This window comes from Amblyomma maculatum, chromosome 11 (genome assembly GCF_055883805.1).
Source record: "Amblyomma maculatum isolate TAMU_Amacu chromosome 11, ASM5588380v1, whole genome shotgun sequence".
In the NCBI taxonomy this organism is placed as follows: domain Eukaryota; kingdom Metazoa; phylum Arthropoda; class Arachnida; order Ixodida; family Ixodidae; genus Amblyomma; species Amblyomma maculatum.
In genome coordinates, this window is record NC_139354.1 from 109,309,400 (window position 1) to 109,453,578 (window position 144,179).

A 144,179-nucleotide genomic window follows, 5' to 3' on the forward strand; every position below is an offset into this window, starting at 1 on the left:
TAGAAAACTGGAACTCAATAACGATTGATATAGTTACTGAAGCTACTTTATCACAATTTCAAATAAAACTTTCAGGGCACCTTGGTTGTCTGTAATCCCTGTTGTATTGTTTCCACTATTGTCTTATTAAGCGCTACGTGCTGCTCCCTGAACACCTATGTATCCATTAGTAAATGTAATGCTGTGTACGTCGATCTGTATGTTATGTATAATTCTTAAGTGCATTTTTGTTAATTACAGAACACCTATGTATCCAATAGTGAATGTAGTGCTGTGTACTTCGATCTGTATGTTATGTATAATTATTGAGTGCATTTTTGCATTTTTGTTAATTAATACGTGTAACGATATTGCCACGTGCCTAGCGCCGCGCGACAGCCGTGTTTGGTGCCGACGACGACGAAGCGGTGGTTGGCACGAGCGGCGCGCTGGTGCTGGACTCTGTGACTCCGTGTTCGGAACGACAAGCCGACCTTATTATCGGGTCCTCGGCTACGTGTACTTTCACGGCTTCCTCTGACTTCTGTGGTGACACTGGTGGAGGTGCCATCAATGATCCCTTCTCCTGCGGACGACCCTACGCGGCCGCCTCTCGTGACCACTCCTGTTCATCGTGCCAGCCGACGGCTCCGAGGCTTGTCCCCCGAGGCCTTCCCTCTTGACGAAGAGACTCTGGCTGTGGCAACGACACCGCCCGCCCGTACCGTGACTTTCCCTCCCACCCCTTCGTCCTGTCTGATCCTTCAGACCCCACGTACCCCTAAACCATTTCACGGTGAGCAGTTTGAAGACGCCGAGGACTGGCTAGCTCACTATGAAAGGGTCGCGACGTTTAACGGCTGGGACGACGCTGCGAAAATGCGGAACGTCTACTTCAGCCTTGAAGACGCTGCTCGGACATGGCTCGAGAACCGCGAGGCCACATTCTCTACGTGGCCGGCCTTCCGAAGTCAGCTCCTCGGTACGTACGCCAATAGTGACCGCCGAGAGAATGCCGAGCGTGCCCTGACCTCTCGAGTTCAGCATCAGAACGAGGGGGTCGCAATGTACGTTGAAGACGTCATGCGCCTTTGCCATCGCGCCGACCCGTCCATGAGTGAGGAGAAGAAGGTTCGGCACCTGATGCACGGCATCAAAGAACAGCTTTTTTCCGGCCTCGTGCGGAACCCGCCCACCACCGTCGCGGCATTTCTGGCTGAAGCTGTGACCATGGAGAAACTGCTACAGCAGCGATGCAGCCAGTACGGTCGGCCGCTGAATTTCATCTCCACACTACCGCCGTCTGACCGAACCGACTACAATCCCGGGGCAGATATGAGCTCCCTTCGCGACCTCATTCACACCGTGATTCGCGATGAGCTCCAGCAACTTCTTGGATCATTTACTCCTGGCGCAGCTTCCCTGGCCAACATCATCCGTGAGGAGGTCCAGAACGCACTCACGCCACCAACAAGTACAGTCGTTCCACCACCACCCCCGGGCCCCACCGAGCGGATGACTTATGCTGCGTCACACGCCGCCCAGCCCTGCTACCTACCCCTTCGCCTTACACGCAACCTCAGGTCGCTGTGCACGCTGCGGCACCGCTGCCCCTTTGGGTAGGTCGGCGCCAGGCGCCCCGGAAGACTGATCTCTGGCGCGCTCCAGATAACTGCCCTCTCTGCTACCACTGTGGCAAGGCAGGTCACCTCTACCGGCAGTGCCCTTATCCGCAGATGGGCCTTAGGGGATTTTCTCCCGACAGCCCTCGTCCACGGCCTGGTCAGCGGCCTCAGGACATCGCCGAGTACGTCACCCGCCAGTCTGCCACATTCTCCTCGTCGCTAGTCGCGCTCGCCTTCGCCTCGTCGCTCTTCACCCTCTGGGTCACGGTATACCGCTGGACGCCATGGTTCCTCGAGCCCTCATCGGGAAAACTAGCTCCGGCGACCTTTGGGGGCGAGGCCGCCGCACACCGATTCGCCGTAAAGCTTCCACCGCCGCACCGCTCGATTCGCCCCGACGTCGAACGCCGAATTCCTGTCCAGTTTTCGCCGCACAGACCAGATCGCCCCGACGTCGTCCGCATCGCCGACCAGTTATCACCGCCGTGTCGCTTAAATCGCCCCGACGCAGACCACACAACTGCCGCCCAGCTTCCGTCGCCGCACCGCTTGCTTCACTCCGACCTGCCATCGACATTGAATTGTCCCGACGCCGACCACCCAACCGCCGTCCAGCTTCCGCCACCACAGCGCTCACTTCACTCTGAACCTACGTCAACAGGCCCTGGTCTTAGCCGGGTCCCCTGGACATCCCTATTATCGTCGACACGAAGGAGGTCAGCGATTTAGTTGATACGGGAGCCAATTATTCTATCCTTAGCGAGCGGCTTACAAGGACACTGAAAAAGGTGATGACGCCATGGAACGGACCAGACATACGTACGGCAGGCGGACATGTGATTGCACCACTGGGTATGTGTACAGCCCGTGTTACGGTGCGAGGCTGCACATTTGTTGCGACTTTTCTTGTTCAAAGCGAATGCTCTCGTGATGTTATTCTTGGCATCGACTTCCTTCGTGAGCACGGTGCCACTATAGATCTACCGAACCGCTTGGTGACGTTTTCCGCCAAACTGGCCACTGAAAAGCATGTGTACCGCGGGTCCCACTCCACGCTGCGAGTCGCCGATGATAGCCTCACAGTGCCACCACGCGCCAGCATGCTCGCCAGAGTTACTTGTGACGAGCCACATCACGGCCTCCGGGTTGTTGAGCCTAATGTCTCCCTCTCCTCGCCTTGGGAGTTTCTGTAGCAAGAGGTCTTTGTTTCCTTCGTGGAAGAGAGACGGAGGTACTTGTCACCAATTTCTCCAATGAACATCGACATCTGTTCCGTGGCACTGTCATTGCTTGCGTCGACCATCTGCACGAAGTCGCCAAATGTTTTGCTTCAGAGGAAGCTACGCCTAGCACTGAACTGGATGATGCCGTACACGCTGTCGACATCAATTCTAGCCTTTCCTCCGTTGAAAAGAGGCAACTCCAAGATCTATTGCTGGAGTTTCGTGTGTGCTTCACGTCTTCATCTAAAGTGCAGCAAACGTCGGTCATTAAACACCAGATTATCACGCATGAAGGCACACAACCCATCCATCAGCAGCCCTATCGTGTGTCTCCTCGGGAGAGAGACGCTATCCAACAGCAAGTCAAGGAGATGCTCGCCGATGGCGTCAATCAACCTTCAAGCAGCCCATGGTCCTCGCCTGTAGTCCTCGTTAAAAAGAAAGACGGAACACTTCGTTTCTGCGTTGACTATCGGAAACTTAACAGTATGACAAAGAAGGACGTCTATCCGCTGTCACGGATTGATGACTCTCTCGACCGACTTCGCCGAGCCAAGTACTTCTCCTCCATTGACCTCAGGAGTGGTTATTGGCAAATTGAAGTTGATGAGAGGGACCGTGAAAAAACTGCCTTCGTAACACCAGATGGGCTCTATGAATTCCGCGTCCTCCCATTCGGGCTCTGCTGTGCTCCTGCCACCTTCCAGCGGTTGATGGACACAGTGCTCACAGGTCTTAAGTGGCAGACATGCCTTGTTTATCTCGACGACGTAATAATTTTTTCACCGACGTTCACGGAACACCTGCGCCGCCTGAGAACTGTTCTCGAAGCTGTCCGGTCTGCCAACCTTTCTCTCAAGCCTCAAAAGTGCCACTTCGGGTTCACCGAATTGAAGTTTCTTGGGCACATCGTGAGTGCTGATGGCATCCGAGCTGACCCTGAGAAACTTTCTACCGTTGCTGCTTTTGCCGTCCGCGCCCACAAAATAGCACTCCGACGGTTTTGGGGGCTGTGCTCCTGTTATCGTCGCTTTATCAAAAACTTTGCACAGATGGCCAGCCCTCTGACTCTCCTGACTCGAGATGACGCATCATTTTCCTGGGGCGCCGAGCAGCAGATGGCTTTCGACGAGTTACGACGCCGGCTCCAATCACCCCCGATCCTGGCACATTTCGACGATGATGCCGACACAGAAATAGACACGGATGCGAGCAACGTCGGCCTTGGTGCCGTTCTAGTTCAGCACCAAGACGGGGTCGAGAAAGTAATTGCCTACGCCAGCCGTGCACTTTCCCGTGCTGAGTGTAACTATTCCACCACTGAAAAAGAATGTTTGGCGGTAGCATGGGCCGCTGACAGGTTCCGCCCGTACCTTTATGGCCGACCGTTTCGCGTCATCACTGACCATCACTCGTTGTGTTGGCTGAAAATCTTAAAGGATCCTTGTGGCCGCTTAGCACGTTGGGCATTGCGCCTACAGGAGTTCGATTTCGATGTTATTTATAAGTCTGGCCGGAAGCACACCGACGCTGATAGCCTGTCCCGCGCGCCCGTCGGCCCTCCTTCGTCAGATGCCACCGACGACGATAGCTTCCTCGGAGCAGTCACTACGTCCGATCTCGCCTCCAAACAGCGTGCCGACGGCGAGCTACGACTGATTATTGACCATCTTGAAGGTGGGCATCCTACAATACTCCGGTACCTTGCTCGGGGGTTGTCGTCGTATTTGCTCCGCAATGGGGTGCTTTATAAGAATTCTACGTCGAGTGCGAAAACATACCTGCTAGTCATACCGGCTGATCTAAGGCACGAAATCCTCCTGGCCTGCCACGACGAACCAACTTCAGGGCATCTTGGCTTTACACGCACCCTAAACCGAGTCTGGCAGAACTACTACTGGCCACATCTTTCTCCGAGCGTTAGACGTTACGTACAGACTTGTCGACAATGCCAGCGGCGAAAAAAACCCACGCTCAAGCCATCCGGTAGGTTACAATCTATTGAACCACCCCTCACACCCTTCGAGCAAGTGGGCATGGACCTTTTAGGCCCATTTCCTTTATCCTCGAACAGACACAAGTGGATCGTAGTCGCCACAGACTACTTAACACGCTACGCTGGAACGAGGGCCCTTACCAGAGGTACTGCCGGCGAAGTTGTTCGATTCTTTATGAACGACATTGTGCTCAGACACGGTGCACCGTCGACCATTATTACTGACCGAGGAAAGGCGTTTACAGCTCGGCTACTGCGGGACACATTAACTCCCAGCCATACCGAGCATCGCACAACAACAGCGTATCACCCTCAGACAAATGGATTAACGGAACGACTAAACAAAACTTTGGAGGACATGATCTCAATGTACATCGACGTTGAGCATAAAATGTGGGACGAGATCCTGCCGTATTTCACCTTCGCCTACAATACGGCGCCGCAGGAAACCACGAAGTTAACGCCGTTCCGTCTCGTATATGGCAGAGAGGCCCGCACGATGTTGGACGCGATGCTCCCGTGCGGGGAAGAAGCGGTCGAACCCGACTCCGCCCATTTCGCAGAACAGGCCGAGCAAGCCCGTCAGCTGGCCCGCTTGCACATCAAGGAGCAGCATGCCACCGACGCTCGACCCTATAACATTCGGCACAGGGAGGCCCACTACGAACCAGGGGACCAAGTGTGGGTGTGGACCCCCGTACGTCACAAAGGCTTGAGCGAGAAACTACTCCACCGCTATTTCGGACCCTATAAAGTCCTGCGCCGCTTAAACAATGTTAATTACGAAGTCATTCCAGATGGAACTGTGACCGTCAGTGTTCGACGCCAGCGGCCTGAAATTGTGCATGTGGTGCGCTTAAAGCCGTACCTTTCGCGTGACTGAGCGTTCCCTGCAAGTGAAACAGTTCACCTCACGCCTAATTTTTTTTCTCCTCTCACCTTGTCATCGGGACGATGTTTTCTTTCACGGGGGGGGGGGGGGGGGGAATAATGCCACATGCCTAGCGCCGCGCGACAGCCGTGTTTGGTGCCGACGACGACGAAGCGGTGGTTGGCACGAGCGGCGCGCTGGTGCTGGACTCTGTGACTCTTGTTTTCGGAACGACAAGCCGACCTTATTATCGTGTCCTCGGCTACGTGTACTTTCACGGCTTCCTCTGACTTCAGTCGTGACAATATGTATTGTGCTGTTTTTATGCCGCTCCCCCCCCCCCCTATGTAATGCCCAGTTTTGTTTTTAGGGTATGTAAATAAATAAAATAAAAATAATGTATTCTTCGCGAAGGCGCGGCACGCAGCTTGTGATTACGTGATTATTGTGTATGTCGGAATGGTGTGATGTTCGTCACGTGTGTCCATGTGATGTAAGAAAGCGAGTGCTACCGCTATGGCGGTCTCCTCAGCCGTCAGGCTCCAGTTCCTGCCCCGAACGGAGCCCGTAATCCTAACTGAGCCGTTGGCGTCCGTAGCAGCTAGTCCCATAGCGTCTGTGCCCGAAGGATATTTCGCCGCGTCGACATATACAACAGTTTGGAAACCGCTGTACTGGCGCAGGAGTGCCTTGGCTCTAGCGGTCCTACGACCAGCGTGGTGCTCCGGGTGCATATTCTTCGGGGATGGCGCGATTCTTGTCTAAGCTGCCAGCTTGGGCGGGATGGCGTTGTACCTCTGTTCCAGCGGCGTTGTTGGCTCCAGGCAGCCTAGTCGACGCAAAACCGTCCGGCCCACTCTCTTGTTTCGAAGGCGAGTGATTTCGCCTGTCCTTTGGGCTTCTATCAGGTCTTTTGCGATTTTGTGCAGGACAAGCTGAAGCAGGCGATGCGCCCAGGTGTACGGGGGCAGCCCAAGGCTGTCTTGACCACCGATCGCAAAACGATGTTCAGATTATTCTGCAGTAAGATTTAATTTGTGATAAGGAGCGTGAAACATCAAACGGCTGATTAGAAACGCCTGCACGATTAGCATGGTATTACTCTCCTTGAGCCCCCCTCGTCTGTTGGAAATACGGCGGGTAACGTGTGCCATCTGCGCGAATTGCTTCCTGAGCAACTGTATAGTGTAGGCCGCTCTGCCGTTGCACCGCAGGTACAGGCTCAACACCCTTAGGCGATCCACTCTAGGAATGGGAGCGCCTTCGAGGTGCAGGTCGACACTTGGGTTCTCTTGCGTGCACGAATCACAAGCAGTTCTGATTTTTCAGGCGCGCAAGTAAGCCTGCTCTCAGTTGCATAGTGTTGTGTTATCTCAATGGCTTCTTGAAGACTGTCTTGGATGTGGCCGTTCGACCCTTTCGTGATTCATAACATGATGTCGTCTGCATAGAGCGCATAATGCATATCAGGAATTTTTGACAGCAGCGGAGGAAGTCCCACCATTGCCACATTGAACAACGTGGGCGACAACACCGTACTCTGTGGGGTGCCTCGACCAAAGAGACGTATCGGGTCAGAACTTACGTCTCCGACACCCAGGGTAGCAGTTCGATTAATGAGGAAAGCCCTCACGTAATCATAAATTCGTTGGCCACAACGTGACGTCGCTAGGCCCACCAAGATGACATCGTGCGACACGTTGTCGTTAAGGTGCGTGATTTCACGAAACCACATTTCACGGCAGAATTGGCAGAATATTCTTACTTAGGCAGCATATTTAAAGAGGAACCGACCTGTACCCTTGCTACTCTGACTCGCTACTCCTAGCCTGTGAATGCAGGCACTTTCATGGTTTCGATAAAGTGAGGATTTATATCTATGTCGACTACATATCTGTGTATCTATGTATGTTAATTCTATATAGATTATGACTATGCGCTCTGAGCTTGTACGACCAGGCAGCATTCCCATTTTCTCACAATGTCATGGGTTACAAAAAGGGCTTTTAAAAAATTGAAAAAGCTGATATGTCATTATTTTTAACAGCTTTGAACTCCGCAGCACCACCAATCATTCCTTTGTGTTAATTGCAATGCTATTTGGCGAGCGTCATTGACTTACATAATTAAGAAATAAAGTTACCTCTGCGAAAACTGTTATCCCGAAATATTTTTTAGACTATTTTTAGGAATTTTAACGCCTTTGTAAAAACACCCTGTATTAGTGAACTATATTTAAGGCTGCCGTAGCGCTATGGTGTTCAGTATTATAATGCATTATTATAAGTGGTGTCACAGTTTTACACCTTTTGTTTTTTCAAAATATGGAGTAAACCAAAATGTGTGCACATTTAACTTGATGCGAATCTTACACGTAAACTAGTGTAAAATGTGATCACATAAATATATTCCCATGGGATTATTTTGTATCGAAATAAAAAAACGTCAGTCATTTGTCAAGTCATTATTTCGGAGGAGCAGGAGATTTGATCTTCCCTTACTCCAGAAATACTAATCACTAGACCTGCACCCAGACAAATCGTTAGACAACACCTACAAGATGAACACACCACACAGAACACATACAAGATTAAGACTCAGTTTTATATATTTTTTTGAAAACCAAACAAAACTTTCTCGGTGTTTATTTCTTCATGGGGTTATTGGTATATTTCAGCGAAGAAGGTTCTTGCAATATCTGTTTTTCTTTCGGCTATTCTTATATGGCGCTCCTGTGCGATCAAATAGAAGCAATATTTTGCCTTGGTTTCTTTCTTAACAAAGTCAGTTGATAAATAATATTAAAGGACAACTGTTTGTTCTTAGAGTATGGTTTCCAGAAAAAATATTGTGAAAGAACATCAGCGATCCGAAATTAAACCAACAAGCAACGAAACAAAAAAATTCAAAGCTTTTTTCTAAAGCGGAATTGTGCTAAAACAAACTTAAAAACAGTCAAGGTAACAATTTGAACGCGAATACACACTTGCCTCATTGTGGCAGATGAAGTCAAGCCCTTCTTTTTACCGTCTTCTGTGGATTAATATAAATAACATGGCATTTGGAACATTAGGTACGCTGGTCTCTCCTAGAGTCACGTAACGAGCCGTGAAAGCAGAAAACACTTCGCTAGAACAGGCAATCTTATTGGAAACAATAAATCCGGAAAGGACGACAAGACCTCTGATCAGCAGGCACAACCGAGGGCTTCTTCCGTCGCTGACACCTGTCACAGGAAGCCACGTAAACGACGAACAGAGTGGTAGAGGTATGGCCAAAAGACGCGCCGGCGGACGCTGTCGTACGTACGAGATACGCCAAGGTGACCTGCAGTGGACGCGTCTTGCAGCTGCTGAAGAACGGAGGCACGCAGGAGGTCAGGGACTACTAGTAGAAGCTCAGCGCCATCTGGTTGCATATTCCGGCGATATAAAGTGCCGTTGTGAAGCACGAGCAAAGCAAGGGTAGCGTCAGGGTGATCAGTGCTGAGGCGGTTGATAATGCCACAAAGCTTGGGATCTAAGCGCTGCTGCTGACGAATGTTTAAAAGGTCAGAGATGGACAACACACAGGTCACCATCACACTCGCTTTCAGGCGGCGGATCTACCGGTCTACCGGGTTGCGGGACCGGCAATCGGCATCAGTGTGCAGCCGGCCAGACGCCCGAGACGACCAGTAGGGTCCTTCAGCGTCGAAAGCCAACATAAGGCGTGGTGGTCGGTGATAAGGGAGAACGGGCTGCCAAAAATTATGGGCGGAACTTTGTAATGGCCCGCACGAAGGCTAAACACTCACGTTTTGTGATCGAATAATTCCTCAGCCGCTGAAACGAGGCGACTGGCACAAGCAGTGATGTGAGTGTGGACTGTCTGCTGTTGGGCGAGAACGGCACCAATTCCAGACATGGCAGTAATTGAATTGCAGTAATGAAATTACTGTAATTTAATTACATTTTTCAGTAATTTGTAATGTAATGAATTACATTTTCAGTTTGGTAATTTAGTAATGTAGTGAATTACTTTTTGGTTGTAATTTCGCAGCAAAGTAATCAATTCCTCTCGAAATTACTTTTACTAAAGTGCGCCATCACTCTTTCAATCGAAAACGAAGTAGAGTGCGCGAAAGCAGGAACGACGCGCTGCAATCCGAAACCAGCGTAACGGATTGGCAAAAGGAGACAGAACTGAGCAGAACTTTAGTCAACTATAATAGTTTTGTTTAATAGCTTTACTTAGTTTTTGCATTTATGGAAACTAGAAAGTAATTTTAAAGTAATTGAATTACTGAGTAGAAGTAATTGTGATGTAATTTCATTACTTTTGGGGAGCAGTAATGAGTAATGTAATTTAATTACTTTTCTGTGATTTTCTGCAAATTAATTAGTAATGTAATTTAATTCCTTTTCAAAAGTAATTTTGCCATGTATGACCAATTCCATGACCACTGGCGTCGGTGCATACCTCCGTTGGTACTGAGGGATTGAAGTGTGTCAGGATGGGCGGGTTGGTGAGGGCTGAGATGAGCGCTGACAATGCTTGAGATTGTTCTTGGCCCCAGCAAAATGGAATGACATTATTCAGAAGAAGGGTCAGTAGACGAGCCGTCTTCTCAAGGTTGGGGACAAACCGCCAAAAATATAAGCAAACGCCAAGAAAACTACGAACGTCACTGGTACTGCGGGGTATAGGAAATGCACTTACAGCACGAGTTTTGTCAGGGTAGTGTTCAACGCCGCGGGCACCGACCAAGTGTTCGAGTACCTTGAGTTCACGTCGGCCGAAGCTACACTTCTTCGAGTTCAGCTGAAGGCCAGCTCTTCGAAACACTCCAAGAACGGCATCAAGGCGGCGAAGATGGCTTTCGAAGGTCGAAGAAAAACCAATGACGTCATCTAGATAGCATAAGCACGACGTCCATTTGAAACCGCGTAGAAGAAAGTCCATCATACGCTCTAATGTAGCGGGCGCATTACACTGGCCACAAGGCATCACCTTGAATTGGTACAGGCCATCGAGAGTGACGAAGGCGGTATTCTCTCGGTCCCGTTTGTCGACCGCGATCTGCCAATAACCGGAACGAAGATCAATCGAAGAGAAATAACTCGCACCGTGCAAGCAGTTGAGGGAATAATCTTACTGGGGAGTGGGTAAACGTCCTTATTTGTAACTCTGTTGAGGTGTTGCTAGTCAACGCAGAACCTCCACGTATTGTCCTTCTTTTGAACAAGCACGACAGGTGACGCCCAGGTGCTGCTGGGAGGCTCGATAATGTTTCTTGCCAACATCTCGTCCACTTCATCTTGTACGACATGAAGTTCAGAAATGGCGACTCGGTGATGTCTTCTGCTGGGCTGGCGTCTCCGGTATCGATGCGATGAGTAACGATGGACGTTTGTCGCAAGGGTCGGTTACCAAAACCGAGAATGCCACTGTACGAAGTCAGGAGGCTCGTAAGTTCTTGAGCACGATCAGTACACAAGTCATCAGGGCAGAGTCACGTTGTTTAAGGGGGAAACAACGTATTCGCCATCAGGAATGGGAGAAAAGGCGACATGAGCACATGCACAGCGGCTTCAGGTGGCAGGTAAGTAAATGCAGCGGAGCGAAGACGTTTTATGAGCTTGTTCGTCAAAACAGAGTGCAGGCCTAGATGAAGCAGTCCAGAAGAACAATCAATGAGAGCGGAGTGTGCAGGTAAAAACATCGACGCCTAATATAACGTCTTGAGGGCAAACGGAGAAGATTGTAAATAACACAGGGATGTGGCGGCCGGCAATGCTAATTCGTGCAGTGCACATACCAATCACAGTAGCGATGTTGCGATCCGCAACGCGAATGAGGTGGCGGGTGTTAAGACTTTCTTGAGGCGTCGGCGGAGCCAGGAACTGAGGACAGAAATGTGGGCGCCGGTATCAATAAGTGCAGAAATTTGGACTCCATCCACAAGAATATTGTTAAGGACGAAGGCTGAAGAAGAGGGCAGTGGCGCGGGCAGAAGCGCACGTGCGCTATGCCCGCTCACATATTCATTAAACCTCATCTCAGTACCATCGAGCATCTCTCTGTCCTCTGTTCTCCTGTTGTCATCGCTTGCCGCCACGTAACATTTGGTTGGAGGTGCGGGGTACGCCATTCCCATCCTCGTCTTGGAGCATCGACGGCATCTGTAAGCCGTGACCATCGACTGAGTGCCCAGGGACATCGCCGAGCAGCTTCGCCCCAGCCCTTCAAGCCCAGACCTGACCAACTACCACCGCCCAGCCTCAGCCCGGACCTGAAGACAAGGAGAACAGACAGACCAATCAGAACCGAGACGAAGGACCCGAATGACCCGAAGGAACCAATGGACACGGACACGCAACCCCCGCCCAAGCTGCCAGACGCGACCTCGAGCCATCGGTCCCATGGACTCTGGTGACGGATTGTTGACAGCTCCATTGGAGGCGGATCACCCACGCAGACATCGTACCGGCAAACCGTTCTATTCTTACTTCTTCCTCTTCTTCAAGCATCCAGACACACCCATCATCATGCTATGCAATCATTATCGATAAACTTCCTCGTCTACGATCGGGACGATCGCTCGGTGGCCCCGGGTCATGTTACGGTCGAAGGAGGAAGAATAGGGCAGTGGCGTGGGCAGGAGCGCGCGGGCTAGGCCCGCTCACAGATTCATTAAACGTCCTCTCGCAACCATCGAGCATCTTGTTCTGTTCTGTTGTCTTCGCTTGCTGCCACGTAACATTATCAATGAGGTTGGGTCTAGGTGCGGGGGTCAGTACCGAGTTGGCAATCCGGATAGGCAATGCAGCGTCACTACCGGGCGCTGCATTCGCTATTTTCCCGAGTAGGTGCCGGCGTATGAGGGGGAGGAGCTGCGACCAGCTACCGGTGAACGGGATCGACGCGCACGAGGAGATGGAATTTGGCTGGAGCGACGTGGAGTAGGGACGGGTTCGGTGCGATGCTCAGGTCCATCATAGGCGGGGCGGGGCTCCTTTGGTTGGGCAGCAAAGCATTGAGGTCCATAGTATTACCAACGGTCAGCGTTGTAATAGGAGCGAGGGGCATGGAAGGTACGGTTTCGGCTATAAGTGTGGCCGGCTCGATAGCGAATGAAACAGATTGGCTTGGCGTCTCAGGTGCGCCACTCTGCAGGATTGTGACCAAGGTAGCGACGTTAGGAGGCTGGGCTGATGGCTGCTGCAGCCACTAAAGGAACATGGTGCGATGGTGGTTAGGGCGGCACGGGGCAGGAGAGGACAACGTTTGCAAGTTCCTGGCGGTCAAAGGCCTGTATCATGGCCACGGTGTCGGGCAGCGGAGACGGGAGTGGTGCAAGAGTTAGGGCCTAGAGTTCTCTCCGGACGATCCGAGCCACGGTCGTGGGATGGGAGGGCTGGTGCAAAGGGTTCAGGTCATCGCACAATTATGTAGCCGCCGTGTTCGGAAGACGCTCAAAGCGGTATACGAGATGTCTTTGTTTAGCCTGCTCGAATTTTGGGCGGACTTGAAGCACGGAGTCGACGGTCGAGCAATCCGTGCAGAATGGGATTTTGAAGTCATCATCCGCGATAACCTAGAGGATATGCCCTACCTTGTCACTGTGTGGCATGGAGCTGTTGACCTTGTGACTCAACGCAAACAGTACTGGGATCGACACCCAGCACCTCTACCAAGATGATACGTGGCAGAAGGTTAGTTCGGGATAATCGCAACAGCTGATGACTGACGTAAGTGTTCTGGCAAACAACAACCGTTGCTTCAGCTTCGTCTTCTCTCTCTTTGTTATCCATCATCGTCCTCTTCAATGGCATATTGACGACAGTCCGTTCCTGAAACCTGCGCCACCAGAACACTCTAGACGGCATGTTGTGCGTGCGCTGTTTCTGAGCAAAGCAGGCCTGCACGAGACGTGCACTCCAACATAGAGGCGCAGTGCTAGACGTCAAGAAACGAAACATGTCCGAGTGTCAGGGTAGGATGCTTCGGCCACACCCAGTTATTTTGTTTTGCAGCACTTTATTTGCGCCTTCCCGCTCATTCGTACGGTGTATCACGCCAAATGCCGCCTTCTAGTGGAGTATCCACGGCCCCTGTAACGGCATATACGTAACTATAAATAAACAGAGTAATGGGCCAAGAATGCTTCCCTGCAGTATTCCTAATGTGACATCGCAGAGGGAGAGGAGGAGCACTTATTAGTAACGGGGAACTGCTGCCAATTGGAAAGTCATCAGTTAACAGTTTTTGACTCATAAATAAAAAGACTAGCGCAAACAACACAGACACAGACATAGGAGAAGACAGGACGAGCTCTCGTCCTGTCTTCTCCTATGTCTGTGTCTGAGTTATTTGCGCTAGTCTTTATTTATGGAGACGCACCAACTAGCCCAGCTTTCTGCTTTGACTGCCATATAAGCTCAGTGCTACATAAGAATGCCGCCACGCATCGGTGCATTAGGTTATTGTTCTCAGCAATTTATAACACAAATAAGTTGATACATAGAGTGTGCTAGTAATCTTCCAAAGAATCAGCCTTTTCTCGGCTCATTATAATGCGTCATCTTATTTCCTTTCCTGATTCATTATTACGACCTGCGCCTTTCTAGTAAAAACATCTGTCTCAGGGAAAAAAACAGGTTTCGATTGAGATTATGTAACAATGAGAAGTTAAATGAGAAATTATTTTATGTACTAAGAAGTATTCGAGTTCATCCAAGCTATTTAGTGCACCCTTAGGTTCAACTGTAAAAAGTGTCCGCGCAACCTAATACTGCATAAAATGAAAACTATCAATAGCTGTGATACCTTCCGTTGATCATAAGCAAAGCTATGAATTCAAATTCAATGAAACTGCTTAGGCACAGCAAAAGTGGCCACGCAGGCTAATACTGCGTATCGATCCCCGAAGAACGAACTTGTTTGCTCGTATGGAAGCGATGAAAAGACGCGAAGACGTTAGGTCGTTTAAATACCGCACTGTTGGGGCTCGTTTATTAACAGTTGCATTTAAGAGCAACTATAATTATGTGTTCATGTTTGAAGCGCAATTTCTATATGTTGAATACGTTACCTCGGCCTTTAGTCTTCGTTTCACATGAAAATGAACTTGAAGCGACAGACGCCACATGCATAAAGTGCCTACTCGTTTGAAATCATCTGCAAGTCAAGTATACGTGTAAATATGCGACAATCCTGGCGGGCCTCCTCTAATTTTCAAGGACTAGACCAGGCGGCACTGCTCTTGCTTTGTTGTAATTTTCAGTGTAACACGTGTGAGTTAGCCTTTGCTACAACATGGTCTCAAAGCTTGTTCGGTTTTGTGTAGTATGCGCTTACGCTTCTGCAATGCATTGAAATTACTCTGATGACTATTTGGATTGTCACTAGTTAGTTTTTTTTTTATAGACCAATATGCCATACTACCACCTATAGGTACAGCTAGAAGCAAAATGAAAGGGAACACGGGAGCGCGTGGCCTCCGTGCTTTCAAATGCGCTGTCAACGACAGGCGATAAGGATCAGTGGTGAAGACGCATCCAAAGTAAGCTTGGACGGCTGCTCTTTCTGAGCATACCCTTGGTGCCACCCATTCTCGTCTTGTGTTAGTGGCAGCGCTTTGCAAAGCGCTAAGGCCTCGCACTCCCGTGCTCCCTTTCATATTGATTCTAGCTGTACATTGCTTATTGGTCTCATCCACCTATAAGATACTTTTTGTGTGTAATGGGTAACCCAATTGCATGCTTGTTGCTTCAACTCAGCACTGATTTTACTTGCTTCATTACGTAAACTGTACCGCTGTGTCGTAATCGTAGTTATACTGTCCTGTCGACAGGTGTTTCTTTCAAGCCAATGCAACGTACAAAAAAACACAAATATTCGTTATACAATGGGGAACTCTTACGCAAGTTTACCCCATCGGGCTGGCGCAGTGGTTATGGCGCTTCACTACTGTGCCCAAGGATGCGGGATTGAATCCCGGTCTCGGCGGCCGTTTTTCGGTGGAGGCGAAAATTTAGACTCCCGTGCGCTGTGCAATGTCGTGCGCGCTAAAGAACCCCAGGAGGTCAAAATTTACGGAGCCCCACACTACGGCGTCGCTCACAGCCTGAGTCGCTTTGGTACGTTAAAGCCCCATATACAAACTCATACGCAAGTTCGCCAAGCCTATTTTAGAGAAGCAACGAAGCGACGTGCGGCGGAAAGAAACAGGTGTCCTGCTACGTCTCCACCTCTTGGTCATTTACCGTTGCCAGAACCAGAGCCAGTTGGTCGTTTGATATATGCTCCTCACATGAGTGCTTTCCAGTCACAAAATTGTGAGTGATGGTTGGTTTGTAGGTTTTGAAATCCCAAAGCGACTCAGACTATGAGAGGCAGCTTAGTGGAGGACTCCGGAAATATCTACCATATGGGGTCCTTTAATGTACACTGGAATCGCACAGCGCACGGACGTCACTCCGGCAGATGCACTTAAGACCGCACACGTGTATGAATGCGAATAAATTAAGACACGGTTTTGACATGTATCACAGTACATTTTTTTCTAGAGCTACCCGTAGGTCATCTCTTTCTTTTCTCTCTTCGCCTTCTGCAGTGTGACGTCCTTCCGCTGCAGCGGCCCACTTTTCTGTCTAGGTACATATATTATATATATAGGTACATATATATGTAGGCATATATATTTGTAGGTACATGTGTTCGTTGTTTGAGTCACTGTTACAAGTTGGCCTCTAGTGACTAGCACGTGTGTGTCACAAATTTCTATAAATTTATGGGCATCGCCCGCAACGCTTTACAACAAATGGCTGCTCACAATAGTAAAACACTGAGGCTAAAAAAGTAACGCGCATAGCACTCGGGCATTGGTGAGTTATAGAGACCAGCAACAAGCATGTGGTGGTTGGAGTTGCGCAGACCTCGGTTCCGCTGGATGTGAATGCTTTCATACAATCGTTGGATGGCGACATGCACTTTCATGTCAGCACCTATTTTATACCCGTTTCCGTGTACAGATAGCAGACTCCTGCTTTTCGCGTAATAGAGCTAGCAGTGCTTTCGGATTAAAATGTAAGCATGTGAAAAAAAAAAGAACAAGGATAGGCTATGCCCTTGCGCAAACTGAACAAACAACTTTCAGCCGCGCTTGCAAATGTGCAAGCACGGCTCATGGAGGCGCGCATCCTACGCGCACAGCTGCTATAGCGGCGCCACCAAATTACAGGTGCCGTCAGCGGTTTCCCCACATGGCAACGAACCGTTAGTTCTAGTTCATAACAACCCACCCTTGCTTATAGACCCCTTCGCGCTTACCCTTCACCGTTCCCGCTATACGATGTCACCCGGCCAAGTTTGGAAGCAGACTTGCACTATGGAGAAATAAATTGCAATCGAGGCCAATCAAAACCCAAATGACATTTCTTGGTCGAGGCTAAGTCCCGATACCATTTTAAAAGCGTAGGATACTTCAATGGGTTAGACTTTAGCTGAAATAATGTGCATTACACATACGTGGAGTGATGGCTTAGGGTGTACGGCGTCTACCTACAGCGCGCCTCTTCACAGGATAAAACACCCAGCACGACTGCGGTGTACGGGCGGAGAGAGAACAGGAAAAAGGCCAACATCTGCACAATGTCAGGGCAAAGTTTTAATCCGTTAGTCCATGTGCGGGTTCCGTCCACAGACTGTAGTCCGCCTACCAGCTACATCAACCAATTCTTCGTTGTAAACTTATTTTGAAGGCAACTATTAAAGAAGACGCCACGTTCTCTGCAAGCCAAACTGAATTTTAATCCGACGTGCTTTAGCTGAGTTCGATACGAAAACGCACAGCATCCTTTCAGTTAAAACGCGGAGGCTCGCAAAGGGGAGCACCATGGAATTAACGAAGCTTCTAGGGATGGACAAGTCATCAGATATAAAGTGCGCTTTTCATGTGTTCGAAAAGTGATTTCGAGTTAGTGCTAATTGAGACGACCATGACTTCCAGGTGAATATTAAAGCGGAACTTTCCGCTGCACGCGTTGTTTCCCTTAATTGGTCCATACGTGGCTTGCATCTGCTGCGAATATTTGTCTTGTAGACTTTCCCTTGTTTGTGGCCAAGGTTGGTTTTGTACGTGCTTTAATGTCGTTGTGAATGGGGCGGTACTGATCATTTTAACATGCTAGTGTTAATTTACTTCAATATTCCTAATTAAGCCGAAAAGAAAGAAAAAGACTTCGGTGGGACGGAAATTGAACCCGGGACCCTTGGAGCCCCAGTTTAAACAAAGTATCCGTAGGCCCTAGAAAGAAATGGGCATTGGAAGGCTCTGTAATGCGATAGAAACATGAAGGTGGTTTCAAAGGGCCACAGTTCGGATTCCACGGGAAGGCAACCGTAGTAGGGGCGGAAGACGTTTAGGTGAGCAGATAAAATTAGGTAGTTTGCGAGGATAAATTAGATGCGGCTGGCACAAGAGTGGTTTAATTGGAATGATATGTGGATGCCTCTTTCCTGCGGTAGATGCAGTCATGCTGTGGGTAATGATGGTGACCTCTAGACCATGGTAATATTCGGTTGCTCATGTTGATCCTGTGGTTACTTAATAAGGTGTGCTAATTCGTGTGAGCGATTACAAGAGCTGTAATGAGAACTTATTGATTAGGGAGTAGTAGAGCTCTCACCTATGTTCAGTGAGTGTAGGCGAACGACTCTATGTTCCTTGTGATTACGGTGGACGTTGACAAACTTGGATGTGCAGTGACTGCGCAGAGAGGAGATGAGGACTTAGCTTTGTGTGACTTTGAAAGGGGAAACAGTGTCCGCGTCTGCGTGGCCAAGAGGAGCTGCTAACTGGAATCAATTATGCTGTATAGTCAAGCCTTTAATGGCGGCGCTCAAATATTCTTCGAATTTCATTGCAAGCGGTGGCTTCTTTGAATTTTCAGTCATGGCGTTTTCGGAATCTCAGTCGACTCGAATGCTTCGCGATTTGGGAATAAAAGGTAGTTAGCAAACTGTATGAACATTAGCATATGGTCATGCTCTCTCAATGTTTTTCAAAACCTGCAAGATGCGAAATAATTTATTTGTCGCTGCAAGTAGCATGCTACGATGTCGATATTGAGGTCCATGCGAGCTGTATCCTGCCGACGTCAAATGCTGCAGACGATATGGTCGAGATTTGGGGTATGGCAGTGCGGTTCGTAAAGCGCTTCACCATGTGACTGACATCGATTTGGAGTTCATTGGTTGGTTCAATGAGGGAAACATTGACAGAATCCGTTACGCCCTCAACTCCAGTTGAGCGCTTGTATATGGCTGGATGGGAGATAACGCCAAACGCATTTTGTTGATCGACAGCTACGAGGGTATGAGGATGAACTTTCGTGTTCTGTTCAGGTTAGTCTAAACGCTGTAAGCTGTCCAGTGCTTCTAGGTTATTATGAAAGCAGTTCTAGAACGGCAGCAAATAACTGGAGTTCTCACAGCAGTGTGAGAGTTGAGTGGTGACCACGAGTTCCGCCAGCATGCAGGCGCAGTGGAGATGGGGGAGCTCGGTCGAAGGTAGGCAAGTTGTGTGGAGTGTATTCCAGGTTACGGATTGAGGACTACTGAGCACGTCCACAGCGATGATGAGGTGGAAAGTAATTATATTTCAATCACTCACTGGAATTGCAGAGCAACCCTCTCGTTTTGTCACGTTTTGTGGGAACTCTGTTTCCTTGACTTGATGTATAGAGTAATTCAATTAAGATATGGTAAAAGAGGCCGTATTTTCACACGGGTCTGCGGGGGGAGACGGAAACGGTGTGTCTGGCTATTTGTGGCAAGAATACGCAGGCGGCTTGATCTTCAAGCTTGATAGCAGTGCGGCCACTCAGTGTGCAATAGAAGGAGTTCGGCACTATTTCAGATATTGCTACTCCCGTTCATGCCATGGAAAACTCTCCACAGTCCACTAGTGCCAGCGAGGTACAACTCCCGAACCATCAACTTCTGCTGACGCGTTTGGTACAGCGGTGAGCCCCAGCCGTGACACGTAGTTACCGAGCTGTGTTTTGTATTTTCATCTATAGAGGGACTAGTAATATTCAGCTTAGTTCCGGCATTCTCTAGAGGGGCGGGTGCGAGTCACGTGCAGAACATGTCTTCCGGCAATCGCAAGATCATAGGGCTGAGTCGTGGCACCGTTAGAGTGTTTTAACCAGAACTTTTCAAGATAATATCCTAATGTTTTTTAGAAGGTTTACTTACTGACGATGCGGCTTGGTTGTTTGAGGCATGAGAGTTGAAACTGTCTTTACATCCATATGCACAAGGGACGGTTACCCATTGTTCTCATTGTTTTAAAGGGGCACAGTGACATTTGTCAGGCCATTAATTACAACCAACCTTTCGGTCCTTTGCACCATGCCGATGTCAGTTTAAACAGAATTACAAAACTATGCGCGCGGAAACGGGAGTTATTCGGTTTATAAAATGCTAAATACAAGGAAAAAAGAACAGCGCGTCTGAGCCGGTGTGAGAGGAAGCCCCTTTTGCTTTTCGCTCGTTCAGCGCTCCATTTGGGCTGAACCCATGAGAAACGCCGCTTTCTACTGACGTGTCGGAAGCTATCCGCCATGGTTGCCTGTCCAACTCAACCTGTAGCCGCCCATCTTAGCAGTGTCGTTACCATGGTGACGATGCTGCGAGGACCGGCTTCTCCGTCTGCCTAAAGCTAGCCTAGCCCACCAGACGCTGTTCCACACCATCTTTACTGGGGTGCCGACGAGATGAACCCGACGGTCAGCAAATCTGCCTCCCAGTTTTGGTGTTCCGCCTGAGCCCATCGTTGCTGCTGCCGCGGTTCACTCGAGCGCTACTTGTGCGAAAGGCGGAGACAGAGGAATGGCGTGCAGGAGCTAAGGCGAAGCCTACCCTCGACAAGTACAGGGCTTACAAGGAGGTCATCTGCCGGGAACGACTATATGACAACTCCCTAGGCAGTGGAATGCTGGCGAAAGCCTGCTGCGGAGTACTGCGGCCTCTGGTGTGGCGAGTGAGCTCCACGAGCGACTTCGACACAACTTGTGCCATCTGTTGAGCGTCGGCAGAAACGATCAGACGCGTGATTGTGGACTGTACCAACGTCACTAGAACAAACTTTGGACTGTACAGCGATATTGCCGACCTCCGAGATCCGAACATTGTCAGCTGCCTTGGGATTTGACGAGCATGGGGGAGGGGAGACCACGAAGTCATAACGAAGCGGTATCTAGAATTCTGGCGGCAACGGGGAGCCCTGCTACCTCGGCGGCGGTTGGCGACGGCTGTGTGACCTTTGTGCTTGTGACCGTAGAGACAGGACAGTTTTATGACGGACTTTTTTCTCTTGTTCTTTCTGTTTTATTTTTGGCTCCGTCGCGCCAGAAGGCAGCAGCGACCCGCTACAAAGGGCAGAGCCACCATCATCCCAGCAAGCAGACGCGCAACCGCGCTGGTTGACAATACTGCATTTACCTTAGTTTACAAAGTCCCTATCTTTACAAACACTTCAAGAATACACACGGAACTAAAACACCTTTTATTTGTTTTCTGTAAAGTAACTTGAAGAACATTCGATTACAAAATATAAAGTGCGGGGTCAACCAATCAACAAAGCGAGAAGGAAACGTCATAAACAATTTCATCTGTACCGCGCAGTTTTCCCTGTGTACAAATTGTATGGGGCTCTGAACCTGGTAAGGTGCAAGTACGCACCTTTTATTCGGGATCCTTTTGTTTCTGTGTAAGGAAACTAACAATAAACTTCAAACTTTAAACTTCAAACTTCATATCGGTTAACGAATTTCGCTGTCGTGTGTCGCTCACATCCGTACCAAAACGCTAATTATTGAAGCGGACTAAAATATTAGGCGCTACGATTTCGCCGTTATGAATGCGCTTTTAGGCATCGGGAAGGTGTAAGGAACCCAGAAGCTGGCTGGAATTAGCCATCTGGCGGACGTCACGGCGCCCCTTTAAGACATCAGAATAAATTCTAGATAACGCCATCGAGTGATAATGTGACGTCAAGTGATGCCGTATGTACATGCGTACCTCGTCATGTCGGAATATTAGTGTTACTGCACAGTGATTAACAACATACGGGAACAAATGTTAGACGTGAGCCGTATGTTGTACAATGTATATCTGAGGACCGTCTAGAATCATTCAAGTGTGAAATCTGTGCATATGATTGGTCCTTCCTCTTCTGAATAACCGATCCGAACATCGCCTATGAGAAATTTGTGACGACATTTGAGTACCTGTATCGGAAACATTTTCCATTTAGGAGCATGAAAAAATCAAGGAATAGCCGGAAGCCTTGCGTGACTCCATCTCTTATTCGTGAAATACGAGAAAAGAATAAGCTTTATCATATTTTTCTAAATTGCCGCCGAGCAAATGATCTAATTGGCTTTTAAAAAATGAGAAACAAATTAAATCGTGAACTTAAGCAAGCTAAGACCACATACTACAATACACTGTTCGCTGACGTGAAGACCTAATGTCCAGATGCCGTTTGGAGAGTGGTAAATAGTGTTTTAGGTCGGGGAAGAAACAGTTACTCACCTATAAAAATGAAATTACAGAACTGCGAACTCCATGGAAAAGAGCTCGCTAACTATTTCAATGGCCATTTTGCAAACGTTAGCTCACAAGGGCTGGTTCCTTCAGGGGCAAACGCAGTAGATGCATCGATAGACCACTCCCTCAATAGCTGTTTTCTTGGGCCTACTGATGAGTATGAAGTTTACGTAACTTTTATGAACTTGAAGAATAGCAAAGCCCTAGATATTAACAATATGCAAATTAAACCTGTCAAATATGCTTTGGAATTCATTGCGCCAGTTGTTATACATATATATAACTTAATTCTGGTGTCCGGCGTATTTCCAGATGAAATGAAGAAAAGCAGGGTGACTGTGTATTTCAAAGGCGGAAACAGGAATGAAGTCTCGAATTATAGACCCATATCAATCATACCTCTTTTCGCTAAAGGATTAGAAAAGATAATATTTACTAGACTGTTAGACTTTTTTGATACACAGAATACGATTATTGAATGTCAGTTAGGTTTCAGAAAGGGAAGATCTACAGAAACAACATTATTAACAATCAAACAATTAATACTGCGCAATTTTGAAAATAATATTTTCACCTTGGGACTCTTTATTGATTTCAGCAAGGCCTTCGACTGTCTTGATCATGAAATTTTAGCTTCCAAGCTGTGCGCTTATGGTGTCCGTGGTACACCTCTCGCCCTGATGAAATCGTATTTGCATGACAGGAAACAATCGGTTTATATCGATAATGAACACTCCTCTTTTGTAAAAATGTCAAGTGACGTCCCCCAGGGAAGTATATTAGGTCCACTACTGTTTAACATATACATAAAGGATATTCTAAATATAGACAACAATGCCACCTTTGTAATATATGCAGGTGATAGCACTCTCCTTCTCTCTAGTTCGGAAGCTAATGACCTAATCCTAAAATGCAATAATTTACTAGATAAATTACATTGACGGTGCAATGAGAATTCACTGAATATTAAACCACAAAAAACCAAAGCAATACTTTTTCTAGCCAAGAATAAAACTGTCAACCTAACAAAACAGCTTCGTTACGCAAACCGGGATATTCAGATTGTAAGTCAGCATAAAATTTTTGGTGTCATATTTTCTGAGCAACTTAGCTGGGATCAGCATGTCACCAACCTTTGCAACAAACTATCATCTGTAACTGGAGCTCTGACCCGATGCCGCGATTTATTGCCAATCAAACGTAAGTTACAAATTTATAATGCGCTCTTCCTGTCACACATAAATTACTGTAGCCTAGTGTGGGCAACTACTACGAAAGGTAACATTGCCAAACTACAGAACCTGCAGAAAAGGATTGTAAGAAACGTGGCAAATGTAGATTATTTTCTTCAACACAGACTGCATTAAAAATATACAGCATTATTGAACTTGAGAACTGGTATCATTTTCGAACCTTATGTTCATTTTATTTCTCCTCTGACGACTTTAGGAAATTTAAAACAGCTACTGCATGTTTAGTATCAAACCAGGACCGCGCACATACTCGAAGTACCCGATTATGGTTTATTCCAAGGTTTCGTAATAACTATAAATTCCAGACGTTGCAGTACAATTTGCCATATATCTTAAATAAATACCGTATGGCGCGAAATCCCACTCTAAGCGATGTCCGATCCCTTTTTCTTAGTATGGAATAGGCTTTTGTATTCACTTGGTTTCGTAGCTACTTTCTATATATTCATGAAAATTGTGTTCCAGATAATTTACTCTATTTTATATTTCTCATACATTGTAAATACTTTCATCTGCCACACTGTTCGTTGTTGTGACTTTTTTTTTCTTTTTTCTATATGCACTGGTATGCCATTCCATTTGTTTTGCACTGTTGTTTGTTCTCTCAAATTATTGCTCTCAAATGCCACATTTTTGCTTCTGCTTTGGTGTTGTCCATTAGTGGTTGTACAGCCATCTGCCAAGCGATAAGGGTTCCACGGCCTCGTCAAGCGTTTAGTCGCGGGACCCGTCCAGGATGTTTTCTGGGCAAATAAAAAAATGAAATGAAATGAAATATGAGTGGCTGCGACGAGCAAACGAGTTCGAAATTGGCTGATCAGCTGCAACCCAAGTCTTGGTGTTGCGCATTAAGTCCCCGCCAATGTGTATTTCGGGTGCAACGCAGTTTCCGTGTCCAGTAATACGCCACCTGCGTGGGGCCGGTAGTATCCGCCGCCATCCACAAGGTGCTTGTATCGCACTTGCACTGTGACCATTTTTTTTTTTTTCATGAACCGCATGTTGGTGTGATGTTAAGTGTGGCGAACATGCCTACGCAAAAAATTGTGGGGAAACTTAAGCTCCACCTTTTAAGGATAAGACGCGCAGGCGTAGGCTATATATCAGCACAGATATAAAGTGCCGTTTTAAATAAGCCATGGTGCATCCGGGGCTATAGCGTTAATAAATAAACTACAGGGGATGCTTAAACTACGTATTTAAGGACATGACTCGACAGCGGTAATGGTTACCTTCTCCAGCTCCTCTGGCGGTTCGTCCTGCACGTACATGCAGTTTCGCTTTGCCTAATTAACGATGCCTTAACATAATAGTGTAGCGCAAAAAGGCGACATACAAGAAAGGGTACTGACTGTCGTATTTTTGCGCTACACTCTCGTGTCATGGAACACCGTTACCGACTAGTCCAAGTTTTCACCCTTGTGAATGCCTTGGCTTGTGTCGCGAACATATCGCACTTTCTTATTCTCACGCTTTCCTGAGCTGTCATGTTATCCATCTACAATTGATTAGATAGAGCACGACATACGCACAAAGCCCCTCTTAAACAAGCCGTACGAAAGGGTGCTCATAGCCTAGGAGCAGCGTTCAAGAACACTGCAAGATTGATTCTTATTCCACGTTAGTTCCTACCTCAAATGAACAACCTGAGTTTGCAGCTACTCCAGACTTTATGACAGCGTGTGGTACTTTTACATCCCGCAAGCCATCCGTGGCCACTTAAGCTACGCCTTGAGGGAACAGATGGAGAAGACAGCCATTATTGTCATGTGTATACACTTGCTGTCGGCACTAGTAACATATGAGCGATGTCAATAAAAATTAATCTATTTATTTATTTAGAGGTTAGAAAGTGATATGGTCTATGTCGTTTAGCGTGCGGATTTAAGGTGCGAGGGACGCCTTCGTGGAAGGCTCTGGATTTATATATGCCCATTGGGCATCCTTGACACATGCACTGACAGTGTGCGGCACACGTTCATCTTGCTGTCCTAAGTCCGGCCTTTTTGAGCATCAGTTTTAATCTCAGCCATCTGTGGAATAGTGTAGGATACTGTTATGAAAATATTGAGAAAAAAATAATTCAATATTCTGATGCGAATCAGCTTATTTTATGTTTACCTTTCGGTCTCATGAAGTAGGTAAATGACCACAGTAAGCCATGGACACGAACGATTATGAAAATAACATCAATATTAACAGTAACACACTACCAGCCTCCCGAGGGAAGATGCACGGAATAATTATGTTTGGTTTAGTTTGTGGAGTTTAACGTCCCAACGCGACTCAGGTTATGAGAGACGCCGTAGTGGAAGACTCCGGAAATTTCGACCACCTGGGGTTCTTTAACGTGCACTGACATCGCACCGCGCCTTGCTTTTCACCTCCATCGAAGTGCGGCCGCCGAAGCCGGGATTCGATTCCGTGCCCTTGGGAAAAGCAGTCGAGCGCCGTAATCACTGCGCCACCCTGGCGGGGCCAACCAAAACAAATTATTATCTGATAAAATTGCTCTTTCAGACAATTTACCTTTGCGAAATATTAATAATTATTCATTTATAGGAAGGGAAAGGCGCAGTATCTTTCACGCTTGTTTCTGTCGGCACCTGAACCATGCCGTGGGGAAAGAAAGGAGGGTGGGCACAGAAAGTATAAAGAGAAAAAGGAGAACTATAATGGAGGGCTACGGAGTAATTTCGGCCACCTGGGCATCTTTAACTGACATGGAACAACACACGGACGCCTCTTCATTTTGCCTCCATCGCAACGCAGCCGCCGGCTGTCTGTATCGAACCCGGGTGCTCCGGCATAGTAGTCGGGCATCTTTACCACTGCGCCACCATGCTTATCCAGAAATTTTGCTATGTCCATCGAAATGCGATCGCCGCGGCAAGTTTATTGCAGAGCTTCTGATTAAGTTTCATAACCTATATTTGTTTTGGTTCTCAGATATCAAACTCCCAAACGCACTTAGGCTGCATGAGACACCGTAGTGGACTCCGGAAACCTGAACAACCCGGGATTTTTTAACGTGCACTGACATTGCACAATGCATCGGCGCCTTGCATTTAGCCTGCATCGAAAAGACGCTGTTGGCGGATTTATTCCCGCATCCTCGGATCCAATAGCAGAGCGTCCCAACCAGGGAGCCAACATGACGCGGCTGATCACTTAGATTTGTTTACCGACCAGTTACATCGCACAACACACGGACGAAGGATCGAGGTTGGTAAGCGCAGTTTGTGGGCGCGATTTTGAAAGCTGTTCTTTACAACCGAAATATACGTTTGCGCAATAAAGTTGTACATCGAGTAAAAGTATTGCTAATTTATCTTTTCTTTCACGTACATGTCGAAATGCTTACGTCGAAGCGACGATTCTTTACCAGAAATTTAATAAACGCAGGAAATGTGGCCCCTTTTGGTCACAGCTATCAAATAGTCTGTTGAGCCATAGTTGTAAATGTGTCAGAATGCTTTTATATACGATACCGCCCATTATATTTGGTGTCGATAAAAACGTTTACGTGCAGTAAAAAAGGCATCAGAAAGTGGGTGCATACTCACAGCATGCCAGAAGTGGAATGCGAAATCATTGGAATCTACACTTTCTCATTTATTTTCGAGTTTTTCCATTTTTACCCTCCACTGTTTCCACGCGAAGAGATTGTGAGCCCCATTAATGAAAATTCGTTTGTTCATCTATATGTTAAAAAATCACAAGCCGCTCATGGCAGGTGGAATGGCCCGGCACTTGTTAGTTGGCGATTTCTTGACGTCACGAGGCCGCATGTCATGGTTGAATTGGCAAACGCAGCCAACGTCGGTAGCACAATCGAGAAAAACAAATTCACCATAATAAGTCAATTTAATTTCATTAGATTTTTATTTTAGCGTATTAATAAAGAAAAATGCAGCGAGTGGAGGCAAGAAGCTGCTCTGTGGCAAACTTGAGTGAGCCTCCACCCCCTATACAAATAAGTATGCTGGCTGTGCGTTGACGTGGGCGCCATGGAGACTGAACCGTCTACGTTCACTCTCCATGAGAGGGAGAGTGCCCCACGGCGCAGGCCTTGAAATGGCGTCGGCTCAGAAGCCGTCTCCTTGTTCTCGACAAAGAAATTTTCTGCCACAAAATTGCTGCCACATGGGAATAATGCTTTTGCATTGCCGCACGTAAATGGCCTTCAGTGTGATCTTTAAAGTGAACTTCATTAACAAAAAGAAAAAGTGCTTTTACAATGCTCTTTGGCCGAGTTTGCGATTTTGTGTGAATGAACTCACCATCCCGCAGAACATGTCGCTCGCTAGCTGCTGGATGCCACATCACTAGCCAACTGGGTCAGAACATTTTATTTGTCAACATGTCGATGACATCGTAAGGTCACGTAATCTAGCACAGCGCTGATCGGTAGGCACGGTGTATTATGTCAAAACACAGAAAAATTTCTCTCAATCAATAAAGTCATTTTGCGATACCAGACGAAGCAGTCTTTTGAATGCGAAATAACTAGTTCCACAAGATCTAGCCGGCTCACCGTGTCGGTGTGTTGCCAGATTAGCAGGCACTACCAACTCGCTCTTCGCTAATACGGTAGGAAGGTCAGATCTGAACCCAGCTTTCCAATACCATTGGCTCGCGAGTTAGCTAGACCTTACGGTAACAGCGCACAATTTAGGCGAGACCACTAGGCGACACAACAAGCGCTCTCTTTCAGCAAGACAACAATGTTTGTGCTCCTTGCAAAAGGGACACCACACGTGCCGCAGACACGTGACTTATGCACTGCGCAACATGGTGTTCTGAACACACAGAAAAATCCTTGCCCGTTCAACAGCTCGAGATTTTTTTTTTTTCTGTTAACGAAAGAAAGGACGGTGCGCTGACATATTGCCCTTGTTGTCTCGCCATTTCGGCTGCCTTCATTACCTCAAGAAGCAGCTGTTCACTGTGTCAGTCCAGCACTTTGCAGCGTTTAAAGTTTCCGGTGCAAGTTTGGGATAGGAAATCGCTAACGTGAATACCCCAATGCCTGTAGTTTTGATCAGTTTTCCTTGTATTGCTTCATTCTTTCATTGGTGCATCTCCTTGTCTGCCCTATACACATTTTTACGTTTCAATAATATGGAATACACAACACCTTCCTCACATTACAGCAAGCGAATACGATGCTTTATTGTGCATACTCTACGTTTTAATGTCTCATCTGCGTTTGCACTTCACCAGGGGTACGGTACTGCACATGCATAGCGATTACCTTTTTTCGTGGTTATATTAGTGCACCGCACGTTCTCTAATATCCGTTCTTGCCTATGTCGTTTTTTATGCACCTCCCTCCCCATTAGTTTCGTACTCGGAGCCTATGAGTGTTTTGAATAAATAAAACTGAGCAAGTAAAATTGACTTATCATTTAAGGCTTAGGCAGTATTGCCTAAATGTAATGTGACCCGGATGTGCAAACCCAACATAGGACGGTTGTGATTACTGATCTCGAGCCGGGCATCCTGAAGAGTGAAGTTGAATGGGCCTTAGCCAGCCTTGCTAAGAACAAAGCTAGCGGAATTGATGGTATTCCAGCTGAGTTGCTTCAAAACCTCAACCACGACGCTGTTAACACAATGCATACATTATGTCAAAAGATTTGGACAACCCTGCAGTGGCCACAGGATTGGAGGAGGTCAGTTTACATCCCCATTCCAAAGAAAGGCAGTGCCAAAGATTGTTCCAGCTACCGCACGATCGCGCTTATTTCGCATGCTAGAAAGGTGATGTTAAAAATCCTGCAAGGTAGGCTGCAGCAGTATGTGGATCGGGAGCTTCCGGACGTGCAAGCTGGGTTTCGCAAGGGCAGAGGAACTAGAGACCAAATTGCCAACCTTCGCTGGATCATGGAAAAAGCAAGAGAGTTCCAGAAACCCATTTACTTCTGCTTTATTGATTATGCGAAAGCGTTTGACTGCGTAGATTACAGCAGATTGTGGCAAGCTCTCCAAGAGATGGGAGTTCCAATTCACCTCATCTGTCTCCTCAGGAACCTTTATGAAGGGCAAGAGGCCACAGTCAGAACTGGGCATGGTCTTACTGATTGGTTTCCGATTGAGAAAGGGGTGAGGCAAGGCTGCATACTGTCGCCCTGCCTATTTAACCTATATGCAGAGTGCATCATGAGGAAGGCCGGTCTGGACAAGTCTTCAGCTGGAGTGAAGATTGCTGGACAACGTATCAACAACCTCAGATATGCGGATGATACCACTTTAATGGCAGAAAGTGAAGTGGAACTCAAGAGACTTCTGATGCGCGTACAAGAAGAGAGTGAGAAGTTTGGGCTTAAACTGAACATTAAAAAGACGAAGATCATGGCGTCTTGCCCTATCAAGTCCTGGAGCATCAATGGACAAGAAGTGGAAGCTGTGACAGATTTTCTGTTCTTGGGCGCCAAGATTACCTCGGAAGGAGACTGCAGCCGTGAAATTAGGAGACGCCTGCTTCTGGGAAAGAGAGCAATGGTTAGCCTTGACCGCCTAGTAAAGAGCAGAGACATTAGTCTGCCAACCAAGATCCGTATAACCCGTGCTATGGTCTTTCCAGTTGTGATGTATCGATGCGAGAGTTGGCCTCTGAAAAAGGCCGACCGCCGAAGAATTGACGCGTTTGAATTGTGGTACTGGCGAAGACTCTTAAGAGTTCCTTGGACTGCCCGAAGATCAACTCAGTCGATATTGTCGACCATAAACCCTGACTGCTCATTGGAGGGTCAAATTCTAAAGTTAAAGCTCAGCTACTTTGGTCATCTGATGAGAAGAGAGGAGTCGCTGGAGAAAGATTTGATGTTGGGAAAGGTTGAGGGTCGCCGGAGAAGGGGTAGGCAGCGAACGCGATGGTTAGATGGCATTCTCGAGGCATTGCAGATGAAGCTATGTGATGTTAAGAAGATAGTGAGAGACCGGAAAGCATGGCGTGACATGGTCCATAGGGTCACGAAGAGTCGGACACGACTGAACGCCTGAACTGAACTGAACTGTGACAGAGTAGCTGTAAGACGCCTACCCTGAAAACAGCTCATACACGCATTGAACCTGCTGTCGTGCCGCACAGTCATCAGATTAGCTGCAGAGCAGAACCCTGCCCGCTCACTCACGCTCTACTCATTGGAAAGCTGGACTGCTGCTCCTGCTGCACTACATCCACCACGTAGCCGTTGCTCTTTACCCCCGTCACCCATCGTCATCATCATCAGCCTGACTGCAGCCCACTGCAGGGCGAATGCCTCTCCCATATTTCTCCAGTTAACCCGGTTCTGTGCTAGCATCCACTTGACCCCTGCGAACATCTAAACCTCATCCGCCCACCTAACTTTCTGCCGCCCCCTGCTACGCTTTTCTTCCCTTGGAATCCAGTTTGTTACCCTAAGCGACCATCGGCTATCCTCTCCTCGCACTACATGTCCTGCCCATGCCCATTTCTTCTTCTTAATTTCCACTAGAAGGTCGGTAATTTGATTTATTTCTCTGACCCACTCTGCACGCTTCCTATCTCTTGTTAAGCGGGGATCCAGGCACTGGTAGTGGGCACTGGTAGCGAGTAAGACCGGAGCGGGGGTGGCTCAGCTTGTAGACAGCTTGTCCGCAAAAGGCACTTGCTCTTTCTCGGCGATCTGTCCGCCTGATTGGAACTTCCTCTTTACAATCTTGCCCCCGCAGAAAAGAGGAGCCATCCTGGCGACTCAAGGAGACGAAAGGATAGCGGGATCGTAATGGGGTTTCAAATGGTCCACGTGAACAATCTCACGCACACGGCGACGAAGGTCGGTGGAAGCGGCTAGCGGTTCAACAAGGTAATTGACGGGAGACGTCTGTTGGAGCACTAGATATGGTCCGTGGTATTTGGCAGTAAACTTGCTGGTAATACCTGGTGGTGTCGATGGGACCCAGAGCCATACGTGAGCACCGGGAGAGAATGGATGCACAGGGTGGCTGCTGTCGCTGTGCGCTTTCTTCTGGGCTTGCTCGTCCGAAGTAAGGGAGCGAGCCAGCTTGCGACATTCTTCAGCGTGCCTGGCAGCTGCTGAAAGTGATGTGTACTCTGACATATCAGGACGATAGGGGAGGATGGTGTCGAGTGGAGACGAAGGTTCACGCCCGTACAGCAGAAAAAATGGTGAGAATGCGGTAGTTGCTTGAACGGCGGTGTTATAGGCATAGGTTACAAATGGGAGAATCTTGTCGCAATCGGAGTGGTCGGAGGCGATATACTTGGACATCATGTCACCCAGTGTGCGGTTGAAGCGCTCTGTGAGGCCATTGGTTTGAGGGTGGTACGCGCTGGCTGTCCGGTGGATGGTCTGACATTCGCGTAGGAGGGCTTCGACAACCTCGGATAGGAAAGACTTTCCTCGATCACTTAGAAGTTCACGAGGGGCCCCGTGCCGCAGAATGAAATGATGAAGAAGAAAGGACGCGATGTTGGGTCCGGTGGCATCCTGAAATGCTGCTGTCTCCGCATAGCGAGTAAGGTGATCGACGGCCACGATGATCCAACGATTCCCTTCAGGTGTATATGGCAGGGGTCCATACAAGGCGATGCCAACACAATCGAATGGTCGGTACGGGCACGAAAGATGCTGTAGCGGAGCCGGCTGAAGGAGAGGAGAACGCTTGCGACGCTGGCAGTCGATGCATGAACGCACATACTTGTTGACGAAGGTGTACAGTCATGGACAATATTTTGCGAGACGCCGGAGCCCCGTTTCAAAGCTGCCTCTGGGCCACTAGGCGGCGTGGTGCGCGCGTCGAGGTTGCGCGGGCCGATGACTAGGCGCATGCCCGTCCTATATGCGTCCGCTGGCCTTTCTCCTCGCTCGTTTTGTTTGAAGCGCTGCTTATTCCGCACTTGGGCGCGGCTGGCGCTGTTTACTGCTCGCGCCGCTCGAGCTATGCGGCCGTCGTGCTCGGCGTGCAGCCAGTCGAAAGCGATAACAGCGCTCGTGCACGGGGCCCGCCACCTTTATACCGAATCATTTAGATCTGTTTCTTTTTTTCTTTCAATAATAACATAACTTCTGGCATGCGATAAAGGTCTCGTTTCTGCAAACTGCCCACTGCGATGAAAACATTTCGATAAAGACACTCGGTCCTTATGCTTCAACTGCGAGCGTTAGCGTGCATCGCAACTCATTCATAGTTATTGTGCCGACCAAAAGCGTAAAAGAGAGAAATAATCCTTAAGCAACAAGTTTATTGTCATAAAACAAAAAATAAAAATAAAACAATGCAGACATCACTGGCAAACGAAAAATTCCTAATACTTGGTGAAACCGCCATCAGCAGCGATGACGCTTGCCAACCGGCGTGGCATCGATTCGTAAAGGGAACGAACCACATCTGTGTCCGCACGAAGCCTTTCCCATTCACCTCTGATCGCTTCCCAGAGTGTGTCTGCGTTGGCATTCCCAATGTGAGACCTCATCAGGTGAGCTTTCAATAGGCCCCACACATTTTCAATGGGACTCATGTCGGCTCCCTTCGGAGGCCATGGCAGCTGCCGCACGCCACGAGCGTCGAGAATAGCGCTCACTTTTCGAGACGTGTGTACAGGACTCCTATCTTGTTGAAAAAGGTAGAATCCATCTGGGAATGGTCCGTCAAGGACATATGGCGTTAACACACTCTCAGTGATGTCGACGTAGGCGTCCGAGGTGAAGGATCCATCGACTCTCACCAGAGGCCCCAGTCCATTTCTTGACATGGCGCCCCATACAGCCACGGAACAGCGACCACTGGAGAACACATTTTGCACGTATGGCGGGTCGTATCTATATAGGAGAAGAAAATCAGTACAAAGTTATAATTTGGGTCTTATGCATCAGGTTGAGCGCGAGTGCAAACTAACTTTTCCGTGTAAAAAGGTTTGATTAGCAACTGTGAATCGTTTCTAAATAGTTAGTACTTGAACCACGCTACTAAATGACAAGAGTTGTTTCGGAAGAGCAAATACTTTAGAGTAAATTGTGGCATCGGCACTAAGAAGCGTTTGCTAATGGACTCTCTTCGGAAGGGCGCTTCTATCAACATCGTGCACCTCCGAGATATTGCATGCTGAGGAGGAGTATTCGGCATTGTTTACGACGTATATTTCATTTGGGAACACGAAGACAGCAGTTTGCCGCTATATCCTACTTTATTCGTATTCTTCATATAAAATATTCATGATTTACTTAGACGCAAAAAAAAAAAGGGTATCCATACCTGCAATTCACTGGCCTCCAAACTCGGCACTTCTGGTCCCAGCGGGTGGAAAAAGAAGACTCGTCCGAGAATATAACTTCGGACCAGTCGTCCACAGTCCACCCTTTCAGAGAGTTGGCGAACTCGAGCTGTTCCTTGCGCTGTTTAGTTGTCAGATGCGGCTTCTGGGCAGCCATGCACGATCGGAGACCAATTTCTTTGAGCCGCCGCCTGATAGTTTTAGCAGATATATTCAGTGCAAGTTCCTTGCGGATTTCTTCTGCAGTCATGAAGGGGTCGGCCACCGATGCCGCTATGATCAGGAGGTCATCTTCTTCTGTTGAAGCTCTCGGTCGACCTGGGCGCTTGGAATCTGCCAGGCTGCCTCCATTGCGGAAAACGCGAATGGTTCGGGCTACTGCAGATTTGGAACGACCGGTACGGCGAGCAATTTCTCGCTGGGGAACACCTTCCACGAAGAGACATGCAATCAGTCTCCTGTCGTCGATCGGCACTCTTGGAGGCATTTTGCAACTGGCAGGATTTGCGATGAAATTATATAGGTTTTCCTGGATATCGCTAACCAATCGTAAATCAAGTAACGTCGATGGCTGAGCAGAAAATATAGGCGTTATGTGGGAAGAGTGCTTGCGCTATCTCGCCTTTCTACGATCAGACGATGCAAGCATGTGCTCATCAGCCTTATCACGTCAGAGTGACTTTTAAACAACTATAGTTTGAAAATTACGGTATTACATCACATAAAATGACAGTATACATTTTACGGCCTTACGTCCCCGACGTGAGGCTGTCGAGCGCAAGGAACGGCTCGAGTTCGCCAACTCTCTGAAAGGGTGGACTGTGGACGACTGGTCCGAAGTTATATTCTCGGACGAGTCTTCTTTTTCCACCCGCTGGGACCAGAAGTGCCGAGTTTGGAGGCCAGTGAATTGCAGGTATGGATACCCTTTTTTTTTGCGTCTAAGTAAATCATGAATATTTTATATGAAGAATACGAATAAAGTAGGATATAGCGGCAAACTGCTGTCTTCGTGTTCCCAAATGAAATATACGTCGTAAACAATGCCGAATACTCCTCCTCAGCATGCAATATCTCGGAGGTGCACGATGTTGATAGAAGCGCCCTTCCGAAGAGAGTCCATTAGCAAACGCTTCTTAGTGCCGATGCCGCAATTTACTCTAAAGTATTTGCTCTTCCGAAACAACTCTTGTCATTTAGTAGCGTGGTTCAAGTACTAACTATTTAGAAACGATTCACAGTTGCTAATCAAACCTTTTTACACGGAAAAGTTAGTTTGCACTCGCGCTCAACCTGATGCATAAGACCCAAATTATAACTTTGTACTGATTTTCTTCTCCTATATAGATACGACCCGCCATACGTGCAAAATGTGTTCTCCAGTGGTCGCTGTTCCGTGGCTGTATGGGGCGCCATGTCAAGAAATGGACTGGGGCCTCTGGTGAGAGTCGATGGATCCTTCACCTCGGACGCCTACGTCGACATCACTGAGAGTGTGTTAACGCCATATGTCCTTGACGGACCATTCCCAGATGGATTCTACCTTTTTCAACAAGATAGGAGTCCTGTACACACGTCTCGAAAAGTGAGCGCTATTCTCGACGCTCGTGGCGTGCGGCAGCTGCCATGGCCTCCGAAGGGAGCCGACATGAGTCCCATTGAAAATGTGTGGGGCCTATTGAAACCTCGCCTGATGAGGTCTCACATTGGGAATGCCAACGCAGACACACTCTGGGAAGCGATCAGAGGTGAATGGGAAAGGCTTCGTGCGGACACAGATGTGGTTCGTTCCCTTTACGAATCGATGCCACGCCGGTTGGCAAGCGTCATCGCTGCTGATGGCGGTTTCACCAGGTATTAGGAATTTTTCGTTTGCCAGTGATGTCTGCATTGTTTTATTTTTAATTTTTGTTTCATGACAATAAACTTGTTGCTTAAGGATTATTTCTCTCTTTTACGCTTTTGGTCGGCACAATAACTATGAATGAGTTGCGATGCACGCTAACGCTCGCAGTTGAAGCATAAGGACCGAGTGTCTTTATCGAAATGTTTTCATCGCAGTGGGCAGTTTGCAGAAACGAGACCTTTATCGCATGCCAGAAGTTATGTTATTATTGAAAGAAAAAAAGAAACAGATCTAAATGATTCGGTATAAAGGTGGCGGGCCCCGTGCACGAGCGCTGTTATCGCTTTCGACTGGCTGCACGCCGAGCACGACGGCCGCATAGCTCGAGCGGCGCGAGCAGTAAACAGCGCCAGCCGCGCCCAAGTGCGGAATAAGCAGCGCTTCAAACAAAACGAGCGAGGAGAAAGGCCAGCGGACGCATATAGGACGGGCATGCGCCTAGTCATCGGCCCGCGCAACCTCGACGCGCGCACCACGCCGCCTAGTGGCCCAGAGGCAGCTTTGAAACGGGGCTCCGGCGTTTCGCAAAATATTGTCCATGACTGTACATACCGCGCCAGTAAAACCGCTGTCGCAACCATTCATAAGTCTTAAATACACCCAAATGACCACACTGCGGATCATTATGGCAAGATGCGCATATATCACTACGGAGGTGGCGAGGTACGACGAGCAGCCACTTACGGCCATCTGGCATATAACTGCGTCGATAGAGGAGACGGTCACGAAGGGCTAAATGCTGTGATCGACGACTAAGGGCGCGAGGAGCCAGTGAAAGTGACGAGTTCGTAAGAAGATCGATTAGTGATGTTAGCCACGGATCCTTGCGCTGTTCTGATGGCATGTCGTCGATGGACAGGGAAGACAGGACGATGCTGGAGGCAGGTTACAACGGAGCGTCAGGCGGCACCGGCGAGCGAGATAAAGCGTCTGCGTCGGAATGCTTGCGCCCTGTACGATGGATAACTCGGATAGCATACTCTTGCAGTCTAAGCGACCAGCGGGCGAGACGGCCGGTGGGGTCTTTTAGTGAAGACAACCAACACAAAGCGTGGTGGTCTGTAACAACATCAAATGGGCGCCCATACAAGTATGGCCGAAATTTCTGAAGCGCCCAAACAATGGCCAAGCATTCCTTTTCTGTCACCGAGTAGTTGGTCTCGGCCTTGGTCAAAGTTCGACTTGCGTACGCCACAACGTATTCATCAACACCGGGTTTTCGTTGGGCAAGAACAGCGCCGAGGCCGACGTCGCTGGCATCGGTGTGCACTTCAGTAGGAGCAGCCGGGTCAAAATGGCGCAATACGGGGGGTGAGGTAAGTATCGTGCGCAATTTCGTAAAAGCAGCATCGCAAGCCGGCGACCAGGCAGAAAGATCTTTGTGAGCGCTGAGAAGTCGCGTCAGAGGGGCAATGATGGTCGCAAAGTTCCAAACGAAACGCCTAAAATAGGAGCATAAGCCTATAAAGCTGCGTAATTGCTTGATAGATGTTGGCTTCGGGAACTCAGCGACAGCGCGAAGTTTAGATGGATCTGGAAGGATGCCATCTTTGGACACTAAATGCCCTAAAATAGTGAGTTGGCGAGCGGCGAAATGGCACTTTTTGAGACTGAGCTGTAGACCGGCGTTGCTAAGGCATTGCAAGACAGTTTCAAGGCGAGTTAGGTGGGTCGCGAAGTCGGATGAAATTACAACAATATCATCCAAGTAGCAGAGACATGTGTGCCACTTCAAACCGCGGAGAATATTGTCCATCATGCGTTCAAATGTGGCGGGCGCATTACACAGGCCAAATAGCATGACGTTGAACTCATAGAGCCCGTCGGGGGTGACAAAAGCTGTCTTGGGGCGATCGTCCTCAGCCATCGGAACTTGCCAGTAGCCAGAACGTAAATCGATTGAAGAGAAAGATTCCGCTCCATGCAAAGTGTCCAGCGCGTCGTTTATGCGTGGTAGCGGATAGACGTCCTTTCGTGTGATCGCATTAAGGCGTCGGTAGTCCACACAGAACCGAATAGACCCGTCTTTCTTTTTGACTAAAACGACCGGGGACGCCCAAGGGCTACTGGAAGGCTGAACTACACCCCTAATGAGCATCTCGTCGACTTACTCATCAATAATGCGGCGCTCTGAGGCTGATACACGATAAGGGCGTTGGCGTAATGGGGCGTGCGTACCAGTATAGATGTGGTGAGAAACAGTTGATGTACGACCCAAGGATAGCTGCTGGATGTCAAAGGAAGCTCGGAATCGGTTCAGTAAGTCGAGAAGCTTGGCGCGTTGATCTGGAGCGAGAGCACTGTCGATGGCTTTGTCGAAGGTAGACAGAGGCGGTGAAGGAGACGAGAAACGAGGTGGTTTCTCGTCTCCTGAGCAGTGGCGGTGTGCAATGAAACCACAGAATATGGCAGAACAACTTTTCGTAACAAGCGCCACAGTCTAACATCAATAACCGACACAGCAGCACCAGTATCTACAAGCGCAAGAGTACAAATATTTTCAATGGTAAGTTCAATTAAATTGTTCGGCGGCGAAGCAGGACTTTCACTGGTCGACGGAAGCGCAGTTCTTGCCTGCGGAACTGCGTCTAGTGGTTTTCCGGTATTGGCGAGGTAGAACGGCGACGCATCGGCGACGGAGAGCGACGGCGCGGAGAGGTTGAGCGGTTGTCATTCGAGAAGTGGTCAAAGTTGGACGAGGGCTGAGGGGACGCACGGAGATGGGACAGCGGCTGCGCGTAGTTGACCGGGCTCTGATCGAAAGCGTACGGGGCCGGGTGACGGCGGCACAGGCGTGCAACATGGCCAGGGAGACCACATGCAAAGCAAATGGGCCGGTTGTCAGATGTGCGCCAAGGGCGTAGAATAGGTGGCGCACGGCGCTGGGTGAAAAATGCCCGCTGAGGTAAACCGCACGATAGAAAAGGCGTAGGAGGTGGTGGTCTTGCGGCAACCTCAGCATACGACAGTGGAGTGTGTGCGGGCGTCGGGACAGCGTCGGCATGAATGAGCGGAGCTGTCAGTGGAGCGGCATGAAGACTTGGTTGTCAAGGGGGCGGAAGTGCGTCGGCAACTTGTTCCTGAATAACCTGGCGTATGGTCGGAGCCAGGTGTGAACTGGAATGCGGAACGTTAGGAATTAGCGATAATTGCCGTGCAACTTCTTTCCGTACGAAGTTTTTAATTTCTTGAATTAGTGTGGAGCTGACAGGGGCGTCAGACATAGCTGCGATCCTGGCTTCAGGTTGTCGAGGGACGATGCGTTGCCGACGAAAGTCGTCGTAGCTTTGACACATCTTGACAACCTCAATTACAGTACGGGGCTCTTTTGCCATCAGAATGTTAAATACGCCTTCGTGGATGCCCATCATGATGTCATCCCTTATAAAAATGGGAACATCCTTTGAGTTCAATGTGAACTCAAAAAAGTCAGAAGGAAGCAACTTCCTCTGAACTGAGAATTGGCTACTGATTTTGAATTCACAGTGAATTAACTTTCTCTGACCATCCTGTGAATTTCCTTTGAGCTCCCAGTGAACAGACCATTGTCAGTTTGAGTTGAGTTCACAGGCAGTGGCCAATTATTGGTTCGAAGGAAGTTCAAAGGAATGATGACTATGGGATATTTGGTGGATGTTCGAAGGAAGTATGTTCAGACTGAAACATTTGTTTGTATGAGCTTATATTTATTTGAATAGATGTACTTCCTCTGTTTAGGCCTTGCAATTAGGCCTGCTTTCGAAGACCCTGTGACAAAAAATCGGATCACTGTCCACAATCCCAGTGCAAACATGCGCAACTGCCGGTGACCACCTTGGCCAGTACTCCATTGAGCAAGCAGGTGTAGGCTGCAAAAAAAAAAAAAAAAGAAAACATTAGAAGCATGACTGCAATGAACAAGCTAGAGTCCATCCAGCCTTCCTTAGCTTTTTTAAATTAAATATACAGAGCACGGACAGTGTGAGCGCCATGCAGGCACCGCAGCATTATGCATTAAGGCAAGCATTATGGCCCTGACCATCACTGAAAAGTCAGCTGTTTGGACAATATTTCAGAATGCTCTTGCATCACATGCACAGGCTATGAGCTCGAGGACTTACAGATCACAGCATCCAATTTTGGGCAGCCCAGTGCCTTTTTTGGAGCTTCTTCCTTGCGGGCATTGCAGACACGGCCATAGAGTGAGCTTTCTTCCAGTTCTTCGGGTGAGAACACAACCCGCACCAAGTTACACGCAAACTTTGTTGCTTGATTGCCCGCACTGAGTTTCATGCGGTCAATCAACTGCTGATTTACCATAATATTGCTGCCAATCTGCACCTGTGAGAACAAAAAGCAAATATTAGTACTATGACCAGTATTGTAACATACAACAATATTCCTTGATACGCAATAAGAAAATGAAGGGGCTTTACAAACAACAAAAAACTTAGACCAGCTTCAGAACATTCAAACAAACCCCAAAACGCATAATTAAGGTCATTTGTTTGCACATAAAAATACACATTCAAGAAGCTGTACTTTAACATGTACAACAATGAAGGCATGCGAAAACTATTGGATGTTTTTGACACCTTCCCGAGCGGTGTTTTGATCTAATTTTGAATGATGCCAAACATCTTTTAACATTTTTATTAGCATAACCTGACAATTGTGTACTATGTATTTAAGGTAACTAGCCAAAAAGAGGGCACATAATGCCCCGCAAAGGATTGAGTGCTAATAGTGCATTGCTATAGCAGAAGAAAAAACAAGAAATAAGAGATTTTTTAATGACCTAATTTATGCTTGCATTTCAACAATAAAAAAAAAGTCAGAAAATAAAAGGATTTACTCATCATTAACATTGCAAAGGCCATTAAAAGCCAGTTTAGACAGAGCACAGTACCCACATTGTCACCTCCTGTTTAAAAATATTAACATCCTTTTCGTACATCAGAAGCTCAACCAATTAAAAAAACTGCCAATGAAGGTTTAGTAAAAGCATGCACTCCCTGATCTGTATGTGCTACTTTGAGGCAACGTTTAGTTTCCAGCTTGCACAGGTAGCTTTCATAATTTAACCCCTCAAGCGCTTTGGACAAGCAGCTCGTCCTTGTAAAGCTGCCCTCAAGCCATTTTGGACGAGTGTAGCTTGTCCTTGCAGGATAGATCCTCACCCTGCGAGTTTTAGGAGAGTACAGCGCTCCTCTGTGGCTTAGGTCATGCGCCATTTGACAGATGGCACCACTGACCCGTTAACTGCTTTTTGTTCTACCGCTTGAAAGCCTTTTAAGCAGCCTTAATGAGAAAATGGTGCCTGGTAGAGGCAATGCATGCACTGTTGGCCCGTCATCGCGGGAAAGAAGCTTTTCTTCGTTGCCATCCTCGCCATCCGAAGATGGCTCAGACACCAATTTTTGCATTGTTATGGGAAGCGAAGACGACAGTGATGACATGAGTAGTTCTTCCGACGAAGATGATGACAGCTCAGACGATACTATTGCGAGTTCTGTGTCAGTGGATGAAAACTGACATTTCGATGAAACCCCCTGGGCTTCCATTCTTGGTCGTCCCTTGTAAAACATTTCCAGTTACCTCGCTATATGTTACTCGACTAGATTGCTGCTTATTGGCGGGCAGTTGATTTTTCACGTAATGAGCAATAAACTTCACTGCGCTCATTTGACTTAGTTTATGGTTCAAATATTTTTGTCGCGGATACCTCCTTTTTTATTACACTACCAATAGAAACCAGCAGTAAAAATAAAAACTAAAGGGACACTTAAGCTCCGCCTTTAAGGGTATGATGCGACCAGTGTAGGCTACCATCCAACATATAAAGCCCTGCTTTAGCCAAGCTGTATCAACATGTCTGCGTAGCCTAGGTGTAGCAAGCCTGACTCAGCATTGAAGAGCACTGGAATGTTGATTCATATTTCACCTTCCCACCTCAAATGAACGACCGGAGTTAGCAGCTCCTCCTAACTTTTGGATATCATGTGGTCTCGTTAAGCCACACAAATCATCGAAGAATGTGTGTTCGGCCATGCCACTTGCCAGCGAACACAGACAACAAATTTTCATGTAATGGGGCCTTTAACGATATCTTAATTTTAAGCAATTTTAGCTAGAAATCTCGAAATAATAGTGTTCAAGGGGTTAAAGTGAAATTGAACTATTGTTGGATCAGCTTAAGAAGCCACAACTCCTTCTCAAAGGAGACCCTCCTGGCAATACCATGGTGGTTAATTGCCTTTGACTTGCCAGAGTGACACTGCAGGTGGCTGTCAGGTGCAAGTGGATTATCTGCACATTAGCTTGAATACCATGATGACTGGCCCAAGTCGCTAAAATGACTAATTAGAGGAGCACCAGCTGCGTCATTCGAGTTGTAGTGCAAAAAGATGGCCTTCCAAGATCGATAACCTAAGAAATTTCTGAATATTAGACAAGCTAATGGAAATCTCTTTTCTGATGAAAAGGGCTTTGCTATAGCCCAAGAACAGGAAGCGTAAACAAAAGTAACCTTGCACTTCCGATAACTACAGCTTTCACAAAAACTCTTCCAAATCAATGTACACACGAATGAAGTAACAGTCACTAAAATGAAAGGAAGCAGTTGGGATTTTTTTTCATGGTTGTTTTGACGAATTTAAGAACATAGCACTGTCTTTTGTCGTTTCTATTAAATTGACATTCATTTAAAATATCATTATGCTACTAATTATGCAGTCTGTGAGCCCAGCCTCATAAAGAGCATCCCGGCCACGGCAGCCGCTTTTCAGTGGAGCCGAATTGCAAGGTGCCCGTGTGCTCTGTGTTGTCGGTGCACGTTAAAGAACCCCGGGTGGTCGAAATTTCCAGAGCCTTGCACTACAGTATCTCTCATAGGCTGAGTCGCTTTGGACATTAAACCCTAAGAGCCAACCAATCATAAAGAGCATTGCTTCTTGCCTATCTCTGAATTCAGTGACTGCTGACTTCATTCACATGGATAATGAGCTCCTCATTTCCCTATCCCTGCACACTTCTCAATGGAAGTGCATGACTTGTGGCAGTGCTATCATAAAGCTAAAACCAAGTTCTTGTGTGACCCTTAAAAAGGTTTCATCGAGAAAGGCAGTAATGAGGACAACCATGCAGTCACTAGACTAAAGCAACTAACCTGAGCCTCGGTTGGCGGCCCAACTGCTTGTGTTGTACACGCAGCATTAACGGATTCCGTCAGCTGATTGACCAGCTCAGCAACATCTGAAAAAAAAAAAAAAAGGAAAGCTGAAACAAAACATACTATTTCATCACTAGCAGCAGCAGCCCATGTAACATTCACCACAGGAGAAAAGCCTTTTCTTTGCCCTTGACTGCATGACCAACCCTTTTCTGTCACCAAATGTGCCATACAAAACTTAGCTGCTAGACACTGGCATCACTCACGCACTCAAGGCGCCCTATCAGCGGTACATAATCTAGGGGATGCTGATAGCAATTGATGAAGCCAATGCTGACATCCCACTTCTGATCTCTTTGTTCGCTGTGGAAATGCCTGGATTGAATTAACTGCAGAGGACGTTGTAACTACAGTGCAACTGACGGGTGCTGCTATTGCTTAGAATGAATTCATGGGTGCGGATGACGATGCCGAGAGAGCTGTGAGCGCTTTAACAGAAGTTAGTCAGATCACATCCCTGAAACAGTTTGTCGGTAGCAAGGGCCTTGAAGAGGTCAGCATGCAATATACATGTATGGCGGCAGCAATACGCCATACATTTGGACAAAGGCTGACACTCGAGTCTGTAGCTGATACTCGATAGCCCATGCTTCACCTATCTCGTGTCTGTCTTTCGTGTCGACATTTGCTAACATGGTGTAGTGACCGAGTTAAGTTAGGCAGATTGCTGAGCCAGGTGCCGAGCTTGGACAAGCATAAATTTCCTGTTGTGAGAAAAAAAAAAACACCACCTAAGTGACCAAAATGGCACAGGAAAATGAAGCGCATGCCATAAGAACTCCAAGGTCCAAGACAGGACGAGGCCACATATGATAATTTCATACAAATTTAGATTTTTTGGTGTCCCTCCTGCGCTCATTCTAGATGCACCTCATCATTTGCAGGAGACTCTGAGGTTAAAATCTGAGGGAATCAAGGGTTCCATTCAGATATGCCATCCACAGTAATGAAAGAGCACCACAGACCTGCCGCAGCCATCTGGCTACAACTTATACTCCGTGAATGTGTTTGAACCTAATGCAGCTCTCCGGGTTCACTGGAGCGTTGTTGTCACCGACCACTCCAGAACAGAAAGGAACTCAATCCCGCGCCTGTTTTTCAGCTTCGGCTTGAGCAGCACAAACCAGCACAGGTGCTCACCTTGAGTGGCATTTGTTTACCATGCATTTTCATGCAGCTATCACATACGACAACAGGCTCAATCTCAGATGCATGCCGATCCCAAGCAATGACATGTGACACGCAAGTCACTGTAACACAAACAAAGCATGCTTGCAGAGCAGGAGTGGCAGCAGTTCATCTGCTACGTGCACTGCAAGCATGGTGGTTGGTGGCGTCATGCAGCAGCGCCACGGTGTAGCTGAGCACTACTGTACACCACCTATAATGTGTTGCAAAGACAACTACAGGAAGAACACCAATCCTAATCCTCAGTGTAGAGGGAACCTTATTGCAGCAACATAATCTTACTGGTGCTTTTACTAGGATGTGCTACAGACCAAGAGGTCTTATTCATTTAAGAGTTAGCACTTGAATTTGTTATGCTTTACGTAGCATCTGGTGACAGCAAATAATTTCAGTCTCATGGCAATGGAGATCAGCATTCCAATGGCTTCAGAAAAAAGCAATCACATACCAAGCATCTGACGTGCTTCATCTCTTGCGGCCTTATATTTCTTCATTCTTTTTTTTTTGCAGACTCCACTTCATCCTCAAGCTCCAGGACTCTCTTTTTTGCATCTGTTGGCTTAGACATTTTGTCACAGCTGCAGTTTTCCTGCAAAACGACATGTGGCAAGGTCTATTCACTAAATTGTATTTGCACTCAAATGCATCAAAGAAAAATGATTCAGTATAATGCATTGTGCAGATATCTGGTTCCACATATTGAGATTAGCAAAATAGTGACCAAATGAAGACCACTGACAAGAGAAACGTAGCATGGACACTGTTTAGGGTTCAAAGCAACACTCTTAAGAGGAACATTAGCCCTGGAGCAAACCTTGGCACATAAAAGGACACGGTAATGTTTAACTGCGAGCTGACACCATCCAGCATCACTACTGCTCAAGTGGGCAGAATGCCCACTTTTAGTGGACAAAACAAAGGATGCATTTCCAGAAAAACAGTTTGAGCTCCCACGCATACCGTAAAACATAGCCACTCTGCTTTATGGTAGGTTCATGGTGTTTTATGTCCCAAAGCAACTTAAGCTATAGCTATGAGGGATGCCGTAGTGGTGGGCTCACCTGGGGTTTTTTAATATGCAAATGACATCATACAGTACACAGTCAACTTGCATTTCACCTCCACTGAAATGCGGCCATGAATGCTGGGATTGTACCCGTGTACAGTCGTGAGCTTTATGAAAGGGAGCACGCGATCCCGTGGCAGACAACCTCGTCCTGAACTAGTGGCAAAGCGCAACGGCAGCATTGAAAATGAAGTGGAGAGAGTGGTGCTCTTCCACCTGTTGGCCGTACCCTATGCACTGGGAGCAACTTTTAGATCGGCAGCTAAAAATCATTGCAGCATTATGCTTTGAAGTAGGATGGACAGTTGGGCGAGTTGGTACAATTGCATAGTCGGTGGAACAGCGCAAAAAGACGAAACACACTCTCTTCTTGTGTGCTTCGTCTTTTCGTGCTGTTCCACCCACTAAGCATTATGCTGTTGGTAACTGATATCACTGCTTGCCTTGCTACGCTCTGACCTAGCGACCCAGCGTAGTCTGGTAACTCAGGCAAAAGCGGCAGCCCAGGCCACTGCGGTCTTGGAATGGCGACTCCATGCACTGCACCCCCCCCCCTCCCACACACACACACACTCTTCTTTTGTTTTCCTTTCTTTTTCTTTTTGAAATAAAGTTTTCTCTCTCTGCGCGAAATCTGGAGAAAGGCTGGTAGCGAAGAAAGGAAGCATGTTTGATGCTTCAATAAAAAGAAACAAAGAAATGAACATGAAAACAAATGAATGCGACAAAACGTTGGGCGCTTTTATCTGCTTAAACTTCAGTCGCCTGCAGCTGTGAAAGCGTCCGTTTCGCTGCTACACTACCAGTTGTCTCGGAACGAGCACCCTGGGCATCTTTAAAACTTGTTCTAAATCAGCTTCAATAATCAAGGAGCTGCCATTCTCTATGCCGCACCGTACCGAGACAACGGTAAAAACAGGATTTTTTTTTTTTTTTTTTACGAAGCCCAAATTGGAAGCCCACTTCTGTTATCACGAAACACCTAGAAATGCCATTTGCTGTGTAAACAGGGAGAATCAGGTCCACGTAACGACAGCAGGCACGTTTATTCTACTTATTTCCGCAAATTCTGTTCATTAGGCTTTTTTTTTTTTTATTTCACGTAATTCCCGGAATCAACTGTCTGTCTACCCCGTGCACCATGTGCACTACTGTCACCTGCCGGTTAAGACAATGCGGTCGTAATGCGGGCATGTAAACGATTTCGCGACACGACTCACCGCAAGTAGCAAAGGAAGGTGTTTTCACCGGTGAACATTATTACGAAAACGAAAAGAGACAAGAGATGTTTGACTACTTACCCACTCCGAGGCTGAACGCAGGAGAGTACGACGGTACGACCCCTCCTTCCATTGGACATGTAGCACTCCTTGGTTCAGAATAATCTTCCAGTATTTTGGATTATCGACCAGTTTCGCCTGCAGTTCTTCTGATTGTAGGTTTCTTACGGGGTATGCGTACCACTTCTGAGCGGTCGCCCATTTAACCAAGACGTGATCGGCCATTTGCACTACTCACGCTGTGAAAACACGACGAACACAACGAACGCGAACAATCAACTTCCTACAGTCATGAAATACATAGTGAAGTATGCCGCCGGCTGTTCTCACGAAAACGATAGCGCTAGAGTCTCAAGCGCCAATTCGAACGAATCAAAATTTTAAATTCACTTTTGCAAATTTAACAAACTTTTAAAATAAAAACTATGATTAAAAACAACCTTAAGTGTTTGTTTTTTTACTTATGATATGTGATGCGTAACAAACGCAAATAATTTAAACAAATTATTGTCACTAGCAACAGCAGCGCTCTTCTTTTTGAAGCGGAATTCTTGTGGTGCGTGTCAATCTTCATTGGTTTTACTCAACGTGAGAACGTTGGTTTTACTGGCAGTACTTGGTAACCTCGGCTGCGTGGGCTTCTTGTGCACGATGGTACCGACGTCGCCGACGTATTAATTGCTGGTCTTTAAACTGTGATAGGAGGTAAACGAGCTTGACTTTCGTGAATAGTGTGACGTCCGGCACTAGGCATATCGTGAAGTGCATTTAACCGCAGGCTTTTGAAGCCGTTATCGATGGTGCTGCGATAACCGCCTACCCGTCGCCTACCTGTCGCACGCACTGGAGGTGCCACCGCGGTAAAAGCGTACTTGCGCGACGTCAACGTCGCGCCGTACCGAGGTGCACTAAATCACGACGGAAGCAGGCCGCGCTTGCTAACAGCGTCGCTGCGAGCCAAGCGTTGCCAGGCTGCGGTGCCGACCCAAATACTGAAGAACCCTGCCAGCCCTACGCCGAGCTTCGTTGCGTACCGTGTCAGAGTGCTGAAGCAGCGGTCACAGATGTAGACGCCGTCTCGCGCATGCATCGCCATCGAAGCAGCGGGCTGCGAAAGCGATGAATTTGAACCACCTGGCATTCTTTAACATGAATGAAAATTCTTGAATGTGTTATATTTTATGTAAAAAAAAAATTCAGAGGGGCAAGACATAGACCAAGTAATGCCACACACACAAAAATAAGCACAAGAAATGCATGAAAAGAAAGTTATCTTTCCACTTAAGGACAAAGGGAGGAAGGGGTGAATATTCGTGGTCCTTGTGTGGTGACTAAGAAGAAACTCGCGCTAAAAATAAGATCTAGCGCATGAAAAAAAAAAAAAAATAGCATGGATTCAAAATAAAATGAAAAAAAAATGAAAATGATGTTTACTTGCACAGCAAAGAAACGAATGCGATTGTGTATATTTTGATAAATGTATGATTGGTTTATTCTAAAAGGTTCAGAAGTTAAAAAAGTGCAAGGGATACTCATGAAAGAAAAAAAACGAGAAGTAGAGCTGAAAAGAATGAGCTTCGTATGTTTTCACTTAAGAACAAAAAAAGAAGGTTATGATGCATAAAGAGTAAAGGGAACTTACTTCCTCTTTACTTGAGGACAAACGAAGGAAGGTCATTATTGGTATTGCCAAAGAGAGCCAGTTTAAAAATGAGCTTCCTTCTGTCAAAAGAAAGGAAAGTCTCAACAAGGTGAGCTCAAAGGAAACTTCCTTTAGTCAAAAGAAAGGAAAAGTCTATAGGAAGGCTGTTCAGGAAGCAAAAAGGAAAAACAAAGGAAGTAAAAAGGCAAATTCCATTTTCATAAGGGATCCCACTTATTGTGGGTGCTTACACGCTCATACGACGAAAGCCAGTCCTCCACGTCCTGATCGTCGGTACCGCTGAAGAACGGCGGGTCCCGCTGTCGAAAAGCCCCGGAGCATGGAATTGAAGAGGCCGAAGAGGCCGAGGTAGCGGGGCCGGTGGTGTTGGTGCTGGAGTCAGTCATTGCGGTTGGAATTCGGCGGCTGCGGAGCTCCAGGACGAGAAAGTAGAAGAGAAATCCCGCGACCTCCACCAAGTGTTAAGCGGGGATCCAGGCACTGGTAGTGGTCACTGGTAGCGAGTAAGACCGGAGCGGGGGTGGCTCAGCTTGTAGACAGCTTGTCCGCAAAAGGCACTTCCTCTTTCTCGGCGATCTGTCCGCCTGATTGGAACTTCCTCTTTACACTCTTAATGTTACCCCTACCATTTTTCGTCCCATAGCACTCTCAACTTAAGTAGAACTCTCTTGGTTAGTCTCCACGTTTCAGCCCCATGGGTGAGTACAGGTAAGATGCAACTGTTGTATACTTTCCTCTTGAGCGATACCGGTAAGCTGATATCATAATCTGCGAGTGCTTGCCAAATGCGCTCCATCCCAATCTTATTCTTCTTGTTATTTCCTTTTCATGGTACGGATCTGCGGTTACTACCTGTCCTAAGTAGACATATTCGCCTACTACTTCCAGTACTTCGCTAACTAATGTAAACTGCTGTTCCTCCCCGAGGCTGTTGAACATTACCCCAGTCTTCTGGATATTGATTTTCAAGCCTACATTTCTACTTCCCTGTCTAGGTCATCAATCATTATTTGCAGTTCATCCCCCGAGTTGCTTCATCCCCCATGTGTTGAGCGTTATAGACCTCGATTAACCGGCTTGTAACGATTACATGAGACAATAAATACTTTATCTCATCTCGCCACATGGTTGGCACTGGTGGACATTCTCAAGGATAGCTTATGAGCAAACGTACTCCTGAAAAACCGCAGATGATTCAGTAGCAGCCACCACTGCTCTCACGATAAAGAAAGAAGTCGCCATAGCTCAGCGTTAGAGCGCACAGGACGCGAAAAGCGAAGGTCATGGGCTCGGATCCTGACAGCGACTGCTTTTTTTTTCTTCCTAATCCTAACTTATGCTTCCCAATATTGTAATATGCTTTTTTTTAGAATACGTCTACATCAAAAACAATAATTCATTTATGTTTTTTGGTGTCAACAGCTGTTACTTGTTTCGTAATATCTCTCCAAAAGTTAGGTATCAAGTATGCCTCCTGCAGACGTTGAGTCAGTGACTCGTTGAGTATTACGAACTGCTGTGTCCGGCAGGAACACCTGGTCGTGGTCTTGCAATAAGCCGGTTGAAAACGCAGGAGGACAATGAAATATTCAATTGCAGAGTAGAAACAATAAAAAGTAGAACATCGTTGTGAAAAGGGGCGAGAAAGTCCGCCTGAAATGCTTTGATAAGCGCTTGCATTCTACCAAGCGCGAACACAGCCGCAAACATGCGGCCAGAGTGTGGGTTGGAGCTTTCTTCTACATGGCGTCTGGTCCTTTTTATCACAGTGGCGACTTCGGGGGTATCCGCCAGTGACGTAGAACGGCAAGCGAAGATGACTACCGTGAGTTTGATACCGTTCTGTGATTAAACGACGGCTGCTTTTCATGCAGCATTAGGAGAGCAAAACGGCAGATTTTATGCCGAATATTGCTATGCACGAATTAAGTACGCCTTCATTAACGCGCGAAAAACAGATGCTCTTATCGAGCAGAGACCTCAAGTGCAGCTTCCTAGTCACCGAGCCAAATTTTAACAGCTGCATTTTTTCTCCCTTAACGACCTCTCAATATAAGCACTCTGCAAGCCACTAGAAACTATCAGTTGGCGGGAAAATGTGGTTTCGTAATTTTTTATTTGTATCCTAAGCATGTTCTAGCTCTGCCCAGGTATCAACGTACTCCGATACCGGAACATAGTTTCGATGCTGGGATTGCATATCAGCGCTTTTTGGCCATTTTATGCCATATTTCAGTGTTTCTTTAGAGTAATGGTTCTGCACCTGCACACTTGAAGTTACATTTCACGTTCTTAATTTCTGCATTTCAATTCTTGCCGTAGTCATAACTGAGCTAACGGCAACGATGGCGGAAATAAATATCGCACTCGCACAGATTTATTCAGAGAAATGAAAAGAGATGAGCGCTATGCTCACTGTCGTATCACAACTCAGGTGCTTAAAAAGCTAAATATTTAAAAACGTTATAAAAGTTTTAAACTTTAAACATTAAAAAAAGCAATTAAGACTACAATAACGGGCTTCACATTCGCAGGCGGACACAAAAGGAAAACAAAAATCCTCATCCGAATAAGTCAATCAGCCTTTCAGGGTTGCCACGAAAGTTTAGAAAGAAATCTCAGAAGCGCTTGTACCCCTCCACAATATAATTGGTAGAATCCTCGTAGAGCACCCTTCTTCTGAAACTTCAGCCTCTTGACCTCCACAATACAATTGGTAGAATCCTCATAGAGCACACCTCTTCTGAAATTTCCGCCTCTTGATTTTCAGTGTGTGTGTGTGTGTGTGTGTGTGTGTGTGTGTGTGTGTGTGTGTGTGTGTGTGTGTGTGTGTGTGTGTGTGTGTGTGTGTGTGTGTGTGTGTGTGTGTGTGTGTGTGTGTGTGTGTGTGTGTGTGTGTGTGTGTGTGTGTGTGTGTGTGTGTGTGTGTGTGTGTGTGTGTGTGTGTGTGTGTGTGTGTGTGTGTGTGTGTGTGTGTGTGTGTGTGTGTGTGTGTGTGTGTGTGTGTGTGTGCGTGCTTGCGTGCGTGCATCTCTTCGCCGTTGAAAGGCGAGACGCCGTCGCCCACAACTGGGTCGATCAGCTCGTCCTCTTAGTTACATAAATCTCAATGCCCGGCTGTACTTGCCGGTTCATGCAGTAGAGAAACACATCGCGTCAGAGAGCTCTCAGAGGGATGTGCGGGCTTTTGCAAAAAAAAAGAAGGTATCAAGGAGTGGAAGCTTACTGAATGGACTGGCAGGACTGGCGAGACGTGCCTATGGTCGATTCAACTTCTTAAGCAGTCAGGCACAGAAAACGAATAATGATCAAGACGAGACGATATCGTTTTATTGCGATGAAATTGGAATATTGTCACAGGGCGGCCATCCGATGAACACAGGAGAACAGAGGGATGATGATCGATGACTATGAGGTGATATTATTGAATCGCAACGGGCCTAGCGCGAGCGCTCCTGCCCGCCCCAGTGCCCGCTTCTTCCCCGTCCATAACATTACCTGGGGTCACCGAGCGATCATCCGGATCGTGGACGAGGAATTTTTTCGATAGTGATGAAATCCACTGCATGACAATGGGCGTGAATGGATGAAGAACAGGAAGCAAGAAGGAGGCCATGGATTGCCGCCACGATGATTCTCGGATGAAGCCTGGCCCAGGACGCTTTCGGGCCATAGGTCGCCAAGATCCGATGGCCAAAGTCAGGCACGCACCGCATGACATGGGTGGGACGAATGTCCTCATATGTGGTGTTGTACTGGGTCGGTGGGGCCGCCTGGTCAGCATCTCAGCATTGGGGTCATCAGGTCAGTCGGATCTCTCGTAGTGTCTAGTGGTCGTGTGCGTGTGCGTGGAGTCTCAGATCGGTGGAATCATTTAGTCTCTCCTTCGTTGGGTCTCGTGGTCGGAGCAGGGGATGGGGCAAGGTCGCGTCGGGTCCATGGGTCAAGGCAATGCGATCCATGGGACCCGCTGCCGATGGCGCAAGCAGACGCAGGGCGCCGATGCTACGGGCCAGGATGGCGAGTGATGATGACGTAGCACGAACCTTCAACTAAATGTTAGGGGCGGCGAGCCGATGGAGACAGGAGAACAGAGGGGTGATGGTTGGTAACTGTTAGATTATTTAATAAATAGAGGGGGCCTAGCACGAGCGCATTTGCTCGCGCCACAGCCCGCTTCTTCCTCGTCCGTAACAATATGTCGTAAAATATCTCTGTTCCGATTTACGGAAATGAAACAATTCCTTTAAACAGGCTCTTTCCTTGGTAGCGCGAACATATCTGCTGTCTCTGCATATAAGTATTGGGGGGTATTTTTTTTAATGACCTGTCATGCAATAGATACGCAAAGAATATATCGGCTATCGACAGTCTCACATTAAATTTCTCCAAAGAAAATGTAGGAATGCTCAATTCAAACTTAAAGAGACCTTATTAATGCCAGCGTACATCGTATATTTTAATATTGAGCCGCTTGGTACCAATGTACAAAACAGAATATTAGCGAACGGGAGCTATCAATGTGCCACTGGTAATTTAAGTTTCCCAGAAAGGGCTTCTGAGTTGCGCGAGAGGTTGGGGTGGCCGTTACCTGAAAAGGGGTGGAAATCTTTGACACTCTCTTTCTTTTCAATGTCGTTAATGGCAAAACTGACATTATAGAAGAGAAATACGTATATCAGCCAATTTAAGTTTCGGCCCTCACCGACAATCCACTAAGAGTGAGTGACTACGATTACCAAATAAACGCATTCATATAAAGCTTTATTTTCTACAAACAGCACACGATTAGAATTTCCTACAAGAACTAATAGTAACTGCCTCTCCCACATTTTCTCACCGCGTAACAAAACCACCTGCTAATGTGATTGTATCGATAAGTTAACACGAGTGTTAAAGTGACTTTTAAAGACTGTTACTGACAGTGTAGCATGAATTCTCCAAGTGCATTTTGTTCTCTATTCCTTTCGCTTGTGTCATGCCCGTGCTTTTAATTTCATGCATGATACCTGTTCTGCTTTGTCTTCTCATCCTGTCTTCGCACATTTCCTCATTTTTCTGTTTGTTTTGTCTGTTACGAAAGCAGTGTTGTATTTTGACATTTTATTCCCTTCTAGCTTTCTGTGCGCTTGTTTGGTTTTCTGCAACGTTTTCATTTTTGCTTTTCCGTTCATTTTTACTTTCCTCCAATCTGCCAAATGTGTTGTATTCTACGTGTGTTGTTTTCATAATGTTCCCCCCCCCCCCCACACACACACACACACAATGACAATGTGGACGTATAACCCTGCTAACGCCTCGTACGATCATCACGGCGTGTTGCCAGGGAATCGGAAACCACAACTGTCGCACTGATGCCCTTGGAGTGGTTTACTGATCAAAACAACGATGCTGGATCCGTTTTAGAAATTTCATCACCATGATCCACCTTAGGACGAGCTGATAGTGGCTGTACCTTAATGACATGATTATTTATCCTCCTGGTTACTTCAGTAGGTGCACAATTTCCACAGTACGCAAAGATGGAGATTATTGGAATTGGAATTGGTTTATTGATTCCTCGTACAAGCGAGAGGAGGCAGGGACTAAAGGCTATGTGAAAGCCTGACAGATGTCCCTGCCCCCCGCATAGACTCTGGCATTAAAAATGAAAAACATGTATCAGTAGCAGTTTGTCATTTCACACACTGTTAGGATAAAAACGTACATAATACCGACAGTGAAAAATGGTTACAATTACTTCTACCATATACTAATTACACAAGAAAAATGTTTATCTCAAAGTCATACGTTTCGCACAGGATATTTTCATCTATAAGGAACAATTTAGGAAAATAAAACTGATATGAACACATTAAACAGTTCCTATAACTTATGGAAAACTACCTACTGAGATGGCTATACAAAAGTTTTCATCTCAAAATCATACATTCCGCACAAAGCCATGCCAGCTTGGTTACATCATCCCTGGGGTCAATAATTTCCCCATGTATTATTTTTCTTCTACGTGTCCCAGCGAAATTGGCGTTCCCGGCAATACTTGACTCCAAGATCATTTATTTCATGTCTGTGAACTGCGGAGCATGTATACTGCAATTTTTATAGTTACTGCAATGAGAACATACTTCTCGGTTATTGTAGAAGGGGTATGTGGACTACTTATTTATGTCGTTCCTTTGCAGTGCCTTTGCCCAGGGCAGACTTTTTAATTACGAAATAATTTTACCGCTTGCACTTTAGCCAAAGTGAGACCTCAAGACGACCTTGACGCTGATAGATATTCGCAGATTTTCTCTCGGAATGCTACTCAGCAGCAAAAAAGAAACAGGAGGCAAATGAAAGCCTACGCTTAACGCATCTGATTGCCATCTTCCGGCGAAAGGCCTGAAGTGATAGAAGGCTGAGACAAAGCCACTTCACGATTGTCCACATCCAGTGAGGAAACGCAGAGAAGCGCACTGCGCAATGCTGTAAGCGACCGCACTCCCGTGGCTGCCCGAGCAGCTTGGCTTATGGCCTGGACTCTTGAATTTTAAGCTTTCCCGCTTTCCCGCTCTGCGGCTGCCTCCCCGTTTTGGATGGCCTAGGGGCAGTGCGTTTTTCGAAAAGGCACACCCCAAAATCTTTTCGTTGCCGAGTTGCCAGAGAAATGCAGTTCGAAAATTATTATGGGACAGGAGCTGGAAAAAAGGGAGGGATTAGTGGTGAGTGGAAGCAATAAACTGCTTCGTTTCCAGGACTCAAACGCCGCTGACAGCTTCGGTCGGCGAGGGGCTTGTTTAAATCTCTGATCTCTTGCGCAGTGCCTCAAAAAGAACATGTACATCGCGTGCCCGCGCTCTTCATAGCTCGCTCTGACTTCATTACTTCATTACGTCACTGACAACTAAAACCTTCTTTAAGCTTGAAACTTGAAACTACCCGATTTTCGTACAGGTGCCAAAAATAAGAGGTTTATGACTCCCGCATCGCGTGCCTAGATTTGCCGTCAAGGCTCTTTAGAGTTTGGGCAGTCACTAAATCAGCACACTTGTGAAACTGGAGTTAATGGTTAGGAATATTGTCAAGGGATGGTGACAATGCCAAGGACAATGCTCTGGTTTGCTTGTCGTGGGCACAAAAAAGCCAAATAAAGTCAGTTCAGTTCAGTCGTTCAGTCATGTCCGACTCTTCGCGACCCTATGGACCATGTCACGCCACGCTTTCCGGTCTCTCACTATCTTCTTAACATCACATAGCTTCATCTGCAATGCCTCGAGAATGCCATCTAACCATCGCGTTCGCTGCCTACCCCTTCTCCGGCGACCCTCAACCTTTCCCAACATCAAATCTTTCTCCAGCGACTCCTCTCTTCTCATCAGATGACCAAAGTAGCTGAGCTTTAACTTTAGAATTTGACCCTCCAATGAGCAGTCAGGGTTTATGGTCGACAATATCGACTGACTTGATCTTCTGGCAGTCCAAGAAACTCTCAAGAGTCTTCGCCAGCACAATTCAAACGCGTAAATTCTTCGGCGGTCACCCTTTTGCACAGCCCAACTCTCGCATCAATACGCCACAACGGGTTATACGGATCTTGGTTGGCAGACTAATGTCTCTGCTCTTTACTAGGCGGTCAAGGCTAACCATTGCTCTCTTTCCCAGAAGCAGGCGTCTCCTAATTTCATGGCTGCAGTCTCCTTCCGAGATAATCTTGGAGCCCAAGAAGAGAAAATTTGTCACAGCTTCCACTTCTTGTCCATTGATGCTCCAGGACTTGATAGGGCAAGACGCCATGATCTTCGTCCTAAGCCCAATAAAAAGCTAGTAATAATGTCATGCCAGTGACCTCATTCATTATCACGATCTCGGTTGTTATCAAAGAAAAGATATCTGCTTGTCTACGCGGCATTCAATGTAAACCTTCCGAACTTTCGAGATACTGCGAAGAAGCAATATACTAGAATTTCGAACAATGTAGAAGCGTTTGTACGCGGATTCAATTCTTCCAAATGTATTTGGTTGGATTTCGCGTCCTGAACAAGTGATAAGCCGCGCACCAGTGGCTTTAGGCGCAAACAAAAGAGCATTAGAAAGTTTCGATACATTGTGCTCTGCCCAAACTCCGCTCGTTCTTTGATGGTGCAGTGGAGAAAATGTGATTAAAAGCCGCACTAATCTGAGCAGGGCACATGACAAGAATGGGTTGGTAATAGACAAACGGACTGGTGTCGTTCCGCTTATAGCTGCTTATTCTCTTATGGCGCTCTTTTATCTTGTGCGGAGAATATCTTTCGTGCTTTCGTATGAAGGAGCGTTGAACAAAGGTAAAGGGGTTACGCCTCTCAGTTCACAGGTCGAGCCAACCTCTCGTCAAGTGGACTTGTTTTCATCTAGGCCTCGTGCTTTGGGAAATTCGCATGGTTTCGAACATATATATCTGTGTTTTTAACCATGGGGACCAAGCGCTGAGTCGCAACTTATGACCTCTGCTCTCACGATCGCAGTGTGAGCTGGTGCGAGACTTCGGCTACTCCTGCGAGACGAGCAGTGTCACCACGGACGACGGCTACATACTTGAAGTGGACAGGGTCGGCAGACGAGGAAAGAACAAAACTTCTTCATCAGAGGACTCCACACGCGGCATCCCTGTTCTTCTGGTGCCGGGAATATTGTGCGGGTCTGGCATATGGTTCCTCAACTTCCCATCGCAAAGCCCAGGTGACTGAATTATTGCATTCTAGATACACAGAGAACGCACAATATTTCACTGGGAACTTTAGGTTTACGTTATGGTGATTTTAGAAGTGCGTCATAAAACTAAGCAATCAGGCAAAGGTGGAGGGGGAGAGCTTGCCACGAGATCTTACGTCAAAAAGTAACCTGATCAGCTTAGAGCAGAGCCGTAATCCTGGACTCTGAAGTCGCTTCAAGCACCCGACTTCCTCTAAAGTTCTTCGGAATAAACGTCCCAGCTACTTCTGCTCTAAGCTTGCAACCAGCTGTCGAACGCCATTGTCCGTTAGCCACCATGGCGCATTCATTCTGTTCAGAATGCGCAGTCGTTAACAGCATGCACTATATGAGCTCGAACGAGCCCCGCCGGGGTGGCGCAGTGGTTACTGCGCTCGACTACTGTTCCCAAAGACGCGGGATCGATTCCCGGCCTCGGTGGCCGCTTTTCGATGGAGACGAAAAGCAAGGTGCCCGTGTGCTGTGCGATGTCAGTGCACGTTGAAGAACCCCAGGTGGTCGAAATTTCCGGAGTCCTCCACTACGGCGTCTCTCATAGCCTGAATCGCTTTGGGATATTAAACCCCATTTGTAACGAATTCTGCATCTCGTTTAAAATCCTAGGAGCGCTGAGGCATTACTCATGTGCTAGGGTTTTCTGCAGAATTTCTTTTGGTTTAATTGCCCTGAAAACAATTTCACCCTTTTCATTTAAGCGCCGACATGTCGCTCAAATGGGCGGTATTAAAAGCTACAAGTATATGCATCCTTCTTTTTGCGGTAGGCTTCCTTCTGGCTGATCACGGTTACGACGTGTGGGCTATGAACACAAGAGAGGTCGCATTCCGCTCTCGCCACCTCTCACTCAGCCAGAAAGACGACCGATACTGGCAGTGGAGGTAAGATGCCTTATATAAGATACCAATGTTCACAGATACAATGCTTATTTGTGTCTAAACGATACTATATAAAACTTTCAGCGGCTTCTTTCTGCTCTCATTTAATACTTTTGAACAGCAATTTATATATACGGACAGAAAGTGTTGGCATGTCAAACGCCTTAAAAGATTTCACGTTATCTGATGTAAGCGCGGCGTGGAGCTAAACTACCGTCCAATATGTCTGGCTGGGGTATGGTACACAATTTATATGGTGGAAAATGGTGGCTTCTGTTTAATCCTCCCTGAAAGCTATCATTTCTGGCTATTCCGCCACAGAGCTTGGCCACCCTCATTCAGGGATGAAGTTTGTAAAAGCTGAGTGACATCATTCCTCCCACTGCTACACGCACTCGTGCAAAAGAGTGTTTATAAAAAGCTTTATTAGACATTCACATGAGAAGTGACCAATGGCCAAAACTGAAATCGCCCAATCAAAAGAACCGACGGCAGTGCACATAAAATATCGCATAAAGGAAAAATATGTCACAATTCACTATTTATTATTTGTTAATGATGATATATGCAGTTTTGAATAGCGATACATAGTGTAGAATAATGTGTCAAGTAAAGATAGACACAAACGAATTAGTGATGGCATGCACAGTGTGTGTGCGTGTGTGCGTATGTTGTGATGTGTACAGCTATCAATTTACACAGATATTTACACTACATCACATGTACCAAGATGGCTTAAAAACCACCCAGTCGCGTCCACCCGACGCGGGAAAAAAAGGCCAACACTATTGGCGAAGGAACTCTTGGTCCCAAAGGTAGAAAAGCTCCTCGGCCAGAAATCCTATGATCTCCTTTCATTGACGCGCCAGAAGAGGAAAAAGCGCACTTCGACGCCGGCTCGAGCTCGCAACAACTGCGCATAACGAGAAAGCGCCAGCTACGATCAGCAGTCGTGCAAAGCGATCACGAGGACATCTACCGTTGATCTGAAATCGTTGACACCAGGACTTCTCAAACCGACATGGACTGCCCTCAAAATAAAGACGAACAACGACGGATGTCTGGGCCATCTGACGACCAGATTATTGAAGTCGGCAGTTCTGTAAGGGCGCTGTCAACGCAATACCTCATCGTTGCCACCGGTCTCGTCTAGGCAAATCCCCCCTGCAAGATTCACATATAGTCACCTAAATACCCTGGAGGAAACGACGCCGTGAGTGGTTACCAAGAATCCGCCTGCTTTCTGCAGACCCCAGCGGAAGAAGCCACGTTTGCAATGCCTGTACTTTTTTGTTTCCGAGGTGACCAAGTCCGGTCTAACATGATGGACGTGGCGAAGAAATGCCACCAGAGAAGAATAAAACCAGGCATCTGCAATGCCTGTGGACCCTTTTGAGTGGCATATTAGAGACGAAAAAAGAAAAACGTAAATTTATTCATCATGATATGCAATATCCACAGGAAACGGGTATTGAAAAATAGAGTAGTTAAAGCTGAGACTCAGAACGCTTTGCTAATTATAGTTTAAATACGAGAGCATACGAAGTTCTTCAAGACGCTGTTCCATTTGCAGACTCACAAGATTGTGAAAATTTAGCTCTTGAGTCGCGGGAAGATAATTCCAAGCATGAAGCTGCCATACACATGAAAGCATCGACACCGATGCACGATGAGAGATGAAAGCCTCTACCGATGTCTCGTTCACAGGCAGGATATTAAAACTCCAATTCGTCGAAACCACAGAAGCACCTAGAAGCATTGAGGAAGAGGTAAGCTCATGGCTTTGCAAAAGGAAGTACTTATCGCTGAAGCTGGATAAAATAAATGGCTAAACTTCAACGTAAATATAGGCGGTCCCTAACCTTGTTTTTTTTACGCAAATGTTTTGCTGCATATTTTATGCCTTTCCCGTGAAACAGTTACATCTGCATATATTTACTTTAGGCGCCGTCATTTTCATGTAGCAAATACAATATCTTAAACATAGGGCGAAAGTTTCCTATTGTGTCAGAAAATTGTTGTTTCGTCGTATTGCGTACTTGCTGTTATAGCCCAAGACACGGTAGTTCTGTTCCTGTAAAACGTTGACAATAAATGTTCAGATGAGTACGTTAGTTTCCGCAACAACGCGCCTAGGCTTTTGAAGCGAACGCGTCAACGGTGCCCAAAGCAATACGTGATTGGAATAACAATATAATATTGAGAGCCCTCCACGTATCATCATCGTCCCGCGGCGTCGGCTCTGGCGCGCGCTTGGGCTTTCTCCATCAGATTAAACGCTGACACGGCATACCTTGCGCCTTGCCTTCGCGACCTTGCCGTCTGGACCTGGCCTTCTTTCACAAGTGGTGGAGGTGAAATTCGATCCCCTTGCTGCCTTGTGCCCTGCCTCTCGCTGGAGCTACGCTTCGGTCGCCGTTTGGCAACAACTACCATCGTCATTCCAACCGACAGCAGTTCCGACCCGGCCGGACCCTCTACCTCGGCTACACCGCCTCCTCCGATGGCGCCCACACGACAACGCGACCCGCCGCTGTTCGCTGGTCGTCGCGACGAAGACGTCGATGACTGGCTTGACACTTATGAACGCTGCAGTGCCTACAACCGGTGGGATGATGCTTTGAAATTTCTGAACGTATCTTTCTACCTTATTGAAGTCGCCAGAAATTGGTTTATTAACCGCGAGCCCCACACCACAAACTGGCCCACCTTCAAGCAGCAGTTCCGACAGTACTTCGCCGACCCGGCTGTTCGGACGGAGATCGCAAAGAACAAGCTCGCTACCCGCCGTCAAGGTCCCGATGAGTCCTATGCGTCATACATAGAGACCGTGATTGCACTCTGTCGGCGTATCAGTCCCACCATGCCGGAATCTGAACGTGTACACCATGTCTTGAAGGGAATCAATTCAATGGCTTATAACACCCTGGTTGCCCAGAATCCATCAAGTGTTGATTCCATTATAACGACCTGCCAACACGCCTCGACCAGCTACAGTCCTCCCGATTGCAGCCCGGCTTCACTACTGCTCCGACCTCTACTGACGTCGATCTACGAGCCATGATTCGAGCGATAATCCGCGAGAAGCTTCAAGCCCTCAGCCCTTTCTGCCGGCACGGGTGCGATCATTCGTCTCCTCCTTCTAACGACGCCCGCCTCCGCCACATCATTAAAGAAGAGTTGGCCACTATCAACCACCCTGTCACACCTGATCCTCCTGCACCTCGCCCAGCACCGACTTACGCTCACGTCGCTGTATCCCCTCCTCCTTTTGTTCCCCCACCCCAAGCACCACCCTATAACCACATCAACGCCATGACGACGGCTCAACCAACGCCACCCTACTCGCGCCTTGGCGCCCCTATCGCCCTGTGTGCTATTATTGTGGAATTCGAGGACATATATCTCGCTTTTGTCGCCGACGCATTCAGAACGAGCGACGTGGTTATGACGCCTTCGAAAGTGACATACCTGCATATTATCAGCGACGACCAATTCCCAGCCAACCTCATCGATTCTCTCCACCGCCGGTATCCTCGTCTGAACCAAGTGGGGCTCATGTATCCCGACGCCGGTCCCCTTCCCCATACCGCCGCTCTGTTTCGCCACTTCGACCAGCAACAGCTCTCCCTGTCCGTAATTCGGAAAACTAAGCATACAGTTTCCGGAGGTGAAACTGCACTTTGCGAACTTACAAAAAGTCTTCCTCATCGCCCGTATAATATGATTTCCGTTTTAGCTAAAGGATTACCGGTCGAAGCTTTGATTGACACAGGGCCTGCACTTTCTGTTATTCACGCTGATTTGTGCCACCGTTTGCGGAAAGTAGCGACACCATATGATGAACCTGAACTTCGTGGAGCAAATGGCGTCCCTCTGCACCCTTCAGCAAAGCGTACAGTTCGAGTTGTTATAGACGGCGTCCGCCACCATGTGCAGTTTACTGTGCTTTCACCGTGTGCGCATTTGATGATTTTTTAATGGGATTTTTTGTCAACCGCTTCAGCGTTAATTTCTCGTGGCGACCGTGTCATCCATATGACAGACAGTGGTTTTTCATCTGACATCTCTGCACGGCACCATTCCCTCATTGCCGCAGCTGATACTGTATTGCCTCCACATTGCGAAACACTTATCACCGTTGTTCCTGAACACATCACTGACGGGGATGTACTCATCGCACCATCTCATCGTCATCTTGCACGTGGAATCGCCTTCCCATCAAGACTTGTACGATTCCGTAGCAGCTCAGAGATAGTAGCTGCCACGAACACTTCCCGTGAATCCCTCGCGCTGACTAAAGGAACTTCCCTGCCATGCATAGTGGATGCTCACCCTATATCCATGATGGTGCTCACTGCCCCGCTACCTCCGCAACGTGATTCATCACAAGTCTCTCTTTCCATGCTATCGAAGACAATCAATCCGAACCTCATGCCGCACCAACGCCAAGAATTGCTGCAATTGCTTCAAGCCCACCAAGCCATTTTTGATGCCACTTCCCCACCACTGGGACGGACTAGTGTTGCACATCACCGCATGCTTACCGAAAGTAACTCAATTGTACGCCGACGACCTTATCGGATTTCTCTCTCAGAACGAAAAGTAATTGAAGAAAATGTCAATGACACTCCGTTACGATATTATTCGTCCATCAACAAGCCCATGGTCCTCCCAGTAGTATTGGTTAAAAAAAGGACGGATCGGTACGATTTTGTGCTGGTTATCGTGCACTCTACAAAATTACCCGCAAGGACGTCTACCCGATGCCGCGTATTGATGACGCTCTTGACTCTCTCCAAGGCGCCGAATATTTCTCGACCTTGAACCTCCGCTCAGGTTATTGGCAAATACCTATGCGCGAGGACGACAAAGAAAAAACCGCTTTTGCAACTCCCGACGGACTTTACGAGTTTAATGTTATGCCCTTCGGCCTTTGTAACGCACCCGCAACATTTGAAAGAATGATTGATGCTGTACTTCGTGGCTTCAAATGGAGAACCTGTTTAGTTACTTGGATGACATTGTTATCTTTTCATCAACTTTTACCGACCATCTCTCGCGCCTGAATTAAGTCCTCACGAGTCCTGCTTCAGCGGGGCCTTCAGCTCAACACCAAGAAGTGCCATTTTCCAGAGAAGGAAATTAAAATATTGGGACATCTGGTTAGCCATGACGGCATTCGTCCAGACCCTGAAAAAATAATCGCGGTCTTGAACGTTCCTCGTCCGCAACGGATTACAGATTTGCGCAGTTTCCTCGGCCTGGCGTCCTATCTCCGGCGATTTATAAGACATTTTGTAACTATTGCTGCGCCACTTCATGAACTACCTAAAGCGTGCAGCCCTTTCGTGTGGACTGAACAGTGCAACACTGCTTTTAACGACCTAAAGCATGCCCTCACATCAGATCCCTTTCTTGGCCACTTCAGCGACAGCGCTCCTACCATCCTGCACACTGATGCCAGTGGTCACGGTCGTGGCGCTGTCTTGCAGCGCGATGCAACTTCGCGTGAGAAAGTGATTGCCTTCGCCAGTCGGACCATGACTCCAACTGAAAAAAACTACACCATTACCGAGCAGGAATGTCTCGCCGTCGTCTGGGCTGTTCAAAAGTTTCGCCCTTACCTATATGGTCGGCATTTCACAGTTGTGACCGATCACCGTGCTCTTTGCTGGTTATCTTCACAGAAACATTTGAAAGGCAGACTTGGCCGTTGGATTCTACGCCTGCAAGAATACCATTTCGACATCGTTTACAAATCGGGTCGCCAACACCAAGACGCCGATGCTCTTTCTCGCTGCCCGGTTTCGGAATCAGCCTGCTGTTTTTCTTTACAATGCATTTCCACCTCTGACCACAGCCGGCCATCACTTCCACCGACGCATATCACTGCAGTTTCTTTTGACGGCTCTGAGAACAAGCACGCTCTCCGCTCACAGCAATTAGCTGATGCCTACTGCCGGCCCATCATCGACCGCCTTATCGGCGCTTCGAGCCCACCCAACGCTAGGCTGCGCCAACAAGCTCCACAATTTCAAGCTTGAAGATGACATACTACGCCGCTACGTGTATTGCCAGGGGGCGCTCGAGGTCAAAAAACGACATTGAAGTGAATCGTCTCCGGACTCGCAGGACGTACCTAAACTTTGGACCGTGTAATTCCAACTGTACCGGCTCTGTTAACCTAGCCCCAGTCGCCAACACTGTGACAGTGTTATCCTGATGGAACTCGCTGGCTCCCAGTCGTACAACGTGTGCTTCGCCCACGATGACGCTACTGCAGGTCACCTTGGTTTTGACAAAACATACAACCGCGTGAAAAGACGATTCTTTTGGCCCGGCCTGTCTACCACCGTAGCTAAATACGTTGCTTCCTGCCACCTGTGCCAACGTCGCAAGCGGCCGACTTCTTCCCCCGCTGGCCTCCTACAGCCCGTTTCCTGTCCCGCCACACCATTCGACGTAGTCGGCATCGACTTATATGGTCCCCTACCTCTCTCCAATGGGGGTAACCATTGGATTATAACAGCTGTCGACCGCCTTACACGCTATGCTGAGACGGCCCCTGTACTGACTCGTTCCGCTGAAGAGGTAGCTAATGTCTTTTTGCAGTCAATGGTATTGTGTCATGGCGCTCCTCGGGGACGGCCTTCTTATAGACAGTCGTATTCGAAGTTCTTCGTGCGTCATCCACCCTCCATAAGACAACCTCAAGCTACCATCCCCAGACTAACGGTCTGAATGAGCGATTTCATCGCACCCTATCGGATATGATATCCATGTACATCACACCGGATCATCGAAATTGGGATATTGTTCTACCATTCGTCACATTCGCCTATAATACTGCAGTGCAGCGGACTACCGGTTACTCCCCAGTTTTCCTCGTTTTCGGTCGTCCTCCCACTACAATCCTCGACACTTCCTTCTTCTCTAAGCCCGACTACTCCTCATCCATTACCAGCTCAGTTCTTATCCCGTGTAGCCAGATGCCGTCATCTTGCTCGCCTCAACACAGAAGCGTGCCAGCAAGACCGCAAGAGGCGCTACGATTCCAAGCATCACGTGGTCTCTTTTCGTCCTGGTGACGAAGTACTGCTCTATACACCACTGCGCACCCTTGGCCTTAGCGATAAATTTCAGCGCCGCTATCTTGGTCCCTACAAGGTCATCAACCAAACTTCCCCAGTAAACTACCAAGTCACACCTGTTGATCCCCCAGCCGACCGACGCCACCGTGGAACTGAAATTGTTCATGTATCTCGCTTGAAGCCGTTTGTGCGCCGTGGTACATCGGTTCGTTAGGAGCGGCCCAGCGGCCAGGCTGGCCGCTTCCGACCCCCCGGGCAGATTGTGTGAGCCCTGCACGGATCTTATTTCATTTGTACATACCATGATCTTCTTCTTTCTCTTGTACGTTCATGTATCTCGCTTGAAGCCGTTTGTGCGCCGCGGTACATCGGTTGGTTAGGAGCGGCCAGACTGGCCGCTTCCGACCCCCCGGGCAGATTGTGTGATCCCTGCACGGATCTTATTTCATTTGTACATACCATGATCTTCTTCTTTCTCTTGTACATACCATCATCATCGTCCTGCGGCGCCGGCTCTGGCGCGCTTGGGTTTTCTCCATCAAATTAAACGCTGACACGGCATACCTTGCCTTGCCTTCACGACCTTGCCGTCTGGACCTGGCCTTCTTTCACAATATTTTGGTTCACAGGACGGGAAAGACGCAGTATCTGTCACACTTGCGCTGTGGGCACCTGAACCGCGCCTTAAGGGAAGGTAGGAAGGTCGGAGTGAAAGTGAAAAGAGAGAAAAGGGAGTCGTAGTGGAGGGCTACGGAGTAATTTCGACCACCTGGGGATCTTTAACGTGCGCAGACATCGCACAGCACACGGACGCCACTTCGTTTCGCCTCCATCGAAACGCCGATCCCGCGTGGTCGAAATTACTCCGTAGCCCTCATAAATCACCTTTAGGAAATGCTTGAATTATGTTTAAAAATCTTTTTTTTAAGCTGCAATAACTGTTCCAGGCTTGCGGTACTGTTTCTTTTTCTGTTTTGTTTTGTCTTTACTTTTTATGCGATGTTGACTTGTTTCCGTTGCTACACTGCTTATGTCATGTTTTTTTTTTATGTATACCCTCCCCCAGGGTTATGCGGCTTAGCTCTGTGCTCAAATAAAGGAATAAATAAATAAATAAATAATGGTGCCCTTCGAGCGGCTAGTATTGGGTCGCAGTAGCTTCTGGGTAGGGTTGCGGCTATAGGCAACAGTAGAACGACGTGCGCGGGCTGTAAAAGAGAGAGTGCGCGTACTCCACTCCTTCAGAGCCTGTACACATATCCTCCTTACTCTCCCTATCCACGTTTTCAGTACATTTAAGGATACGCAGATAACCAAAGGCGTCAAAGCATACCTCTTTAGCAGACACTAGTATTCAGAGTATTTTTCTTCCATGTTCTTCGGCCTTGAGTGATTCGAACTGTGGCATAGTCTTTGTCATGTTCTTACTAAGTTCGGTTCGAGGCTATACCAGTCAGCCTAAAGAAAATCACTCCGTATTTTCGATAATCTGCGCCTTTGTCTTTCTATACACAACAGAAGCACCGTCCGCAATTAATGCGTCCTACTATCTTTTCTTTTTGGGGCAGCTTCAATGAGATTGGCCGCTATGATGTTGCTGCTTTCATCGACCTCATCATCAACATAACCGGCGTGGCCAAGCTGCCGTTGCTGGTCTACTCACAAGGGTTCACGGCAAGCATGGTTCTGCTCTCCACGAGGCCCGAGTACAACGACAAGGTTCGTTCACGCAAACCGTGCTGGTAGCGGGGGGGGGGGGGGAGAATAAAATTTACTAGCTATGTTGTACAAGAACGTGTTTGGGCCCAGGCCTTTTTGGCCTCTTTCCTCACAAATTTGGAGGAGCTTCAGTTACGGGGCCCCAATGGCATCTAACGCAGCTCGTGCCCTGGTGACCAAGGTCCGTAGGGTCATTAGGTCATGGCAGCTGACGAGCACCGCCTCTCAGGCCTCCTTAGAGGGATAGGTGAAGAAAGATTGGAAATAATAGGAATTGGAAGGGCAGGCCGAGACCGCGTGTGGGAAACATCTCGGAATGCTGCTCCACACAGGCTACCGCTTCCATCAAACGCTGTGTTGAATTGTTTCTATTTTGCAGGGCACCATCATAATAATTCTAAATAATTTGAGAAGCAACGTCCGCTCTCCGGAAACCTTTGCATGGCTCTGGAAAGCGATGGTGGCTGGCCTGGCAGAGCAGCAGAACGAGGCGGTCGCTGCTTGATACCGGTACTCAGCGGTTATGGCGCTCGATTATCATGACGGGTGACCCGAATTCTATCCCGGCGAAAGCCGCCATGCTTTTGATGGAGGAGAAATATTGTAACCCGCGCTAACCGTGTCAGTTCTGGAGGGAGAAGAAGACGAAGTTCTGCGGAGTGCGCGTGGTTCTGGGACGCCGCTGCTTTTGCCTGGTGAAGCGCCTGCTCTCTGCCTCCTGTGCCTCAACCCCGTCCTTTGACCCTGTCCTTCTGGACTGCCGTCCGGGTAGCGATAGAACCCGTGACATTCTGGTGGAGACGCGGGGTAAATGCAGCACAGCCCCTCAAAACCCGCTACTCTGAGTTCGCCCCCAAGTCTCAGCCGCCGCCCCTTCGACGAGGAGGCCGAGATACGTGCCAGCCGGCGACTTCAAGGACTTGCTCCTGAATTTGGTCTGTTGCCGAACTCCGGCTCTCCACAACTTACAATGGCCCGGAGTACCACGACCCAATGTCAACAGACGGACTCGTTTCTCGCACCGTCCGTGGTGTACCTACCGATGGCTCCTCGAGCGGCTGCCACGTTCCATGGCGATGCCTCCGAAGATGTGGAGGATTGGCTGGAGCAGTACGAACGTGTGGCCCGCCACAATGGCTGGAATGCCGAAAACTGTCTTCAGAATTTGTATTTCTGCCTGGACAGTACGGCTCGGCACTGGTTCGAAAACCACGAGGCCTCCTTTACATCCTGGGACACCTGTAAGGAAGAGCTGCGACGGACGTTCGCCAATCAGTATCGGCGACAGCGAGCAGAAGACCTTCTGCAAACACGAGTACAACGACCCGACGAAACTGTAACGAGTTTTGTTCAAGACGTCCTACGACTTAGCTCCCGTGCCGACCCCCGTGCCACTGAGGAAAAAAAGGTGCGTGCACTCATGCGGGGCGTCAAGAGTGACATTTTCGGCGGGCTTATTCGTGATCCGCCGACTACAGTGGCACAATTTGTAAATGAGGCGACAAACATCGAGCGAGCCTTGGTTACGCGAGCGGACCATTATCGTCGCCTTGCTGGAGGTCCCAGCGTTTCGAACCTTTCAGCTGCTCGTTTCCCTGTTGGTTCCCTCGACACCGCAAGCCTACGCGAGATCATCCGCGAAGTTGTACGCGAGGAAATACGGCAGCTGCTTCCACCTGCTGATGGTACGGCATCCTGCGCCCTCACGGATGCTGTCCGCGAAGAAGTACAGCGTGCCCTTTATCCACAGTGCTCCGTTGCTTCTTCACCTACTCAGCCCCCTACTCAGCCCATTGAGACTTACGCGTCCGTTGCTAGTCGCCCGCCGCCGCAGCAGCCACCACCGCCGCCTGCTCGTCGACAGTACTTGCCTGCACAACCCCGTAGCCCTGTGTACGATCTTCGTCCGCAGCAGCAATGGATGAGCAAGGCTGACGTGTGGAGGACAGCCGACCAACGCCCACTATGCTTCCACTGCGGAGAAGCAGGCCACGTCTACCGTCGCTGCCCTTACCGCGAGCTTGGTCTTCGCGGTTTCCAGCGGAATGCTCCCCGCCCGGAGTTCGGCGAGCAACCCCGCGACATCGCGGATTATCTGCGCCGTTCACCACCACCCGACCGGTCTTCACGTCGCGACCTTCGCTCGACACCGTCCCGCCGATACGATTCTCCCCTTCGCAGCAATCGACGGCAAAGCCTGTCCCCTCATCGGGAAAACTAAGCCCGGCGACGTCTGGAGGTGACGTTGCCGAACCCGTTCCTGTTAAAGAGCCTCCACGTTTTTCGCCCCGCTCCCCCACGCGACCCGACGATCAACCCGACGACCTTCCCGACGAACTTCGCGCCGAACTTCTCGCCGAACTTCCCGCCGAGCTTCCCGCCGAGCTTTCCGACGAGCTTTCTGACGAACTTCACGACGAACTCCCCGACGGAGCTTCCGACGACCGTCGCGCCACAGTGTACAATAACCTCGATGTTGTGATCGACGGATACGACGTGACGGCACTCGTTGACACTGGTGCAGACTATTCTGTTATGAGTGGGGAGCTATGCCGCCGACTTCACAAGGTAACGACGCAGTGGGATGGCCCCGATATCAGAACCGCTGCAGGCCACCTCGTGAGACCAATCGGCAGATGCACTGCTCGTATTGAGATTAACGGTCTCAGGTGCCCGGTTACCTTTGTTGTACTATCGAAATGTTCCAGAGACATTATTCTCGGAATGGATTTTTTGAGTGATTGCAGCGCTGTAATCGACTTTACCGACCGCCGCCTCACGCTTCGTCAACCTCGATATACCTCGGCGCAAACAAAGCCCCAAGTTTGCACGGCACGCGTCTTGGCGGAGCACGTAACCGTACCGCCCCAGTCTAGCGTATTTCTCCCTGTCACGTCCGACCACGTTGCTTCTGGCGAAGTTCTGCTGGAAGGAAGTGCTCAGCTGCTTCTTGAACGGGGTCTTGGTGTTGCTCGAGGTATCGCGCAGCTGGATACTGGCTGCGTACACGTCCTAGTCACCAACTTTTGTGGCACTCCACAGCGCCTTACGAAAGGCACGGCTCTCGGTACCAAGGAGAACATTACCGCCCCTATTCAAGTTGTTGCCCTGTCCGAAGGTGCTTTCTCCTCCTCTTCGCAGCAGAACGATGCACCTTTGGGTGTAAGCATTGCACCTAATCTCTCTGTGAGCGAGAGGGCCAAATTGATAGCGCTGCTTGCAGAATTCCAAGACTGCTTCTCTACGTCATCCGGAGTTCGCCAGACGACCATTGCCAAACACAGAATAATTACCGATGACGCTGCTCACCCTGTTCGTCAGTCGCCTTACCGAGTTTCTTTCAAAGAACGTGAAGTTATTCAGAACCAAGTGCAAGAAATGCTGGCCGACGATATAATCCAACCCTCGCACAGCCCATGGGCAGCTCCAGTGGTACTAGTAAAGAAAAAGGATGGCACTCTTCGATTCTGTGTTGACTATCGCCGTCTCAACAACGTCACCAAGAAGGATGTTTATCCCCTTCCTCGCATTGATGACGCACTTGATCATCTACGACATGCCCGTTACTTTTCATCCATAGATCTGAAAAGTGGTTACTGGCAAATCGAAGTGGATGAGCGCGACCGAGAGAAGACTGCTTTTATCACCCCGGATGGTCTATATGAGTTTAAAGTGATGCCGTTCGGCCTCTGTACCGCCCCAGCAACCTTTCAGCGCGTTATGGACACCGTCTTGGCCGGACTGAAGTGGCAAACTTGTCTGGTCTACCTTGACGATGTTGTAATCTTCTCAAGCACGTTCTCCGATCATCTTCTTCGCCTGAGAGCAGTACTACAAGCTATGAGAAGCGCAGGCCTCACTCTGAAGCCAACAAAGTGCAAGTTTGCCTACGATGAATTAAAATTTCTTGGCCACGTCGTCAGTAGCGCGGGTGCTCGTCCAGATCCCGATAAAACAGCTGCCGTCGCCTCCTTTCCTACACCATCGGACAAGAACGCCGTACGGAGGTTTCTGGGCCTCTGTGCTTACTATAGGCGCTTTGTTCCCAATTTTTCTCATGTCGCTGCACCGCTTACTCATCTCACGAAAGAGAACGTCGCCTTCCAGTGGACGGATGAACAGCAGTGTGCATTCGACCGCCTTAAACAAAGCTTACAGACCTCCCCTGTACTCGGGCATTTTGACCAGGACGCCGAGACTGAAGTTCATACAGACGCCAGCAACAAGGGCCTCGGAGCCGTGCTCATTCAAAAACAGAACGGGACCGAGCGTGTAATCGCTTACGCAAGTCGAACATTATCGAAGGCGGAGACTAACTACTCGACCACTGAAAAAGAATGCCTCGCGGTAGTTTGGGCGATTAATAAGTTCAGACCCTACTTGTACGGACGCCCATTTCAGGTGGTTACCGACCATCACTCTCTGTGTTGGCTCAGCACTCTGAGAGACCCTTCAGGACGACTTGCACGGTGGGCCCTTCGGTTGCAAGAATTCGATGCTACAATAGTTTATAAGTCCGGTCGCAGGCACACAGATGCTGACTGCCTCTCCAGAGCCCCTATAGAATCAGTATCTGACGGTCAAGACGACGAGTATGAAGATGCTTTTATAGGTACCATAAGCACGGTCGATATGGCAGCGCGGCAGCGGCACGACACTGAACTCCGTGAAGTAATCGCCCATCTGGAAGGTCAAGAAGGCACCATTCCACGCGTCTTCTTGCGCGTTCTGCCCGCATTACGTCTTTGCAACAATGTGCTATACAAAAAGAGCTTCGCAGCGAGTGCGAGGTCTTGGCTACTGGTTATTCCGGCTGACCTGCGTAATGAAATTATGGACGCCTGTCATGACGACCCAACTTCCGGGCATTTGGGATACAGCCGAACACTCGCACGAATTCGTTCCAAGTATTACTGGCCTCAACTTGCTAAGACTGTTCGTCACTATACCAGGACATGCCGCGAATGTCAAAGACGTAAGACTCCGCCCGTACAACCCGCAGGACATCTTCACCCCATTCCGCCGCCTATGACTCCGTTCCAGCAGGTAGGCATGGACCTGCTCGGACCTTTTCCTACGTCCAACTCGGGACACCGCTGGATTGCTGTTGCTACGGATTACCTCACACGGTATGCCGAATCGCGAGCTTTACCTTCTGCAACAGCGGCTGATGTAGCGAAGTTTTTCGTCGAGTCCATCGTCCTCCGTCACGGTGCTCCCGAAGTCTTGATCACAGATCGCGGTGCCGCGTTCGTGTCCCAGCTAATGGCAGAGATCTTGCGTTTAAGCAACACGCACCACCGCAAAACTACCGCATACCACCCCCAAACGAATGGGCTCACAGAGCGCCTTAATAAGACTATGGCCGACATGATATCTATGTATGTGGACGTCGAGCACCGTACATGGGACGATATTCTTCCCTACGTAACTTTCGCTTATAACACCGCAACTCAGGAAACAACCGGGTTTTCGCCGTTCCGCCTGGTGCATGGCCGAGAGGTGATTACCATGCTTGACGCCATGCTTCCCCATGAGCCGGAGGCCTACTCTTACGACGATGTCCAACTGGTAACCCAGCACGCAGAAGAAGCCCGACAGTTGGCACGACTACGCATCCAAGACCGCCAGCACGTCGATGCACGCAGGTACAACCTCCGGCATCGTGAAGTTAATTTTGCACCTGGTGATAAAGTGTGGGTGTGGACTCCCGTTCGCCGTCGCGGTCTCAGCGAGAAGCTGCTAAAACGTTACTTTGGCCCATACGAGGTCGTTCGCCGTATAAGCGACCTGAATTACGAGGTGATTCCGATTCTTCCGAGCACATCTCGTCGGCCCCCTCATCCTGAAGTGGTGCATGTGGTTCGCCTCAAAACTTACTGTGAACGCTAGAACCACGTATTCTGACTCTGAGCTCTGCTCGATTTAACGTTTCAGTAACGCTGGAGCGCGCATCGGGACGATGCGCCTTTCAGGGGGAGGAGTAGTGTAACCCGCGCTAACCGTGTCAGTTCTGGAGGGAGAAGAAGACGAAGTTCTGCGGAGTGCGCGTGGTTCTGGGACGCCGCTGCTTTTGCCTGGTGAAGCGCCTGCTCTCTGCCTCCTGTGCCTCAACCCCGTCCTTTGACCCTGTCCTTCTGGACTGCCGTCCGGGTAGCGATAGAACCCGTGACAATATAAGGTGCCCGTGTACAGTGCGATGTCAGCTCACATTAAACAAGAGTGCAGGAGGTCGGAATGGCGTTTCCTATTTTTCGAGTTCATTTGAAGCACTAAGCCCCCTAACCCGACTGGCCGACACAACCCATCGGTCGTCCGACCGAGTTATCGAGCCATCAATATACAGCTTGGCTATGGAACGAAAAATGGTAGGGGTAACATTAAAAGATAGAAAGCGTGCAGAGTGGGTCAAAGAAGTAACTCAAGTTACCGACATTCTAGTGGAAATTAAGAAGAAATGGACATGGGCAGGACATGTAGTGCGAAGAGAGGATAACCGATAGTCGCTCAGGGTAACAGACTAGATTCCAAGGGCAGGAAAGCGTAGCAGGGGGCGGCAGAAAGTTAGGTGGGCGGATGAGGTTAAAAAGTTCGCAAGGGTCAAGTGGATGCAGCTAGCACAGAACCGGGTTAATTGGAGAAATATGGGAGAGGCCTTCGCCCTGCAGTGGGTATAATCAGGCTGATGATGATGATGAATATACAGCTTGAGACACGCAGTAATTTCGAATGTATAGCCCCCATCTCACACGCCGTATTCGCTAGCAAAACGTGTTCTGCACTCTGTCTGCACCAAATGTACACTACGCCAGAGACGAGTTCACCATCCACACATAAAAAGTAAAAACAAACGTACGTGTGCTAATATTCTTAGTGCTCTTTATAACGACATGTGGATCGACCAGCTGATTGAGAAAGAAAATGAATTGTATCCTTCTAACCGATGATATCGCACTAACCTTGACGATGTCGTGCAAGCTGGTAGTTTCTATTTACTAAAGATGGTTTGTCAATGATCATCGGCGAGAGTACCCACAAATCATCGCCGCAGAAGCCGAGGTTAGGAACTGCTTTCGAAAGTACCCTGCAGTTCGAGCCGCTGGAGCAGAAGCTCCAGCCTCATTTAGAAGACTCTTCCACTGGAGTGTCCTCGGCCAAAGCGAGACGCAAAGCAAGGCTCGGAAGAATGAGCGCCCAAAACGACGTGCCAGTGGCAGTTTAGAGATAATCCTTTTGGGAGCGTGTAGTCAGAATTGAATCTTGTCAGGTACTAAAATGGTGGTCTGATGTATGGGGCTGAACTTCCCAAAGGGACTCAGACTAGGAGGGACACCGCAGTGGAAGGCCCCGGAAGTTTCATCCATATGGGATTTTCTTAACGTGCACTGACCTCGCACAGCACGCGGAAGATTTGTTTGGTGCCTGCACGGAAAGCGCTGAGGGCGGGATTCGACCCCGCATCCTTCGCCACGGCAGTCAATCTCCCTAACTACTGCGCTACCGCAGCGGGGTCTACTACCAAAATGACCTGATTCTACTCCCGGACACGTGCTCCGAGACCTTCTATATAGAATTTCCCTTCTGTGTGAGTTCAGACTGCGTTTGACGTGTACCGAATCTGTGCGGAAGCGTGATATTCCCCATCTATCCAGAACGAACGCTTACAAATATCCCCGAAGGAAGCGCACATTATATAACTCAGTGTCGTGAGTGACGGACGCGTATCTCCGAGCATCCCGTTCGTCCAATTATGACGGCTGATGCACCACGGAAGCCATTACGGCAATACTGGGCCTGTTTTGAATGCTTCCCTTGATTAGCACGAGATGGTCGCATCTTTGCGCGATGGTATCAAGCAATACTGTTCCCTAAACGTACACCTGAAGTTACCCGGCCTAGCGAAGACGGAATATTTGGTTGGGGCGTTGATAAACTTTGATCTACTGTCGTTTCCCAAGGCGAGAACACACTTTATACACATTAAAGAATCAAACGTGAATTTATCCGTTTGGCTGATATCGTATAAGTATACGAGCAGGTAGGTACACAGTCGAGTTGCACCCGAATACACTAACCTGATGGATCTGATACGGATGGCCACAATCAGGATGTTCGCTTAGAACACCCTGATAAGGAACGAGGACACGTTTTTTCTGATTACTCCCATTACTGATGGAAAGCAGCCGCTGAGCATCCTCTATGACAAACACGCAAAAGAGCTCTCGTTTAATCAGGTTAGCGTCGGTGAGCCATACCGCATAGACGTAAGTGGCAAAGCAACCGTCTTCACGCATGTTATGAGCCAGATCCGCAGGTCGGAACACTAAGCCGCCACCCCGCAGCACGTTTATTTATTTTTTTTTTTTTTTTACCCAGCAAGCTTTTCGCACCGCATTATTCATACCCGGCCACGCAAACGCACCATCACATTGACCGCATCATTCCTGCCCCAATCAGCTACAGACTGGAATATACATCCACACGACGACGTCGCAACCACTTGCTCATCGAAATGTTCAGATGCGCAGGAAATCAACAGCATTTATCGAACTGAACTTGTGAATAATGAGTCCGTATTCAGTGATCAGTGAAGAAATTTGTGCGAGGTGGCCGTGAGTCAGCAATGACGTATTCTGTGCCTTTACTTCGACCGACTGCTCTGTGTCATTCTCAGCGTCCTCCAAAGACTCCGACCACTACAACTCAACCACGGCCATAGAAGCAGAGGATAAAGCTGTTGCATGCACAGCACAGGATAAGATCGTTAGGTGCAGGTCTATGCAAGATAAAACAGAGCATTTGGTAAAGCCAAAACGTATACACTCAAAGCTGAACTGGGAAACCTGCCATCTAAAATAACGCTGTGTATTCATAAACAATACACACTAACCCTCATCATGGATGAACTTGATGGTCTGGTTAACTGGTCGGTAGGCACCCTGCAATAGCCCCAATACGATACGAATCTACAGCTGCGAAGAACATGATTGGAGTTCGGTGAGCTTGGCTCCAATTTTGTGAATGGAACCGTGGAGGCCACCAAATCCCTGTTATTACAGAAGATCAAAAGATACATTAAGCAAAACTACATACTGCTTGAAAGGCTCACGGTCACTTGCGTAGCCAATAAGGTGTCAACACCGGTGAGGAGATGGCAGCTTTCCCTTCGACAGAATGTAATTGTCTTTCATAAATTTCAGGTTGTATGTACTCTTATGCCAAGTACTCCTATGCCAAGAATCATCCACAAGAATTTGTGTATGCGGCACTGAGTTGCACTACTGGTATCAGTGGCCTCTACCTCACCAATGTGGACAACGACTTCACATTCAACCGTGGACAATCCAACTAAGACAGAACGCTAGTCGATGCATCTGCTCGGTTGTAGTCACAATATCTCGAAACTGTCACTTACAAGCATACACCCATGATTGAGCAGCGCGCTTTGAAGACTCTTCGCTGAACGTTCATTTGTTTCCTTGAAGCGCATGCAAAGATGTTTATCGTGATCACATTCTACGGCACGCCTGTTATTTATTTTGAAAAATCTAGATGGTTCTCGAACAGCCTCTTGAAATTATATAGACTAGCAGTACTGCGCTGTGGTGCTAGCACTGACTGCCTGCAATACCCTCACAAAGAAAAACGTTGGGTGCTGCCAATTTGGACACCGCCTTGCTGGTAGTGGCTGTCGACATCTCGCGTACAACGCTCACCAGAGGTCCCAGGGAACTCCACTATAGACCAAAAAAAAAAAAAAACCAAGAACGTAATACCAGTTATGCGCGAAAAAATCCCATTCCTCTCCCCTGTAATTCTTCGCACTGCGGTGGCAACCTCGTGAAACACCGGTATAGACATCCTTCTTTTTTTTATAATGATAGTATGTCCGACTGCAAGCTCTCTCTCATCACAATGCGGGACTGGGAAAGGAGTCTGAATTGAGAAAGTACGGTAGTATTTGTAGAAACGAAAGTGTGCTCTGTAACTGTAGAAATGTTCGTCACCTCTTTAAATTCATTTGCGCCAATATACCGCAAAATCAAAACACGTAAGCAACTGATCTTAAATTTCGCATTGACGATTATCGCAATCGTTGGTCTCTTTTGTTTCCCCTTGTGGTTTTTAATACACTATAACGAAGAAGGATGAGTGTGCCCAGAGAAATTCGTAGTGATTGTTTTCGCTATGTTATAAATGGTGCGAGGCTGGTGAAAGGGGTGGCACCGGACCATACAATAAATCATCAGCATTGTCATGATGTCGCACACTTGTTCGTAAAAGAGTAAGATGGGAGCGGCCCGAATTTCGGAATAACGCAAGAATTTTTCATCACGATAGTACCCCAGCTCACAGTGCCCTTTCAGTAAATTACTTTCTGGCTCACAGCAGGGAGCGCATGAGGGCTGGACTACGCTCCTTACTCACTACACAGCTGAGTGGCACTTCTGTACTTGGATACCAAGATGAAGTCTCATTGAAGTGATGTGATTACAAAACTGTCAAAAAAAAAAAACGACTGCACAACTGAAGGAGATGACAAGTGAGGTCAAAAGCAGTGCTTGAAAGAGGGGAACATTCATCTGCAGTGTTACCTAGACAGCGGAAGGGGTTAGCTTTACGGCGACAACAGCAAAGATTCAAGGTTACAGCAGTAAACGGTATATGTAATATCACTCTTGTTATTTATTATCGCACCTGGTATTTTCATCATCATCATCATCATCATCATCAGCCTGATTATACCCACTGCAGGGCGAAGGCCTCTCCCATATCTCTCCACTTAACCCGGTTCTGTGCTAGCTGCATCCACTTGACCCCTGCGAACTTCTTAATCTCATCCGCCCACCTAACTTTCTGCCGCCCCCTGCTACGCTTTCCTTCCCTTGGAATCCAGTTTGTTACCCTCAGCGACCATCGGTTATCCTCTCTTCGCACTACATGTCCTGCCCATGTCCATTTCTTCTTCTTAATTTCCACTAGAATGTCGTTAACTTGAGTTATTTCTCTGACCCACTCTGCACGCTTTCTATCTCTTAATGTTACCCCTACCATTTTTCGTTCCATAGCCCTCTGGGTTGTCCTCAACTTAAGTAGAACTCTCTTGGTTAGCCTCCACGTTTCAGCCCCATAGGTGAGTACAGGCAAGATGCAACTGTTGTATACTTTCCTCTTGAGCGATACCGGTAAGCTGCTAGTCATAATCTGCGAGTGCTTGCCAAATGCGCTCCAACCCAATCTTATTCTTCTTGTTATTTCCTTTTCATGGTCCGGATCTGCGGTTACTACCTGTCCTAAGTAGATATATTCGTCTACTACTTCCAGTATTTCGCTACCTAATGTAAACTCCTGTTCCTTCCCGAGGCTGTTGAACATTACCTTAGTCTTCTGCATATTGATTTTCAAGCCTACCTTTCTACTTTTCCTGTCTAGGTCATCAATCATTATTTGCAGTTCATCTCCCGAGTTGCTTAGCAAGGCAATGTCATCAGCAAATCGCAGATTACTGAGGTATTCTCCATTTCGCCTTATCCCTAACTGCTCCCATTCCAAGTCTCTGAATACTTCCTCTAAACAAGCTGTGAATAGTACTGGGGAGATTGTGTCTCCTTGCCTAACACCTCTCTTTATGGGAATTTTGTTACTTTCTTTATGCAGAACTATGGTTGCTGTGCAGCCACGATATATATCTTCCAGCACTTTCACGTACGGCTCGTCTACCCCCTGATTTCGCAATGCCTGCATCACCGCCGAGGTTTCAACTGAGTCAAATGCTTTTTCGTAATCAATGAATGCTATGTATAAGGGCTGGTTATATTCCGCACATTTTTCTATCACCTGATTGATGGTATGGATATGATCGATAGTAGAGTACCGTTTCCGAAACCCTGCTTGATCCTTTGCTTGATTGCAGTCTAAGGTTGTCCTGATTCTATTAGCGATTACTATTCTATTAGGTGATTCTATTAGGTATTTTCAAGTAGAGAGAAAAATCTAATCTATGTAAAACTGCGGGCTCATTTACAAGCATATAGAACTTGTTTTGTTCCGAATATTTCAAGCATTCTGAATAAGAAATCGCTTTCTTTCAGGTGGAGATTTTAATGGCTTATGCTCCGGTCGGATACCTGACACATGTGGGGTATCCTCTGCGACTGCTCATCCCTTTTGCCGGTCCATCACGTGTGAGTGATACATATTTAACGCGGCAACCTCGGTTTGCTTTTTCGAGTCCCTGGGTATAGACTGGATTCCTATTTGAATGGTACCCGTCAGGAGATGAGCAAAATTCTCTAACTTACCACCGCAATACTCAAAAAGGCAAGAAGGACCGGGAGCATTAAATGCACTAGCGTTAAAAGCTTCGCCGGGAAAAAAGGGCGTATGCGCATTACCACCTGCCGCGGCTAGCGCATTGAAGCGCCACCTGTCACCTGCCATAGTTAGCGATACGTGACTATGCATGACAGTAAAATCTTGTTTCAGCTTGTAGGGTAGATGACAGATTGGCCTAAATGTTGATGCCACAGGAAGAACCTCCTAAAAACAACTGTAAAATCTGTAAAATTGATAATGCCTAAAGATAAATAATATTGTCAGAAAAATTGAAAGTGAGCGAGAAGGACCCAGCAAAGGGCACAACACAGTTGCTCAGAAGTGTGCTCAACAGAGTTTGGCTATGATATTTAGCGATTAAAAGATGCACGATGTAGTATATACCGCCGATCCTAGTTGAATGAGACCAAGTATTTATGTATAGCCTCATAGCCGATAGGACTCTTAGAGGGGAGGTGGAAGGTGGAAGAAAAAAAAGCAAGTAAACAATGTGAAACAAGCAAGTAAGTGCATAAATAAATAATATATATATATATATATATATATATATATATATATATAATATGTTCTTTACTGAGAAATTGACAATTAATTTGTTAATATGTATAAAACTGGCAGCACTTAAAAAATAGGCACCGCTTTGCGAAAGTCATTTACATATTTAAGAGATAGAATTTAGAATTTAACCTTTGAGTACGAAATAATTAGGCAGCATTTTATTATTGACTCGTGAACATAGTGTCAGGTCAGTAGATGTAGATAGTGGCAAATAAAAAAGCCGCTTGCAATCTTCGCACCAAGGCAATATTTACACGGTTCAATTTACAGGCCAGCTGACATAGTTGTCCTCTGCGCGCGCAAAGCCCCATTGCTCGAAATGAAAAGCTAGCGCTTAATGAGCCTATTTAAGAAAAGTTAGAGTGTGTATTTGATTAAATAATTTAATGAAATGAATAAAATGCTTCCACATGTGTTTTACTGCGCAGAATATGCAGCCAATGTTTGCTGATGCTATGTATCGATGCATAAGTTTTTTTAGATGTAATAATATAACTAGAAAAAAAATTGATAAAACGACAGAACATCGCGCGTGAAACGCTATCACGTCATGCCCTTCACGGCGCAGCTCAAGTGGCCCGACATTACGCAACCAGTGCGTTTAGCTGAACGCACAATGGGACGCATCAAGTTTCAAGAAGCGGTGCGTGAGGATACCGGTGGCATCATCGCCCGGTAGGCTATAATAAAAATGGATAAAAAATTAAGCAGTGAAAAACATTGCCCATGAATGTGAAACGCTATGTGTCCATACCCTTAACAGCGGAATATGTGTCCCCCTGTCTTTTTCACTTTTCGAGCTTTCTTTAAAGTTCTGCTGCCGCTGTTATGACATTCAAATCATGAATAAGCTGAATTGTCATCCGACATAGAGGTCTTTCGGTAATCATAAGTGCAGAGGAGACATTATTATTCAACACCAGAGCTGCCACAGTGCACCTTAGTTGACATTGTACTCCTGCGGGTAGTAAATAGTGCTGTACAGTCGGGGGCTGCCAGAGTATGCTGGCTCGGCTTTTGTAGCTGAATGTGCTCGTGACGCATGAAATTCTTTCTGTGCAGTTACTCATCGACCCAGGCCGGGACAGTGGCTACATTTACATCCCCAGTGCTCTTGAGCGACTACTCCAAAGTCTGTGCGCTTTCATCGGAAAAACGCTCTGTTCACTACCGCTCAGTCTTACATTGTTAGACAGTGCGCAGCAAGTTAACAAGGTGAGGTACTCTTTTCATCAAAATTTAAAACGGGTCAACGCACATTTACTTACCTAATAAAAAAATCCTCAGACTACCGAACTCTCGAGCAAGGCGAAAGTCTTTCCGCAAACCTGTGAACCCATGTTAACTATACAGTGTTTGTACGAATTGCTCGTACAAAGCGCCTTTCTGCCAAATGCAGCTAACATGGATGGATGGATGGATGGAAGAAATATAATAGCGTCCCCTTTGAAACGGGGTGGTAGCAGTTGCTATCAGGCTCGTTTTTTCCTCTATATCTTTATTGCTTTGGATAGGTTAACTATGCCGTAATTCTATTTATTCTACATTACTAACATTATGTCACTTTTCAGCTTTTAAGCCATCAATCTACGAATCATTTTTTGCTAGCTTCCGTCGCAGAATTATTCACCCGGCCACTGGTGTCTCTAAACCCCAGGGCCTCGGGAAGAGTGACTGCGCCTGCATCGACTTCCGGGTGGATACCATCACATTCGAGTTTAAGATGGTTAATTGTTTATATGGATTTACCACATACTGCACATGTGTCATCTTCATGGTTAAATTTCCTTTTATAGCTGCATTTTCTAAGGCAACCCCATCTAGCTTCAAAAGGTAGCGCCCTGCCTCCTGAGTTATCAAAGAAAGCTTCCTTCCTGATCTGCTTTTTCCTCTTTCGGTATAGTTGTACACTCTGTTTCTTTTACATAGAATTTATTCAATTTTTGCCTTCTGTGTTTTTCACCTGTTGCTTAAACGCTCTTTATTTTTTCGTCCTGACCAGCATGCTTACTGGTAATTTTCCTAGCGCTTTTCCTCCATCGTGCGTCAACGCATTTTAGGTATTGGTATTTAAATACTTTAGCTGCCCACCTTTTACGGTGCAATTTGCTCAGGCGTTCATCATATAATATTTTACTCGGAGCTTCCCGTACTTCGAAACATGCCCAGCCCATATCTACCTGCACTGCCTCATTTGTGGTTTTGCCGTAAGCACCCAGTGCCAATCGTCCGATGTCTCTCTGGTTTATTTCCAATGTCGACTGTACCTCTGCTTTTAAGCACAAAACCGCAGTTCCGAAAGTAAGTCCGGGCACCATAATTCCTTTCAAAATACCCCTCAGCACCTGATACCTGTTATATCCCCACAATGCCCTATGCTTAATTATCCCGACATTTCTTCGCCCTTTTGCCCTAAGTGATTGATCATGCTTTCTAAAGTATGCCAATCCTTCGCTTACCCATACCCCGAGATATTTATATTCTGCCACTCTGGGTATATCATGGAATTGTATTTAAGACCCTGATCAGTTTAGCCGTTGACAAATCATCAGACCCAACTTATCTGCACTAAATTGAAGCCTAGAGCATCCCCTTCGTCTCCGCAATGCTTAAGTAGAGTTTGCAAGTCTTCCTGGCTATCTGCTAACAGCACAATATTGTCTGCATACATTAAACCAGGGAGGCGCTGCTCTACGACCTTTGCACCTTATCTATCTATATCTATAGAAAGATACAAGGTTCTCAATGCGGATTTTCAGAAAATAGCAAGGAGAGATAAGAATGCCTTCCTGAACATACAGTGTCAAGCAGTTGGGGTTGCTAGGATACAACCCCAAAAACGACCGAATGATTTCACTTCGGATCCAAGGTCACCCTTTCAACATAACAGTTATCCAAGTCTATGCACCGACCACTGCTGCTGAAGAAGCTGACGTTGAGAGATTTTATGCGGACCTACAATGCCTTTTAGACCGCACCCCATCATCAGACGTCGTTTTTCTCATAGGAGACTGGAATGCTAAGGTCGGGAGTGAAGAAATATCCGGAATTACAGGCAAGTTCAGTCTTGGTGAGCCAAATGAAGCTGGGCAGAGGCTGGTAGAGTTCTGTCAAGAAAACAACCTGACCATAGCGAATACTCATTTTCAACAGCACAAGAGGAGCCTGTACACATGGATTTCTCCGGACGGTCTGTACAGGAATCAGATCGATTATATTATTTGCCGGCAGAGATGGAGAAGCGCTATACAAGCAGTAAAAACAAGGCCTGGGGCCGATTGTGGTACCGATCATCAGCTTCTTGTTGCCAAAATTAAGCTTCGATTGAGGAAAACGCAGAAAACTAGAAGGCCTTTCAGGTATGATCTGGATCAGATTCCATTAGAATATGCTGTGGAAGTGAGGAATCGATTTCAAGAATTAGATCTCGAAGACAAAGAGCCCGAAGAGATGTGGACTGATGTTCGTGATATAATACAAGAATTTGCTACTAAGGTAGTTCCAAAGCAAAAGAAATGCAAAAAAGCAAACTGGTTATCTGAAGAGGCTTTGCAATTAGCTGAGGAAAGGAGGATGGCAAAAGGTATGGGGGAAAGAGAAAGATACAAGGTTCTCAATGCGGATTTTCAGAAAATAGCAAGGAGAGATAAGAATGCCTTCCTGAACATACAGTGTCAAGCAGTTGAGGACAACAGCCAATGAAGGAACACAAGAGCTCTGTATAAGACAATCAAAGATATCAAAGGAAGCTTCTGTGCTAAGCTGGGCGTGATAAAGGACAAACGAGGCAAGGACCTCACTGAAGCCTCAGAGATAAAGAAGAGGTGGCAGGAATACACAGAAGAACTGTACAAGAAGGACCCGGATGTGCAAACCCAACATAGGACGGTTGTGATTACTGATCTCGAGCCGGGCATCCTGAAGAGTGAAGTTGAATGGGCCTTAGCCAGCCTTGCTAAGAACAAAGCTAGCGGAATTGATGGTATTCCAGCTGAGTTGCTTCAAAACCTCAACCACGACGCTGTTAACACACTGCATACATTATGTCAAAAGATTTGGACAACCCTGCAGTGGCCACAGGATTGGAGGAGGTCAGTTTACATCCCCATTCCAAAGAAAGGCAGTGGCAAAGATTGTTCCAACTACCGCACGATCGCGCTTATTTCGCATGCTAGCAAGGTGATGTTAAAAATCCTGCAAGGTAGGCTGCAGCAGTATGTGGATCGGGAGCTTCCGGACGTGCAAGCTGGGTTTCGCAAGGGCAGAGGAACTAGAGACCAAATTGCCAACCTTCGCTGGATCATGGAAAAAGCAAGAGAGTTCCAGAAACCCATTTACTTCTGCTTTATTGATTATGCGAAAGCGTTTGACTGCGTAGATCACAGCAGATTGTGGCAAGCTCTCCAAGAGATGGGAGTTCCAATTCACCTCATCTGTCTCCTCAGGAACCTTCATGAAGGGCAAGAGGCCACAGTCAGAACTGGGCATGGCCTTACTGATTGGTTTCCGATTGAGAAAGGGGTGAGGCAAGGCTGCATACTGTCGCCCTGCCTATTTAACCTATATGCAGAGTGCATCATGAGGAAGGCCGGTCTGGACGAGTCTTCAGCTGGAGTGGAGATTGCTGGAAAACATATCAACAACCTTAGATATGCGGATGATACCACTTTAATGGCAGAAAGTGAAGTGGAACTCAAGAGACTTCTGATGCGCGTACAAGAAGAGAGTGAGAAGTTTGGGCTTAAACTGAACATTAAAAAGACGAAGATCATGGCGTCTTGCCCTATCAAGTCCTGGAGCATCAATGGACAAGAAGTGGAAGCTGTGACAGATTTTCTGTTCTTGGGCGCCAAGATTACCTCGGAAGGAGACTGCAGCCATGAAATTAGGAGACGCCTGCTTCTGGGAAAGAGAGCAATGGTTAGCCTTGACCGCCTAGTAAAGAGCAGAGACATTAGTCTACCAACCAAGGTCCGTATAATCCGTGCTATGGTCTTTCCAGTTGTGATGTATGGATGCGAGAGTTGGACTGTGAAAAAGGCTGACCGCCGAAGAATTTACGCGTTTGAATTGTGGTGCTGGCGAAGACTCTTGAGAGTTCCTTGGACTGCCAGAAGATCAAATCAGTCGATATTGTCGACCATAAACCTTGACTGCTCATTGGAGGGTCAAATTCTAAAGTTAAAGCTCAGCTACTTTGGTCATCTGATGAGAAGAGAGGAGTCGCTGGAGAAAGATTTGATGTTGGGAAAGGTTGAGGGTCGCCGGAGAAGGGGTAGGCAGCGAACGCGATGGTTAGATGGCATTCTCGAGGCATTGCAGATGAAGCTATGTGATGTTAAGAAGATAGTGAGAGACCGGAAAGCTAGGCGTGACATGGTCCATAGGGTCACGAAGAGTCGGACACGACTGAACGCCTGAACTGAACTGATATAAGGGGTTAAAACCTAGGTTACTTTCTTGTATCCTTCTTTCCATATTTATCATATAAAGCATGAACAGCAGCGGTGATAGAGGATAACCTTGTCTTAATCCTTTGCGTACATTGACAGCGTCTGTACTTCTTATCCCTTCCCATGTAATTTCTATTTTGTTATCCCGGTATATTTCCTGTGCAAATCTGTTGTCTGATATCTGAAACTCTGAAATCTGTTATCTGAAACTGATATTACTAAGATCGAAAGAGTTCAAAAGAAAGCCATTCGTTTCGTTTGTCACCAGTACCACCGTGATTTTTTTTTGCCTACTTCTGCCCTTCTTTCCTTACAGCTTACTACACTATCACGTCGCCGGCATTTGGAATCGTTAAAATTCTTGTATTGTATCATTCATGCTCATTATCGACTTTCATCTGACAGTTACATTACTCCAGGCTGGCCTACTACCTCCAGATACTATCATGAGCTTAATATTGTCCCCTACTTTGCTCGACATAATCCACTTAAAAACGGCTTCTTCCCGCGCACAATCGCAGCTTAGAATATGTCTCCTGGATCACTTTGCTCCCTTCCTTTGCAAAATTTATTGACATCATCGCACACTGACTATTTCACACAGTTAAGTAATCTCTAGCCATTATTAGTGTTGTTGCTCCGTTTAAATTCTGTCTTGTTACTGCTCTACTGACTGTATTGTATAATTATTTTATTTATATCATGTTCACCTCCCACTCCTGTTACAGCTCCGGATGGAGCTGCAGTATCTAAAATAAATAAATAAATCTCATGACCGATACTTTTTCTTTTAATATGTTCCATAGGAGTTCCCTGTTTACGTTGTCGTACGCCCCGTTTATGATCAGGAAGGCCAAAATTGAGGACTATTTACCGCTCTACATTTTTCGATGAACTGGATAAGCACGAACAGGCTATCGTCTAAGCACCTACCATTTCTAAAGCGGTTCTGAAGTTCTCCGAATGTCTTCTCACTTTCTACCCATTCTTGCATCATTTTTGGTTACCGCCTGCATGGCCAACCTGTATATAAAAGATGTTATGGTAATCGATCTGTAGGATTTTATGTCCATCCCATCTTTTCTCTTTAAAGTTAAATTCATTTTACTCTGCCGCCAGCTGTCCGGAATTTGCTTATTCACTATAACTGTTTTCAAAGATTTTAACGTTTCCTTACTTCTTGGACGAAGTTCATTAATTAGCTTGATCGGAATTTCATCTATTCCTGCAGATATGCTTTCAGGAATATGTTTTTTAGTCTTTTTCCAGTTTATATTGGTCACTTCTAAGCTACTTTGTATTCGGCTATCTTGTGCTTCTTCCTGATTTGCGGAGGTTACCCTATCGTTTCTCTTAAATGACTCGGCTATAACTGATGTAATGCAGTTTACTGCGTTGTCTCCCTCTAAACAATTTCCCTCGGTATCTTGAATCTATTCCTGCCTTCTTTGATTATGTTTACCTAGCCAGCGTTTATGGTTAAAGAATTTTCTTGGTCCGCCTCTAGTGAGTGCGTGTATTTCTGCCATCCAGCAATCGGTGGACTGCTGTATTGTATTTTGGACGAGGGCCTGTACAACAAGTTTCTTTTGTCGATAAGATTCCCATTTTTGGTCTTATTCCTCCTGAGATACCTGTGCTTTCTTTGCCTCTCGGTGTTTCCTGAAGCTACCCGTCGTTGTTCAATGGCTTCCATGATTTCCTTATTCCACCAGCTCCGTGGCTTCTACTTTACATTCCAGCGGTTTGCTACTTTAGCCTCTTTTAACAGTGGCAGGTGCCACTCAAAGCCTGACTGTGCCTTATTTCGGCAACGCGTTGCACAATTACACGCGCCTTGTATGAATGCCCCTCTCGGCTAAACTACTGAATCCTCGCAGCTCAAATTTCGCACAGAAATAGCATTTGGTCGACAGTATTTAGGGGGAAAGCTTTTAATGGGTTATCGTTGTCCGTCATATCACACTATAGGGGTCAATCATTCTGCGCCTTTTTTATAGCGCTTCCTCGAACGCTGCTTCATTTAGCTTTTAGGAAAAAAAAATCGTGCTCCAGCGGGAAAAGAACTCCTACCCCTCCGATCACCAGGCAAGCGCGTTAACAGACGTAGCCACGCCGAGTACTTTTTGTTTCTTTTTTGCATGGAAGTACTTCAAGCCCAATTTAACCAGGTTGCATTCCGCAGCATACCAGCATCGAGCTCTCACTTTTCTGACGCATCAAAATTCCGGGAGACATATACATGCATAGAGTAAAGGTAACCAGTCAGGAGGTCGATCCTGAACATATAACCCCCGCACCATAGCACACTGTTTTCTGAACAGAGACTTCGATGAACGTGGTGGCTCTGCGTGGCGATCTATCATGCGGCTCTTCCACAGGCTAAACAGTCTCTTGAGCACAAAAAGGTCACAAGGAACCTCAGAAGCTTCCACTGTAGACAAAAATCTTATTGTATAGGGCATAATAGCAATGTCCTTTTTTAGAGTCCGTTGAAGAATGTCCCTCCAAAAAAGCTGCATCACGATACACTAAGCCCTGATATATAGTTTCTGGCTGCTGACACAGGCGACACTCTACTGACAATGGTACAAAATTCCCTTTGCACAAAGCCACGTTGTCGTGTGAAGTTTAAATAGTAACGTCTTTGCGGCTGGTTGTACGGTATTGTTGAGAAAGCGGAGGTAAGGCTGCCGATACTTCGGCGCATGAAGTAACTTCTCAATGTGAACTTTTGTCATCGGTCTTCTAGGTATACTGTATAGGTATTCTAAGGAAGACCGTACGGTGAGGAAATGAAATTTGTCGGCAACTTACTTACGGAAACTCCACAAAGGACTGTTACTCCTATGACTAGTGAGCGCCAAGAAATTAGGCAAATGAGCACTTAATCGTCTATTAAACACAACTTGGAGGAAGAGATGGCTTGCTGTTTTAAAAAAGAAAAAAAAAACATTAAAACAAGCTGGTGAACAAAAAGTGCTGAAGACCAGCTCCATCGGCCTTCAGAAGGAGAAACAAATTATCTCGACGCATAGACTCCCATTGAGACCCCCACACAAAAGTAGCAAAAAATTATGCTTGGACTGTACTTTGATTCCTGTGCAATGCAGCACCTGCCTGGCATAGATAAGCTTCGAAATTAACAAGACATTGCAAACTTGTGCTCGTGCAAATAGAGATTGCTCTCTAACCATCAAAGCCCGGGTTTGTCGCCAGCTGATGACATCTGAGGATTCCAATGAGGCCCACTATTGCGATACTGATGCAAGGAAACCCCTAAATACTGTAAGTCTTCGTATTCTCACCTAATGATGGTAAAAATATTAGGTTTTTTACCCTGTGACTTGTACAGAATCTCTTACATTTATCAAGGTTAAGAGACGCACCCGAACCATCATAAAAAAAGTTCATTTATGCGCAAAACCTCGATCACGCTCTTTTTATTAGAACAGAAAAGGGTCATGTCATCAGCATAAGCCAAAATCTTCATTTCACATTGCGATTGTGAGAAGCCGCGGACTGCTTTGTTCTTGATTATGCAACGACATAGGGGCTCAAAATATAACGAAAATAACAAAAGCGCTAGCAGACAGCCCTGTCGACAGATGATTTAAACGGAATAGGTTTGGTAAAGTTTTAATCAACAATCAACCTTGTAGTGGTCGCTTCATAGCTATAACATAGTTCAATGCCTTTGAGCACGGCATCACTAATGCCTGTACTGTTAAATACAGCATACAAAAAATCATAACGCGCCTAATTCAAAGCTTTTGCCAGATCACTCTGAATGAAGGCCAATTGATTCACCTTGTCTGACACTGTATCACGGAACGTGTGATATGGACATGGTTTTGGGTACTGTGGCCTTTGATCTCACACGCTTTGTGTAGCTCTAATAAATCTAATGGCACAAGCTGCAGACGAGAAGAAAGAACCTTCGCAAATATCTTATAATACACGTTGTATTTAACTGTTTTAAACCGATACGCGTCCGTACTTTTCGGAATTAGTATGGTGTGGCCAGAATGTGGGAGGAAAAATACCTATGACATAGGCTGCACTGAAAACTTCCAGTAAGACAGGTGGCTAAGGTAGGCATAAACGTTTTATATAACTCGCTACTTAGACCATCCGGGCCAGGAGGCTTCTGGCACTGTACTGAACGAATGGCCTACTTGACCCCATTTAATGTAATAGACCCCTGAATGGTTGCCCGCTGCTCATCTTAACGAGGAGGGAAATCTCCTAAATGAATGAAAGCAGAGCCACTGATCGTGTTACTACTACCACAAAAGAATCACGCATAATAATTAAAGAAGGTACCAAGAATACCTGGCGTGTCAGTGTATGTATCACTTCCGCAGCAAATTTCTAACACCTCCTTGGAAAGCGCAGCAGGCCTTTCATGTGCGAGTTGATTGAAAAGACTAAGCCAAAGCTCTTCAGTCCAATGCTGAATCGGCGGTGCGCTTTCAGTATTTTTTTTCTGATCAATCAATTATATTTTTAAATTAGGTCTGGCATCGGTGCCAGCCGATTAGTGCGCGTTTCGGGCGTGAAGAATGGCAGTTTGAGGGTTTAGTTATTTGTAGCCTTTTCTTTTTTTCAAATTGAAATATGTAATCTTAGGAGCCGTTTACCTTTTAGACACAATGTTGAGACGCTTGCCGTCTAATACGCCGTTTAGAAAGTGTTGATAAAAACTTTTCGGCACTGCTTTCAAAGAAACCCGCATCACAGTTTGTCTATTACTTCTGGGTATCAAAATAAAACACATCGGCTCAAATTTTGTTTTCATGTGACCTTTTCAGACTGCTATTCATTTTCACTACACGTGATACTCATGGTTCGGCCTTGTTGCTGTACACACTACAGATGGCGACCTGGCGTGCGGATGGTCCGCATGAGGTATAATAGTGCAGTTGCGCACTCCTGCAAATGCAGTTATACAACCTGCTCTAGTGACTTCTCTTGGTCAAAAGTGACGAAGCCAAATAATTTTCATCTCAGCCGCAAACTCAAGCCAATACGGCATCACTCACCGTCGAATGGCATTTAACGTGCTGGAAAAAAGTTGTCACAGCAAGAAATATCTCATAGCATTTTGCGGCAATTTAGTATCAACGTTGCCATGGCGACTTCATTTTGTGGCTGAGACGAAAATCCTTTGGCTCTAAGACTTTTGACCAAGGCTGTCCTCCCGTCGACCACGTAGCATCACACATGGGCGACCAAACGTTATAATAGTATTTCCCATTTGCTGTTATGGTTAGACTGCTGTAAATAATGGAAGGCCTTCATTCAGTTTTCAAAATATGCATCATATATTTTGTTGGCTATTTAAAAAAGCCTTATGTCTTATTTAACGCAGAGCACATCACCAGAAGTAGTGATACTGAAAGCACGAGACATGACGCCATATGTTCGAAATTCTTTATCGTCGTCAAGTATAAGATGTGAGGGTTTGTGATATGTCGTAACGAGAGCTAATACAGACCGGATATCTCGCCTTGACTCGCTGGTGTCACACATGCCGAGACGGCAGCCTTCGTTGACCCCCGAAATGGCGAGTGGGACATTAAAATACCCATTATCGTTTCTGGCGCGATATTTTCTCATAAGTCATTGCTAACCGGCCTCCACGTGAGGCCAGTTTTGTCCAGTTTCATGTTAGAATTATTACGCAGCCGTTCGTCCTGCAGCATTCCGGGTGCTGCCATGCCATTTCGCTGGCATGCATCTGCTAGTCTAGCTAGTGGTAGAGATTTGAAGCTACAAATGTGCCTATAATATAAGGCCCTAATGACCTCACTATTCCACGTAACCTATCGCAGCGAGCTTTTCTAGAGGAAGAATAGTAATGGAGGCCCGATATCTTGGTGCCGTTTATCTTCTTGTATAACATGAAGTATTTTTCTTGTATTTATCTCTTTGTTAATGATGGGTAAGGCAAATCCTGTGTATGGGTCAAGTGTTGGCGGAAGTAGCCATATCCACTATGGGTGGGCACTAGGCAAAACATGGGCATCTGGCGTCGTTGTGCCAGCGAGCTTTAACCTTCTTACACATAGCCGGTTCTAAGCGTCTCGATTCATCCCTGGTTCCTTGATCAAACCTTCGTATTTCGAAGCGTCAGGGCCACTGTGCAGTAGAGAATATGTAATGAGAATAATAAGGTAAAAATAGTTGCAGGATGCTTACGATCCCGGTAACTCGAGCGCAACACTTCAGGTATTTCCATTCAGGGGTTCCGCAGGACCCTAACGCTGCCAATCACATACTGTTCGAGCTGTCTGAGTTCTAAGTGGCCATGGGGGATTGCGGGAGGCCGACCAAAACCTTGTGCTCCACGTTAACCAGTGCCTACTGTGACAGTCTAGACACGTAGGCCATCGTGCAGCTGCCCACTGGTTGAGCCACACGCGATGCTGCTGCTGCTAAGAATTGGCGCATAAAGCGCTAACCGCTAGAGGCGACACTAGGCGATGCGTCGTGCGACGACGACGCCACCGCCTGTTGTTGCCGCTGGTGTACATCGCATGAAGCGGCGGGACTCGGAGACAGAGCAGCGCTTTTTCAGCGGTGCTCTGTTACCGCTACTCATAGTTCGGTCAGTAAGAAAACAGTTACGCTATTATCCCGTTTCTAACACCGAACATCATGATGTACGATAAAACACGGACGGAAATTGGTTGTTTGGTTGGTTGGTTCACAGGAAGGGAAAGGCGCAGTATCTGTCACACTTGCTCTGTGGACACCTGAACCGCGCTGTAAGGGAAGGGAGGAAGGTGGGAGTGAAAGTGGAAAGAGAGAAAGAGGAGCCGTAGTGCAGGGCTACGGAGTAATTTCGACCCCCTGGGGATCTTTAACGTGCGCTGACATCGCACAGCACACGGACGCCACTTCGTTTCGCCTCCATCGAAACGCAGCCGCCGAGGTCGGGTTCGAACCCGGGAACTCCGGCACAGTAGTCGGGCGTCTTACCACTGCGCCACTCCGGCGGGGCCAACGGGAATTGCAACGCATCGCGTTTCTAGGGGACATAGCGTTGTGGTGCGCTACTGCACTGCGATACAAACTTGTTTGGTTTGGTTTGGTTTGTGGGGTTTAACGTCCCAAAGCAACTCAGGCGGCGTCTCTCATAGCCTGAGTTGCTTTGGGACGATAAACCCCACAAACCAAACCAAACCAAACAAGTCTGTATCGCAGTGCAGTAGCGCACCACAACGCTATGTCCCCTAGAAATGCGATGCGTTGCAATTTCCGTTGGCCCCGCCGGGGTGGCGCAGTGGTAAGACGCCCGACTACTGTGCCTTGTATTGCAAGAAGTGACTTTCTCCCGCTCCTTTAGAAAACTAATAATATCTAGTCACACTAGCCTTTCTTTTCCTTCATTACCCTACCAAGTTTTACTCAACTGTCTCGATGTGCTCGTATACATGCACGGATCAGACGAAATGACCACGTGCTTGTTTTTTAGAGCTCTTTGGCGGCCGTTCCTGGGTTTCGCGGCGGCGTCGGCGTCGGCCTCGTAACCAGTTCCGCCCCCCTTTCAGCCCCCCCCCCCCCCGTTCGAGCCGGCGCTTTGGCCACCGGAGCCTCGCAGGAGGAGGGCGGCGGGGTACACTCAGCGGCGGATGATGGGGGCAGGAGCGCGCGCAGCTACCGGAGCACACGAGGAAAAAAAAAGGGGGTCGCCGGAGGCAGCGCTAGCAGCGACTGATTGACGTCGCTAGCTAGTCAACACAACGTGCTGCGTAGAACACCGTCGCCGCCATGCAGAAAGAGGAGACCCCCCCCCCCCCCCTCTCTTCCTGAGTGGAGGCGAGGGTGCTCTCCGGTTGCGGAAACGCCGACCCGCTCCGCAAGTATGCGGGCGCACCGAGACGACCGGTCCGGAGGGGGATACAATAGCGCTCGCATCCTTCAACCGCAGATAGCAACCGTACAGCGGCGGATCAAGGTGCGTGCATCCCGTTCTCACTCGCTTCCAGGCTCGCTTCACTCGCTAGCGGCGTCAGCGAGTCGCTGCTATCTGTACGTTGCGCAACGTTTCTATGGACCCACGCGCTATCTCCCGCAACCTCCCGATAACTCAATTGCTCTCTTCATTTCTCGGACCACAAAGCTTCTTTCATGACAGCAAAGAACTGTTAGTGGAGTGTTTCTTGAAGGAATACGTATGAAAAATTTAAAAAAAAAAGAAGTATGTAATTGTGCTTATGTGCCTTGCTCGAAATCCTTGCCTCTTTTTTTTCTAAATTACCAGAACAACTACGACGTTACCCTCATTTAAATTTTAGTATTTATGCTGACGACATTACACTATGAATCAGCCGGGGTAGCGATGCCGTAATTGAACACACGCTACAGGAGGCGGTGGACACGATCGTGCGGTTTGTAGCAGAACGTGGACTTACATGCTCGCCGGAAAAATCAGAATTCTTAATTTGCAATCCACGGTGCCTGCGGAAAGAGCGTAAAGTGGATATACGGAAGTATCGCAGACCCGTATATTAGGTCTCCTTCTCCAAGATAACGGCTACAACGGAGAAACTATTAAAAAGCTTGAGCGGCATGTATCTCAAACAGTTAGCCTCATCCGCCGAGTTTCGAGTAAAGGCAGAGGACTAAAGGAAAAAAATCTTCTGCGCGTAATCCAGGCATTTATCATTAGTCGAATCAGCTATTCTACGCCATACATACCCCTTAAGGCAGCAGAACGACAGAAATTAGAGAGCCTCATCCGCACAAGTATTAAAAGAGCCCTTGGACTCCCACGCTGTACTTCCACCGCTAGCCTCCTGCAACTGGGCATCCATAACACATGGGATGAAATCGCGGAAGCGGTACGCACTTCACAGGTAGAACGGCTCCGCCTAACCGCCGCAGGCAGATCCATTCAAGAAAAACTGGGCATCGACACTTGGGGAGGCGCTCAGACAAAATCTGAAATAGACATGGCTGTACGGGACAGGCTATGGATACCTCCGCTGCCAAAAAACATGCATCCCGAACACCATACGGAGCGTCGGGAAAAAAGAGCTCAAATGCTCAGTAGGAAATTTAGCCGCTTGCCGCCGGAGGAAGTAGCCTTTGTAGATGCTGCCGGAGGGGCAAGCTCCTTTATGGTTGCAGCGGTATCGAATGGGTCGGGTAGACCGATCACCGCGGTCACCCAGAAAAATAGATCTCCTGAGGCAGCTGAGGAAGTGGCTGTAGCTCTAGCCTGCGCCCAGACAAAGGCGCGTTTCGTGATCTGCGACAGCAAAACTGCCATACGAAATTACAGTCGTGGGTTCATTGCTCCCCAGGCAATTCGAATATTACAGCAATCACCAATCTCGAGAACTATACAGCTGATTTGGACTCCATCGCACACTGGCGTTCCCGGCAACGAATCCGTCCATGCCATGGCTCGAGGGCTCTACCACCGAGCCGGCGGCAGAGAGGGCGGACTTGGAGCGGGGACCATAGAGTGTGCCAAATCTTACACAGAAATTCTGCAGCATTATAGACTCAGTAGACGGGTGGCTGCTGCGCCAGCCCCTACCCTAAATTTCAGGCAGGCCGTCGCCTGGCGTCGCCTTCAGACTGGGACGTTTCCGCACCCGCTCCTGGTGAGCCATATGCTCCCAGGAGAAAGATCTGAATTGTGTGCAAACTGTGACTCGAGAGGGACCCTCGAATACATCCTCTGGGACTGCCCCTTTTCTCCCGGGAGGGGTCTAAATCTGACGCCGCAACTCTGGGAGACCATGCTGCGCTGCTCGGACCCTGAGCTCCAGCTAGCCGCCATCCAGCTGGCCGGGGACGCCGCCGGCCAACAACGTCTGCTGGCCTGCGTCTGAGGCGGGGCACCCGCCATCCATCCCAAGCGACGGAGGGCCGGAGCCTCTTCATCCGCTGGAATCAATGTTCTGCTCTCTCTCTCTCTATTGGTTCACGGGAAAGGAAAGGCGCAGTATTTGTCACATTTGCTCTGTGGACACCGCAACCGCGCCGTAAGGGAAGGGAGGAAGGTGGGAGTGAAAGTGGAAAGACAGAAAGGTGAGCCGTAGTGGAGGGCTACGGAGTAATTTCGACCCCCTGGGGATCTTTAACGTGCCCTGTCATCGCACAGCACACGGACGCCTCTTCGTTTTGCCTCAATTTATCGAAAAGATGAAACAGCTGATGAGCTGCGCTCAAATTTCGCATTAGGAAGTAACATAATCGTGGGCATTTTTTTGGTTTTCGCTCAAACCGGACTAGGACAAAAACATCACTCGCAAAAACGTCAAAATAGAAACTGGATACCCCAAGGTTTTCTGCGATTGGCTGCCCCGCGAGCTGCTTCTGGGCAACAGGCGAAATATTTTAAAATCAAAGAACCGGAGCAACGCGACGAGCGGCAATCATCTGGCGGCCCTCAGTCCACCGCAAATTGTGTGCTGCACTCTAAAGAACTCAATACACATTCATTTACTAACGCAAGAAGAAAATGACCCTTAAAACAAAGAAATAAAAGGAATAAAGAAACCGGGAAAGTGACTCGTTAGTTTATCATTCATTGCTTCGAAGGGTGCCTGACTTTGACACAGAACAAGAGAGAAAAATTATAGCTCGATACTCGGATGGAATATGTTCTAGGGAAAAACGGATCATATAAGCGACATATTGGATCTTACGTAGTGGTGGTTTCTTTAAAGGTTTCTGTAACTTAAAAGAAAATAGACTTGCGCACAAAGAAGTCACTCTACAAGCCCCTTACTTTCCAACCGAGCGTTTCGGATAAAGGCCTAGGGCCTGTAGATACGTACTAAGCACGAAGCCTCAATCTTGACTGCTCAACCTGATCCAAGGACCGCTTTTTGATGACAAACATCAATAAAGAACTGAGGGCGGTCACCTTAGGTGATCCGCCACGAAAATGAAGAAGCCAATCAACTTATTGAAAAACATGCCAAATCCCAAGTGGGTTGGGAATAATCTTAGACCCAGGTCCCTAATTACATCAAATAAAAATACAAAATTCTCGACACACACTCTCTCCACTGCCGGTCCCCAAACCCTCTCACAAGGCGCCTGTCTTCCCCCCCCCCCCCCCCCCTCCCTGGCGTGTTTGCGACGCAACCTTGCAGCTGGCGCCTTTCTGGAAGAAACGCCGCCTGGGGTCTGGGGACTAGGTCACTCAGCCGCCCCGTTCCATAAGAAGGGGAGGGGCGGCACAGTCCCGAAGAAGTGTACCGTCACCGTTGCTCGCACCCGATGAGTCGCTGCGGGGGGTCAAGGGGGGCCGCGCCTATTGTCGCCTTCAGCCGGACATTTAGTGAGCGCTTGTGGCAGTGCAAACGGCTTCATTAGCGGGGTCTCCCTGCAACGATGTTTGGAGACACAGCGGGAGACCGCTGGGCGAGCCGGCTGTAAAGTGTTTCGCAGAAACGTGCTGCTGTTGTTCCTGGCCGATAAGGGTGTGTCTGCCGTCGCTTCCTCGCGACGCTTGGGGGGCGAAGGGACGAAACAAACTGTCTCCTGCGCGCCCCGCGGAGCACGGCTAGCGGCCGAGTAAAGGAAAGAAAAGGAAAAAAATGGGCGGGGGTTCGACCGCCAGCTCGACTCCACGCGCAAGTCGCTTTTCACAGCGGCCTTACACTTGCCAAGCATAAAGACCAGTTAAAAACCAATTTTATAGAGGCATTTGATATTCAGGATGGCGGGTCCATCAGCGATCCTTCAAGTTCTCAACGATAAATAAATCTCCCATTTTTCCCATAAAGACATCTGTGCATTCTGTATGTCAACCGTATGCCCTGTTTTCCTGCCGTTAAAATGCAACTCGGCACGGTTTCAAGAACATTGTGACCACTCCTGCTTTGACTGCCAAGAGGCAGTTGGCAGTATTTAATAAATAAATAAATGAATAAATAAAGTATACTGTCGTTCTCACATGCAGCACGACAAGGGTGTGTGTGCCTTGTCACCAACATGTGTAACTAGTATTGGATTTCTTGTTTTACTTTTGGTGTTTCTGGAAGGGAAAACACTTAAGGACGGTTTTTTTTTTTCGAATACAATTCAATTGCGCAGAACTTGTGTCATTTTTCGTGCGTCCCGTTTTCCCGCGCTGTTTTTTCCATATGAATAAATGCCAACCCGCCAAAATAGCTGCCATATATTTATCAAACGTTCTGTTAGGAATTTTCAATAGTACCGCATTTCGTCACTTTACAGTCGCCTGTTTAGCACCAAAACACACGTTTATTTCTTTCCTTATGCCTCAAAGTTCACAGAAAAGATGCACAGGTTCAAAAATGCACGTTTAAGTAAAACAGCGAAAAAAAAAACTTTAGCACGCTTTCACCTTCGCATCGGCACCCTTGCGAAAAGAATGAAGAAAAAAAGCATTTTTGTTTTCATTGCTATCAAAGTTGAATAGCGTTTTTCGAATGGTTAAGGAGGCTCTATCAGGAGGGCGTAATATCTAGAAATCAATATTTTACCAAAATGACGACATTTACTATTTCGTTCGTCATCACCACAAAATATGAATAGAGCACCTTTGGGCTCGCAAAATGAAAATGTAATATATTTCAGAGAGCTAAAAAACTGACCTATCCCGTGTTCGGAAAATATAAGAAAACTTTTTAAACTAATGTTTTACTTGAACTCAAATGAGCAGCGCCCATAGACGAAAAGGGTGTGCCTTTACAGTTCCTAAATCTTTAATGAGGCTATTTGAACTCTATAAGGAAGCACTGCGGCGTGTAATAAAGGTTCGTTGGGGAAGTTCTTACTTGCACACGTACTGTTCCCCTGTGTGCAATGAAGATGCGACAATCGTTCCCAAATGTTCCTCTCATTTCTCTTCTCAGACCAGGATTCCAGTGTATCTGCACCATGCTTTAATCGGCACTTCGATTCAAGACCTGAGTCACTACGTCCAGGTGAGTATAGGAAATGCGGCAGCATAATCTCGATTGCATTCAGCGCGTTCGGTGCTTGGAATGTATTGCTCCACTTGCTAAGCAGGAAGTGGAGTAAGTGAGCAACACCGCCGATACTTTCGTGTATGCCCTGCTCACTGTTCCCGACGCTCGTTTCCGCCTCTTCCTCCGGTGACTGTGGAAGCCCCATGTTCGAGCGCCCACAGAATTATCAGCTAGCAGCCAACCCTGTGACACCTGATGTCCTATTTGCGTCGCCGGCTCCCACACAATTCGCACTTCTGCTCACTACAACCCCATGTTTCGCATGGCCTCACTAACGCCGTTCTGCGCGACCATGCCGTAATTTCTTATCGCATTAAATCCTATCGCCTACCCTGTCCACGCAGTGGATCAACCACGAAACATTACCGAGGTTACATTTCCTACTTCGTCGCTCTGACTGTTTTCAAATGACGAGGAAAACCTCGCCTGCTAGGAAGCAGCCAGGCTGATCTTGATGTGCTTAACCCCCTGCCCTACAACTATGCACGGACGTTTCGATATGAACATGAGCTACCTGTTCCTCCTTTTGACGTTTTGTTTTTTGTGCGCGCCTTTCTGTGTACTCTACATATTTGAGCTCATCTCCCCCCCCCCCCCCCTATCTAGCGCAAACTCAGATTCTTAAAACCACTGATAACTTCAGATACCCAAAACCACTCAGGTAACATTTAGCAGAAAGCCAAACATGTTGTCTGGTTAATGGGGTTTAACACCCCTAAGCGACTTAGACTATGAGAGACGCCACAGTGGAGGGCTCTGGAAATTTCGAAAGTCTGGAGTTCTTTAATGTGCGCTGATATCGCCCAGACTAGAAACAAGGCGCTTGTGACTTAATATTCGCCTCCATCGAAAAGCGGCCGTGCAGCTGGGATTGGATCCGACCGCATTCTTCGGTACAGCAAACGACAACCAAACCAAACGTATGCGAAGAGAAGGTAAACCAAAAGCAAATAAACAAGGCTGAAAACTGTAAGGATTGGAGTTTAATGTCCCTAAAAACATGACGCCAAGCATGACGACAAAAATTGGTGGTGGCTTAGCTTAGTTAAGCCTGGATATCAGAAGCAAAAAGGTTCGGCTATGCCACGACGTAGCTTGTTGTTCCTTGGCGTAGTTGCCTCACTACACACACTTTCAAATGGATTGTCTGGGAAGTGAGGCGTGAGGCTGAAACTCGGGAGTAGCATAGCCAAGCTCACTTACCCGAATCTCGAGGTCCACTTTTCGTAAACGGTTAACCTCATCGTCACATCCAGTGTTCTTCTCAGCAGTGAAACGCGACCGTCTTGCTGCGTCACTCATACGTCTCTTTTCCAAACACTCGGCACGCTGTTCTTCACTTTCATCGCCCGCCACCTCCTCTTGTTTTCATTCCGCCATGCAGCAGTGGCTTCGGCCTGAGCAGCAGCACCCGACGCCTCGTCTCCTGTCATTCTTCTTCTTCTCTTTCCCGGCATACGGTGTCATGGTGCCACGCCGATATCTTGAAAACCTAGCGCAGTGCATCATTCTTCTTCTTCTCCTCCTGCGACGTCACGTGGTTTGCGCATGCGCAGCTGTGCCTTTTTCTAACGACGGAGCACACGCGAGCCTAGTGACGCTTTTCGCTTCAAAACGTGATGGGCCAGAAAGAAGCCAACAATTAACAGAGGGAAACAGGAAACACAGCAATGGGGGGTGAAGAAGCTAAAACTTTTGTGTGAAAAACAGGCCATGTAAATAGCGTTGTTAAAATCTAAAATTTCCAGTCAGAAAGGCTACAGCACTTTTGCCACAGAAATTGAAGGCGTACCCACGCACTGATGCTTAAACCAACGCACGCTCGCAGTCTCTATTACCTCGAGTGTAAACGTATCACTTCATCACATTATTTTTTTTTCCAGGTCTGGCGAGCATCCTGATTTCACAGCATCACAATCGCAGTAGTGAATGTCGATTGAAAGTAAAGAAATGCCGTTCAGAAAAAAGTATTACTAATTGTTATGTACACTTCAGCTAATCGCCACTCATTACATTTACAGGTTCACAGGAACAAGAACTTGCAGATGTATAATTACGGAATCTTGGAAAATATGAAGCAGTACGGACAGGTGAGCGGGCTTCTCTGATAAAGGCTGGTGTTGCCGCATTCATTTAGTGCGTGTTTCATATACCGGGTGTTTTAGTGAATCCTTCCAAAAATCCTTTAAACAATGGGTTCAAAATAGCAAAATCTACGTGGAGGAAAAACGTATCAGGCGTGGAGGACGCAGTTTACGAAAATCTATAGTCTACAAACATTACAAATGCCATTAATTACCTTAAAGTCACTAACTACATTTTCATTGTCGCAGTTGCGTTGTCAGTGCAGAGGGAAGTTTGATGCCTTGTGCAGACGATGCGATGAGTGTTTGAAACAAGAAAACCCATTTTATATTATTCTGCAGAGCAAGGAAATCAGAGCCATTACAGCGCGAAATCGGAAACAGAACAAGAGACGCGCAGTGCGCTCAGCAAAAAGACCTACGCGACGTGTGCTGATTGTACGTTGCCGTGATTACGGCACTGAATTAGAACTTCCTACTGTATAATGCCATGTCATGCATTTCGTAATGCTCTGTTGCACTAAAAAATTAGAGCCACATCGTTTTCAGTCACTTTCCTTCCGAGGCAAAATGATGTATACTTGTCTTGGCGCAATGCCTCTTACAGTTCTAACTCGGCATCGCAGCATCGCAACATGTAATGACCGGAAACCGTGAATTCACCGTTTCCTTTTCGTCTTGTGGGCTCAGGTTCAGTTTCTTGGAAGAAAAAAATACCCGAATTCCTCCCTTTTCAAGGTTGTACGTTTATCGTCGTTTGAAAAACTGTAATGTCATCGTCTTGTCCACGGCTTTGAAGGGCTCGTTGGCACTGACCACTAAGGCCGTTATTTAAAATGTTATTTGCTTCTTACTTTATTTCAGCAAGTTACCTGTGCAATTAGAAAAATATTGTGTTAAATGGTTTCCACCATGGGTGACAGTTTGTTCCTGCAATTTGTTTCTATTTAGAACTCAAATTTTTGATGAACTTTTTGAAAGTGTTCAATAAACATCCTGTATATAACATGTAAATTAAGCTCGCATGAACATGTGCCAAACTTTGGGTGACAATCATTGTTGCTGTAACACAGTAAGGTCCGCAGAACGTGTTATAATATAAGAAGAAAAATATTATATCTGAACCCGAATTGGCTTTATTCTAGTAAGCATACAGTATTTTTGTAGGTTTAAGGAACATGCCAGTGCATGTTTTAATACTGGTTGTACCTGTAAACTGACGCAAAAGCATTCTGAGTCCTGCTACGATTCGCCATCGACGTGTGCGACAACCTACGCGGCCACAGCGCAGCATCAGGCAAAGCAGCTAGCACTTCGGCCATTTCAGCACCCTGAAATCGGCCGCCCATGCTTCCTCCCGCGAACGTGTCCCAGCGTGTCGGTCACACGCGCCGAATGTGTGTGTGTGTGCGTAGGTAGGTAGGTAGGTAGGGGTCTTTGGGTTATTCTCAGGGGGGGGGGGGATACCGGACACGGGTTATGCCGGCCTTAATTCGCGGCGGCACTCTTGGTGTCCGGGGGGAAGGGGAGATGGGATGTTGGGAGGGGAGGGGGGGGGTCATCATCGTGGAGTCGCTCTCGTCGTCGTCCTCGTCATCGGCTCCGTCGCCAACGCTGTGGCCAGCAGGTCAGCAGGCCCGGTGGTAGGCTACAGTCGTGCAGCCAGGCCGGACTCCTCCAGGAAAGCCAGCAGGAGCCGGTGGGCTGCCAGGGGGCTCCTGGCCGGGAAGAGCAGATGGTCCTGGGTGGCAGCAGGAAGTCCAAGGGCCCGGTAACCTGCCTCCATCTTGCGACGGTGGTGGGCGTGTGCTGGGCACACACAGAGGAGGTGTCCCAGCGTTCCTGCATCACCGCAGGAGGGGCATGCTGGGGAGGGGGCCCGGCCACGGAAATACAGCTCCGTGGGTGTCCAGGAACCTCCGGTGCGGAGGCGTAGGAGGAGAGCTCGCTCCCTGCGGGCGAGCTTGTCAGACAGGCGGTGAAATGTCCTCCCCTCGGCGATGCGCCGATCAGGGTGCAGGGCCCTCACCGCCTTCTTGAGGGGAAGCCTGGAAGAGTCAAAGGCAGATACATGGTGAGTCATACTTACCTGGTCGGAGTGTGCCGCTTTCGCAAGTGCGTCGGCCTCGTCGTTGCCCTGGATGCCCGCATGGCCCGGGATCCAGTGCAGTGAGAGGACGAAGCCGGCATCCTCCAGGGCCTGGAGGCGCACTCGTAGGTGGCAAGCCGATAGCTGAAAGCAGGACGGCTTGCGCAGGAGCTGCAGTGCCGGCCTCGAGTCCCACAGGATGGTGTAGAAACCTGGGGGCTGACCAGTCTCCAGGTAGTCCGCTGCCAAGTGGAGGCCCGCCAGCTCGGCTGCAGTAGAGCTACCTGGAAAGGAGAGCCTGCAAGAGCTGGACACTCCCACCTGTGGGGCCGTCATAGCCGCTGCAGCCTGGCCCGTGGAAGGCAGGACCGAGCCGTCGGTGAAGAGGAGGGTGCTCCCTTTGCACTCTTCAATCAGGGCTGCGGCGGCCTGGCTGAGGGCAGCAACTGGGGAGCGGCGCTTGCTGACCCCCTCCAGGTCAAGGGTGACTTGTAAAGGAGGACGTGTTGGTGGAGGAGGGAGGATGGAATACCTTGGGGCGTTTCCGATGAAGTCCTTGTATACAGTCGTCAGTTGTCCCATCCGTGAATGGGGGGCGCTGCGCAGCCGTGCCAGGAGGGAAGCTCCGTCAGGGGCGTGGTGAAGGCGGTCCACGTGAGTGAGGCCTCTCTGGAGGAGCTGCAGGGTCAGGGGGTAGACACCGGCTTCCGCCAGTGTTGCCGCAATCCTAGAGCACTGCGTTGCTCCCAGCAGGCGTCGGATCCATTTCCTGCGTGATCCGTCCAGGATGTTCACTCTGGTGGGCCTGAGGGAAACAAAAGGGAGGGCATAAAGTATGGAAGGGGTGGCGGCCGCCTAAAACAGCCGGATTGCCCATGATGTTGAGCAGCCGTTGCCCCCTGCAAGAAGACGTTGGGCTGCTCGGCCAACCCGGTTCAGATGACCCAGGTAGGCCTTGTCTGCAGGGATCCATGTGAGGCGGTGATCGATCACCAGCCCCAGGTACTTGCCCTGGCGTCTCCAGGGCAGGCTAGTGCCGTCGATCATCAGGGTGGTTGCATGGGCTGACGCTCGTGCTCCCGAAAGGTGCACCATGAGGGCCTCCGACTTTGCGGCAGAGAGCTTGAGCCCCCTGTCGAGGAGGAACTGCTGCACGGAGTCGAGGGCTTGTTGCAGGGCTTTCATAGCAGAGATCATCCTCCTCCTTGTGCGTGGGTGTGCAAACGCTGGCCAAGCCCGGCGCTCAAGGGAAAGAGCATCGCCCTCGCCCGTCAGCAGGAGGTGGAGGAGACTCCTGTCGCGACACCGCAACTGACTCATCACAGCTTGTTCGGACATGAATTATCTCCCTTTCCCTCTGAACTGACGATCGTATGAAAAGCAGCGGCAGATTCTGCTTCGAGGGACTTCGTAGAGAGTCTACTTGAGAGACGTAGAGGCGACGCCAGACACCAGCTTTGTGAGGGTGTCAGTTTTCTCTCCGGGCCAGCTTCTCTGCCCGTTCCTACGTGATGTTGAATTATACGTTGGTTTTGTTATTCGACGCCTCGACTTTGCCGGGACCGTTGATGCCGTCCGCCGAACCAAGGAGCCGCCAGGCCAACGATACCTATGGGGCCGCGACCAACATGTAACAACTGGTGGCAGCGGTGCGATACCCAGGCGCAAGCCAAATATAACAGTCCTAAACCTCCGAGAACGGCGCAACTTCTGAGGAATAGTGTATGGCCCCTGGCACACTCTTCATGCTGGCGTAGACTAACGAGCCCGCGAGGGCGCAGCTCCTCTGTTTTGCTACACCGTGCGGTTTCACGCGTAAAACGGCAGTTTGGCTAGGACAGATATTAATACTCACAGGCCTACCACTACGACCGACAGTACAAACAGCTAAATCATATAATTTTCTAGATGTCACTGTTTTATATGTCACCGAGAAGTCGCATGAAAGACTACTGAAAAAGGGTTGAGGGGGAGCCTTAGTTTTCAAGTCGAGCGAACGTTTCAACAAGAGGACTGGTCTTAGTCTGGTCCGTAGAAGTACCAGTACTGGATGTATCGTAGAAGAAATTGTAGAAGTACATATTGGCACATATATAGGGCAGGGGGGCGGCTGTATTTACTTTGCACTTTCTGTCTTCATTGCTAGGTTGTTCTCGGATTCGCAAATTCGGCACCAGATACCAAAACCACTGGGTGAACAGTGAAATTCTGCAATTAAGGGCACACCATGTTTATGCCGCCATCACCAGATCATCTTGCTCATATACACAAGGACATTGCTCCCTCTTTCACAATCACAATCGTCACTCGAAAAACCGCACGATGTTGAGTCCACATAAATAAGATAGCGTAGCATTTTCGCGCGCCAGTTACTGGGTGGGCGCATTCCACAGCATGAAACTGCTCTCCGTCTTATTTCATGCCCAAAGGGAGGTCATCAAGCCGAGGCCGGCTGCCAAATGCTCTGTCGCGAGCGGCAGAAAGTAGATGAGCGGACGAGATTAAGACGTTTGCAGGTGTCAAGGGGATGGCTAGCATAGGACCGAGTTAGTAGGACTAATATAGGAGAGGAATCCGTCCTACAGTAGGTATAATCCTTCTGATGAAGATGATGGTGGTGGTAATCCTATATTTATTAACCTATATGCATTAAAATCAGTAAAAACTAGAATGTTAATGATTTCTTTGCGTATATTACTCTTCCTCACCAGGTGAAACCTCCTGTTTACCCTCTGGAACGCATCGCTCTTCCTGTGGCGCTCTTTTCGTCCGAAGGTGACACTGTCGCCGACAAAGCCGACGTGTCCCACCTCGTAGAACGCTTGGGCCCTAGGCTTCTCTTCAACCACATTGTCCCACCGACAAACTTCCGTCATGCTGACTTCATACTCGGTTACCACGCCACAGGTTTCCTCCACAAGCTGATGATTGACACCCTCGACAGCCGCTATGGCAAATAGGTGACGCTGGGAGAGACGTTTGTTGCTCTCGGTGTCCCGTTGTTAGTTTTTATTATTACTGTTATTAAGCAAGAAATGAATAATACATGTCTCCAGTTCTGCTTACCATCACATGAGCATGGGCTTCTCCATCACTCAATGACAAAATGCGTTGGCTGGTGACGGCGCATACGGTAGACGAATTACAACGGGGACTTGGTCTCGAGACCAAGGTTTTACTCGGGATGCGAATTCTGTCAGTCCAGCTTCACCTTTGAGCATTCTAAGAGTCTGCCTCTTGCTAGAAGTGTTAATTGCCCCGTAGCGTGGATGGGTGCACAAAAAATTATAATATATAACAATGGCCGTGGTTCGCAGTCAGGGACGCTAGCTTAGCACTTTAGAGCTAGGGTGGTGAGTGGCGTTAGAGCTGGGGGAAGCCCCAGCAGCTGCTAAATACGTGCGGAATCCAGAGAACGAAACTTTTTTATAAATGTCGGGTTACGAGTTGATCCAGCTCTCCTCGGAATGTAAACTAATGTAAAGTTCATTGATGTTGGTGCAGCTTTAGAAGTTTCGTCATTACTATTGGAGTGATGAAATTGACACCAAATAACGCATATTTAGAAAGGTGTATACACTGACGGGCTTTGTTTCTGGCATAATGTAGAATCCATCCTTCAGGAAATCTGTAAGTAGCGCATCTAGGTTAGCGTCACAGCAAGTTGGAGAATGAGGAGAAATATTTGAGTGTGTAAACGTTGTATTTACAGCTTGTGGCTCTTTCATACTGCTATAGACCATTCTCTTTGGTGTTGCTACATTGGAGACTTTGTTGACTGCGCAACCCAATTGCATATATTTAAACTTATTTGGATAGGAGCTTTTTGTGTGTATAATAAATATTGATTTAACAAGGCTATCATCTGAAATCCCGAGGCGCCGCTGTCCCGACGCGGCGCACCTGTGAACGCACTAAATCTGCACCTCACGAGAAATAAGCGAAAATTTAAATAAACAATATGAAGGGAAATCAAGGTGCTTACAACGCAAATTAACTAGGTACTGTGTTGGATTATTATGCTATCTGGTGCATAACTTCTGTAAATATTTTGTTCAAAGAAAATTGTTTACCATAAAAATGTTTACTCTATAGAGGGTTTACAAAAGTACGTCTGGCAACCATGAGCGGCACCCTGATCCCGTGCTGGCCGCCATATTTTGTTCGCTCCATCCGTTCGCTTCGTGTCCGTCCGTCAGCGCTCGCCGTTCTGTTCGCGCTTTTCACGTTTTAACCTAGTGTGCTGTGCTTGGACCTCTGTTCGGTCCCTGGCGGTTTCTGTTAGAGACGCCTAGAAGCGTATTTTGACAGCCGAGACGTGACGGGGCCCACCGGCTGCGCTGCCGAGCGCAGTTACAAATTGCTGTACGAGTCGTGCATGCCCCCCCCCCCCCCCTCGGCAATCCGCAGCGTCATCCCTATCCAGGTACAGTATCCTGAGTTCTGTAATGTGGATTTTTTTTGTCTGTGCGCTTTTGCTGTTTACTTAAATGCCTATGAGAGATCATCGCGAGTTTGTTCGCTTGGTTTGCGCAATCACCGTCGCTCATCCCACTGGAAGATACTTGGTTGGTGAAATGAGCGAGGATTCATTTTATTTTATGATAAAAGGATCATGCGTAATTTGACGTAAGTTGGACTGGCGCTTAGCACTTTCCTTCCCATGCCGTCGACGCAGTAGTTGGCATTTGTCTCGGAGATAATCGGGGGCTGCGTAAAAAAAAATGCCATGGTAATTTGTGCTTCCAGTGATTGAATATTGATTGGTGTGCGATAGGCGATGACGAGTTAATAAAATCTTTGTAATTAATTGATCAATTGATGAAATAAAGAAACAAAAAAAGGAAAAATTGGAAAGTAAGGGTTTAAAGGTGTCAGAATGAAAAACCAGTGCTTGGTGATGCTAAGGAAGAAAATTTAGAATGTGTAATTGATTAATTGAAATAATTGAAGAATCTGTTCAAAAGTGTCAAATTGCTCAGAATGGAAAGCCGATTGTTGCTGACGCATGCGTATTGGTGTATAAAAATATAAAACGTCAAATAAAATAAAAATAAATAAAGAAATGATAGAAATATAACATAACATAGCAATATAACATACATAACAACATATACTACACTTGTGTGTAGTATGTTACTTTTGATGAATTCATATTTCACTGCATTGTATTCTTTTCGCCCCTCCTGCTAGGGCCCAGTTAGGGCCTGCAGTATTTGGTAAATAAAAGAGCTAAAATATAACACGCGAAGGAAAAAAACATCGTGTGTGTGTGTGTGTATGAGAGAGAGACACTATCGCGTTATACCTTTAACGGCGGAGCTTAAGTGACCCCCTAATTTTTCTATAACGATATGATATAATATAAATCTGATTTTATGAACACAGCCAGTTGCACAAAGCACAAACACTTCGCAGTAATGTGAGTTGACTTTTCAAATTTCTTTTCGTTTCAGCCGAGTTCTTCCTCCCCCGAGTTCCTCGAAGCTTCCAATGTCAGCGCTTTCATATGAGATTACGGCTTCAAATGTTTACTTTCTGACAGAGGGAATAAACAAGAAATCGACATATTTAAAAATTCCAGTGAATTTCAGGTACATACTTAACCAGCCAAAAGACGAGACACAGCAAAGAGGGGACAGGACAAGGCTGGACTATCAACTGAATGTTTATGATCGGAAGAAAACAACGAAGACTCCTTCCGAAAAGCTCGCGCACAACCCAACCGGTGGAATGCAAGACATTGGGAAGAAGATGAAGACGAAAATACAAAGCCAATTCAAAGTCAAGGCCTAACTAACGACTTTTCTAAAAGGTCAAATTCCTTACAATGAAGGCTAACCGACGCCTTAGCCACACACTTGTCCTCGGCTTTAGCAATGTAAAATGCCTGAACCAACTCCCTGCAGAGTTGATTACCATTGCTGTAAACTACACCCAAGTCAGGCGCACAAAGGGACGGGTCATGCTTCGACTTACACTCTCGTCTCGTCTCGTCTTTTGGCTGGTTAAGTATGAACCCATACCAACGTGCCCAGTCATCAATCTTGTTGAATTTCAGGTAGCTGTGAATTAGCGAACCATCGGGTAACTCGAAAAAACACAAAAGTGAAGCGCACGCTTCGTTATTTTATCGGCCGCGCTGGCAGGTATAAAACCTGAGCTGCGCGCTCTGCACGTGGACCGGTCGAAACGGGCTGCACGTGAGCATGTCACACTACGTGACCCACTAGTGGGATGTCATCTTTTCCTGCTTTTCTAGACGCCGCGGGTTTGGCAGCCGCTTGCTTTTGCAGCGCGAAACATGCACCTCGGGCGCACTAGACAACCGTATTGCTCTCTGCACCAAGTACTACCATTTCGTACGACTGTAAAAAGTAGTCTCGGTAATCATGCCCGTGTCTTAAATCAAATACACAATGGTAAATGTAACCTACGTACAAAATGTTTCAAAGAACGTATTTGCACAATAGCATTCGTTACACATGCATTGCTCCTTCTCCCGTGTCCTCCATCGCAGCATAAGTTTATCCTTCAAGTTCACAAGGCTCCATAGCGCTCAAAACAATTAACCTTGCTGTTTTAGGTGATAGCACGTTCTGTGAGCTAGCTCCCAGTCAGAGGGACGTGCAGTGATGCTTTACGTGATGCAAGTGACCCTTGTAAAGCCGATTAGGACTGCAAACGAACGGTCGCATACACGCGTATACCTTGATTCCGTGCGCGTCTAAGACGGTGCGCTGGCTGCAGAAGGGCACGAAACAACATGCTGGCATCATTCCGAATAGAGCTTGGAGCAAACAGCGACTGCTGTGATGTTAAAAAATGAAACAATCGCTTGGTAGCATTCCAATGCACCTTTCGGTGCATGCACGGGTTCTACGAAGGCGCACGTTGACAGCGTACTCGATGGGAGGCGCGAGCGGACTGAGCAAAACATGGCCGCCGCGCACAGTTTCTGTTTCTTTCACTAGATGGCGCTAACTTTTGTAAAGCCTCTATTGTTTTATAATATCTGATCCATTTTGCTTCGTTTTCATTCTTAAAGTTGTGACTTGACTTTCGCTACCCGAAACATCTTAGCAATACGTAATACGTCTGCAATGTATAGCGGGATATTTTCAATGTGTTTTATACAATCTCAGATCTAGAATGCGCTCAGGATGTATTTAAAATCGCTGTGTTAATTGCTGTTGTGAATATTCGAAATATATTTTTAAATAATGTGAAAAATACAATATTTGAAAGCACACTTCGAGCATAATTCGAGCAGATGAATAATTATTTAGTTAATTAGCTATATGAGGTTCTATGGCGCATAAGAAACTACGGTATCACGCGCCAAACACAGGGTTAAATGTCTGGATTACTATAGTTGGCGTAAAAATTTGGATTTCTTGAGAAACGTTAAAACTTATGAAAAACGAACAACTGGATGTCCCCCTAAACTCAGTTCTGAATGAAATGGGATGCGTTGACTGTAAAATAAGTAAATATTTTTTGTTTTGCTCTGGTCTTCGAGTTTTGTGCATGCGATTAAAATGTGATTTACAGTGAACTCATCACCACAGAATTCACGTATCTGTTGATCTTTCTTTGTTAGTAAAAATTGCAAGCTTAAAAATACGTAATCATTCTCAGCACATTAGAAATGAATTCCAAATGTATTTTTCTAAATAAAAAATGAATCCTCTGAAGTGCATTTCAAGTATTGCTCGATATTTAAAATCTATTTTAATATCTATCGAAAATGCTAGGCCTGAAAATACGCTTTGAGCGTATTTCGAAATCATAAAAATACATATGTGCTTTAGCCTGTTTGCAATGTATTCCAATTGCACTTTCTTAAGTACAAAATTATTTATTTGAAATACATGCATGAGATGCCCCATATGCCCCAATGCTAGACCTGAAAATATGCGCAAAATACAATAGGTTTTCAAGATGCTGACAATGTATTCAAATGTACTTTTGTAAATATGAAATTATTTAAAGTACAATTCGAATATTGCTCGGCACTAAAACTTATGTTTAAAATGCGAACTAATCATTCCAGCTCTCATCTCTATCGCACGTAGTATCAATCTTGACTAACATCTGCATGCTACATTAAATGCGTGATCGTAAGGCATTACTCTGAACGTTGCGCAAAGAATGGTCTCGAGGAACTAATCTGATGCTAAAATTGTCATACCTGGTGCCACATTGACAATCCGCCAGGGATGAAGTCTAATGCTGTACGATGCCTGTTGCTCTCGTTATGTGTCATTTAAGTTTCCACATCCACGCACACAGACTGATCATTTGTAGCTTAACTGGGCTAGCAAGGCTCAAGTATTTCGATTTGAAATGCATAGAATGCCAACGCGCGTAAACGTTCCAAAGTTCGATAGGAAGGGGCATGATTTTTTTTTTTCGCTGCGAAAAGTGCATCCTATTCCTCATGCATTTTGAGTGCATTAGAAGTATGCATTAAATCCATACTTTCGACGCGTTGTTTATAAGCCAACTCTTGCATGAAACAACAGGTGATGAGTACGTTAGTAAAACTTTGAAAGTACACTGTCGGTCTATTGGTGGAACATTTTGTATCCCTCACTAACAATTCGCAGTAGATTTTTAATATTGCTTCGTCAGTCAAAGAAATTATGGAAAACCAAATAAAGGTATATCGACACGCGAAGATATATATATATATATATATATATATATATATATATATATATATATATATATATATATATATATATATATATATATATATATATATACATATGTAAAAAGTAGACCATCCTTTTGTCACCTTGTATCTAGATATCAACCCCCGCCATTGTGCAACCCCCGCCATATATAATGTGTTCAACCCCCGCCATTGTGCAGGATGTAGAGGTAATCGGGAAAGTGCGATGCAGTGACCACAGGATGGTGAGGTCCCATCATCATCATCATCAGCCTGATTATACCCACTGCAGGGCGAAGGCCTCTCCCATATTTCTCCACTTAACCCGGTTCTGTGCTAGCTGCATCCACTTGACCCCTGCGAACTTCTTAATCTCATCCGCCCACCTAACTTTCTGCCGCCCCCTGCTACGCTTTCCTTCCCTTGGAATCCAGTTTGTTACCCTCAGCGACCATCGGTTATCCTCTCTTCGCCCTACATGTCCTGCCCATGTCCATTTCTTCTTCTTAATTTCCACTAGAATGTCGGTAACTTGAGTTATTTCTCTGACCCACTCTGCACGCTTTCTATCTCTTAATGTTACCCCTACCATTTTTCGTTCCATAGCCCTCTGGGTTGTCCTCAACTTAAGTAGAACTCTCTTGGTTAGCCTCCACGTTTCAGCCCCATAGGTGAGTACAGGCAAGATGCAACTGTTGTATACTTTCCTCTTGAGCGATACCGGTAAGCTGCTAGTCATAATCTGCGAGTGCTTGCCAAATGCGCACCATCCCAATCTTATTCTTCTTGTTATTTCCTTTTCATGGTCCGGATCTGCGGTTACTACCTGTCCTAGGTAGACATATTCGCCTACTACTTCCAGTATTTCGCTACCTAATGTAAACTGCTGTTCCTTCTCGAGGCTGTTGAACATTACCTTAGTCTTCTGCATATTGATTTTCAAGCCTACCTTTCTACTGTTTCTGTCTAGGTCATCAATCATTATTTGCAGTTCATCCCCCGAGTTGCTTAGCAAGGCAATGTCATCAGCAAATCGCAGATTACTGAGGTATTCTCCATCTACCCTTATCCCTAACTGCTCCCATTCCAAGTCTCTGAATACTTCCTCTAAACAAGCTGTGAATAGTACTGGGGAGATTGTGTCTCCTTGCCTAACACCTTTCTTTATGGGAATTTTGTTACTTTCTTTATGCAGAACTATGGTTGCTGTGCAGCCACTATATATATCTTCCAGCACTTTCACGTACGGCTCGTCTACCCCCTGATTTCGCAATGCCTGCATCACCGCCGAGGTTTCAACTGAGTCAAATGCTTTTTCGTAATCAATGAATGCTATGTATAAGGGCTGGTTATATTCCGAGCATTTTTCTATCACCTGGTTGATGGTATGGATATGATCGATAGTAGAGTACCGTTTCCGAAACCCTGCTTGATCCTTTGATTGATTGCAGTCTAAGGTTGTCCTGATTCTATTAGCGATTACCTTAGTAAATACCTTATACGTAACAGACAGTAAGCTGATTGGTCTGTAATTTTTAAGGTCCTTAGTGTCCCCTTTCTTGTGAATGAGGATAATGTTTGCATTCTTCCATGGTTCCGGTACCGTCGATGACAACAGGCACTGCGTATACAGGGTGGCCAGTTTTTCTAGCACGATATCCCCCCCGTCCTTCAGCAAATCTGTAGTTATCTGATCCTCTCCAGCTGATTTCCCCTTTTTCATAGTTTCTAATGCTTTCTTGACCTCGTCTTTCGTCACTGGTGGAACGTCTGACTGTTTTTCCCTACCGTCAAACTCATTACGGTCCTGACTACTTTGGCTGCTGTAGAGATCTGTATAGAACTCCTCTACAGCAGCAGGTGAGGTCCCGAATTAGCCTAAATCTGAAGAAGGAACGCAACAGATTAGTAAGAAAGAAACCCATCAACGAATTAGCGGTAAGGGGGAGGGCAGAAGAGTTCAGGATCTCGCTACAGAATAGGTATTCAGCTCTAACTGAGGATGGCGACATTACCCTAGAGGCAAGGAACAATAATTTCAGAGATATCATTACTGAGTGCGCGGTAGAAGTAGGCGGTAGGATAGTTAGAGAGGATACCGGTAAGCTGTCTAAGGAGACGAAAGATTTGATTAAGAAACGCCAGAGTATGAAAGCTTCCAATCCAACAGACCAGATCGAATTGGCCGAGATATCAAAGCTAATCAATAAGCGCAAGGTGGCCGATATAAGGAAGTATAACATGGAGAAAATTGAGCATGCTGTAAAGAACGGGGGAAGCCTTAAAGCGGTAAAGAAGAAATTGGGCATAGGCAAAAACCAGATGTATGCGATAAGGGACAAGACGGGCAACGTCATCACTAATATGGACAAGATAGTCAAAGTAGCCGAGGAGTTCTATACAGATCTCTACAGCAGCCAAAGTAGTCAGGACCGTAATGAGATTGGCGGTAGGGAAAAACAGTCAGACGTTCCACCAGTGACGAAAGACGAGGTCAAGAAAGCATTAGAAACTATGAAAAGGGGGAAATCAGCAGGAGAGGATCAGATAACTACAGATTTGCTGAAGGACGGGGGGGATATCGTGCTAGAAAAACTGGCCACCCTGTATACGCAGTGCCTGGTGTCATCGACGGTACCGGAACCATGGAAGAATGCAAACATTATCCTCATTCACAAGAAAGGGGACTCTAAGGACTTTAAAAATTACAGACCAATCAGCTTACTGTCTGTTACGTATAAGGTATTTACTAAGGTAATCGCTAATAGAATCAGAACAACCTTAGACTGCAATCAATCAAAGGATCAAGCAGGGTTTCGGAAACGGTACTCTACTATCGATCATATCCATACCATCAACCAGGTGATAGAAAAATGCTCGGAATATAACCAGCCCTTATACATAGCATTCATTGATTACGAAAAAGCATTTGACTCAGTTGAAACCTCGGCGGTGATGCAGGCATTGCGAAATCAGGGGGTAGACGAGCCGTACGTGAAAGTGCTGGAAGATATATATAGTGGCTGCACAGCAACCATAGTTCTGCATAAAGAAAGTAACAAAATTCCCATAAAGAAAGGTGTTAGGCAAGGAGACACAATCTCCCCAGTACTATTCACAGCTTGTTTAGAGGAAGTATTCAGAGACTTGGAATGGGAGCAGTTAGGGATAAGGGTAGATGGAGAATACCTCAGTAATCTGCGATTTGCTGATGACATTGCCTTGCTAAGCAACTCGGGGGATGAACTGCAAATAATGATTGATGACCTAGACAGAAACAGTAGAAAGGTAGGCTTGAAAATCAATATGCAGAAGACTAAGGTAATGTTCAACAGCCTCGAGAAGGAACAGCAGTTTACATTAGGTAGCGAAATACTGGAAGTAGTAGGCGAATATGTCTACCTAGGACAGGTAGTAACCGCAGATCCGGACCATGAAAAGGAAATAACAAGAAGAATAAGATTGGGATGGTGCGCATTTGGCAAGCACTCGCAGATTATGACTAGCAGCTTACCGGTATCGCTCAAGAGGAAAGTATACAACAGTTGCATCTTGCCTGTACTCACCTATGGGGCTGAAACGTGGAGGCTAACCAAGAGAGTTCTACTCAAGTTGAGGACAACCCAGAGAGCTATGGAACGAAAAATGGTAGGGGTAACATTAAGAGATAGAAAGCGTGCAGAGTGGGTCAGAGAAATAACTCAAGTTACCGACATTCTAGTGGAAATTAAGAAGAAGAAATGGACATGGGCAGGACATGTAGGGCGAAGAGAGGATAACCGATGGTCGCTGAGGGTAACAAACTTGGATTCCAAGGGAAGGAAAGCGTAGCAGGGGGCGGCAGAAAGTTAGGTGGGCGGATGAGATTAAGAAGTTCGCAGGGGTCAAGTGGATGCAGCTAGCACAGAACCGGGTTAAGTGGAGAAATATGGGAGAGGCCTTCGCCCTGCAGTGGGTATAATCAGGCTGATGATGATGATGATGATCTAGATATCAGCTCCAATCACACGTATATCAGCACAGACATTGAAGTTGCATATCTATCTAGTTGCATGATGACAGAAAGATGGTCTACTTTTCACATACCTTGTATATATCTGCATGTGTATCAACCTTTAATTCATTTCTGTGATTTCGTTCGTTCATTCTTATAAGTATAGTGTGCCATAGCGAATAAAGCTAGTTGGGCGTCCACGATCCTCCTGTGTCGTTCGGTCTCATCTCCCCGGGTTTTGTCGCGCTGTTCGATGCGATAGAATTCGCGTGTACTTGACCTAGTTTACTTTTTATCAATGCTTTTCGTTTGTTCTGTCTTAGGCTCCCTTTCTATTTCATTTTACCTTTTGTGTTTGTCATCAGCATTATCAGCTGGACTATACCCACTGCAAGGCGAAGGCTTCTTTCATTTTCCTCCAATTCACTCGGTCCTAGCTGGATCCACTTGGCCCTTCCGAACTTTTTATCCTCATCCTGCGCCTAATTTCCTGTCGTATCCAGCTGCTCTTTCCTTCTCTTGGAATGCAATTGTTTATTTCATTAACTCTAGTTACTTCAGTTACCCACTCTCAACGCTTCTTATCTCCTAATCTTACACCCAATATTTTTCGTTCCATAGCTCACTGATTTGTCCTCAACTTCAGTAGAACCCTTATAGTTAGCCTCCACGTTTCAGCCCCATAGGTGAGCACAAGTAAGAAGCAACTATTATACAATTTTCTCTCGAGCGATACCGGAGCTGCTGGTCGTAACCTGCGAGTATTTGCCAAATGCGCTCCATCCCAATCTTATAATCCTAGTTATTTTCCTTTCGTGGTCCGGATCTGCGGTTACCAATCTCCTACGTAGACATTTTCGCCTACGACTTCCAGCTCTTCACTAAGTTTTTATCTGCTGTTTCCTTCCCAGGATGTTCAGCATTACCTTAGTCTGCTGCACGTTATTCTTCATGCCTACATTCCTGCTTCTCCTATCTAGGTTATTAATCATTTGTTACACTTGGTCCCCTAAGTTACTTAACAAGGCAATGTCATCAGCGAATCGCAGATTACTGAGATATTCTCCGTCAACCCTAATGCCCAACTGCTCCCATTCCATTTCTCAAAATACGCCCTCTAAGCTCTGGAGAATTGACTGTTGCCCTAGTTGGCGCATAACAAGAATAGATACATGCCGTAAACGCAAATTTAACAGGACAAAGCAAAGGGTAAACACGTTGAATGCGCTACTGCAATTGGAATTTATTGAGCGAACTCGCCTCCGCGCTGAGGACACAAAGCAGTCGCCTTGACTCGTGGCGTCAAGCTTGTGGAATCAATGCACGCGCTCGGTCTTTCTTCGGTTCTTTCTTCTGTCCCTTTTTCCGCCAGCGAAAAAGGTTGGCTAGTGCTGCATGATTAGCAGCTGTAACCAATTGATAACTTGTTTAATGACAGCTCTAATGGAGGCTTTCACGATCACGGCTTTTCATTGGACATTAAGGGTGTTTACTACTCTCTACCGCACAAACGACTATACTAGCCTGTGTAGAGGATATCATTGACAACTACTGCATTGTAGGCTTTCAGAACGAAGCTTGCATCAAGATTTAAATTTCTTAGAATCGATATAGCTCTATCTGTTGTCGAACTATAAAGTGGAGAAGTTCATTTAGAAGGAAGGGCTGTGCGCATTGGCTCATGCTTAGCACCAGTTTTAAGGAACATCTTTCTTTATTTTTGCAACCAAGGATTTTCTACCAGCCCTAGCTGGAGGAATGGGCTTCTCAAGGAGTTTTACATATTGTTACGGATGAAAATATAAGAACAGCAACAGTCCGTTCGGCAGCCTCCGATCACCAGCGCACTTCTGTCGCTTCGGCTTCCCACGAGGGGCCACACCAGTTCCACAAAAGAAGAATAGTCGTGATTCTTAAAAAATAGAAGCGAAAAAAAAAGTAAGGTGCAGGGGGAACAGCCAATGTCAAGGCAGGAAAAGAACGGCAAGCACATACACTGCACTTAACGCGAGTGGTACGGTTTCAGTCGACTGACATGCAGAATGTCAGTCTGAGGACTATGGCGCGACGAGCGGACATTCACTTCAGGAAGGACTTCGACTTCGTAATTCACGGTACTAACGCGGCGAAGGACACTACAGAGCCAAAAAATTGACGCAATAGTTTTTCGGAGTCACCTCTCTATCAGAAACCATAGCCAGACCTGGTCACCCCGCCTGGGCGGCGCAGTGGTTAGGGCGTTCGACTACTCTTCCCAAGGATGCCGGATCGAATCCTGGGCTCGGCGGCCGCTTTTTGATGGAGGCGAAAAGCTAGGCGCCCGTGGGCTGTGCGATGTCAGTGTACGTTTAAGAACCCCAGGTGGTCAAAAATTTCGAAGTTCTCCACTACGGCATCTCTCATAGTCCGAGTCGCTTTGGGACGTTAAGCCCCACAAACCAAACACAAACCAATGCAGACCTGGCCACCGCGATGATATTTGACTTCCCTGTGACGGAGGTTGTATCGCTGAGCATTACGACTTTGTGTTTGACGAATGCGAAGCCTAGTCAGTCGGCGGGCTTCTTCGCAAGCTGGGCGTATTCTGCGGCGTCGCCCACGAAACACAAAAAGAGCTAATTGACATCTAGAATATGTCTAGGCCAAGAAATGGGCACTTCGAAAAGAAGACTCATTTGAGACGTTCTGTAGACCCAAGAGCTACAAGCCTTCCTGTAGCTCCGATTTAGCTCTGCTAACGCTACGCCAGTAGAAGTCTTGAAAACTTCTTGCCTAGAAAATTTTTATACTTGTTCTAGACATTGCTTCTAGCTGTAGCTCTGCTAGTAGACATCTTTAAACCCTCTTGGCTAGACCGTTTCTATTCTTGTTTTAGATGTGTAACGATTTGCAGTTTGTGCTCATTGTCAATTCTGCATGTGAGGTCACAGTGCTCTGCTTTGAGAGCATTCTTTTTCTAAATTTAATGAAATGACACAGTTAACTGGGGAGAAGGCGAATTGATGAAGGCTTGCACTTTGTACAACACAATAAGACACAGCTAGAGATGGCGCAAATTCAGTTGGGCTGAAGAGAATTAATATTTTAATTTTTTTTATAGAATTTTCAATTTTACTCTTTAACCACCCCACCGATTATGTGCCATCTCTAGCTGTTTCTTGTAGCGCTGTAGAAAATGCAAGCCTTCAACAATTCACCCTCTCCCCAGTTAACTGTAATTTAAAATTTAGAAAAAATGCTCTCAAAGCAGACTATTGTGTGATCTCACATGCAGAATTGAGAACAATGAGCACAAACTGCAAGTCGCTACACTCAATAATGAATGCACATGCTGAATGTATGAAGAAGACATGCTTCTCCAGTCCGAATTTTTATTCCACTCCACCTACAAAAGTAAAAGCAATCAGCAAATAAACTTGTTGACAATATGGATTTGAGAAGCCTTTTTTGAAGGTTCTTCTGCAAAAGTAAACTCCAAACAACCTGCACTGGCAAAAAACATTTAAGTTACAGGCATGCATGCAAATGCACTGGTGTAAACTCACTGGAACCATCCGCCCAGAAGGTTCTGCATAAAAATATTTTTTTTTATAACTTGCATAGATATATGAAATCACAATGCACACTGACGGCATTGGCTGATGAGCTAAATTCAATGGCATATCGTAAGCTCCAGGTTCTGCCTTTTCCAGAGGTCTTTAAGAAACACAAAATTTCAGCAACCTGCAAAGACACAAAAAAAGCTCAAAATAATCAAACGAGCCAAAGGCAGTGGCAGTTGAGCTACGTGCCTGAGTTTTGTGGGGTTTTTAAGAAAACAAAAATATGCACGGAGAAAGGAAACACCAAAATACGGTGATACCACTAGCATCTATTCAAAATGCCCGGACCTACCATGAACGCCATTGAAATCATTCACCTAGTAGGCTATGCATGAAAAAAAAAATCCCTAATAGCTCGCACCACAAAACGAGGTCGAGGCAGTGGCCTTATGCTTCGGGCATTGACCTACCGTGAACTTAAAGAACAATCTTTGCTAGTGTGTTTAGAGAAGAAAATTTTATTCACCTTTTACATACACAGAAAAACAATACACAGAAAAGCTGAGGTTACTGATTTGAAAACGGTACGGTGCAAAGATGACAACAAAAACGAATAAGACACCATATGCGCACAACTTCCAACTATTTATTGGAAGAAACCACGAATATTCTACACCTGATGCCAGTGAAGTGCCGGAATGTTTTCAAAAAGACTCGTATAGTTTCACATCTTCAACACGATCATTAGCAACAAAATAACTCCTCAAGATATATTACTTCAGTTCTACATTTGCTACCGCACATACTTAATTAGCCCGTATCAGTGAAGTTAACAAAGCCAATACAATACAGCTAAGTTGCTTGTTGGGCGAGTTGGTTGGACAGTACGTTAAAAGAGCGCTAGAAACATGGACAGATAGAAAGACAAACACGCATTGCTATCTACAAGTGTAGCGCGCTACTCAGACGCATCTGCGGTTCAACTTCGGCGCGCTGCATTCACCATACAAGAGAAGTGGAAAGTTACTTACTGTTGAGAAATATGAGCTCCATATCACAGCACAGCAGTGGTTGTAAAATACAGCGTGGGAAAGCTACAAAATCAGCGTAAATGTTCAAACGCGGGAAACAAAGACAGCACACCGAACACACACCATCGAGAGCACGTTGAGCAACCGTCGAGCATGTTGAAAGACTAGGAAAGATGAGTTGAACGATTGGTGCGCGCGGGTAGCAAGCAGTCGCTAGCGACTGCAATGCCAAAATGCTAATGCCAAAATGCCTACAAAACTCAACTATTACAAAAGCAATTAGCCTTTGTTCTAGAACAAGATGTTTGTAGCCTTCCAGAGCTGTTTAAAGAAGTTTATTAGACGTTATGTGTTTCGTGGGCGGAGACGGAGGCGAGTGTACCGTCCGGGAGGAGCGTAGCATCTATCTTTGTAGTCAGTTCCCGTTCATGCCGAAGGTGAAAAGGCGTGTAGCCGGTGGTTCCTTCCACTGCGGTGTTATATTGTCACGTGGTGGTGACAAGATCGATGACACAAATGAAGTCTGGGAGTGCACTGAAGAAACTCTTTTTTGGGCTGACTTGCGCCCGCAAAAGAACTAAGCGATTCGGCGACGGCGATGGCAACAAACGTGCTAGGCGAACGTCGAAAAAAGAATGCCTGTTTTACTTGTCAGCACTGAATATTAAAGACGGCGAGGAAAGGTCTAGATAAAGCTGCAAATGGTACTAGCATGACCTGGAACATTGTAGAAACAAACGCGAGCGGCTGGAACCTTCGCAATACGTCCCGAAGCCTCTTTAGCGACAAAGAAAATGATAGCCCGTCGTATCGCGACAATGACCACGAACAAAAACGGAATACAGAATCGATAAGCGCGCCAGAATCACAATGATAAGGCCGCATGTCGGAGGCTGTCGAACAAGAACAAATAAAGATTTAAACAGTTCGCGGCATTATTCCTCCCTTCAAAAAACATTGCCTCGATGTTTCAAAATAAACAGACATGAATTAACATAAGCATTGCAAAGCAAATATGAATAGCCTTTAGCGCGCATTATATGGCTTAAGGCGTACAACATGCACAATTACTGGATGCACTCGGCGCCGCTGCGATGCGGCCGCGCCGTCGGGAACGACCTCGTAATTCAATTGTCCTAGTCGGCGAAGCACCTTACACGGGCCGAAGTATCGGTGTAAAAGCTTGTTGTTTAGCCCGCGGCGGCGAATCGGCGTCCAAAGCCAGACTTGATCTCCCGGCTTGTACCCAGCATCGCGTCGTAGTAAGTTGTAACGTCGGGCGTCGGTTCGTTGCTGATATTTAATGCTCATTTGAGCGAGTCGTCGGGCTTCCTCTGCATGTTGCATGTTGAAGGCTGAACGGGGTCGACCTGGTTTCTCCTGGATGGTGGTAATATAAGCGAAGATGACGTAAGGTAGAATGGCGTCCTATGTCTTGTGTTCGGCGCGGACGTACACTTCAATCATGTCCGCAATAGTATTGTTGAGACGCTTCGTAAGTTCATTTGTCTGGGGATGGTACGCAATAGTTCGTCGATGGCTTGTATGACTGTATTCCAAGATGGCTTGCATCAGCTCTGCCGTAAATGCCGCTTCCCTGTCTGTGATGAGCACTGCGGGGGCGCCATGTCGCAAAAGAGTTTGTTTGACAAAAATTTTAGCGACTTCTGCAGCAGTACTATTGAACAGTACTTTTGCTTCGCCGTAGCGGGTAAGGTAGTCGGTGGCCATGGTGATCAACTTGTTACCCGCAGATGAAGATGGAAAGGGGTCGAGGAGATCCATCCGAATTTGTTGAAAGGGCGTGGTTGGCGGCGGTAGCGGGTTCAGTAGCCCAGCTGTTCTGATCGGGGGCGTCTTGCGTCGCTGGCACTCACGGCACGTTTTCACATAATGGACAACGTCGGCAGGCAGTCGTGGCCAGTAGTACTTCTCCTGGATTCGATGCAATGTGCGCGCAAACCCGACATGCCCTGGTGTTGGCTCGTCATGTAACACATGAAGAATTTCCTGCCTCAGGCGTTTAGGCACGACAAAAACTGCGCGGTCTTGTTGGGAGCGAAGTTCTTTACGAGGACGTCATTGCTTAAGCGAACGACGATAACTGACGCCTAAATACAGCAGGAAGGGAAGTGGTCTTGCCTTCCAGGTAATCGGCTAGGTCTTTCAGCTGAGGATCTGATCGCTACTGCTGTGCAAAGCTGCTATCGCTTACTGGTCCCAGAAAGACGTCGTCACCGTTCTTCGGGGGAGTGTCGACGAGAGCGCGGGATAAGCAGTCTGCGTCGGAATGCTTGCGGCCCGACTTAGCTCATGTGGTCGACTCCTAGGTACACATGGAGCATATCGGTAAGGGTTTTGTTCAAGCGCTCCGTCCGCCTGTTCGTCTGCGGGTGATAGGCGGAACTTCTTCGGTTGGGCTGTGCAACTTAGCCGCATTACTTCCTGCACGAGCTGTGCATTAAATGCGGCTCCGTGGCCTGTGATAACAACAGCTGGAGCGCCGTGGCGAAGCACAAAGGTTTCAACGAAAAACAGCGATTTCGGCAGCAGTATCGCGCTGGAGGGCTTTTGTTTCGCAAGGACGTCACCATCCCGTCCTCTCCCCCCTGTGGGTACGCGTCCTATTTCCAGAGGCCAACAAAAATAAAAGAAAAGATGTGATGTCGCCTAGGCGCAGAAGTCGCCTGGTGCCTACGGTGTAACATACAGTCGACAGGTGTTCTTTCCCGATGCCTGCCAATCAAGAACGGTTCCCATCGCATTCCTGCCGCCACGTGCGCAGTGGCATTTCCCTCTGCGTCTGGAAAACCGGAGGCATGTCCAAATCTCGGGGACGCCGGCACAGCGAGCTGCTGGTATCCACAGTGCTTCGCCTCCGAAACGAAAACTGTAACGTGATATGTAATTGGTGGCATCAACAATCCATCCTGTGCCCCTGAGATGGCAGGAAACAGCCCCGATAAGTCGAGACCGACTTGATGAAACGGTAATTTTGGCAGAGCAACAGGTTGGAGCAAACCGGCAGACTTCACAGGGGGTGGTACGGCGCTCGCAGTCACGACATGATTTCACATATTGTCTCAATTTGGCCAAACGTTCGGGCCAGTAATACTTTTGACGTATTCGTCTTGCACAAAGGCGTCTGAGGCCAAGATGTCCAGATGATTCGTCGTGACAGGCGGGCAGAATTTTAGCGCAAAGAAGAGAGTGAGTGAGTGAACTTTATTAACTGCTCGGGGATCTTTTTCTTCGCCTCTTCAACCGAGGCTGACGAGCGGTTGGCGCCCCCAGTCCAGGGCACCACTGGCTTTCGCCAGTTTGCGAGCTCTTGTGACCAGGTAGAGCTGAGCCTCCGGGTCAGAGCTGGCCAGCAAAGCTGGGTTCTTCCCGCACCACGGGCACTCGTCTCTGTATGTCGTGGGATGCATCATGTGTAATATGTGTAAATTAATGAAGGTGCCGGTCTGTAGCCGCCTCAAATCTGTGGCCTCCTCGTTGCTGAGCTTTCTATGCGGCTCCGGATATACTTTTCGCAAGCCTCTGTAGTGTTATAGTATTGTGGTGTAGTCAGGGTCAAGCGGAATCAGGTCCTCTGTCGCGAGACTGTTGGGCGCACGGTAGGTTGCATGTCCTCGTGGTACCCTGTCTGCGTACAAATTCCCCCTGATCCCTGCATGCCCCGGAATCCACACTAGTGTTTGAGTGTATTGTTTTGTTGGCTCGCTTGTGGAAGAAAGGATTTGATGCGCTACCTTAGATGATTTACCCCGTTGAAAATTTCTGCACGTGGATTGAGAGTCTGACAGTATCGTCAGACTCTCTCCCATTTCTCTTCCTTGCCTAATGACCAGTGCGATAGCCACTTCCTCTGCCTCCGTGACTGTACAGTTTTGGATCGAGGCGCTAACTACCTCCCGGCCTTCGCAGTCTGTGACCGTGGCTATCGCCCTCTTTGCGTTGGTTTCGTATAAGGCTGCGTCGGTGAACCTTGACGTGTCTTGTTGACTGAATGTTTTTTTCATAATACTCTGCCCTTGCCTGCCTCCTTCCCGGATGTAGGTGGGGATCCATGTTTCTTGGTATGGGCCGAACTCGGTACCAATTTCTGACTTCCCGCGATACCTCTCTTGTCTTGTTATAAGCCTCCAGGTGTGTGCTATATCCCAGTCTTTCCAACACCCGTATTCCCGTCCTCGTGTGTAGAAGTCTGTTTAGCTGTGACTTCATTTGGGCTTCTGCTAATTCTTGTATTGTATTGTGCAGACCCAGAGCTGCTAGCTTGTGGTTCGGTGTGTTCTTGGGGAGCTTGAGTGCGGTCTTGACAGCCATTTTGATGATGGCGTCCGCTCTGTCTTCCTCTCTTTTGGTCGTATTGAAGTAGGGTAGAGCATACGCTACTCTGCTAATAACGAGGCTCCGGACAAGTTTGAGTGTGTCGGGCTCTTTCATCCCCATCTTTTTGCTGGTCACCCGTGCTATCATTCGGGCGACCTGCTGGGTCGATGTCTTGAGCAGATTAAGTGTGTGTCGACACCTTTGATTCGATTGGAGCCACATCCCCAGGATCCTCACGGTTGTCTTTTCGGGTACTGTCTCCCCTTGCAGCCGTATCTCGAGCTTGTGGCCTTGATCTGTGGGAGCAGAGCGGTTGCCCTTCCCTCGCCAGAATCTGATCAGTTCTGATTTTCTTGATGAGCACTCCAAGCCCCTCTGTTTTAGATATTCTTCGATGACAGATGCTGCTTCTTGCAATTTCGTTTCCTTCTCCCCGAGTGATCCTGTGGTCGCCCAGATGGTGACGTCATCAGCATACATAGCGTGCTGTATGCCCTCCACCTTCTCGAGGCGCCTGGCCAGGCCAATCATTGCCACGTTGAACAGCGTGGGCGAAATGACTGCTCCTTGAGGTGTCCCTTTGTTGGGCGGGGAGGTCTCTGTTTCTATATTGCCAATCTTGATTTCGGCCGTCCGGTTACTCAGAAAGCTCCTAACGTACTCATAGACTCTGGTTCCACAATTCGTGTCTGCCAGACCATATAAGATCGCCTTGTAACTAACATTATCAAATGCACCTTTAATGTCCACTGCCAAAACTACGTGTTCTGCCGAGCGTGGGATACTCGTCAAGACCTCTTCTTTGATCTGCAGGAGAACTTCCTGGGCTAATAGCTTTTCTCTGAAGCCAAACATGGTGTCCGGCATCTGAGCGCTATCCTCTAAGTAATTTTTCAGTCTATTATTGACAACCCTCTCGAAAATCTTTCCCAGGCACGAAGTTAAAGAAATGGGCCGCAAATTCTCTATTGCCAATTTTTTGCCGGGTTTCTGGATCATAATGACCACCGCGTGTTTCCACTGCGCTGGCACCGTTCCTGCTTCCCAATGCTTGTTCATGAAATGCGCCAGTGCCTTGATATTGCTGTTGCTCATGTTCCGAATTATGCCATTAGTGATATTGTCGTCACCAGCCGCTGTGTTTCGAGTGGCACATGCTATTGCCGTCCGGACTTCTTCCTCCGTGATCGGCTCGTCCATTTTCGGATTTGGGTCTCCTTTGTAATCTTCTGCGTATGGATATGGATCCTCTAACTCTGCTCCGTAGCATTTGTCGTGGACGGCCTTAATCACATCTTCCTTCGTGCCTGGGAATGTGTGTAGCAACCGCTCCAGCGACTTCTGCCCCTCTCGCTTGGTCTTGGTGGGGTCCATGATGGCTTTTAGAATTCGCCATGTCTTGGAAGTGCTGAGCGTGCCCTGCAGAGAGTCGCAGAATTTGCCCCAGTTGGCTCTCGTCAGTTGTTCAGCGTACTCCGCCGCCTTCTTTGTGATCTCCACGATTTTCATGCTAAGCTTTCGATTGTGCCTCTGTTTCTTCCATCTTCTTAACAGTCCCCTTCTCGCTTCCCACAGGTGGAGTAGATGGGCGTCTATTTTTGGTGTCTCATTTGTGCGTGTCAGTTCTTGCGTAAATCTCTGCTTGTTTTTCCGCAGCGCCCCGCACCAGCTATCAAGATCCTCAATCTCGCCTTGATCCTCCTCCTGCGCTTCTCTGAACTTGTGCCAGTTGGTAATCCTGGCTGCGCCAAACTGACGCCTGATCTTGTAGGTGTGGATGGTCATGCTCACTATATAGTGATCACTGCCCAGATCGTTAAGCGTGTTTATCCACTCAACATCACCGCAGTTCTTGACCATCGTAAGGTCCGGGGTAGTGTCCTTGCTCACACTGTTGCCCGTTCTCGTGGGCACTCCCGGGTCCGTTACCAGTGTTAATTCATGTCGGTCTATTAGCTCTCTAATAATGCGGCCTCTCTTGTCCTGTCGAGTGTATCCCCAGGCCAGGTCTTTTGCATTAAAGTCGCCTAATATAATTAGCTGATTTCCTCTTACCAAGTTTAATGTTTCTCCGAGAAGCCTGTCGAAGTCGATCTTTCGTTGGGAGGGGGGGGGGCTGTATACATTTAGGATAAAAGTGCCCTGTTTTTTGTTACTCTTTTGGACCACCTCCACAAGGATATGGGGTGTTTCAATCCCTTTAAATTGGTCATGCCGAATTGTAATGGTCTTCTCCACCATTGTCGCCACCTTCCAGCTCTCGTCATCGGCAGCAAAGACCTCGTACCCGCTAATTGAAGGGGAACTGCCAACCTCCTGTAGGGCTATCACAGCCGGTGGTTCCGCTTGTGAGGCCAGCAGCTGTGACAGCATTCCCTTCTTGCGTCTGATGCTTCTACAATTCCACTGCCAAATCTCTAGGCGGTCTTGCTTCGCCTTCTGGTGTCTAGTCATGATCGGTCTCAGATTGCAAGCTAGTTAGTCCGGGCCTGTGATACGGCTTCTCAGCCCTTTCTCTTACTGTGGTGGCTGTTTTCTTCCTAATCAGTTTGGTCATCTCGATTTGCATCGCCTGAAACTTTTGTTCTATATAGCCGGTGACTTGTTCCATGGCTTTCTTTGTGATTTGCTCAATGATGTGTGGGAGCAGCTGTGCTAGCTTTTCCTCTACTATTCTTCCTACGTCTTCGGCAGTCAAAGGGGGTGTCTGATTTACCGATGGTGTGGATTTTTCGAACTTGTTTTGTGTAATGTTAATTTGGTTCTGTATCTGATCTAATCGTTGCTTAATCATTGCGTTCTCCTTTCTTATCCCTTTTAGCTCGGCTAGAATTTCTGTTCTTTCCTGATCTAGCTGTTTTTGGGAGGGCAATGCTGGCCAGCTCACCTGATCAAGGTCTTTTTTTCTTCTCTTCTTTATTCTTCTCCCAGGCGCCTGGCTTGCTTTTCTTCGCTGGCTTCTTGGGTTCCGCGTTGGCCTCCGACCTGGACTGGGACCTGGACCGCTCACGCGATGTTTCCTCCTCCCCGTCCGAACTGAACCACCTCTGATGCTTCTTCATGATGCCCTTCGTTTCTGGGCGGCTCTGACGTGACTTTGGATGTCCCTTTGTCTTCTTTGGTATCTCCTTGAGCTTGCTTCGGCAGCCGGTGGCTCCAGTCTCATGTGCTCCTCCACAGAGACTCCACAGAGATTGGGGTTCGCACTCGTGACTTTCCTCCGGATCTTGCTTGTTGCATCTTCTGCATGCCCTGATAGACGGGTTCGGGCATACGTCTGTTCGGTGTCCTGGCTTTCGGCAGGTGTAGCAGAATTGCTTCGTTGGCTTGTACGGATCGCATGGGATCTCTCCCCCATAGTAGTACACCCACTTCGGTACGATTGGCCCCTCAAAGACAATGAGGGCCGACTTGGACTTGCCCATTGCTCTGGCCGCGATAATTTTCACGCCCTGGGTCCTGACGAACAGGTTCTCCATTAATTTTTTCTCCGTTGCCCCGGGGTTGATGCCGTGGGCCACCCCTTTGAGGTACTCTTCCGGTGTAGTCATGAAAGCGTTGACCGGATGGTCTTTTCCCTCGAAATTCAAGCTTCGGATGCTCATCATGCGCCCCGCCATCTGCATGTCTGGGGTGCTGGTGACGATGATGTTGGATCCCGGTCGGAGGCGGACCAACAAGTCTTTCAGACGAAAATTCTGTGGATCTCCGCAGGCTTGCGCTATAGCCTTGGCTGCTTGAGGTGTTGTCAAGTTCTTCACCACCAGACCCTGATGGGGTCTGAAGATCACCTTAGCGTCATTCATCGGCAGTGGTTACGCGCGCCTGAGTCGCCACTCCGCCTCTCCGCCTTTAAAACGGTTCGAATTTCGCGCTCCCTCCTCCGCGCCGGGCCGGCGTACTCTCGGAACAGGCGCGTCAGCTATGTCGTGACGTTGGCTGGAATCTTGCATGGTGGCGCTGCCTCCGCGGTCTCCCCGGCTGCTCTCCGCGCCGCTCGCCATCTTGGATTTATGTACCGCCGCAGCGGCCATCTTGGCTGGTGGTGCCGTCGTCGCCGTCTCGCCCACTTGAGTGTTTGCTGTCGTATTCTCGGTAGTCTTGGCCTGACGCTCCCGTTTTTTCGCTTTTTTCTGCCATAGTCTCGACACTACGGTTGTCCACTCGCCTTGATAGGTATTTGCCGTGGGATTCGTATCGGTGGAGCTGGTGTTGGCAGCCGGCGTTCCGCCTGTTTCCCCATCGGGTGGAGGCAGGTTCGGGCACGGTTTGGTGTCCATCGATAGATCTTGGCCTTGGGTGCCGTTCATTCTCGAGCGAAATGTTGGCCCGGATGGACCTCCTTTGTCTAGATCCTCGCCTCCGCGGTGACTGCCGCCAGCCGCAGGGCGCTCTCGGTCCAACTCGCTCCTCCGCTGCCGCGCTAAGCCTAACGCCGGCGTAGTCGATGGAAGTGCTGCGATAATCGAAAACCACTGACGCCGGACAGGGCGGACGCGTCCACTTCGGGTCCCGACAAAAGAGCCCATTGTGGTGCCAACTTCCATCGGACCACCTTCAAATTACCAAGCGAAGATTGGAAGATGACAGGAGTCTGACAGTACCAACTTTTTGGTGAGCGGACCACCGATTTTTCGATTATCGCAGAGCAAAGAAGAGAACGTATATTTGATACATGGGCTGAAAGGCTGCGAACGTTCCTTTGTGCAAGACTTCGTTGCGTAGCGGAAAAAAGGCCAGCGCTCGCGAGTAACGGCGCGGTGGTATTCGCGTGCTTTTTTCAAGGTAAGCAATGAGCGGACAAAGCTCAAGGTGTTCACGCTGCATTTGAACAAAGGTTGACGTTGTGACTACTCAGAGGAAGCTCTCGAAGTCCACATCGGCGTCAGCCATGTCGAGCGGCAGTGGCGCGCGCGGGAGAAAGTCTGCGTAAGTGTGCGTTTGGCTAGACAGACTACAGTAACGTCGAACTCTTGGAGCCGTAAACTTCATCGAGCAAGGCGTCCAGAAGGGTTCTTGAGGTTCGCCAAACAGCACACGGAGTGGTGGTCAGTGAACACTCTGAACGGTCGTCTTTAAAGGTACGGTCTGAATTTAGCCGGCGTCCACACCACAGCGAGGCATTCCTTTTCCGTTGTCGAATGGTTATTTTCGGCACGAGAGAGCGAACGGCTGGCTTCGGCGATGACACTTTCATCGCGTTCCTGCCACTGTACTAGTACGGCGCCAAATCCAACAGTGCTCGCCCCTGCGTGGACTTCCGTGGTGGCGTTCTTGTCGAAGTGGCCTAAGATCGGTGACCACAGGGACGCCTTTGAAGGTCGGCGAATGCAGCTTGTTGTTGGTGGCCTCAGACAAAAGCAACGGCATCCTTGGTGAGGCGAGTTAAGGGCTCTGCGATTCTACAAAAATGGGCGACAAAATGCCGGTGTTATGCACACAAGCCAAACAACTGGCGCACGAGCGCTTGTAGGTTGGTTTCGGAAACGCCGCCACCGCAGTCGTCTGGTCAGAATCAGGGCGGATGCCATCAGAGCTAACTCGAAAGAGAAGTGCCACTTCTGCGGTTTAAGGGACAAGGCAGCAGAACGCATAGCAGGGAAGACGGCGTGAAGGCGGTTCAACTGCTCCGAAAACGTCTGAGAAAGAAACAACTATATTGTGAAAGAAGGCTAGGTCGAGACGGGAAGGCCAGCGATGCCTTGTCTAGCGTTTCAGTCCGATGATCAACCCAGGAGCGTGCCGGAGCCGTCACCGCGGTACGATGACGATGGTAATGAAAGAAGAAGATCATGGCATGTACAAATGAACAAGGTTCCACAGAAGGCTGACACTATCTGCCCGGGGGGTCGGAAGCGACCAGCCTGGCCGCTCCTAACTAACCGATGCATCGCACCGCAGAAACGGTTTCAAGCGAGAATCATGAACAATTTCAGTTCCACGGTGGCGTCGATCGGCTGGAGGGTCAATAGGCCTGATTTTGTAGTTCACTGGGGAAGTTTGGCTGATGACCTTGTAGGGACAAAGGTAGCGGTGGTGGATTTTGTCACTACGGCCAGGGGTGCGCAATGGTTTATAAAGCAGTACTTTGTCACCAGGACGAAAAGAGACCACGCGATGCGTAGAATTGTAGCGACACTTGCAGTCTTCCTGGCACGCTTCAGTGTTGAGGACAAGATGACGACATCTGGCCACACGATATAAGAACTCTGTAGGTACTGATGTGGAGTAGTCAGACGTAGAGAAGAAGGAAGTGTCGAGAATTGTAGTGGGAGGACGGCCATAAACGAGGAAAAATGAAGAGTAACCGGTTACTGCTGTATTATAAGCGAATGTGACGAATGATAGAATAGTGTCCCAATTTCGATGATGTGGTGTTATGTACATGGATATCATATCCGATAAAGTGCGATGAAATCGCCCAGTAAGACCATTCGTCTGGGGATGGTAGCTTGAGGTTGTCTTATGAAGGGTGGATGACGCGTGAAGAACTTCGGCAACGACTGTCGATAAGAAGGTCGTCCCGCGCTCATTTAGGAGCACCCGAGGAGCACCATGACGCAATGAAAATCATCGCAAAACGATATTTGCTACTTCGTGATCGGAACCAGTCGGTACAGGTGCTGTCTCAGCGTAGCGTGTAATGTGGTCGACAGCTGTTATAATGCAATGGTCGCCCCCATGTGAGAGGTAGAGTATCATATATGTCGATGCCGATTACGTCGAATGGCGTGGTGGGTCAGGGAAGGGGTTGTAGAAGGCCAGTGGGCGAAGAAGGCGGCAGTTTGCGACGTTGGCATAGAGGGCAGGATACGACGTGTTTGGCAATGCTGGAAGACAGGCCACACCAAAAGAATAGTTTTTTCACGCGGTCGTTGGTTTGATCAAAACCAAGGTGACCTGTAGTAGCGTCATCGTGGAGAGCCGCCAGTATAAGTGGGCGAAGCGCACGCTGCACGACAGGGATCCAGCGAGCGAGTTCCATCAGGGCAATAGACGTAGTGGTGTAGGACGCCATCTTTGAGCTTGAAATTGCGAAGCTGTCGGCAAAGCCTAGAATTCGGCAGGTCGATGATGGAGCGGCAGTAGGTATCGGCTAATTGCTGTGAGCGAAGAGCGTGTTTGTTCTCGGAGTCGTCAAAATAAACTATTTTGATATACGTCGGGCAAAGAGATTGTCGGCTGTGGTCACACATGGAAATGCATTGGGAAGAAAAACAGCAAGCTGATTCCAAAAGTGGACAGTGAGAAAGATCGTCGGCGTCTTGGTGTTGGCAGCCCGATTTATAAGTGACATCAAAATGGTATTCTTGCAGGCGTAGAATCCAACGGATAAGTAGGCCTGTCAAATATTTGGGCGAAGACAACCAGCAAAGAGCACGGTGCTCGGTCACAACTGTAAAGTGCTGACCGCACAGGTAAGGACGAAATTTGGGCAGCCCAGACGACGGCAAGACACTCCTGCTTAGTAATGGTGTAGTTTTTCTCAGCTGGAGTCATAGTTCGACTGGCGAAGGCAATCACTTTCTCGCGTGAAGGTGCCTCATGCTGCAGAAGTACAGCGCCAAGAGCGGGACCACTGGCGTCGGTGTGCAGTATGGTTGGAGCGCTGTCACTGAAGTGGCCAAGAACAGAATTTGATGTGAGCGCGTGCTTTAAATCATTAAAAGCAGTTTCGTACTGTTCAGTCCACACGAAAGGGCTGCGTGCTTTAAGTAGGTTCTGAAGTGGAGCAGCAATGGTTGCAAATTGCCTTATAAAACACCAGAAATAAGACGCCAGGCCGAGGTAACTGCGTAAATCTGTAGTTCGTTGTGGACAATCAAAGTTCATGACCACGATAATTTTTTCAGGGTCTGAACGAATGCCGTCAGGGCTGTACAGATGTCCCATTATTTTAATTTCCTTCTGTGCAAAGTGGTACTTCTTGGTGTTGAGCTGAAGTCCCGCTGAAGCGAGACACGTGAGGACTTCATTTAGGCGCGTCAGATGGTCTATAAAAATTGAAGAAAAAATAACGATGTCGTCCAAGTAACATACACAGGTTCTCCATTTTAGGCCGCGTAGTACAGTATCGATCATTCTTTCAAATGTCGCTGGTGCGTTACAAAGTTCGAAAGGCATAACAATAAATTCGTAAAGGTCATCGCGAGTTGCGAAAGCGGTTTTTTCTTTGTCGTCCTCGTGCATAGGTTCTTGCCAATAACCTGAGCGGAGGTCCAAGGTCGTGTGCTGTTATCATCTGTTTTGGCTTGGCTTGACTTGGCTGGCAGCTGCGACTGCGATAGTGGCGCAAGTGTATCTGTGGCGCAAGTGTGGCGCAAGTGTATAAAAGCGGAGTGCGAGAATAAACGGGGGTCATTTTCGTCGTTTGGGAGCGCGGTGTCTAGACTGCTTTCTCGGGCAGCGTTCCGGCGCGGGTGCAACGGCGCCCCCCCCCCCCCCCTGCCTGGGCTAACACGACATGGTGTCAGAAGTGGCCGTCTACGACATGATGTCAGATGGTCAAGGATCTTCCCACTGAGCCAGGCACCTTCCATCCACGATGTCGAAGACGCCTTCAATACGGCTGCATGGACTGCAGCAACCGCCACCGCTGGACTTTGACCGCACGTCAGAGTGGCCGGCGTGCATCGAACATTTCGACGACTTCCGATATGCAACGGGACTCAACGAATGCTCCGGGGAGGCTCAGGTACGAACGTTGTTGTACACAATGGGGAGGCAAGCTCGTGACATATTCAAGACGTTTTCAGTATCTGACGAAGACGCCAAGAACTATGAAACCGTAAAGAAAAAGTTCGACGGGCACTTCGTAAAAGAGAGGAACATCGTGTACGAAAGCGCCTGTTTTCACAGACGCGTACAAATGCCAGGAGAGTCGGTAGACCAGTTCGTCACTGCGCTACACGGCTTGGCGGAACGTTGCGACTACGGTGAACTAAAAGAACGAATGATCCGAGACAGACTGGTTGTCGGGCTCCGCGACGCAAAGCTCTCGGAAGCTTTGCAAATGGATTCTCAGCTCACGCTGGCTTCGGCGCTGTCGAAGGCTCGCTTAAAGGAAAGCGTCCAACAGCAGCAAAGTACTCTACGAGGACAACACAGCCATCAGTCATCGGAAATTCGTGACCAGGACCCCAATGTGGACGCGGTGGTTCAACAGAGGCACAAGGGACGTCTACGTGGTCCTTGCACATTTCCACCATTCGTAGCAAAGCATCAAAGACGCTAGGGTATTTCCGCCGTAATTTGCACAAGTCTCCGCCCACCGTACGTAGCCTCTCTTACTTAACTTTCCTCCGTCCGCAGCTAGAATTTGCTTCAGCTGTTTGGTCACCGTATCAAAAATATTTAACTTGCCAACTAGAATCTGTGCAGAATAGAGCCGTTCGCTTCATTTCAGGCAATTACAAACCATAATCCAGCATTACAGTAATTAAACAGGACATTTCGCTTCAGCCATTAGAACTTCGTCGACAACTCGCCCTTTTATGCCTCTTTCAGAAATATGTTCATAGCCCGAGACCATGCCCCTTTCCCCTTGAAGCTCCATTGCGCACATCATCGCGGCTACATAATAATCTCAGCTTTCGACGCATTTCTGGCAAAACGCTGGCGTTCAATTCATCTGCACTCCCACGAGCCATTTCACTGTGGAATAGTCTTCCCGACACAATCGCTTCTGAAGTTGACCGGGCGCTGTTTCGAAAAGCGCTGGAAAAGTTGTATAGGAAATAAATAGAACATGTCAGTGGGTGTTATTCGTGTTTTTCATTCTTTTTCATGACCTTGATGTATTTTGCTTTTGTATAATCTTGTATCTTGCCGTTGCCTGTAAGTAATTAATTTTGTGTTTCACTGTTCATGTGCCTTCCTTACCCAATGCTCCGCCTTAGGAGCCTGTAAGGTATATTGAATAAACGAACGCCGGAGGTGCGGCACCATGGGCAACGAACGCCGGAGGTGCGGTGTCCTTTCTGCAGTGGCGACGCCCAGCCCAGAACAATGTACCCAGCCAGAGCTGCCAAGTGTCTTCACTGTGGCAAGAAGGGACATTTCGCAAAGGCCTGCTTGAAGAAAGCAACGGCTTCCGCTGAACGAAAGGTACGCGTCTCAGCGGTCAACCAGGAAACTGGAGAGACTTTCGTGGGATCAATAGATGCATGCAGAAAAGCGCGATTTGTTCAGGTGCGCATTAATTCTGTGCCCATTTTTGCAAAGGTTGACTCAGGTGCTGAAGTGTCAGTATTACCAGCAACGTTTCCGGGATTACCGTCCCGACTGGTAAAAACCGATGAAATCTTGCAACGTGCAGGAGGCAGTAAGCTTAACGTACTAGGCAAATTCGTAGCAGAGATCGCATGGAAAGAGGAAACAGTGTATCAAACATGCTGCGTTGTCAGTCCGTTACGCGACGTCCTTCTAGGATTACCTGCACTTGAGGTCTTAGGTATCGTGAAATTTGCAGACGCGGTCGAGTCGGGAAACCTGCAGTACGAGACGCGTTTTCCAGAAATGTTCCGCTGTCTAGGTATGATGCCAGGGCAGTACACCATCAGGCTACAAGCTGGCGCTATCCCGCATGCCATAAGCGCTCCACGCTGGGTACCAATTCCCCTGAGGGAGTCCCTGAAACGCGAAATAGATAAAATGGAGCGTTTAGGCATAATCAGAAAAGTGGATGGACCCACCGAATGGTGCGCCGGAATAGTTCCGGTAGTGAAGCCCTCAGTAGACCTGAGAGTTTGCGTAGACCTCACTAAATTGAACAAATGCGTAGTTCGAGAGCAATTTACATTACCAACTGTGGATCAAGCTCTAGGGTCACTGTCGGGAGCGAAATGGTTTTCAAAGCTCGATGCCAACTCAGGCTTCCACCAGGTGCGACTCAGTAAAGACTCGGAAGAGCTAACCACGTTCTTAACATCCTTCGGTAGATACTGTTTCACGCGACTACCCTTTGGAATTACCTCCGCTCCGGAATACTTCCAAAAGAGAATGTCTGGGATACTAGGTGGCCTGCCGGGGGTCGTTAATTTCATGGACGATGTCCTAGTGTTTGGCGAAAGCAAAGCTCAACACGATGAGCGCTTAAGTAACGTGATCACACGCCTAGCAAGGGCAAATGTGACGTTAAAGAGAAATGCTTATTCGGCGAGGCAAGTGCGTTTTTTGGGTCACATTCTGAATGAAGAAGGTATTCATCCTGATCCAGCGAAAGTCAGTGCTATAAAGGATTTGAGAGCACCCAGAAACGTTACTGAGCTTAGAAGCATTTTGGGCATGGCGAATCATTTGGGCCGCTTCCTGCCACATTTAGCCCAAGTGACTGCTCCCATGCGTGTTCTTTTGCACAAGGATAGGGACTGGGTCTGGGACAGCAATCAGGAAAAAGCGTTCCAAGAACTCAAAGAGCTCATTTGTTCAGCGCAATGCATGGCTTTGTACGACGCTTCGCTACAAACCACTCTTTCAGCTGACGCATCGTCTTTCGGTCTGGGAGCAGTTTTGTTTCAAAAGCAAAAAGACGGGCAACGTAGACCAGTTGCATTCGCTTCTCGTTCGCTCACCAAAACCGAGCAACGGTGCTCCCAGATCGAAAAGGAGGCGCTGGCATTGACGTGGGCAGCGGAAAGGTTTGATGAGTATATACGTGGCCTGGAAGTTGAGAGAGAGAGAGAGAACAACTTTTATTTAAAATGCCTGCAGAATCGGTTAGGTTCCCTCCAAGCAGGGAGGACAAGCTTTTACCGTGACGCGGCCACTACGTCAGTCTCGTGCGTTGTGCTCCTTGAGGTCTTGTTACGTCCCTCGCTACTTCCGCGGGTTCGAGAGGGCCGCCGCCCCCTTCTTGGGGGTGCTGCCCCCCCTCTCCTCGGTTTCGCTCGGTCGCTGCCTCTCTAGAGCTGCCGAGACCTGCTGGACGGCCTTAAGTTGTGTCTCTTGATCACAGCTCCTCGTTGCAGCCTCTAGCTGCGGCGGGATCGTCGTCTTCTCGCTGGCTTCGCGCGGATTTACGCTACAGTCCCAAAGGATGTGAGCCGCGGTGGCTCTCTCCTTCGCGCACAGTCTACACATGTCGCTCGCGTGCACACTCGGACACATGTGCTTAGCTAGCACCGGGGTGAGCAGGGACCCCGTCTGTAACTGTCTGTATAACACTGCCTCCTTCCGGATAAGCCCCGGGTGAGGTGGCGGCATAGTCTGTCTGTTCAGTCTGTAACATTTCACTATTTCGTAGAAGGTGGTCATCTTGTCCTTGGCACTGCGCCGCGACCAAGACTCCGAGTCGGCCGTGCTTGCAGCCGCGCGGTTGGTTAGTCCTCGCGCGGCCAAGTTGGCCGTCTCGTTGTGGTTCACGTTTCCGCGTTCCGACACGTCACTGCCCATGTGGGCCGGAAACCACTTTATCACCACAGGACTTTTGCGTCCGATGTCTTCGGCCTTGTGCAGTATGCGCGCGGCCTCACTACATACCCTACCCTTGGCGTAGTTCTTCACTGCCGTTCTAGAGTCACACAACACTGTAGTGCATCCGGGGTCGGAAACGGCCAAGGCGATGGCCACCTCCTCCGCCCGGTGCGCTTCTCGAGTCCGGACGCTCACCGCGGTCTTCGTTGCACCCGTCGATGCCCCGACAACCACCGCCGCGTATGCGTTGGTGTTTCCTCGATACTCCGCCGCGTCGACGTAGGCGGCGCCTTCTTCTCTGGCGTGGAGGTCTACGAGAGCCCTGGCCCTCGCCAACCTCCGCTCCCTGTTGTGCTCGGGGTTCACGTTCTTCGGGATCGGGAAGACCCTGAGCTTTCTGTTGATGCTATCCGGTATAGGTACATCTTTCTGCTGCTTGCCTTCCCTCGGTTCGAGGCCAAGGTCCCGCAGTATCTGTCTTCCGGTTCTCGTTTCAGAGAGACGCTCGAGTTGTGCCGTTCTCTGTGCTTCGGCTATTTCGTCCAGCGTGTTGTGGACTCCCAGCGCCATGAATTTTTCGGTGCTCGTGCCCCCGAGGAGACCGAGTGCCGCCTTATACGCCTTGCGTATGGTGGCGTCTATCTTGTTACGTTCACTCGGCCTCCAGTTGTGGAAGGCGGCCACGTACGTTATGTGGCTAACTGCGAAGGATTGAACGAGCCTAGTCAGGCTCTCCTCCTTCATCCCCGCTTTTCTGTTGAACACCCTCTTGATGAGTCTCATTGCCGCAGCCGCTTTGCCCGCGAGCTTGTTGACCGTGTCACCGTTGGCTCGGTTTCGCTGGATGAGCAGCCCGAGTACTCGAATCTTCTCGACCTCCGGTATTACTTGTCCTCCCGCCGTCTTGACCGTGATCTTGGGATGCTCGTACTTGACTTCCATATTCTTTCTTTTCCTGCCCGATCCTTTCGGGGGAATCACCAGCAGTTCTGACTTGGCCGGAGAGCAAACGAGTCCAGACCCGTCCAGCTGCTCCTCGATGGCGTTGACCGCTTCTTGCAGCGTTGTCTCGATGTGTCCGTCGCTTCCTCCCGGTACCCATAGCGTAACGTCGTCGGCGTAGATGGTGTGCCGGACTCCCGCTACTCTTTCTAGCCGGGTGGCCACCCCGATCATCACGAGGTTGAAGAGTAGCGGGGAGATTACCGACCCCTGCGGAGTTCCGACGCTGCCCAGCTTCTTCTCTTCGAGCTGCAGGTCTCCCGCACAGATTTCGGTGGTCCGTTCCGTCAGGAAGTCTTTGATGTACTGGTATGTCCTCCTGCCCATGTTTAGCCTGGATACTTGGGCCAGGATAGCCGAGTGCCTCACTTTATCAAAGGCGCTCTGCAAGTCCATCCCGAGTACGGCTCTGTTGTCCTTGGTGCCCGTCGTATCGTCGATGATCTCCTTCTTCAGTAGGATCATGGCGTCTAGCGTCCCGAGTTTGTTCCGAAACCCGATGATGGAATTTGGGTAAAACTCCGATTCTTCCAGGTAACGCTGCCACCTGTTCATGAGAACGTGCTCGAGGACCTTTCCCACGAACGAAGTGAGCAAGATCGGCCTGAGGTTCTCTATGTTGGGCGGCCTGCCAGGCTTGGGGATGAGGATCGTCTTGGCTGCTTTCCATTGCTTGGGTAGCCTTCCTTCTTGCCAGCACTTGTTGTAGAAGTTCGTGAGCGTTTCGATGGCCGCTTCGTTGAGGTTCTTGAGCGCTCTGTTGGTCACTCAATCGGGACCCGCGGCAGACCTTCCATTGAGATCCTGCAGGGCAAACTCTGACTTCCCAGGTCTGGATGTCGCGATCTAGCGTCTCGTTCTCTTTGCCTTGGTAATCCGGGTGTCTTTTTGAAACTGACCACAAGCCCTTGGTGTCGCTGTTGGGTCACATGGCAATCGACGCTATGCCGCCAAGAATTCAACGTTTTCGTCTGCGCCTGATGCGACACAGTTTTTCTGTGTTATATGTACCAGGCAAATCGCTAACCACTGCTGATACTCTTTCACGTTCGCCGTTAGCTCGTACGAAAGTGGAAAGCTGTTTAACTGTCTCGGAGGTAACCGCTTACTCGAAAGCTTGTTTACTGGGTTTAGAAACAGGCGACGATTTCTTGAAAAGAGTAAAAGAAGGTCAAGCAAAAGACGAAGTGTGTCGAAGCTTGCGCACAGTGTGCAAAAAAGGGTGGCCCAGGAAACAAAATGTTCCCTGTTATCTTCTGCCATACTGGCAGGAACGTGCATGTATTACTTTGGTGAACGGGTTTCTGCTCAAAGGTACGAGGCTTATCATTCCTCAGACCCTTCGCAAGGAAGCGCTAAGCAAACTGCATGACGGTCACCAAGGCATCTCGCGATGCCGCAGTGTGGCTAAAGGTTCTGTCTGGTGGCCGGGACTTAGCACTGAGATAGCGTCATTCGTGAAACAGTGAAGCGTTTGCGCGATGCATGCGCCAGAACAGATCGAACCGATGATTGCATCGCCAACGCTCTCTTTTCTTTGGGAGAGAGTAGGGGTCGATCTGTTTCAAATTCAGGGGCGGCAATATCTTGTCGTAGTAGACTATCTTTCGCGATACCCAGAGATTGCCATTTTTCCGTCAACAAAGTCTGCTATCGTGATAAGCCGAATGAAAAGCATTTTTGCGAGACATGGCATTCCCGAGTGTGTGGTGACCGACAATGGTCCCCAATTTGTCACTGCCGAGTTCAAGAAATTTGCAAAACTGTATGGCTTCCGTCATGTCACCTCGAGTCCGAGGCACCTCCAGGGAAACGGGGAAGTCGACCGTATGGTAAAGAAGGCTAAGAATCTCATTCTAAAATCGGACGACCCTTACTTAGCCTTGCTGGCTTATAGGGCCACACCTGGTGTTTTGAACGTCAGCCCAGCGGAGATACTGATGGGTAGAAGGCTTAGGACGAGAGTCCCAATGCTGCCTTCGCACCGCAATCCGAGACAATGCTGTCTGCAAGAAGCGGCAGCCAAGGACCGTAAAGTCAAAAAGGAGCAAAGCCGCCACTTCGACCGACGTCACCGGTCTAAAAATCTCCCAAAGCTGGAAGCAGGTGATGTGGTGTAGGTGACTGATCTCCGTACCAAAGGTACAGTGCTCGGAACAGCACCACAGCCGCGTTCATACCGTGTTCAAACGGAAAACGGGGTTGAAGTCCGTCGAAACAGGAGAATGCTTAACCGTCTCCCAAAAGACCGGGTAGATAGCGGGAACTACGAATTTCCGGATAGTCAGGAACAGCCCAGCAGGGCCGGATTGGTAACTGGAGTAGACAACAAATTTGACGAAGCTCCGGAAGCTTTGGTGCCTCTAACTCAGACGGAGACTGACGGTGGCAATTCTCAAGCTAGAATTGTAAGTACGACCAGATTTGGAAGAGTTGTTCGCAAACCCATAAGGCTGGGCGTAGACGACTGATGCTTGGAGGGACTGTGTTCTGTCGTGTTTTCTTGGGTGTGTTGCAATGTTATTTTGAAGTGTATGCATGTAAAGTTAATAGTCCTTGAAAAGGAGGATGTGCTGTTATCATCTGTTTTGGCTTGGCTTGGCTTGGCTGGCAGCTGCGACTGCGATAGTGGCGCAAGTGTATCTGTGGCGCAAGTGTGGCGCAAGTGTATAAAAGCGGAGTGCGAGAATAAACGGGAGTCATTTTCGTCGTTTGGGAGCGCGGTGTCTAGACTGCTTTCTCGGGCAGCGTTCCGGCGCGGGTGCAACGGCGCCCCCCTGCCTGGGCTAACACGACAGTCGAGAAATAATCGGCGCCTTGGAGAGAGTCAAGGGCGTCATCAGTTCGCGGCGGGTATACATCTTTGCGGGCAATTTTGTTGAGTGCGCGGTAATCAACACAAAATCGTACCGAGGCGTCCTTTCACCTCAACGTAGGTACCAAGGTACACGGATACGTCAAGGCCTTCTTACAAAACCGAACAGCCACGCTGCACGTACGTCGACAACATCCACACACAACCCTACACGCTGGCCAGCATAGGAACACCACGAGGCTCTGTCCTATCTCCCTTCCTTTTTAATATAATGCTTGTTCCCCTTGCTTATAGATTACAAGCTATCCCCCACCTTCAGCACACGCTATATTCTGACGACATTACTCTCTGGACAACACATGGGTCCGGCGGACAAATCGAAACTACCCTACAAATCACAGCGGACACCATAGCTATTATCACAACGTTCTCCAGAGAAATCGAAGCTTCTAATCCTGCCACCGAAAGGTGGGATCTACCGCGCGAATATTGAGATGCAAAAACCCAAGATAGATGCGTCGCTCGTGTGAACATGCTACGTATACTTGGTATGTATCTGCAAAACGACGGGAAGAACACGGAGACACTAAAAAGACTGAAACAGACCCTCGCCGCAACCGCGCAACTAATAAGACAAGTCACGGGCAAAGCGCATGGACTCCGAGAAGCTGATAATCTTCGAGGATACCCAGTTTGTGGTATCCTCTATGCGACGCCTTATCTTAGACTTACCGCAAGCGAAACTCAACAGCTAGACGCCATGATTCGGCAAGCGACAAGAACGACTCCTAATGTACCAGGGAATACAAGAAACGAGAAACTGCTTGCCCTGGGGCTTCACAATACAATACGCGAATTCAGTGAAGCACACCTTCAAGTTCAATACATACGCCTTGCGGCCACACCCACAGGTAGACAAATATTGCGCAAAGTTAACATCAGGATCCCTGCGAACGATCCAAAACTAAGCACGCTTCCATCTCACATCAGAGAATCTCTCTACATCAAACCGCTACCTCGAAATTTGCATCCTTTGCGGGATCAAGGCCGTAGGACTGCACGGCCGAAAGCACTGCACAAGTGGTACGGGGACGCCCCAGATGCGGTCTGGGTAGATGCAGTTGTAGACGACCGGGGAGCTACGGCTGTAGTGTACCAAACACATACCGACCTCCTCAGTTTTGAACTGCCACCAGGCACCACAGCAGAAGAGGATTAAGAGACCGCCATCGCCATGTCCATGACAGACACTAGTGCCAACTTCATCATCAGCGGCTCCAAAACCACAATCTTAAATTATGCTAGAGGCAGGGTACACCTCTCTGCCAAATGTCTCCTAGCCACAAAAACCCCGCACTACCCCCGACGCGTTGAGCTCATCTTGGTGCCTGCGCGCTCGAGAAATCCCGGCAAAGAGGCCACCGACTCCTTATCCCGGGGGTCAAGAAACCTGGCAAAGGCTGAACTCGGGGGAGATTTCACAAAGGAGCGCATGCATACCTTCGCTGAGCTCACTGCACACTTCCGCGCCGAACGGCAACAATACCCACCACCACACTCCTCCATTACCACCAGGGAACAGCCTCTCTGGCGACGATTGCAAACGAGGACCCTCCCCACACCCTCATTATTGTCTCACTATCAATCAATCTCGCCAACCAGCCCCCTCTGCCAAGCCCCTAAAGCGACACTGACCCATATCCTACTAACCCACCCGGCGTCTCCTCCCCCCGGCGGATCGGTGCCACTCCGCACTTGGGAAGACTGGGAGACCACAATACGCTCCAAGGACCCGGCGAAGCAAAAGATCGCAGTTCGCCGGGTTGCCAACGTCATGGACAGAGTGAACATGAACGCTTGAGTGCGGTGGGGTCCTACGGGGACCCAGGGGGCCAGGGGGCTCCGAATACTTTTGCGAATATAAATGTTTGGTCCTCCTCCTCTTTTTGTTAACTATCATGCACTACTGGGGTGGAGCATGGGCTTGTTGAGGGACGAATAATATTGCGATGGAGCATGTCATTTATATTTTCTTCAATTACGTTTCGTTCAGAGAGGGAAACCCGATAAGGTCGTCGGCGGCCGATAGAGTTACGTTCAGTAATGATGCGATGGTGTGCAACACTAGTCCGTCTCAGTGGTGGGAAAGTGGCATCAAAAATGGCTGGGTGGTGTCGAAGCAATGTCAGCAGTTCTTGGCGTTGGTTCGGCGTGAGGTTAGGAATAATAGTCTTTGTGAGAACAGAAAGAGAGACGTCTGACGTAACACATTGCTGAGACAGAGAGGCGGTGAGCGCCATGAGAGACAAAGGTAGAACATCTACCATGCAAGGGAGAGAGGTTCCTTTTTGGAGCACCTGAATAGTTGCCCGATGGAACTCGGATCCCGGATGGAACTCGGGCAAGCTGCCAAGGCATGCGGCCCCGCACAATGGGTGCAACGCGCCTTCGAAGGGTCATTCCTCAGCTTACACTTTTTCAAACTTTAGTTGGGTTACACTGTTCTACTAAGAATAATTTATCGAAATTAAACGACTAGCTTTGCTCTGGATAGCTTCGAACTTGTCAGTCAAGTATTTCTGATGGAGTGGCCAGACTGATGAAGCATTCTCTAACTGTGGTCTCACAAACATTATGTAGCCTAGTTAAAGCACATAAGGAGTAGTACTCGCTGCTTCGGCCGAGAAAACCTAAAGCTGTCGAAGCGTCGGCGAAAATCGTGCTTATATTTTCAGACCAAAAATCATTTTGTGCAATGTGAATACCTAAGTATTTGTGCTGTGTAGAACGAGCAAAAGTGTCATTATTAATGTATCAAGGAAAGTGTGAATTTCTTGACTTTCGGGTAAAAGAAACTATATGCTGCATTTGGAAATGCCCAGGTTCATTTGCCATGCATTGCACCAATCGTAATTGCAATCGATTCCAATTTGGACAGAAATGTGTTATCCGGCGCCTTTTGTTGAATGATAACTAATGCAGTCGTCAGAAAATGTGTGAGTAAAAGATGGGATCTCTATGGCAGGTCACTAATATAAACTAAAAAGAGTAATGACCCATGGACGCTTCCTTGCAGTTCTTCTATGTGACATCAAGGAGAGGGGAGGAGCAATTATTATTAACGGTGAACTGCTGCCGATCGGAAAGTCATCAGTTAACTGTCTTGACTGACGAATACTTCGTATGCCATATAAGCTCTACGCTACCTAAGAGTACTGCCACGTATCGGTGCACTAGGGTATTGGTCTCAGCAAATTATAACACAAATATGCTGGTGCATAGAAGGTGCCAAATATCTCGCAAAGGATCGGCCTTCTCTCGGCTCAGTATAGTGCGTCTCCTTATTTCCTTTCCCAATTTTATATTACGACCTGCCTCTTTCTAGGCTAAAAATATCAGCCTCAGGGAAAACCCTGGTTTCGATCGGGATTATATAACAATGAGAAGTGAGATGAATTATTTTACGTACTAAAGAAGCATTTTAGGTCGTCCAAGCTATTCCGAGCACCCTTAGGTTTAATTGTGGAAAGTTTCAGGGCAACCCATTGCTCCATAAAATGAAAATTACCAATAATTGCGATACCTTCCGCGGTGCTCAAAGACACCGAAGAACGAGCATGTTTGCTCTTATGGCGGCGATGAAAAGAAAGAATCGCAGCATTCGGGCTCGTTTATTAAGAGTTGCGCTTAAGAGCAAGTGCTAATAGCGCGTTCATGTTTGAAGCGTAATTTCAATATGTTGAATAAGTTACCTCGGCCTTTAGCCTTTGTTGCAGAGGAAATTGGACTTGAAGCGACAGAGCCACATGCATAAACTGCCTATTCATTTTAGTCACCTGCAAGCAAAATATTCGTGTAAATATGCGATGATCCAGGCAAACCTCTAGTTTTCAAGGACCACATCAGCAGGAACTGCTCTTGCTTTGTTGTAATTTTCAGTGTAACGCATGTGAGTTAGCCTGTGCTACAAGAGGGTCTCAAAGATTGTTCGGTTATGTGTAGCATCCGCTCACTTCTGCAATGCATTGAAACTACACTGATTACAATTGGGATTGTTACTAGCACTAGTTAGCTTTTTTTTGATGGTTCAATATGCCATGCACGGCTAGTGGTATACATAAGAATACTGCCACCTATATGCATACCAGCTTACTGGTCTCATCAGCCTATAGGAAACTTTTTGTGTGTCGTGGGTAGCCCCACTACACACTTGTTACTTTAAGCTCAGCACTATGTTTACTTACTTCACTAATAAAGTTTCGATGTGTTGTAATCGTAGTTAAGCAGGACACACATGTGCGAAAGCTTGACCGGCGTGC

General features: G+C 47.8%; 2 protein-coding genes across 2 annotated transcripts; one reads left to right on the plus strand and one right to left on the minus strand.

Annotated features, from left to right (window-relative positions):
- Positions 1-39,343: 39,343 nt before the first annotated feature.
- On the minus strand, positions 39,344-46,798 carry LOC146174647 (uncharacterized). The gene is made up of 5 exons (XM_084585061.1): positions 46,488-46,798; positions 44,569-44,709; positions 42,870-42,955; positions 39,823-40,042; positions 39,344-39,570 (listed from the first exon to the last, which is right to left on the minus strand). The coding sequence occupies exons 2-5, from the start codon at positions 44,612-44,614 to the stop codon at positions 39,488-39,490; spliced, it is 435 nt and encodes a 144-aa protein (XP_084441187.1). The 5' UTR covers positions 44,615-44,709; positions 46,488-46,798; the 3' UTR covers positions 39,344-39,487.
- Positions 46,799-49,837: 3,039 nt separating this feature from the next.
- LOC146174648 (lipase lipl-1-like) lies at positions 49,838-105,004 on the plus strand. Its single transcript, XM_084585423.1, has 9 exons — positions 49,838-49,954; positions 56,616-56,829; positions 57,626-57,740; positions 66,400-66,550; positions 78,643-78,735; positions 80,507-80,659; positions 97,755-97,826; positions 99,893-99,961; positions 104,756-105,004. The coding sequence occupies exons 1-9, from the start codon at positions 49,838-49,840 to the stop codon at positions 105,002-105,004; spliced, it is 1,233 nt and encodes a 410-aa protein (XP_084441549.1).
- The last annotated feature ends 39,175 nt before the right edge of the window (positions 105,005-144,179 follow it).

Bases quoted from the DNA above. Each gene is read 5' to 3' on its own strand.
- LOC146174648 (XM_084585423.1), top strand. From the start codon at position 49,838: ATGCGGCCAGAGTGTGGGTTGGAGCTTTCTTCTACATGGCGTCTGGTC. The intron at 56,830-57,625 runs GTGACTGAATTA...TTTTTGCGGTAG, and splicing joins CTTCCCATCGCAAAGCCCAG to GCTTCCTTCTGGCTGATCAC. The intron at 80,660-97,754 runs GTGAGGTACTCT...TTCTCTTCTCAG, and splicing joins GTGCGCAGCAAGTTAACAAG to ACCAGGATTCCAGTGTATCT.
- LOC146174647 (XM_084585061.1), bottom strand. From the start codon at position 44,614: ATGAAGAAATATAAGGCCGCAAGAGATGAAGCACGTCAGATGCTTG. The intron at 42,956-44,568 runs GTATGTGATTGC...TTTTTTTTTCAG, and splicing joins TGAAGCACGTCAGATGCTTG to ATGTTGCTGAGCTGGTCAAT. The intron at 40,043-42,869 runs GTTAGTTGCTTT...TTGTTCTCACAG, and splicing joins GGCCGCCAACCGAGGCTCAG to GTGCAGATTGGCAGCAATAT.